The 144,179-nt window shown below is 44.0% G+C and overlaps 1 protein-coding gene and 2 long non-coding RNA genes across 9 annotated transcripts; 1 reads left to right on the top strand and 2 right to left on the bottom strand.

The window, feature by feature from the left end:
• Positions 1–8,422: 8,422 nt before the first annotated feature.
• Positions 8,423–11,005, bottom strand: LOC120554064. Its single transcript, XR_005638302.1, has 3 exons — positions 10,854–11,005; positions 8,630–8,721; positions 8,423–8,520 (listed from the first exon to the last, which is right to left on the bottom strand). It is a non-coding gene; the product is annotated as an uncharacterized LOC120554064 (long non-coding RNA).
• A 12,210-nt stretch (positions 11,006–23,215) lies between these two features.
• On the bottom strand, positions 23,216–126,722 carry zeb2b (zinc finger E-box binding homeobox 2b). Of its 6 annotated transcripts, none has more exons than XM_039793121.1 (10): positions 126,626–126,722; positions 113,293–113,441; positions 45,594–45,848; positions 39,649–39,717; positions 36,228–36,416; positions 34,569–34,783; positions 31,089–31,197; positions 28,529–30,534; positions 25,827–26,007; positions 23,216–23,983 (listed from the first exon to the last, which is right to left on the bottom strand). In XM_039793121.1, the coding sequence occupies exons 1-10, from the start codon at positions 126,682–126,684 to the stop codon at positions 23,409–23,411; spliced, it is 3,807 nt and encodes a 1,268-aa protein (XP_039649055.1). In that variant the 5' UTR covers positions 126,685–126,722; the 3' UTR covers positions 23,216–23,408. The 6 variants fall into 6 exon arrangements, with proteins under 6 accessions (XP_039649055.1, XP_039649057.1, XP_039649056.1 ...); XM_039793123.1 differs by having other exon boundaries at positions 25,905–26,007; XM_039793122.1 differs by having other exon boundaries at positions 45,594–45,845.
• On the top strand, positions 113,759–118,009 carry LOC120554305. 2 transcript variants are annotated; one of them, XR_005638364.1, is made up of 4 exons: positions 113,759–113,840; positions 115,221–115,577; positions 117,051–117,162; positions 117,269–118,009. It is a non-coding gene; the product is annotated as an uncharacterized LOC120554305 (long non-coding RNA). The 2 variants fall into 2 exon arrangements; XR_005638363.1 differs by lacking the exon at positions 113,759–113,840 and adding an exon at positions 114,571–114,997.
• Positions 126,723–144,179: the final 17,457 nt, after the last annotated feature.

Genomic DNA, 144,179 nt, shown 5'->3' with positions numbered 1-144,179 from the left:
CAATCTGAGCCACGCAGCTATTTAAAGCCTTCAGACCCGATCAGAGGCAGCGCCATACCCTCGCACCCACATCGTCACCGACAGCAGATTGACGCTCGGCAAGATCACGCAAATGAGGGCGGCGGGGGTGTTTATGAGAGACGGATCGTTGTAATGAAGAAAACTTCTGACAAACTTCTCAGTACACTCTAAGAAATAATAAATCTGTGTATTAACCATAGACTGTATATTAATGCACAGAGCATGTGTGACGTCACCCATTGGTTTGTGGAGATCTGCTGTGAGTCGTCAAAGTTTGCCGTTACGGGCGCAGCCATCCTGGTTGGGATGTGACGATTTTAGACGAGAGGGAGGAGAGAGGGAGGAGCTGCTTACACTCTACGCTACGTTACACACTTTCGCTGGCAATCACATCATAGCCACACCCTAAAACACCCCGTTTTATCACCGATTTTAAAATTCAAAAAATTAAGATCATTCTGTGTTGCAGAAGACTTAAAACTAGCGATTGAGACCATAAACTCATTATGAAAATGTTTACTGAGGTCATAAATCAAGTGAGAAGTCCTTTTGCAACCGCATGTGTCTCCCCCTGCTGGAATTCAAGTAGAATGCAGGTTTAAGGCACTTACGCATTTGCAGCACTTCGCCGAACCGGATGAGTCTGTATATTTTAACAGAAATTCTCCATAGAAGTGATTTACAGTTGTTCTTTTGTTCTTTACATTTCGAATGTCTGCCGCGGAGGTTGGTTTTGGGAAATTATAGAAGTCCACGTTGTCACTTTTTCCGACGTTTGTCACTTTTCGTGATGTTTTTGTCCCCTTTCTTGACCTTTTCAAAGCTTTGTTGACATTTTCTTTACACCTTTTTTAAGCTTTTTCCGATGTTGTATGTTCCTTTTAGGACCTCTTTCCAACATTTCTATCAGTTTTTTTCCCGCCTTTTTCAACATTTTTGAAGCATTTTCTGATGTTTCGGTTGCCTTTTTTTAACGTCGCATTTTCCGACATTTGGGAAGTTTTCTCCCAACATTTTCAGAAGTTTATAACTGAGCAGCTTGGTATTAGAGAATATTAAATAACGGAAACTGTTCTGTATTTTAACTGTAGCTAAAAATATAATTTGTCTTTTTAATTTTTTTTTAGTGCTCAATTACCTATTTTTGAGGGGGGAATAAACTTCAATATTTCGCCGTGAAAGCATGAACTGTCCTCTGGAGGACATCCACCAGACCAGCGGGCCCCTGTGGATTGTTGTCGGCAGCGGCAGGCAAGGGAGGCGGGGAGGAAGTAGAAGGATGCCGGTCGGGGCTGCTGGCCTGGCTAAGGAAACTATCACGCAATTCGCCACTGCAGAGACGCATATTCACCAACGACAGCACACTAAATGGATATATATGCTACAAATACACATGGAACTGCTGCGTGATGATTATTACCAAAGCCTGGCTGAACACACTCACTCATCCCAGATGGCAGCTAGTAGCTAAGAGGGTAGGTGAATTTAAACAATGGCTAAGTTGCTAAACGCATCTTGTTGTCATGTAAGGGCCCTGTTCATGTTGCACAGACATTTTAATTGCATTTTGTGTCTGTTAAGAGGCACAAAGACACTCTTTATCTTATGCCCCCATAACTGCCGTTTTAGCAGAGTGGGAGCTCTCCGCATTAGCTGCAGCAGCTCCGTGTTGCTAGCACCGATTTGGCTCGTTTTTTTTGCTATCGACAGTACTCATATACATATAGCGATCAAGATTAACGTAAAAATTGCCCGGAGTTCTCCTTTAATGGGGTTGGGACCATCAGTTGTGTTGTGCAGAAGTCAGGTTGATACACAGCCGACAGCCCTATTTGACAACTGTTAGAATTCATATTATGGCAAGAACCAATCAGCTAAGTAAAGAGAAACGAGTGGCCATCATTACTTTAACAAATGAAGGTCAGTCAGTCTGGAAAATTGTTTAGTCACCAGCCTCAGAAATCCCAAGTTAACAGCAGCTCAGATTAGAGACCAGATGAATGCCACACAGAGTTCTAGCAGCAGACACATCTCTAGAACAACTGTTAAGAGGAGACTGCGCGAATCAGGCCTTCATGGTCAAGTAGCTGCTAGGAAACCACTGCTAAGGAGAGGCAACAAGCAGAAGAGACTTGTTTGGGCCAAGAAACACAAGGAATGGACATTAGACCAGTGGAAATCTGTGCTTTGGTCTGATGAGTCCAAATTTGAGATCTTTGGTTCCAACCGCCGTGTCTTTGTGCGACGCAGAAAAGGTGAACGGATGGATTCTACATGCCTGGTTCCCACCGTGAAGCATGGAGGAGGAGGTGTGACGGTGTGGGGGTGCTTTGCTGGTGACACTGTTGGGGATTCAAAATTGAAGGCATACTGAACCAGCATGGCTACCACAGCATCCTGCAACGACATGCCATCCCATCCGGTTTGCATTTAGTTGGACCATCATTTATGTTTCAACAGGACAATGACCCCAAACACACCTCCAGGCTGTGTAAGGGCTATTTGACCAAGAAGGAGAGTGATTGAGTGCTGCGCCAGATGACTTGGCCTCCACAGTCACCGGACCTGGACCCAATCGAGATGGTTTGGGGTGAGCTGGACTGCAGAGTGAAGGCAAAAGGGCCAACAAGTGCTAAGCATCTCTGGGAACTCCTTCAAGACTGTTGGAAAACCATTTCAGGTGACTACCTCTTGAAGCTCATCAAGAGAATGCCAAGAGTGTGCAAAGCAGTAATCAGAGCAAAGGGTGGCTACTTTGAAGAAACTAGAATATAAGACATGTTTTCAGTTATTTCACACTTTTTTGTTAAGTACATAATTCCATATGTGTTCATTAATAGTTTTGATGCCTTCAGTGAGAATCTACAATGTAAATAGTCATGAAAATAAAGAAAACGCATTGAATGAGAAGGTGTGTCCAAACTTTTGGCCTGTACTGTACGTATAAGAAAAATGTATCTTACTTTCTTGAGATGTCTAAATTAATTAATAAACAAATTTTGTATGTGTTTGATGTGCTACAAGTGCATGGTCGACAGGAGGGTTAAGAATGAAAAAGAAATTGGAGGGAAGGAAACCATGTTGTGAAAGAAAGAAAACCGCTCCGGATGAAGTGATGTCTTCCTCCATGTCGTTGTCGCGTCTCGTGTGGCACGTTGGCGCGGCGTCCTGGCTGTGTGTTTGCGAGTGAGGTCCGAATGGCGTCGCAGACTTTCCTCAGCACACATGGCCGCCCGCGTCCTGCGCAGCTTCGGATGCCACCCTCACCCCTCGCCGCCGCCCTCCACAGATCCATTTAGAGCCTCTTTTTTCTGGAAGGTACCACCTCGCTTCGCCCAGGGGACAAATGTGAAGCGTTACAGTCAGACCGGCTTTGTTACAAACACTACGCTCTCACTGCTAGCACACCGGCTGGGCCCTGCTGATAGCTAGGGCCACTGCCAAGGTGGGCCCGGACACACACACACACACTCCTCCAAGCTGCCCGAACACACACTCCTCCAAGCTGCCCGAACACAAACACACACACACACACACACACACACACACACACACACACACACACACACACACACACACACACACACACACACACACACACACACAAGACTGAATGGAGATATGCAGGAGGAAGCCAAGTACATGTCGACCCTAACAAGAACACGGCTTTTAAAAAATCTGATGTGATGTCACGGTTAAATGTGATTTTTTTTTCTAAATAAAAATTAGGAATTATACAGCGAATATGGGAGCATGTACAAAAGCACGCAGGTATTCAAGCAGATCTGGCCCGAGAACTCAATTTGGTGCCACGTTTTCGAACGACGGGAGCTAATTTTAATTATCAGCTCAGGTCTAATAGGATTCACAAGCATGTATGTAAAAGAACAAATATTGCCAAAAGCAACTACAATGATTAACTTAATAATTAACAATAACTAATCGTTTAGAAAGAATATAACAATGGAATAGGTCCACAGAGATAAGACCAGGAGATGGAGATAAAACAGAGGAATATAAAAGTAGAACTGCAGAACTTGGGGTGCGTTTAAATTTAAAGTAAGATATTTTTTAAATACACAAATTGACACAATGATGCAAAGCAGATGCTTTCTTTTTTTTTTTTGCTTTATTCCAGTACAAATTCAACAATCTGCCTCATGAGTTACTTAAATTAAAAAAAGAATTTAGTGCAGAAAAGAGTCAGACTTGAGATTGTATTGAGATGATGCTGGATTCATTCAAATGTTCCAGGAGCATTTTGTGCGATTTCCACTTCCTGTAGTAGTTTACCAATTACCTTTAAGCCTTTCGAACAGCAAGGACTTCTCTCTGCATTCTTTACGTTTATATTTGATGCACTTGTTGCTTGGCAGATATACTGTTTCTCCCTCCCCGAGCCAAATTTCACATTTAGTTGTAAAAGAACGGAGAGGAAAAATGTTTTTTCGAGCCTTTCAGCCTTTTGAAAAAGCTTCAGAAGGTGAATTTGGAGCCCGGGCATCGGAGATCGGTGGTAATCAGAAGCGGGTTTTTGTAGGGAAAGAAAAAAGAAACAGAAAAACACCCACACAAGTTCACATGGCTCTCCCCTTCCCCCTGCCTTCCTGTGCAAATTTGGACATGATTACAAGTGAGAAAAGCCGAGGGGGGTCTGGCTTCATGGCGGAGATGGAACACACCGCGAGTGTGTGTTTATGTGCATGCATAGCCTAGTTTTGCATGCGAGTGTGGGAGAGGGAGGAAAAAAGTCCCCCCCTCCCCCCCTGCACACACATTCACGTGCACTTCAGCCACACAGAACCTACAGTCCCGGCAACGCGAAATTCCAAGTAGATTTAATATGCACAGTTGCACAAATGGCATGACTCGGAAAGCTTCCAAAACCTCTCTTTCTGAGGTGAAAAACCTCCCGTAAGTACTTTAACAATGGCATTTTGCTGGTTTAACATACCAGTTATGAGTGAATAATACTTTCTGGTGAGTCTTTGATCTAGAAAAAAGCAAAGCAAACCTACATTTTGTACAGATTAAGGGTTGTTCAAAGCTGCAGAATGACGGCAGTTTCTTTTTTTTTTATCCCCCTTTTTCCCCTCCAACTCTTAAGTCGCCTGAGAGGAGATTCATTACACTTCAAAAAGTGCTGGCCCTCGCTGTAAAAACCAATCATTAAATAAAAACTCAGGGAAGAAATACACCTAATTACGGGCAGATAAATGCACATCATTCTCCTGTCCTCCCCCCCCCCTCTCCTGTAGAGCTCAGAAATGCATGTTGTCAACCTTTTTTGGGGGATTAAAACGTACAACAGCTCAAGCACTTTTCACTTTACGTGTCGAGGTTTCACCGGCTTGAAGAGGAGAGAATTCTTCTTTTATTTTTTTACAATAAAGCTAATTCCACGAAGGACAGCAGTTGCAGTGGAGTGCGTGGAGGCGTCTGGAGTAGCGGCACAGCCCGAGTCTTTGCAACACAGACGGTGACACCCGGCCGACTCATCTCATGCATTTATGAATTTACTACTAGCGTGTCATTATGGGTGAATGCTGTCAGCGATACAACTGCGAGAGAGTGGGAGGTTCCACATTCTTCATTTACATGTTGACAAGCTAGCTGTTCAAGCATTCTTTCAACTCACTGGAAGGAATAATAGGTACTGAATTCAAGACTTTTTAGGCACCGACGAATTGCATCTAAAGTATCGAGTATCGAAAAATGCCTCGTCATTCAATACCAAACAATACCTAATGTCATCAGCTTCAGTGAGCCAATAAGCATGCAGCATGAGGCTACATTGATTTGAGCCAAAAGTGATCTCCGTGCACACAAACTAACAAGCCTAAATCTCATATCTTATCAACATTACTGGGCATAAACAAGAGGCAACATTGAGACTACGCCCGATGCTGGTAGTTGCCATGGTATCAGTAGCTTTAAGTCTCAGAGAACAAGACGTCGTGACCGATAAGACCCAATCAGGAGGAGAAACGTTGGAGTCAGTGTCGGCGTTGCCAAAGGTCTCCGTTTGCGGCCGTTGAGATGGCAACACAACCCCGCAGATTCCAAACCAAAACGGGTCAGAAGTGTTTCCAAATGTCTCTGCGTTAGGGGCTCGGAAACACCAGAGCAGGGGGAATGAGAGGGAGAAACGCCAGAGCAGGGGGAAACGCTAGAGCAGGGGGAATGAGAGGGAGAAACACCAGAGCAGGGGGAAACGCTAGAGCAGGGGGAATGAGAGGGAGAAACACCAGAGCAGGGGAGAATGGGGAAACACCAGAGCAGGGGAAAGAGGGAGAAACACCAGAGCAGGGGGGAATGAGAGGGGGAAACACCAGAGCAGGGGAATGAGAGGGGGAAACACCAGAGCAGGGGGAATGAGAGGGGGAAACACCAGAGCAGGGGGAATGAGAGGGGAAACACCAGAGCAGTGGGAATGAGAGGGAGAAACACCAGAGCAGGGGGAATGAGAGGGGGAAACACCAGAGCAGGGGGAATGAGAGGGAGAAACACCAGAGCAGTGGGAATGAGAGGGAGAAACACCAGAGCAGGGGGAATGAGAGGGGGAAACACCAGAGCAGTGGGAATGAGAGGGGGAAACACCAGAGCAGGGGGAATGAGAAGGGGAAACGCCAGAGAAGGGGGAATGAGAAAGGGAAACGCCAGAGCAGGGGGAATGAGAGGGGGAAACGTAGCAGAAGATTAAACTTTTTTTAAACCAAAAACCTAGCAATGTAAATGTAGCCTGAGCGTGTGTACATGGGGCGCACACTCTACCAGCTGAGCTGCCCAGGCTCACCTATAAGAGAGAAAATCGCAGGGAAAGTAAACCTGTTTTGATGCACCTTTCACCCGGGGACCAACTCTCTGCACATTGGCTCCCCAGACATGAGGTCTGTAGTCGGACCGGTCGCCAAAACCGGGACAGGGGTTGGAGCATTTCAAGCTCGATTGTTTTCCAATTGAAACTGTGTCTGAAACCGATCTCATTGTGCTCTTTTCTCACCAAACAACAACAACCAGCTGAATATCACATTACCGATTTCATCCATGGACCATTAACCCCCGGAACTCCTAAAAGTTCCCTCACCCATCACTCCTATCCCACATGCTCATTTTCTTAAGATATTAGGCAATTTAATTACAGTTAAGAGCATTAAGGAGCAGTTTTAAGTATAATTTGCAGTTCATGAACTGTTTTTGAAAATTACTCTTAATATAATTAACTTCTGTCATTAGGCCTAATCCCTGCAGGCTACAGAGGCAATGCTTCCTTTAAGAAATTACATACATGTAACGCTACATTCATTCCTTTTCAACGGGAAGGTTGGACTGCGAAGGTTCGCCTCCTCAATGGAGTAATTATCTATTTCCAGCGAGAGAGTACAAAACAGTGCTAAGTCCATTAACGGCCGGGAGTCTCTCTAGCATGAATAATCATAAACCAACCCCCAAAAAAAGTAATTGGCCTGTTCAGAAGACAAAAATACACAGAGACAAAAGACACATTTGAAGTTCATTTTCTTGAGAATTTAGGGGGGAAACGCCAGAAAAAGGGGAGGGCAAAGGGCAAGAAATCATGGATTTTTTATGACCACATTAACCCTGCGTTGAATTGCACTGTCTGTTCATTCTCTGGTGAAGTATACCACTTAATTAGAGCAGATATTTCCTTGTCGAAAATAGTGGGGGCCAACGTCTAATTAAATCAAAAGGGACAGTGGCGTATTAGTGATGGGAACGCCCAGGCAGCCATCCACCATCGGCCACGATGCCTTCATAAAAAATGCATGCTGCTCCCCGAGAAGAAAGCTCTAATTTACAAAAAAAAAAAAGAAAGAAAGGAAGGAAGAGGCTGAAAATTCATTCGGGGCGGAGGGGTTTCTCTGCGGGGCGAGCCTCGCACCTTGACGGTTAGTGATGGTTTGCTTAACGTCTCCTCTGATGAGGTTAAGGACGTGTCACTTTGTCTTTGGCCGAGCTTTAATCAGGCTCCAGCCGGCCCCTCTGGCACGAGCCGAGGCTTCGCCGGCGCGTAACTGACCGCTGATTTAGAATGATATGATTACACCTACACCGGCATGCTGCGCTGCACTGTGAATTAGCCTCCCCCTCTCTAGAAAATGTGTAATGAGCGATGTTCCCTGCACCCAGCTGGGGCCCCGCGGACTCAGCCATGAGCTGGCATCCTAATCAGCCGTCAGCCCCCCAAAAAAAAGCTGCTGTTGCCGGCGCATTAGAATCTGTGTTTGTGCATATCGAAAGATATCCACAAACTGCATTGGCTAAACATATAACTTCGGAAATTTATCCTCAAAGGAAAGGGGGGGGGAGAACAGATGGACAGACTAACAGACTGACAGAGAGCATTTCCTTTGAGTCTTGAAGGAAATCACTGTCATCACGTGAAAGCTTTTTGCAACTAGTAGGTTGAGTGTGTTTCATCTGACGGGTTCAGTGCTTCTCTGTGAGTGGAGCAGCAGGAACGTCAGACTCGATTCTCTACATTATCGGAAAAAAATATAGAAAACAGGACAGGTTTTGGCACCTCTAAGCAGAGAAAAAACACCAAGAAATGATCACTTGGCTTATCAAGTTTTTTTGCATTTACCTGGTGTGTGTGTCAGTGTTACTTTGTGGTGGCCAGGACTCAGTCGGTCGCCACGTTCTTCTTCTGCAGAGAGATACTCCATTCTCTTAGCACTGATGAACACAAATAACCAGAGGAGGAAAGCTGATCAGAGCAAAGCAAGAATCTAAGACATGACATTTTCACACTAGAAAGACAAGAAGGAAGACATTTTACTCTTACAAAAACATGCCCTGGTCTTCAACAGGTTACAACAGACATTTGGAAGCTTCCTGCCATTTTATATTCATCCTATCAGTACAGGAAAACAACTTTGCACATATACAACGTGAGACAGGTGCATCGGAGGGGGGGGGGGGGGGACAAGCAGGTCAAAAGTTGCAAAGAAAACTCACACATACTGTCTAACTTGCAAAAAATATATAAAGTTTAAAAGTAGGCAGCATTCAGGTACTAGAGCATCTTCAGGTAAATGGTGTTGCATCCTGAGAAGCCATCTTTTGTAGGAGGGGACTGGTTTTTTTGTGCACCAATCAACAACTTCCACATGGAATTCAGGCATAAATACATAAAATTCTTTCACATATCCATTACTATAGATGGAGTTTAAACTTAAATACAACACCCTCTATAGCACGTGACCAACTCAAGGCCCGTGGGCCAAATCCGGCCCCTTGCAGATTTTGATCCGGCCCACAATAATTTAGGTTCACAACACATTTTGGCCCACCTAGTTTTTGGGGCGCTTTTTTTTTTCTATGATGGCTGAGGAAGTTTTTTAACTGACTCTTTTAGGGATTTATGTCAACCAAAGTGTTAGTGAGAAGACTATATGAGACATGCAGTAATACAGTCAAAGGTGTTTGACTTTTTCCCGATTAAATAAAGCATGTCAAACTAAACGTGTCTGGCCCTTATTGTGATTCATGTTTTCCAGTGTGGGTTTTAGTGAAGTTACACTGATCTCATAAAGTGGCACATTATGACACGCCAATTTGTATGCCATTTTTGCGTGTTATAAAGACGCATAATCTCTTTTTAGCGTGTTTATCAACGCCGTTCAGCCGCCATTGACCTACATTACGTATGAATTTACGCCGTAGGGAGTAGTATGAAAGGACGTAAGTCTGCGGGGGCTGGTTGGGGTGGTGGATGGGTAAAACACAGGACTTTCACCCAGGAGAGCTGGGATTGCGTCCCGCGTGTGGTATTTTTCAAACAGTTTTTTTTTTCTTCCTTTTTAAAAAACCTTCCTCAATGTTTCTTTCCTAAACCCAAACCATTTTTTTTCCTAAGCGTGTGACATTGGTCACCGTCGTGTTTTTGTGTTACTAAAGCCTTTCCCAATGTTCCTCTCCTAAACCCAACCTATTATTTTATTTTTACACGCGTGTGACTTTGTTCTTGTGATAGCACGGCACGTTCTTGCGAGAAGACGCAGATAAGAGGCTTTAGGAAAGTGGCGTGTGTGTTTACGCAAAGTCATGATGCCACGTTAGAAGTTAAGTTTGACACCCCTGCTCCACAGTAACCATAATGTAAATCATTTACATACTTAACATAATTTTTTGTGTGAGTTAATTATACAGAAATGGAAATCAATCTACTATAGATTGCTCCGATATGATATATATTATGTTATTATGTTATATATATTATTATAGAGTGTTGTATTTTAGTTTAACTCCATCTATAGTAATGGATATGTGAATAAATGTTATGAGTTTATGCCTGATTTCATGTGGAAGTTGTTGATTGGTGCACAAAAAAAACCAAAAAAAAAACAGGCCCCTCCTACAAAAGATGGCTTCTCAGGATATAACACCATTGGACTGAAGATGGTCTAGTACCCAAATGTTTAAATGTCCATTTAAAGAACAAACGAAGGGATTGGAGGATGCAACATATAAAAAAGGATGCCAGTCAAAAGATTAACAATTAACCAACAAGCTTTATTAAATAATGCAAAAATATTCCCAAAAGTAGCAAACAAAGAGAAACAAAAAAGGGACTGGAGACCCCAGCCAAAAACAAGAGATGGGAACACGCTGGACCAACCTCGCAGTGGGCAGTCGCTCCCTGCAGCTCCCCCCGTCTCCCCCTTAATTACCTTAAGTGTAAACTAATCCTAGAACAAACAAAAGAGATGAGTAACTGAACTAACCTCCAGCCCAAACTAACAAGAAAGTAAAAGAACAAAAGTCCAGCACCTTGGATGGATGCACAGAAGTCAGGAAACACAAACCTGCTGGGGAGGAAACTCCTCACTAGTGTGCTGCTGGTGTGCTCTCCATGTGCCTCTGTCCCTTCACTCTCTGCATTCTTATCACCTCCCCCACTCTACCTGAGCACTGATTACACTCAGGTGTGCAACCGGCTGAGGGAGGAGGGCAGAACGAGGGACAGAGAGACAGAGGGAAAAACATCTCACACACACACACACACACACACACACACACACACACACACACACACACACACCAGAGTTTTCTTTGCAATCTTCAACATATCAAAAAGTAAATGTGGGGAGCAACTGGGATTATAGAATTGATTCTAACCATGTGTTATGATACTATGATGAAACCTGTTGGACCACTGAGGGTAACATTTCTAATACTCACACGTCCCCCTCAGTGAGTGTGTGTTCTTTATTCCCACAGTTTCTGATCACGTTGACAAACTGGACTAGAATCCATTGGGGGGGGGGGGAACAAAAAATAAAAATCAAACTTTATTTAAATGATCAATTATTGCAAAGCGTCAGCCAGCAGGGGGCTCATCAACAGGAACTATGTGAAAGGCTCATTGGCTTCTGGCCAAGCTTGAAAAATTGATGCAAATATGTCCTCAATGCTCATTTAAAGCCTTTCAGTTATTCTGGCTGATTAGACTCTTTTCCGGAGCTCATTAGGTCACAAATTCTTTCTACCAATAAGGATGACAAAGGTGTCATTTGTCCCGCCCTAATACATGCAACGACACTAACAGTGGACTCAGGAAGATGTCAATCACTCAGTCTAACCACACCCACACAGTCCTGGAAAAGGTCCAATCAGCCATATTAACTGAAAACACCTGTGAGGGTGTTCAAGGCCTTTAAACGGTTGAATAATGAGATTCCATTTACACTAAAAGGAGACTCACACTGGGGCTAAAATGTTAACTCACATTAAAATGCATTCTTGAATCTATCGTTATGTTGCTTTACTTTGGGTCTATTTTTAACTGCTAAACACTTACCTGAGTAGAATTTTACAGCAGCAGAGTGCACAGTTAAAGAGTTTTTTTTTTCATTTTTTGTCAGCAATATAATTTATATTGTTTAAACAGGGACAATGCACAAGTTAACCCGAACCCTTGTATAAGAACAAGGAGAGATGCATTGTACCAGGGTTTGAATACACCTATGCTTTTCCTACTATGACACGTCAACATGTCTGCTGTGGGAAAACTCTATTGTGCATGCTGACTCACTGAAATAGCTTACTGGGACACTTGATGGAATCGTTAAGGTTATCAATTTCAGCTGTGCTTTTCCTATTACGAAAAGTCAAAATGTCTGCTGTGAAAAAAGGTCCTTCATACCCACTTCCTAAAACCAGTTTTCCAAATTCTGACCCAGTATTTCCACAGAATTTAAAAAATAATTGTTAAATTATGTTGCAATAGGCCATTGTTTTGAATAGTACTATTTATTTTGAGCTGTATGCTATCATCTTCCATAGTCGTTTACTATTCCCTTTTGCTTCTCTGATGATGTCAAGGAAAAAGGATGCTTTAACCTTTCTAAGCTGCATTGTGACCTTATTTCTCAGACCTTTATAAATTAGATGATCACTAGTTAAACCCGATTTTAGAAACCTTTTTAGAGCTTTTTTCATTAGTTCCCAGAGATTACTATTAAACCAAGGCAAGCTATACATGTTATTTCATGTTATGTCAACAAAAACAAATATTTTTGTCCAAAGGGAATTGAAACATTGCCTTGTTCTGACTATTATAATTGCAAGTTGTTGATATTAGTTGTTATAGAAACTTTGGAATTAGTTAGAGGGACAAATTATTTCTGTACACTCAACTATGAATTGGCCGCACAATCCAGAAAGAGTTGTTAAAACTCAAAACAGTTCATGCAATGAATGAGTGAATGCAGTTCACTCGTTATTTTAAGTTGATACAACTTAGCACTTTTTACAGTGTGGCTTTTTTCTCTATTTATTTCCCCCTCCCAGATCTCTGCAGGAGCGTGGCTTTTTTTTTTCTTTTTCTTTTTTTTTACCATCGCCATGCCATACCATGACACGGCTGTGCCAAACCTGGTGTTTCGGTGGGAGCGAGAGCATAAAACCATAAATGCAAATTAATAAAATTCCACGCATGGGTCTTTGCAGAGCTGTCCAACATCACCACGGTGCACCAAACACCCCCCTCGGACGGCGAGAGCATTGTTGTCTTTGTGACGCTCCGCAGCTGCTACATTCACTGGAAGAGGCGGCGATGGCACTCTCAGACTCACACTGTCACCTCTGGTTCACATGCCACTCTCATATACAAATAATAAGTCACAATGTATATTTGGAACGGTTTCTGCGTACGGTTCACTTCTTTATAGATTTTTCTTTCCTTCTCCCCCTACACCTAGAGAGCCCCATTCTCTTCTGGGCACTCTGGGAAACGTAGGAAAATCACTACAGTAACATTTCATCAAATCAGAAAATAATAGTGCTTTCAAAGATATTTTCTGGGGGCTTTTCCACCTTTAATTGACAGCACAGCTAGGTGAGAAAGGGGAGAGAGGGGAAATTGTCACAGGTTGGATTCGTACCCTGAACCCCTGCATCGAGGCATAAACCTCTAATTATATGTGCTCCTGCACTACTCGCTGAGCCAACCCGGCCACATAATAGTGCTTTTAAAACTCATTTTAATGGCTTCGCTCTGCAAAACCTACACATGTAATAGGTCACAGTGTACAGTATATTTGAACGTTTTCTGTGTACGGTCACTTGGCGGAAAAACAAAAGAAACAATGTTGTAACCGAGGAGAGCGGTCAGGGTTCTAATCCACCAATGACTAATCAAATATTGCCATAGGTTCCCCACAAATGATAAAATACGGATTTTTTTTTTAAAATTTTGACTGGAAGGGCAATTTATTTAACAAACAGGTTTTGGGCAACTTTATTAAACACCATAAAAACTCAAGCGATGATAAATAAAAAACAAAATGCTAATGCCAACCGTGCCAGGGTTTAATAAACTAATAACCCTTCACCCAGAGAGCCCCAACTGTCTTCTTGGTACTCTGAGAAACATATCATTTCATCAGAAAATAATACTGCTTTAAAATTCAATCGTTTCAATTACATTTTAATAATTAGCTTTTACTTCATTGTTGACCTTCTTTGTATGATATGATATATGATTCCTTTCACCTGTCCTACCTTTGGCTCATTGCTTTTTTTGTTTGTGCTTTTGGGAAGCCTTCTGAATCCGCTCCAGTGAAATGGCACAAAAATAAAGACTGAGATTCTCCTTTCAAGAGAGACGGCTCATCTTAGAGCAAACAGAGACATCCTTGTGTCCCTGGAATATTTATACATAATGATGCTAGGCAAAGCAATAAGTGCCAGGCAGAGGAAGAAAAAAACAAACAAAAAAGAGGAGACAGAGTCCAAAAGTAATGCAGTAACGTCCCGACATTAGGGCGAGGATGAGTGTCTTTTATCGTCATCTTCTTCTTCCTCTCCTTTTTCTTTTTCTTTTCCCCCCCTCCTCTGTAGCACCGCTGGCACCGGGCTGCACCACCTGCTCCAGGGCTCTTTTCGCTCCGGCCAGAATGAACAGCTGGCTGCTCTTCTGACGCTCTGATTGGCTAATCCCTGCTGGTCACTTGCGCCTTTCCCTGCCTGCATGTCATTGAACTTTCTCTCGCCGAGTGCCAGGTCCGAGGAGTGCTCTCTCTCTCTCTCTCTCTCTCTCTCTCGTCTTTGCCCAGGCCCGTCCTTCATGTGCCCTGCGAAATGGCCCGGGTGGCATATGGGGATATGTAAATAATTTAATGAGGTCAAAAGTGTGAGTGTCTCCTCTACTTTTCCCCTCATCATCCAAACCCTCCTCCCATGGCATCATGGATAATAAAAGAACGTTCACACTAACAATATATGGGTCCAATATCGACTTGTAATGGCGGGCTTTAAATATGATTGCCCCCTTCCAAACTTGAACCACACATTGTATGGCAACTGTGTACTTTGTTGAAATTTTGAGGCCAGTTTAGAAGTAGAAACATTAAACTCGCTGTAGAGCACTTGTTGCTGTAAGAAATATGTGTATTATTTCTGTTCTGTTTCCTATTATCTGAAAACTGTGTACAGCAAGGTTTTCTCTGTTGAAGTTTGAGGCAAGTTTGTGAGTGTGTTGCACTTTATTTTTATATGGTTCTATGAAAAAAAATCTCCCCAGCCCTTGTCACATGACCAATGATTGTTTCCATGATCACTATCCAAATATTTGCCTTAAAAGCCTGATAGAAAATGTGTTTTGGATACACAATTTGTTGAAAATAAAACAAGTGAAATGAATAATGAATGTGATGTTTTATTTAACAGAATAGCATTGTATTGTTCTATCCTATCCAATAGGTCCCATTATTTCTAAGCACATTTTCTCTGCTGTATTCTGATAAAAATGCCCTGGGTCTCCTCCAGACTGATTATTGGTCCCAGAGGCACCGTGGCTCCGTCCGGCGCTTAGCACCGCCCAGGACGATTGTGATTGGTTTAAAGAAAGGCCAATAAACCAGAGAACGTTTTTTTCTTCTCCCACGCCAGAATGCTGTGTGGACTAACCAGACCTTCCTTTGCGGCGCTGAGGAGGAAGGTCTGGCAATGAATGATTGACTGCTGGAACTTCAATTCCCAGAAATCCTGTGAGGTGACGACCTGTCCAATCTGCGATTGGGAAGGGACGAGAACAGGAAATGCTCTTTGAGAGTTTGGGGGTTTAGCCTGTGAGAGACACCTGGTAGGCTCCCCCTTTAGCTTCTGTATGGAACGCACCGGGCAGAGCAGGAGCTCGACCAGGGTGCTGTAAGATCACGTAGTATGAAGAGAGACAACAGTACAGAGTAGTATGTAGAGAGACAACAGTAGAGAGTAGTATGTAGAGAGACAACAGTAGAGAGTAGTATGTAGAGAGACAGCAGTAGAGAGTAGTATGTAGAGAGACAACAGTAGAGAGTAGTATGTAGAGAGACAGCAGTAGAGAGTAGTATTTAGAGAGACAACAGTAGAGAGTAGTATGTAGAGAGACAACAGTAGAGAGTAGTATGTAGAGAGACAACAGTAGAGAGTAGTATGTAGAGAGACAGCAGTAGAGAGTAGTATTTAGAGAGACAACAGTAGAGAGTAGTATGTAGAGAGACAGCAGTAGAGAGTAGTATTTAGAGAGACAACAGTAGAGAGTAGTATGTAGAGAGACAACAGTAGAGAGTAGTATGTAGAGAGTAGTATGTAGAGAGACAACAGTAGAGAGTACTATGTAGAGAGACAACAGTAGAGAGTAGTATGTAGAGAGTAGTATGTAGAGAGACAACAGTAGAGAGTACTATGTAGAGAGACAACAGTAGAGAGTAGTATGTAGAGAGTAGTATGTAGAGAGACAACAGTAGAGAGTAGTATGTAGAGAGAGAGTAGTATGTAGAGAGACAACAGTAGAGAGTGAGTATGTAGAGAGACAACAGTAGAGAGTGGTATTGAGAGACAACAGTGAGAGTAGTATTTAGAGAGACAACAGTAGAGAGGTAGTATGTAGAGAGACAACAGTGAGAGTAGTATGTAGAGACAACAGTGAGAGGTGAGTATGTAGAGAGACAACAGTAGAGAGTGGTATGTAGAGAGACAACAGTAGAGAGTGGTATGTAGAGACAACAGTAGAGTAGTATGTAGAGAGACAACAGTAGAGAGTGGTATGTGAGAGACAGCAGGGAGAGAGTAGTATGTAGAGACAACAGTGAGAGTGGTATGGGTCAAACAAGAGTAGTATGTAGAAGAGACAGCAGTAGAGAGTGGTATGTAGAGAGACAACAGTAAGAGTGAGTATGTAGAGACAACAGTAGAGAGTAGTATGTAGAGAGACAGCAGTAGAGAGTGAGTATGTAGAGAGACAACAGTAGGAGAGTAGTATGTAGAGAGAACAGTAGAAAGTGGTATGTAGAGAGACAACAGTGAAGTGGTAGTATGTAGAGACAACAGTAGAGAGTGGTATGTAGAGACAAAGAGTAGAGAGTGAGTATGTAGAGAGACAACAGTAGAGAGTGGTATGTAGAGAGTGAGTATGTAGAGACAACAGTAGAGAGTGGTATGTAGAGAGACAACAGTAGAGGTAGTATGTGTAGAGAGTGGTATGTAGAGACAACAATGGGCCACCTCCTCCCTCCACCCTCCTCCTCCTCCCTCCTCCTCCTCTCCTTCCTCCTCCTCCTCCTCCTCCTCCTCCTCCTCCTCCTCCTCCTCCTCCTCCTCCACCTCCACCCCTCCTCCACCTCCTCCATCTCCTCCTCCTCCCTCCTCCTCCTCCTCCTCCCCTCCTCCCTCCTCTCTCCATCCTCTCTCTCCATCCTCCCCTCCACTCTCCTCCTCCTCCTCTCTCTCCTCTCCTCTCTCCCTCCCTCCCCCCTCCATCTCCTCCTCCTCCTCTCCTCTCCTCTCCTCCCTCTCTCCTCCTCCTCCTCCTCCCTCTCCTCCCTCCCTCCTCCTCCTCCTCCTCCTCCCCTCCTCTCCTCCTCCATCCTCTCCTCTCCGTCCTCCTCTCACCTCTCCATCTCCCTCCTCCTCCTCCTTTCCTCCCCCCCTCTCCCCTCCTCCACCTTCCTCCTCTCTCCTCCCTCTCCTCCTCCTCCTCCTCCTCTCCTCCACCTCCTCCACTCCTCCTCCTCCTCCCCCTCCTCCTCCACCACCTCCTTCCTCCTTCCCCCTCCTCCTCCTCCTCCATCCCTCCTCCTTCCTCTCCCCCTTCCTCTCTCACTCCATCCTATCCTCCACTCCACCCATCCTCTCCACTCCACCTCATCCATCATCATCCATCATCTCATCCATCATCTCCATCCTCTCTTTCATCCCATCATCTCGGCACGCATCATCAGCATGAGGAGACAAACAGAGACAGTACGGTGAGGACAACGGTGAGCACCATGTAGAGACAACAGCAGAGTAGTAATGTAGAGAGCAGTACATGTAGAGAGACAACAGCAGAGAGTAGCATGGTGAGGAGACAACAGCAGAGCAGTAATGTAGAGAGTAGCATGTAGAGACAATCAGTAGAGGAGCATGTAGAGGAGAACCAGGAGAGTAGTATGTAGAGAGACAAATCAGTAGAGTAGCATGTAGAGAATGCAGTAGAACAACAGTAGAGAGGCATGTAGAGACAACAGCAGAGAGTAGCATGAAGAGAACAGTAATGAGTAAGAGACAACAGTAGAGAGAAACGTAGAGAGACAACAGAGAGAAGTAATGTAGAGACAACATAGAGATAGTACAGAGACAAACAGTAGAGAGCAGATATAGAGACAAACAGCAGAGAGACACGTAGAGACAACAGAGAGAGCAGGAATGTAGAGAGAGAACAGTAGAGAGACAACAGTAGAGAGTAACATGTAGAGACAACAATAGAGAGACAAGAGAGAGACAAACAGTAGAGAAAACAGAAGAGAGAGACAAAGTAGAGAGACAGAAGAGAAAAAGAGAGAGACAACAGAGACAAACACAGAGACAACAAAGACAAACACAACAGAAGACAACAGACACAGTGAGACAAAGAGACACAAGACAACAGAGACACAAGAGACACAGAACAACAAACAACAAAACAGTGAGACAAAACACAAAAAAGACAAACAGAGACAACACAGAGACACAGGAGAACACAACAACAGGAGACACAGCATGAGACAACAGTGAGACACAGAGACAGAGACAGCAGAGAGACACAAGACACAGAGACACAGTGAGACATGAGACAGAGACACAGAGAACAGCATGAGAGAAGTGAGACACAGGAGAGACAGCAAGAGACAACAGTGGCAAGACAGGCACAGCAGAGAGACAGCAGCACAGAGACAGCAGTGCGGAGAACAGCAATACACAACAACTGAGAACAAGGAAGAAGAGGATCGGAAGGACACACACACAAGACTGAGAAGGAACCACTGAAAGAAATGAACAGAGCCACTACAGACAAGGAAGGAGAGAGGAATAACAAAGAAGATGGAAAAGGAAGGATGGAAAAGAGCACAGGACCATATAATGGAATAAAGTGGAAATGGAAAGGAAAGATGAGGAAATGGAGGAAGAAGACAAAGGAAGGAAATAAATGGAAAGGAAGGGCCGGAGGAAGAAGTGGGGTGGAAGGAAATGGAAAGACACACGAAGGTATGGAAGGGAGGAATAACACAGACAGGAAAAGAAAGAAAGAAATAAAAGGAAAGAAGGAGAATGGAAGAGCAGAGGAATAAGGAAGGAGGGAATGGAATGGAGCAAAAAAGAATAGGAAGGGAAAAGGATATCTACGGATGGGGAACATCTACATTGCACTGCTTTCGTAACAGGACTGAAAAATCCCTAACTGCAGACACAGATTATTCAGAGGACTAGAAGGACACTAGAATCAGTTTTCAGTATCGGCACTGTCTGATGCAACGCTTTTTTGCATTTGAAAATTAAGCATGAAGCGCATGATGCGTCAATTAAAACATATTTATGGGAAAAACAAAATGATTACGTACACAAAAAATCGATTGAGGGCAACATCATGCGGCCCCGATGCAATTAAAAGCCGTCCTCCTTTGAGCCCGGGCTAATAGCCTCAGACAGTATTGATCCGTGGATTGGATCAGCATCAGTATCAGCCAATATTCAAAGAGTGACAACTGGAATCCAAACAGACAACACCGAGGGATGGCAGTGGAGTTATTCTGTGTCCTATCCTGGAGCTGAGTCCTCTCTTTGCTTTCCTCTGCCTCTACCTACTCTACGGTTGCAGGAATGTTTCATCACATCCGTCTCGACCTTTGACCTTTTCTGTTAGTTGCTTGCAAAAGCCGGAGACCGGTGAATCCAAAGCTCTTGTGTGAGTCTAATAGATGCGAAATGGAAAGAAAAAAAATGCAGAGGAAGGTTGAAGTTTCTCTCTTAATGATAGCGATTCCCTCCAGAGGATTCGCTCTCGCTCGCCTCGAACACGCAGGCACATTTCTTTTTTTTTCTCCGCATGTGTAATTGTTCAGGCGGGGTTCACAGCACATTATCAAATTCATCAGCTAATCATTTAAGACCCCGCTCTTTTATCTGCGAGACGGTCGGCGAATGATCCAATGGCACGCCGATCGATAGGAGAATCGGAATATGCAAAGCGCGTTCTGATGTTTGGCATCCCTCAACCTTTTGGCGCTTTCATCTCGGCCCTTTTGATGTTGCTTTGAATCTGCATAACGCAGTGAGAGTGGCTAATGGAGTCGAGCGTCTCCTTCAGCGCTGCTGGAGTCCACCTGTCAGGCCCCGAAGAAAACTTTCCAAAACGAGATTTTGGAAAAAGCAGAAGCGGAGCGACGACTCGATCCAGTCTCACTCAGTGAACTGCTGATCATTTCAGGGCTGCAGCTAGCAGTTATTGTCATCAATCGGTTAGATTGGCATTATTCTGGTATTTGATTATTCATTTAGTCCAAGGGGTCTTCAGCGTTTGTTTGTTTTTTAGGCCGAGGACCCCTCAACCTTCTGAGGACGAAAGACGCTCCACCACACCATGTCTGACAACATTTCATTTCAGACATTTATTTACTATCTTTAATCATATATAACCTAAAGACTTTGGTAAACTCAATTCAAGCACCGCAAACAATTCGTACAACACGTCATAATTTTAGGTTTGTTTTCAAAAGAGATTTGAGGAATTTCAAAAAGCGGACGTCAACGTTTCAGCGCCAAATTATCTCTTTACACCTTCTGGAACACATCTGGGCGTCACTACACAGATAGTTGAGTTTGTTCTGAACATTGTGATATTAAACACACAGGGATCAGTTATATGCTAATACCTTAAAAAGGTAAATTTAAGAAGTCATGTGAAAATACCCTCAGACCTTGAGATTGTATAAAATTAAGTTGCATATTAAACTGGGCCTACAATAACGTGTAGGGCGGCCTAGAGCATTTACACATACCTATTTATCGTGCATACAATGCTTAGCTATTCAAATAATAAGTGTTAACATATTCATATATTTATACATCATGGCACAGTGAATCCTTAGGATTAACTGTATCTGGATGGCTTCCTTATGGCTACTATAATAATATATATATATATATATATATATATATATATATATATATATATATATATATATATATACACACACACACTACCTATAGGCCAGTAAGCCTTTCATCAATGTTGTGTAAAATTAAAAAAATATTTATCTTTACAAATATTTTGGATTCAGGCTGATGTATAGTGTTTGCATATGTACAATAATTTGGCAGCCCCCCCTCTGAGGACAGTAGTCAGTATTTATGGTTACTCCTCGACGCAGCGGCCGCGGGTTTGACTCCGACCTGCGGCCCTTTGCTGCATGTCATTCCCCCCCCTCTCTCCCCTTTAATGTCTTCATCTGTCCTGTCAAAAATAAATGCCCAAAAAATAATCTTAAAAAAAAAAACGAATGCAACGGAGTAGAAGTAGAAAGTGGCATGAAAAGAAAAGACTCAAGTAAAGTACAAGTACCTCAACATTTGGACTTTGGTACAGTACTGGAGTACATGTACTTTACATGTTACATCCCACCGCTGACAAATACAAATACAGGTGAGAAGAGGTGGAATATAAGCAGCAGGGCCGGGGTCAATTTATATGAAAGTGTATGTCATTAACATAATAATGAGAAAGCACCGACTTGTTCTAAAGTGGTTTCTGTGTAAAGTGGATATGAGAAGAGAAAGATTTCCAGTTTTTGGGAGAGAATTTAAAATGAGTGGAGGCCGGCGCTGCTCTCGGTGAAGAAACAGGAAGCGCTGACGGTTTGGTACTCTGTAATTTGGCTACTTTTTATTCGAGCAGGGTTCATTTTCAAGAGAAATTACAAATTAAGAATTCAATAATACTTTTACAAAGACATTTTCAGGAAAGATTCTTCTTCAGTCATGATATCATACATAGTATTTAACAGTCCCTCTTCATTTTTTTTTTTCAGCTTAAAAAAAGAAAACAAAGATGAAGAAAGTGGAATTTTTTTTTCAGTCGAAAATACAGTGTTTTCACAATTGTATAAAAGTTCCCAAATTTTGGAATTTCCCACAAGCTGGAAAATAAAAGGAAAAATAAAAATAAAATAAGATTAAACTTTCGCATTTCACAATGTTTCAAAACACAATAAATGCTCTCTTTACGTAAAATTTGCCCCTATGATCAACACCATGTTCCTTTTTACTAAAATATATCTATATATTGAAGAACTATAGTACTGTACACAACAGTAGGAAATAAATAAAATTAGGAAATATAAAATGGGCCACATAAATAATGTTTTTTTTTTTTTCAACCTACAAATAAAATGAAATGCAATTTGTTGTTTTCAAAAAAAAAAAAGGTTTGGTGTAATACTGACAAAAGTTCAAAGAAACTGAGAAAACATTGCACAACATAATGTAAACTAAGGAACTGCTGCCTACACGTCTTATTAATACTGACACGGATGCTTCAAAGAACAACGGTGAACCATTTCATAATACTGAAAGCTGGTGAAACTAAAATTAACCTTTCCTTTTACACAATACGAGGGTGGCACTTGCAGAAAAACACACAGGTTAAAAGGTTTGCATATAAGGCTTCTTTTTTCTTATCAAAAACACCTTACAAAGGCTTTGTCCTTCATCCCCCTCCCCCCACCCCCCGAAATACCATCTGTCCATAAATTGTATTTTCCCTTAAAACGAAGGTCTCTCTAAAAAAAAAAAAAAGCTCCTTCATTCAGTCTTTTTGTTTAAATTCCTTCATTTTGACGTTTGATTCGGAGGCCTGAAATCGTGTGGCTGGAGATGTTTGTGGCCCCGGCAACATGGCAAAAACTAAAGACAACACCGTAGGTAGGTAGGAAGGTAGGTAGGTAGGTAGGTAGGTAGGTAGGTAGGTAGGTAGGAAGGAAGGTAGGTAGGTAGGTGATAACAAAGGTAATATCGAAGGACTGTAGTGCAGACACTACTGCTCTTTTTCCAACACTGTATAAATATATACATAGGCAATACTTTTTATTATTTTTGTTCATGATTATAGAAGCGGAGTGCAATTTGTACAAGTCACTAGTTGTGCTATAAATACTATGGAACACGGGGATGGGGGAGGGGGGGGTTATTTGAAGAGGTTAGCACCACACATATTTTTAGGCCTTAGTACTGTACATTTTTTTTAAATGTATTCGTTTGTCCATTGTTCGGTTTGCATAATGCAGCTTATTTCACAAACCCATGCCTCCCTTCCCATCAACGCCCTCCTCCGGATTGACTTTTGAGTCCATGTATTGTTCGGCAGACATCTTCAGCCCCTGACCCCCACCCTCCCTGTCAAAGGAGTCTGTCAAAGAAAGCTTCCCTGAAGCTTCAGGCACGTGCACGTCTACGGCTTAAAACACGGCGTTTGGTTTTAAAGCCGAGCAGGTAAGAATACTGAAACCCAAAGAGAGAAACTTAAAAACTCTTAAGATGGGAAGCTTTTTCTAAAAAAAAAAAAAAAAACGCCCTTCGCCACTTCACATGCCGTCCTCCATCCCGTCCTCGTGATCCGATTTGGTTTCCGTTTTGCCGTCCAGCGAGCTATCGTCCATCGAGTGCTCTCCGTTCTCCTCCTCGTCCCGCAACGTGTCCGCGTCCGTGTCCATGCTCTTGCTCTCCTCCTCAAACTCCTCCTCGAACTCCTCGTCCCTCCGTCCCATCTTCGCGTACGCTCCGTCCACTTCCTTCCGTCCCTCTCGCATCCCTCCGTTCACGCCGTCGTGCCTCAGGATGGCCTCGCGCTCCGCCATCTCCGGGTAGCTCTGAGGCGTCATGCCCTGCAAGTACGCCCGGCTCATCAGCAGCTCCGTGGGCTCCAGGTGGCCCTTCTCGCGGGCCTCCCGCTCCGCCGCCTCCCGCTCCTCTGCCTCCCGCTTGCAGTAGGAGTAGCGGTGGTTCATGTGCTGCGAGTAGGAGCCCGAGTGCGAGAAGCGCTTCCCGCACTTGTCGCACTGGTAGGGCTTCTCCCCCGAGTGCAGCCGCGAGTGCTCGATGAGATGGTGTTTGTGTTTGAAGGCTTTCTTGCAGATCTGGCACTGGTGCGGCCGCTTGCCTGCAGAGAGACACAAAACACAGAGAGGGAGGGGGGAGTGAGCCTGCCCCGCTTGTCCTGCTGCTACACAACACATCACACGAGTCAGAAGAAAAGCATAAAACGTTGAGGAAAAACTCGGATGACTTGGATGGCATGGAGTAAGAAAATGACATCACGGAGCATTAAAATCAAACTTTGACTTACGACTTAGGGCTATTTGTTTATTCAAAATGAGAAAGTGCGCTCGCATTCACGGGCCGACATTATGGAAATTCCCTCCTGTGGTTAAAGCATGGAGAAAGTCAACCACAACTACTTATTTTTGGGCCTGCGTGCCACACTGATGAATGCAACAGAAATACTACCGCAAAGCAAACAAACAGGAGGCGCGACAAAGGAGTAAACAAATCCGAGATGTGCTGGGGGAGGGGGGAGAAAGGATGCACCGAGGGGGTTACCCTGCTTATCTCCTAACACAATTCAAGTTCATGGGGACGCCTGGCCCTCTGTTAGGTTTTTGGGCTGGGGCTCCACCGTCTACCAAAATGTGACAGGACGCTTTTGGATGCCAAAGCAGAAATGAGAAACCCGAGCTGGCCACAAAGGCAGGGTGAGATAGTTGTTATGACACGGGGCCATAAACTGTCTGCCGTAATAATTGTCCCTCTGGCTAGTAATGTGGCCGCACGGCTGCTGTTACACTTAAGAGTTGATTCCAGAAACGCTTTCTGATCACCGGGTTCAACTACTTCACTCAGGAGTTCCTCTTCGACCTAAAGTTACCGGCTTCTTTTGTGTTTTTAGGGTTAGGGTTATTACTAATAACTTTCCAACCATCTCATTTTGGCTTGAAACACTTCTTCTTCTTCTTCTTCTCATAAATGGCTGCGAGCCTCACACAAATCGAGGGTCCGCAAGCAGACAGGCTTTTTAAACTGCACTTCTGTCCAACATGTGGCCGGTTCAACTGCACTTCTATTAGTGTTCAAAACAAACACACACGGCGACGCAAACATGAAACGCGTTCTGAGCAAGACGCAGGGGCGTTGTGGAGATAACGCACCCCCTTTTTTTCTCCTCCTTTTTTTTTTTTTCTTTTTTTGTAAAGAGTTCAGCGCACTGTTCTGACGGTGCACCCTCCCTTTCCTTTTATGTCCGAGCAGATAACGCGGAGGCTGCATGAAGCACGCAGCGCTCGGCTACAGATAGCGGATAAAACAAATGATGCAACCTCATGAAAGAGGATCTCTGTATAATAACTACAATGAAAGACTTGTTATCAGCGCTCTGAAGCTTCTGAGCAATACTCGCCTGATGTGATCTATCGCCAATAATGGGGGCCGATGAAGGGGTTCGGGGGCCTTTTTGCTGGCTTTCTATATCTAGGTGAATTGATGTGTGTCTTTTAAGATAGCAAAATGGTTAATACGGCAGGATATGATTGGGAAAAATAAAGAGTACAATGGCTTGAAAAGATAGCTGAAGTCTCCCTTTGCTTGCCTACCTGCATTCATTACAGACTTTATATGTATATATATATGTATATATATATATATATATATATATATATATATATATATATATATATATATATATGGCTCTTGATATTTTAGAAAAAGAACACACAAAGCTTTCTAACGCATCGCAAAGTCAAAGAATCTCAAACCCTGTCGACGAAGAAACAAGTTTTTACATTATACAACTTAAGGGTTCAAACAAAGAAAGGAAAGAAGGAGAAAAAGGGGGGGTAACATAAAATATATATATTCATAGTGAAGAGGATTTGGAAAACACAAACATTTGAAACATAAAAAAAAATAAAGCAATGGGGTTTAAAATAAGGGTCTAGAACAGTATATACCTGTGTGTTCATATTTGTGTCTTAGAAGGGAACTGCTCTTCTGGAATGTTTTGTCGCACAAGTCACACGCGTACATACCACTTTCGGTCTTTTTAATCTTCTTCCGCGACAGACAGGAGTCGGGGTCTGTCATGTCGTCCAGCCCTGACATGTAATCTGGTGTACCGTCGAGCAGGTCCCCCTTTAAAAAACAGAGAGAGGAAAGAAAAAAAGAGAAAAACAAAGAAATCATAATGAATTGGGTGCGTGATAAAGGGTGGCACTTCATCTATTAAATGAGTCGCTTGAAGGAAAGCTGCAACATTTACTTACTTCATTTCTTTTATTTTCATTTTTTTTTAGCGTATTATTTTGTCTAGAAAGCTGTATAATCTTTTGATGTGACTTTTCTATACGCTGCTCAGTAAGGTAATTTGTAGCCAAGGGCGTAACTTTGGGTTTAACATTGGGGGGGGGGGTTGAGATCTCCAACTATCTATGGAGGTCCCGGGACATGTCTGCATGGATTTAAAAAAAACTGTCACAAAAAAACTCGAAATAAAGACACAAAAACGTTGAAACAAGCGTCAAAGAAATGTCAAGGCCAAGGCGACACATCGGAAAAAGCTACAAAAAATAATAATAAAAAAATTGTCCGAAACAGTGACAACAAATTAGGGGAAAAAAGCCCAGTTTTGATTATTGGGGGGGAGGGGTTTTAACCCTAACGATAAATTACACCTACGTTTGTAGCATGTAGCAAGTACAACAAGAACATGTGTTCATGTGCTAATTGTTAACATGAAAACACCAAAAAACACGTTTAAAAAAAAGTTTAATTCTTTGAAAATATCAAAAAAAGGAGAAAGAATTTTAGGAATAAATGTCATGGTACTGCAATTATATGATGTGTATGTAAAGTGTGCAAATATTGTTTTCATTACAATCAAAGCCACTTAATATGACCTTCCGTGGCACTTTATGTCACTAGATAGAACTCCCAAACAATCACACACTATGCTTCATGTTTCTCATGCAATTTTAATTACCAGCGTTGATTTCTTCATAAAACTTTCAGCTCCGGAGTAATATCGCCCATCTATAACTGACACGCTCGGCCATTATGAAACTCTGCCACTAATGGTGGTCTCATTTTGTACAGGAGTGTTAATTCCGCTAGATTCCTTTAAAATGATCTTTTATGACGAAGATTAGTCTCAAACTATGAATTGATGGGGAACAATATTACAACATTAGAGGAGGAAAATTGCAATCTCATATAATGATTCAAATCAAAAGGTGCACCTTAATGGCCAATATTGAGCCATGAAGCTCTCTGTGTGTATGTGTGTGTGTGTGTGTGTGTGTGTGTGTGTGTGATGTGAGGACACTGTGTTTTAAGAAGGGACCATATCACTCTGCAATCAATTTGAACTAAACGCCCGTAGCTGTATTTTTAAAATCTAATTTAATAACTTAGAATAGGAAACATTATTAATACTTTTTTTTTTTCCTTCATCAAAATGGTTCCCCTCTATGTTAAACAGCCTTCAGCATTCAGTAGTAATGAACATGGAGACATTGTGCATTATTAATCCACATGGAGAAGCTCATTTTGGGCTGTGGCTCGCTTTTAAAATGCAGCAAAGTTGCGACGGGGAAATTTTCAGAGAAAGTGCACAGCTCCGGGGCTCACCTTTGTCATTTTTTTTTTTTTTTTTTACAAAGGCCTTTCACCCATATTTAATAACAAAATGTCTGAGTTCAGGGCCAGCGATGGAGTCAGGAGCATTAATGTATTCCACACACAGCAGAGGGAGAAATTTAAAGTGCAAGAGTGGTAACAATTATGACTTTATACTGAGATGAGATTTTAAGGGCCAATATCGTTCCTGTTGTTTATTTGAACCTGATGCTCTCTGATGTTTTGTGCCAATATGCTTTTTTAAGTTTACATTAGACCTCTTTGATGGTAAAATTGTATTATTCTCGATTTTAACCCTTTAAATGGACAATTATAAAAAATATCTACAAATGTAAGTCTGGGTTTAGAGACTTATTAAGATAGGAGGCAGAGGCAAGTTTCATTACACTATCTGACAGCTGTAAAAATCAAAAAAATACTTTATTTAAAAGATTATTTTCATTCTTATTAATTCATAGGTAGATAATGTTATGGAATAATCGACGAAATGAAAAAATAAAATAGCTTCCAGGGCCCAATATTGCATCTTCAATTTTCCTATTTTTTTCTCTTCCAACCAACAGTTCAAAACCCCAAAATATTTTATTTACAACAGTATATCAGAAGATGCAGTAGAATTGAGAAGCTGTCAACAGCAAATATTTGGCATTTTTGCCAGATAATGATTCAAATGTTCATTAACTTGTGGCGCAAAAAACCAACTGAAGCTGTTGTTAATTTGGCTCATCCCCTTCATATATCTATCCGGCTCTGTAAACAACCTGAACCTCTTAAAGGCCTCTGTTCTTCCATGACACCACTGACTACATTTCACTCCCCCACACCCCTCCCCCCACCCATCCTGGGCGCTGTTTATCTCCTGCTCCTTTGCCAGTTTGATCTACTTCAGGTGAGCGTTTCTCTTAAGTTTTTTTTTTTTTTTTTTTTTTAATTAGTACAGAAATGAGTTCAGATCATTTTTGGGAATCTGAGTCAGCCTGGGGCTTTTTTTTTACAAAACCACAGGTGGCTTATTTACCTGGAAACCTGGTTTCCGCTGGTACTTTCTCCTCTGCTGCATCTCGGCAAAGGTAGCTGCCCCTGCTGCGTAAGTGTAGGCCATGTGTGGTAGGAAGCCCATTTGATCCATGCCCGGATAGGGCCTGAGACCCGGTATGCTGGCCTGCATCGGGGGCATGAATGTGGCAGGTGGGAAAGCGCTCTGAGGTGGAAGTGAGTACAGGGGTTTGGCAGCAAACGGGTTCATGCCGAAGAGGGGGCTAGTGCTTTTTTCAAGGTTTCCGTTGTTGGTAGAGCCTGAGAATTCCTTCTTCAGATAGGCCAAGTTCAAAGGCTCTTCGAAGTGCTCGCGAGGAGAGGGGATGCTGCTATGGTCGATGGCGATGCTGTTGACTTTAGGTCTGCTTTTGACAGTCAGTGCATGCTTGGGTTCCTTCATTAGTCTCGGCAGAGAGAGGTCCAGCGGCTCGGCCTGCAGGTCTTCGGAAGTCAAGCTGTTCGGAGTGTAGGAGCTGCTGTGAGAGTTTTTGGAAGATGTGGAGGACAGATTTAGCGGCGAGGGGGTGTTGCTGCGGGAGTGGTCCAACTTTTCACCTGCGGGTTTGCCAGCGCCGTACTGGTGGTTTTTCAAATGTCTGAGCGCGTTGTCACAGTTGTTGACGTTGTTGTGGAGCTCCGCTATGGAGGGCGATGTGATGCGGTCCGTAGTTTTCATGAGAGACACAGGTGACCTAGCTGCCATAGAGTCTTTCTGCGGAGTGTGGTGGTTGTTTGTTCCGGCAACCATATCCATGTTGTGCCTGTGCTCCAGTGGTGGGGTTCTGGTAGTGCCATACTGGTACATCTTTCGCTGTTCGAACCACTCCTTGACGAATTCCTGAGGAAGGCCGACCGCTATGGAAATCTTCAGCAGCTCCTCCGAGTTGGGCTCCATGTTCATGGCAAAATACGCCTTCAGCACGGACATGTGGTCCCTGTAAGGGTGAAGGGGCCCAGCGAGTCCCTTCTCGCACAACATGGAGGAGGACAAGTGGGTGTTCTTCTCCATGAATATCCCTGGTTTGTTGGGCATCAAGTTCTCGCTGGGCTGCAGCACGGCTTTTATCTCCTCGTTCATTTTACACAGGTAGCGCTCGTGCTGATGCAAAGGTATTGGCCCGTTGAAGCTTTCTTTGCAATATTGGCAAGCATAAGGTGTAAACATGGTATTTTCCTGCACCTTCTCGTCCACGCTTCCCTCGAGCATGTGGTTGGCTTTCTCTCGTTTGATATTGCTGATCTGCCTCTTTGAGTCCGTCGTCAGGCTCTGGAGGCAGGCTTTGGCTTCGTTCACTTTCTCCAGCGTGTAGTCGATGATGCTTTTGGTGGCGCCGTTGTGATCGACGAGCGGAAGACCGACCTGAGCGCCGGCGGATGTCAGCGCCTGTTTGTGCTCCTCCACCTGGGAGCCCAGCTCCTTCATGTAAGCCTTGAGCCGGGAGAGCTCCTCGGGCTTGCAGTCCATCTTCTGCCTGCACACGGTGTTGTCCACGATCTGGAGAACCTTCTGGACCTCGCTCAGGTTGTTCCCCAGTGGCCCCGGGTAGCACAGAAGCTGCGACTCCAGCCCGCCCATCCCCAGGTGCTGCAAGGGGCTCTGGGCCGTCGAGTTGTGGTGGACCCCCAGCGGGCTGTTCCCTCCCATGCCTCCGTTCATGAACGGCCCGGGGGCGCCGAAGCCGTGCGACGCCATCATCAGCTTGTAGTCGTTGAAGTCGAGCGGCTCCGTCTTGATGCTCAGGTGGCTGTTGTGTTCGGCGAGGCCGAGTGGCTTGCCGTTCTCCAGCTTCTGCCGCAGCTGGGTGATGGCGGTGTTGGTGGGCGAGGAGGAGGAGGAGGTGGGGGAGGAGCCCGTCTTCATGTTGCCGCGCATCCTACCGTTGACAGCGATCAGGCCGATGCACTTTTTGCTGCTTATGTGGGAACTGTAGGAGCCAGAGTGGGAGAAACGCTTCTTGCAGTTGGGGCACTCATACGGTTTTTCTCCTGGAACAAAAAAAATATATTGCATAATGAGAAAGACTCATATGAATGATATCTTTGATTTTTTAGGGGACACTGCACATTAATCAACAATGACATGTTCAAGTTAAGCTCAACTTGTCATTTTGTCATTATTTCTAAGGCACATTTTACATTCAACAAGTAAGACTAAATAAAAGTTACAGTGCAGAAATAAATTCCCCCATATTTTAAAAAAAAAAGAAAAAGGAAATAAAAGTTTGGTAATGTGGAAAATTAAGCAATCAAAAAACACTCTGCCTCACTTAGTGTCTCTGCTGATCAATTGTCCCTGACAAACTAATCACTGAAATGAAATTTGCTGATACTGTATGCCTCACACAAACACACACACACGCATTTCTAAGCAAATACTGTATTTGGCAACTGGACTGATTCTTAATACAGCAGAGTTGAGTGTCCATCAACAGCAGGGAGGGCCCAAAATAAACCCAGAGGAATTTCTGCAGATTCACGGTGTTCTTAAATCACGGTTATGAATATTCAAAGAGCAGGGCAGCATTCCTCCCGCCACTCACCGCTATGAATCCGGAGGTGTTCCTTCAGATGGTGCTTGTATTTGAAGGCCTTGCCACACTCGGTGCATTTGAACTTGCGGTTGCCGGCCGCTTGGTTGAGCAGTTGGTGCTGCGAGAGGAAAGAGAAAGAGAGAGAGAGAGAAAGAAAGAGAGATTCCCGTTTTAAAAGAAATGCACAAACATCGTGGGGGTGAGAGTTCAGTCAAATAATCACAATCGGTCGGCATGACAACAAGCGGCAAAGCCAAAGCGGCTCCTGTCGCCAAGCGAAGCTTCTTGGCTTTCTACTCCCACCTCTGTTGAGCGACTACAGGCAGCGGCGGTGATAACAGAGAGAATCACATACCTTTTTAATTTCCTGGCTCTTCAGCCAAAGGAGGCATGCCTTTAGAATTTGGCAGCCCAGAAAATAGAATAAATGAAAAGAGTCTTTTTTTAGAGCGTTTCCCCTTCATTAGAAGCGCCGATCTGATCTACTTTTCATTAATTTGGGCCTAATCAGTCTGAGAGGTATTCACAATCCCTCTGTGAGCTCTTTCACCCCGCATACCTGTATTCACACCATTTGAATTACACTTAGTACTTCTTCACAACAGTTTCAAATGTCTTACGGTAATTAGTTTTTTTTTTTTTTTTTTAAACCTTGAATGTCTCTTTAATAATCTTAGGATACAGAACAAAGCGTATAGGCCCGGCCTTGATTCTCTGTTCAAAGGTAAACATCAGTTGCAATCCGTTAAATTTGCAATTCAAACAGGTTCTGTTCTCTGAAAGAAAAGACACAAAAAAAAATCTAAATCTAATGCCCAGCGAGGACCACGACGACGACAACAACACAAGGTGTGTAAACCTGGCTCGTCACTCACCAAACAATTCATTCCAAGTGGGAGTTGAGGACGTCAAACGGTTTGTAAAAAAAATGAAAGAAAAGAAAGACATATTCTCGGAGCTCACAGAGGGACACACACACACACACACACACACACACAACTCCTCCCATTTCAGCCTTGACAAATGCTGGGGTGTGTGCTGACTCTACCCACATTCCTGGGGAGACAGATGGTGGCGCGCAGGACACTGGAAGGACTGGGAGGAATTGTTCAAACAGCCCCAACCTTCAAAGATCAAGCGGGGAGAGTCGGGGGGGCGCTAAAGCGCCGGAGAGGGACCCCACCGCTCGTATGTTGCTGAGTCGCATAAACAAACAGCAACAGCTGCTTCGGTGCACCCCCACCTCCCGCCACCTCCACCTCCACCATCCACCAACCCTTAAACCCCCTCCCTCCCGAGGACCCCTGCCCGGTTAAGTTTAGTCTCTCAGCCACCACTGCTAATAAGACAATCACTCTGCGCTCCTAATTGTGAATGGCACCCAGCAAAACGCTCCGTCTCTCCTCGGCGGCTTGCTGTGAAACGCCACCGCTGCTGCTTTGTGGGCGGGGACCCGACTGGATGTTTGCATATGTATAAACCCCTAATTAGCCATATTTCGGCTAATTGGTTAAGAGGAGGAGGAGTATTCCGGCTTGTAAACATACAAGACAGAACAGCCGAGCACATGTTTACCTATCAGTGCATTATTCTTTATGTTAATCGGATCGCTCCGGAGTCCTCCCATGATGTTAATCGCCATACGTAACGTTTTCACATGAATACAAGCGTCTCCTAAACATGGGTCGCAGGTACCATCTCTGACCTGCGGCCCTTTCCTCTCTCCCCATAATATGTCCTATAAAAATAAATTAATTAAAAATTGTTCTTTAAAAAATATTTCAAAAAACATGGCGAAGAGGAAGTGATATTACGTCTGTGGTTTGTCTCGCATAAAAAGCAAAAAAAAAAAAAAAAAAAGAGCTTGGCTGATACTGAAAAGACATGAAATCAGAGCGCCGACTGCAGAGAATCTATGTGCACCCACAAAAGAAATCAAACGAGGAAGACATCCCCTCCCATCTCATCTCGAGGATTACCACTTAAACAATCCGGCTAATTTACAAATCAAGATAACCCGGCTTTGCGGAAGGACCTGCAGTGCTTGAACAAAAAAAGGGAGTCTTTGGCCACAGACTCGACTCTGGAGGGGGAGCAGCAACAGCATTGTAATATGAGGATTGGGGAGCTGCGGCTCACTCGGCCGGCCCATCTGCTCACGTTTACACCCAGCTGGTAAGATCAGGTGAAAGTGCTGGCTGCTGACATCTGATCAAATCAGCCACAGTCTGAGCCTGTCATTCTCGCTTCAGAGAGCACTACACAACAACACCCACGACCTGGGACTGAACACCGCAAAGCATCAGGGTCCGCGGTGTCATCTGGGACTGGCTGCGAGTGTATATTACAAGGGGGTTTTCTAGCAGAGGAAGCTCATGAGAAATTTGTGTCACGCAAGTACACATTCTTTAAAGGAAGGACTGCTAGGTTATTAGTGCTGTAGGCATTTTGTAGGGCAACAAACAACCTGTAGTTATAATGTAATCTAATACATAACAGAGACACGCAAAAAGAGCCCATTTTGATCACCTTTTTTACCTTAATTTTTTTATGAATTCTTTTTAAATTTCTAAACCTAGTTTTATGGTTTTAGGGCTTTGAATATCCGATATAAGATGGCAACAATGCTTTCTCAATGCTACATCTAAATCACAAAATTAGACCCATTATTGTACATTTTAGAGAGATCTTGTATCCTTTGCATTTTTATTGAAAACTAATTCACAACTCATAAACATCTTACAAAGCACAAACACACACTCTATCCTCTTTAAAAATGTACTGCTCAATTTTAGTTGACTGAGAAGTGATAATTGTCCCCCTAATGTGCGAAAACTGTGTAAGCGTGCATTTTTACTTTCGCCACAATCTGTCTCACCACCGCATCTTCAACTTAAAGCTGACAAGCGAGTTAAACGCCCGTGACTGCGGGATGTGTTTTCACCTCACAGGACTTTACGGTGATTCATGCTAACTGCCAGCAGATTCACATTATATCTCAGACATATAGCATATAAATCGCTCGGGGGAAAAAAAATTCAAGTATACACAGATGTTTATGCAGTGCATGAAATTAGAAGTGGGGGCCGGGGGGGGGCTTGATGGAGTACTCCGACGTCAGGCTGCGGAAGGAACATTAAAGGCCAGGAGTGGAGTGAAGTTAAGGGAGCTGATACATTTTTTTTCCAAATTGGAAATTCATACAATCATTCGATCGTGAACACGATGACTGGAAAATTATATCAGGGAAGGGCCATCAAAAAACCATTTAGGGCCTCAATTAAAGTTATTACCATTAAAAGGATCTGCATCTTCAAAATGCCATGAAAAATTAATAATGATTGCCAATCAGAAAAAAATGATCTGTCTTCTCCGAAGGGATCAGAGCACATTAGAAATGAAACGGGGGACAGAGAGGGGAAGAGGAGGAGGAGAAATAGAGAGAGAAGTCAAGGATGAAGAAGAAGAAAAAATGTAAATCCCCCTAACCTGATCCCTTGCAGGCTTGTGCGTGGCCATATGCCGCTCAAGCTGAGTGCGGTAAGCAAACGTGTAGTTGCACAGGGGGCAGGCGAAGTTCTCCTCGTTCTTCTCATGGCGGTACTTGATGTGCTCCTTCAGCGATGTCAAACGCTTGTAGCCCCGGTCGCAGTAGGGGCAGGTCAACAGTTGGGCGAAGGCATCTGGCGTTCCAGGTGGCAGGTCTGCACGGGAGACAGCGGGAGAGGGGGGGGAGGAAGGGGAAGAGAAAGCGGGCCAAAAGGTCAGCAAATCAATGGCAGCTAACGGGCGGGCTGCCCAGAGTGGTATGGGAGTTATCTGTGCAATCTGCTCCACATGAGAGCCGCAGTGTCAGCCTGGCATCCGCTGACACACACACACACACGCGCACGCGCACAAACATATGCACACTTTTACATGCCCCCCAGTTTCCTTTTACTACTGCATGTACAGTACACAAACACACAGATACATACGCAAAGAAACACCCTGACACACGCACGCACGCACGCACGCACACTTTTACATGCACCCCTGGTTTCCTTGTCCTACTGCATGTACACAAACTCACAGATACATATGCAAAGAAAGTCCCTGACACACACAGATAATTCTCCCATACCTTCCTAATTGCTTTAAACAGCCCTCACTTTTTAATGGTTCTGTTCCATTACACTCAATTTACACATTAACGTTTTTTTTTATCTGCAGCATTAAACCACAGAGCCCTCTTCCAATTTTGTCCCTGCGGAGAGCCTCAGAGGTGCACTATCCGATTTCAAGCCCCTGCCCAGCTGTTGCTTAAGACTGTAGGTAAACACCAAGGCATCCGGTGAATCTGTGGGACCAACAGCTGCCCGGTTGTGTCAGCGGGGAGAGCTGCTGCTCTGTCCAGACTCCTTTTCTTTTTTAACCTTTGCTGGTACAAGGGAGGTTAGCTGAGCAAGCTGATCTGTTACTGCTACAGTACCACTACAGGAGGAGGCCACAGTTCAACGCAGATTTTCCTTTTTTTAAATTGGATATTAAAAGAATTGTATAAAAATGAATCTCTCTCTCACCTAACACTTCCAGCACCTTAGTTGAAATTATTTTGAAAATGCTTTAAAGCAAGATTGTGCAACTTTTTAAAGAGGAAATAACACGTTTCTCTTACTACAAACTTAATTAATACTTTTTTTACATTTTTGTTTTTTTAATTCCACACACTCAGATTTGCTGCATCTGCAAAGACTGGCTTATGGTGGCTCATGTTAGCAAACTAAGCTAACTTTAGATACATATTGCTGTGTGACATCTCACTTCAGCACTCTTATCTTTGGTCTCTCTAAGGGAGGGGGTCCTAAGGTAGCCATCCACAGATACAGTTCATCCTAAGGATTCACTGTGCCACATGTATGTGTAACAATAAAAGATAGCTTAGTATTTTATGCACTAAAAATATATGTGTAAAGGCTTAAGGCTGCCCTACACGTTATTTTAGGCCCAGTTTAATATGCAACTTCATTTGATACAATATTAGTAGAAGGGGGTCCCTGCTCCGTGTCTCTTTCACCCTGCTCTAAGGAGTTGAACCAGCAGTCTCCCAGTGAAAAAATGAATAAAAATACATTGACCCCTCCCACTGCCCTGTGACAGGATGCGTACCGTTCTCCTCTGGACCGGTGGCCTCCGGCGTGCCCAGGCGGGACAGCTCCTCCGGGGCTTCTGGGTAGATGATGGCGGTGTCACCCCGCTGCAGGTACTCGGCGATGCTCACCACGTGACTGTCGCCGTCGTCCAGCTTCCGCTTGGCGAAGAAGTCCTCGAACTCTGAAGTGCAATCGACGCTCTTGACTGAAGAGGAGGAAAAGAGAGAGAGAGAGAGAGAGAGAGAGAGAGAGAGAGAGAGTCAGTCAGTGAAAGGGAGGAGACCGATAGAGGGAGGAGGGGGGAGGAATAAATTGGATTCATTCCTTCCCCTGAGAAATGTTCTTACAGAAGGATATTGGGTACATCTTGGTGGAAATGCGATGAGGACAGCCACCCTAAAACATTACAGCCGTGCTTTGGGGAGAATACATCTAAATTACTGGGTATGCTTGTCACGCCATGCCGGCTAAAATAAGAAGCGTAACTTAATCCGGCTAGGAGTCGGAGATAAACGCGCTACCACGAAGCTGCTGAGGAGCAATGTGTGAAAAAAAATCTTCCCTGACCTAATTTACTCATGACATTAAATCTGATTTTGAGTTAGGAGTTTAGGGCTGTAGAATAAAAAAAAATAAAAAAGGGAAAACACTCACACACACTCTAATATACGTACATATACAAGCCCAGCTTAATCAGCAACAGAGCCACGTTTCTTTGTATCGACTTTCACATATAAGGTCAATCAAGAGACTGTGGCTTTTGTTGATTCTGTGTTGAACAGATTACCGGGGCCAAACCACAAACCAGCGCCAAAGGAGAGAGAGAGAGAGAGAGAGAGAGAGAGAGAGAGAGAGAGATGCTTTGCCATAGCTGAGCAGAATGTATCTTAAGCCAGCCAAAGTGCTGAGGCCACACAATGCGTTTCTCTCAAATTATTTCCCAGTCCCTTCTCTTCAGGGAAACTCTTAAGCTGCAGCGTGGAGATAGCTGCCTCCAAAAAAACAAACCGGAGCTAAAAGAAATCAGCAGCCTTCATTAGTCAAGGGGATGGCCGACTTTCAAAACGCACATACTCACGCGCACACGCTGTTTACAACCTGAAGAAATTCTGCAGGCTGTTTGGCTTTGTCGAAACCAAAAAACGAGTGACGTCTCAACAGACTTCATGCCCTGTTAATTAGGCTTTTTAGACTATGAGCCAAGGTGAGCTTTAAAGAGCGATTTGTTAGGCCGTGATGACTTTGCGGTCCAATTTGCGAAAGGTCAAGGTAGTAGAGATTTGGTTGTCAAAAAAAAAAAAAAATGGCAACGAAATGTCATCGGTGCCAATGGATCATTTTTGAGAAGCGTGATAGCATCATTTACAGCACTCTCATTAGACGACTCTGTGTGTGGCTTCTGAAGACCGCTAATTATGAGTGTCGGGCTGAATGTTGAGCTGAATGTTGAGCTGAATGTCTGTTGTTTTTTAGGATTGACTGATGATTGACCAGGGTGAAGCATAGGGCGCTGCCAGGCTTCTTTATCACGCAGCTGAATTCAAAAATGAGCACTTGATCTTCAACGTTTTCGGAGTCCTTCTGCATGGAAAACTAGAAATGTGGATGGTTTCTTTAAAAGGAGAAACAAGCGACGTTTTTCTTCCAGTGAAGGAGGAAATCACCTGGATCAAAGTGTGCTTTGGCACCGGGGGACGTGATCAAACTGCTTCATGTCTTTAAATGAAATCACATGTGATCTAGTGGCGGGGAGCTTCCACAGCGGTGCCATGGTATTGTTTCCAAAACTCCTCTAAGCAGTGAAAATGGAAAACATTTGCTGCGCTCCAAATTGTCAGAACACAGGGAGAAAACAGTGGAGAAAACACCACGACGGGCAGAACGTAATAGTAATTAAAGCTGAAGGGAGGGTTTTTGAAGTGGGGGCTGTGTGTGCGTTCTGTGGGGTGAGTCTGGTTTACCAAAACAGCATCCAGGGCCAATTGTTAGGGTGGCCAGGATGATATCATGGAAGGGAGGGAGGGGTGTGTGTGGCTGCAAATCCGCTTTTGGTGGCTTAATGAAGAATGGCAGGTAGGGTTCGGGCTCCGCCGGGAGTAGTTAAAGATCCCATTAAATGGTGCTCTTTGGATGCTTTTATATAGGCCTTAGTGGTCCCCTAATACTGTATCTGAAGTCTCTTTTATATAGACCTTAGTGGTCCCCTAATACTGTATCTGAAGTCTCTTTTATATAGACCTTAGTGGTCCCCTAATACTGTATCTGAAGTCTCTTTTATATAGACCTTAGTGGTCCCCTAATACTGTATCTGAAGTCTCTTTATATAGTCCTTAGTGGTCCCCTAATACTGTATCTGAAGTCTCTTTTATATAGACCTTAGTGGTCCCCTAATACTGTATCTGAAGTCTCTTTTATATAGACCTTAGTGGTCCCCTAATACTGTATCTGAAGTCTCTTTTATATAGACCTTAGTGGTCCCCTAATACTGTATCTGAAGTCTCTTTCCCGAAATTCAGCCTTGGTGCAGAATTACAGCCACTAGAGCCAGTCCCACAATGAGCTTTCCTTAGAATGTGCCATTTCTGTGTCTGTAGCTATTGAGGAGGAGAGAGGGGGCAAGGTGGATGGTGGGGGTGTGGCCTTGACCAACTGCCACTTTGCTCGTTTTGAAAGCCATGATGTCTCTCTCTCATGGGTGGGCCAAATTCTCTGGGCGGGCAGAGGGGAGGTAACCTTGCTCCTTATGACCTCATAAGGAGAAGATTCCTGATTGGCCCATCTGAGCTTTCATTTTCTCAAAGGCAGAGCAGGATACCCAGGGCTCAGTTTACACCTATCACCATTTCTAGCCACTGGGGGACCATAGGCAGACTGGGGGAACGCATATTAATGTTAAAAAACCTCATTAAGTGACATTTTGGTGCCATGGGATCTTTAACGGTGTGTGTTTAGCTCGTTTTTAGCTTCTCTCTGAGTTAACTTGGATGTATTAACAGTGTGTGTTTAGCTTCTGCTTTGAGTATGTTGTTGCTCAGTGACAGCAGACTGCATGGTGTCCAACTGTCAGCAGCGCTCTGTGTGCTCGTGAACTTGAGAGTTCATTCTTCCAAGAAAGTTCTCCCCAACAAACCAAGACGGTTATGTTAAAAAAACTCAAAGTGACATTTTTCACTTTAACGGGACACAAACACACACTTGAGGCTCACTTAGCTCAACAGGACAGCTGAAAACGGATTGATCCTTTAATTACCATGAATTTGGCGAGTTGTTGCAAGTAGATATTGCTTCATTTTAAAAGGGTCAGAGGCTAAAAAAGATGGGGACAGAGTGCTTGAAAAGCATGGCGCAGGTGCAGAAACTACACTGCCAGGGAAACCAGCCACACACATCCACAAATAAAAAAACACACACACATTCAACATGTTCTGTCAACTCACCTGTACCGTTTCCTACTGCCTGCAAAGTGGTGTCAGGGCCCAGGGTGTCAAAGTCATCTTTTATTTCATCTGCACAGAAACGAGAAGAGAAAAGGAGGTGGGGGGAAGAAGGGGTGAGTACCTCTGTGCACCATGCAAACCAACAAAAGCTGACAATGAGGCCTTAAAGAAGGAAGGTATGGGGAAAGCAATAAAGGCACCGCTGTGCATCGCAGCACGCCGCCGCTTTGTTCGGCATGCTTAATGAATGCTATCATCTGGGCCAGACAGTGACTTATTTACCTTAAACATGACAACAGGCGGCGGGGGGAGGCGAAGAAAGCTTCAATCGCCAAACAGAGCGATTAAATACACCACGGCACATCCACCTGAGCAATCACAGAGCTCCAGCCAACACGCAGGCTGAGCTTATTACTCCCTGGCTGTGACGCCGCTGCAATCCTCTGCATGCAGGATCACGCTTCTTTTATCACATGTCATTTGGTGGATGCTTTTTTTTCTCTTCTTTTTTCTCCGAAGCTGTATTGTGAGCGCACACATTTGTTTTTTTGATTTGCCACAACCCCGGGCAGAGAGTTAGTGCCTTGCTACCAACTAAAAAAGGAATACAAGCCTTAACCACAAATTAAGAGTTTTAGTTGCACAAACATTTCTCAGGGGGCAGAGCTGCTCTGGTGGCAGAAGTAACCTCATTGGTTGGGGTAAACCACAGGTGGGTGGAGACAAAGAATTCCCGTTCTCTGGTAAAGTATGTCAGACTGAAGCCCCAATGAAATGGACAGTGTGTTAAAACTTATAGGCTACGGGGCGCCCTGGTAGCTCCCTACCTGTGGCCCTTTGCTGCATGTCTTCCCCCTCTGTCTCCCCACTTTCCTGTCTGCCACTATCCTATCCAAGGCCAAAAAATTATCTTAAAGACAACAAAAAAACTATAGGCTACCTAGGCTGAGAACCAGCAATCGTAGACGTCTTTTTTTAAAGATAATTTTTTGGGGGCATTTTTTCCCTTTATTAGACAGTGACAGTGGATAGACAGGAAAGGTGGGCTAGACATGCAGCAAAGGGCCGCAGGTCAGACTCGAACTCGGACTGCTGCAAAGGACTCAGCCTACATGGGGGGCTCACGCTCTCACTGGGTGAGCTAGAGGTCGCCCCAAGACGTCTTTTAAATCACCCGATCAATACTTGCCGGGCAAATCTTTCAAATTGTTGGTGCCGCCGACTTGAGATTGACACCAACCAATCAGGTTATTTCTGCCTCCAAAGAGAAACGCTGGCGAAATGTTTTTAATAACTAAACCCGTCCAGGAGCATTGGTGGAAACAGAACAGGTTTCTTACTGCCAATCAGGATAATGGCACCCAGCGGATATTGTCCTGGCACAGGTAAAGGTGGCTGTAAATAAACGGCGGATTGACAGGCTCGTAAACAAACCCCCTCGTCTGACAAATTCATCCGTCCACGGTCGACAGGAGGACACCGACTGGACAATCAGCTTAAGGAGTCCCTGGTCCCTCCTTCTCTGCCTCGTCGGTAAAAAAATTAAATCAAGGTGCTTCCGAGAACATGGGGGCTTTTTGTTTTAAAAAGAAGAAAAAAAAAAAAGGAAGAAAAAACCCTGCATTGTGAGCCTCGTACGCATCTGTTCTTGCTCTGCTGCTCCTGCAAGGATGTCACAAGTGTTGCATTGTGAAGATTTTTCCCCCCTTTCTCCACAGTGCACAGCAGGATCTGATGTATCTGACTCTCCCTGAGCTATTAAACAAAAGATGAGCGCCTACATTACAGAAACCTGGCTGAGATATTACAGGAAAAGGTGGTGGGTGTATTGTTTATAATAATGTTGTCCTGCTACACAAAAGCCAGAAGCAAAACATCTTTTTTATTTAGAGTTGAAGACAATGGGTTTAATAGTTGCGGAATGCTTTTTCTGAGGCTCGCAATTCTGGGGTTTTCTCGAAATTAAAGATTTGGCTTCGGCGGTGAAATGATAACTACCCCTGTCAATGGCTTCACGGAATAATGACAGACTCTTCTGGATGGGGCATGTCCTAGTTTAACTTTCCCCTCGCTAGGATTTTTTTTCCCCCCATGTACATTTGATTGCACGGCTGCCAAACAGCATCCAAACCACAGTTGGAGTACGAGAAAATGAATGGCTTTTAAACATACATAAATTAAGAAGTGACAAAACAAAACAGATTAAAAAGAAGAAGAAACCCTCTAGTATCAGATAACTTCCACGCTGAACACAGTCAAAACTCCCTCACATTTGCGTGTCCTCGTAGGCACCGTGTTTGCTTTGGGTAATCACATTTGGCTGCATACTTTTGGTCTGACGCAAGGGGATGACCGGTGGGATTTACTGGCCCTCCACTCTCCCCTATTTACCTTGGACAACTCTCGTTATCTGTGGTCTGAAGGGAGGGACGGCTGCCTCCAGTAGGAGGTAGGCTAATACCATGTACACCTCACTGCTGCAGCCTCTGGCACACACACACACACACACACACACACACACACACACACACACACACACACACACACACACACACACACACATTTATATATATATATATATATATATAGTCCTGAGTCCTAAGTCCTGAGCTCCATTCAATTGGGACAAAGTGTCACTGTGGTTGCCTGGGTCCTTCTATAGTAAGAAAAAGGCACTAATGTTGTTGCTTTAAAGCCTCTTTTTTTTCACACACACACACACACACACACACACACACACACACACACACACACACACACACACACACACACGCACAAGCACACACACAGTTTATAAGACCAATTTCATAACTTTGCCTCGTTGAGTATCTCAAAGTTTTCACAACATGTAAAAAGTACGAAGGAAAGAAGAGGGATTTTATTTCTTCTGGAGTCATTTATGCCACAAATATGTGCCTATTTTTGGTAGTGGAAAGCATTTGGGATGAATTCTGTCCACTAAATGCTGGAAAAGTGTGTTTTGTCAGTGGTAAATCACAGAGGACGTGAGGCAGTAAGGTACACACCTCCTCGCAGAGCCATGTTGAGGTTTGACTCAGGAGGAGTCCCGAATACCTTGGCCAGACCGTAATTCCACCTATTTTCATAGCAGCTCTGATGCTGTTTATTTTGAAAACATTCCTATTTTTATGGCCGGTCACCGCAGTCGCTTCAAAGTTTCTGGCTTTTGTGCGTTTGGCCTCATTTCTCCCGAATGTGTCTGGTACGCACACAATGGCTTCACAATCTCAAGACACAAAACAAGCTTTGATTAGAACTGATGCCATCTCTGGTATTTTTACACTAAAGTGGTCAATAGCAGACATTTTGTGTCAATGTTCCATGCCTTCAAATTTGAGCCAAAGAATACAGTGGTTTTTATTTTAATTTTTTTTATTCTTGGCAAATGCATCAGAAACACTCCTGGATGCACTAGGTGTTTAAATGGCAAATTAATAACTCCAAAACTTGATAAACGTGCGAAGAAAACAAGAACCACTGTTTTACCAAATAACAGACGGACACGTTTTGTGTAAAAGTGCAGCAAACATGAGGGGGTGGGGGGGGAGTGGATTTCTACAGCCTGAGATTGCTGCAACGTTAAGTCAGAAATCCTTCCGACGCCCTGGAGAGGAGTTTAAAAAGGGCAAAGGGAGAAACACAGGTGATTTATTTGAAAATGTCTGTCAGTGATAATGATGTCATGCTTTCCAGCACATCGCGTCCAGCCTCGCTGTGGGATGAAGGAATGTCAAGGACAACGCCAGACACAAGACTCTGATTGTGCCCTGGAATCAGAAAGAGGCTCGGCGATACACTTTCTGTTCTGCTTTTCTCTCTTACATGCAATAGTTCTGGCTCGGAAAATCATCCAGGCTGTGTTGCTCCATTGCCAAAGACACTTTTTAAAGCATCACGACACATGCAATGAGTCTTTAGAGAGTCTCTTTGTGGTTTTTGGGGAGCGACATTTCTCCATACTTTTACTGCACTTTCCCCAAAACATCTAAAAGACATTGCATTCACTCGCACTTCCAAGACCTGTGTACAAACTCTCGATAGGGGAGTGACGACCAAATCAGTCTGAGTAGGAAGGAGGGGGGAGGGCTAACTTATCTCAGGCCTAAGTTATGTGCTGAGGTATCACTGTAGACACTTAGGCACCGAGGAAGAAGAAGAAGAAAAAAAAAAAAAAAAAAAAAACAGGCTGGGAAACACAGCACCCGCAAGATTGGGAAAGAGACTCCCAAACGCTCTAATGAACTTGACTTGCTCTCCGAAATATGTCAGCCACTTTATCACACAAGAAGCATATTATCTGGGAATTGCAACATAGTTGAATTACAGACATTATGGCACCGCGGGTCTTTATCAAATAAACAATTACCGTATGCAACGACAGCTTGTTTATCCTTTATCTTGATTTATTTACCAAACCGTCTTCTCTTTCTCCCCGCCTTAAGGAGCCAATATGAACTGTTATTTAGGAGAAGCAAATGTTGATACCCACTAAGTTTTTTTTTCTCCATCCCTAATAAATGTGCAATCCCACCCCTCCCCACCCCCATATTAAAATTTAAAACTGCTGAATGTTCCCCCGTTTTTCGGCAGCGTGCACAGCTAGTTCATTAGCAGAAATGAATAGCGGAGCCCAGCTCATTTAAATTGGCTGTCTTACATGACTTCTCGCCATACTCTGTTCCTGTCGCATGCTTCCAAGAATCATTGACTCTTATTATACATGTAAATGGCTATCATAAAAATAAAAATTTCATTTAAGATTGTTAATGACTTTTTGCAGCAGTCTGGCTTCCTTTAATGATCATACCCTGCCCCCTAATTAAAAGTATTTATCTTTCAAGCATCCGTGACTGCCCCGCTGCAATCTGAGTTGCTCAACAAAAAGACGATAAGTCACTCAAGTTTTGGGGAAGGTATCACCTGCCTGGGATTAAGCAGCTGGGTAGGGAGGAGAGGTGAACACTGATACAGTTTGAGTCCTGCATCTGAAACAATGACTCACATCAACCACATTCTCAACTCCCGGAGTGTTCCATTTGCTGCAGCTCGCGCGCTTTTTTATTTTTTGTGATTTTTTTGGGGGTGAGGTTATACCTTATGGTAAATAGTTTTCGTTGTTTGCCTCAGAGCGGGACTTTTCTCTAAGCGTGAACCAAATGGTCTCTGTCGCTCCCACAGAGAAACTGTTTATCATGTCTGTCAGCCGAGGGAGCATCATCGGGGCTTCGCCGTCAGACCTGGCTCAAGTCGTGTTTGCCGAACGCTTCGTGGAGTTTGTTTAAGTCTACTCGGGCACCAGATGGGGTGGGGTTTAAGGCATAAGACCGTACCACGAGTGGCAGGATGTGCACACATTCGCAGTAACGTATCTGAGAGTCAGCTTAGCGGTAGCTTCTGGGATTGACAGCTCACCTGAAAACCCCACACATCTGGTAGAGCACATAGAACAAAGGAGAGAAGAGGGGTTTTTAGAGTGCAAGATCTGTGAGAAATATGAAAGAAATAAGGTTATTCTGGACACTGTACCATTTAAAATATATTTTACTTTACGAGCGAAAACACTCCCTTTCAGAACTCAGAAATGAACCATTTCTGCATTTGCGCACCAGATACTTTCTGGGAGGAGGCATTCATCTTCCTGAAAACGCAACGAAACGTTCCTGATAGTGTCACAATAAGGTTCCTGTTGACCGATTTCATGTTGTGAATGTGAAACTTTAACTCTAGCCACATAACGTACTGACAGCACTTCATAAGCAACATTTTGCTAGCTTTAGATTGGTTTCGTGTGAGCACGACAAAAAATAAAATAATTCCCCATGTCCCTTTAGGGCAAGGCCACTCAATTTTGGGGCCAGCTGCCACATTTGGCCCAAAAGTACATTTTGTGCAGCAGGGTTAGGGTTAGGGTTAGCCCTACTCACCAGTACCGTCGACCGAGGCGCTCAGCATGTCGTTGTCGGGCCAGATGTGCTCCACGCCGCTGTCCCGCATCTCATCGTCCTCCTCCTCCTTGGTCAGCAGGCCGTGGCTCTCGGCCCGCGGCGAGGCCTCCGGGTTGGTGAGGCTGGCCGGGCTGCCAGTGCCGTTGAGCAGGGGGTCTTCCTCGGACACCGGCAGCTTGTCCTCCTCCTCCGTCTCCGAGCCCGTCTCAACCACATTCTCGTAGTTCAGAGCTGTAACACAGAGAGACAAAAAGAAAGGGTCAGTACAGGAGAAAGGAGGGAAAGGACTGTAGGTGTGAGAGGGCGAAATGTGGAGGTATGTCCCTCTTCGGCTAATGTATTATAAAGATGGAGGCGCTACAGACTGCCGTCATTCGAGCGACTCGCTCGTATGTATTCTGAATGATTCTAAATGTCAGATTCTATGCTTACAAGAATACTTTGATTAGTTGGTGGAAGTAATTACACATGAATGAGCACATACTTGTGAAAGAACAAAGGGGGTTTTGCCGAAATTACACAATGTAGGTTGAAGTAAAGGACCTGAATACTTCTTCCAGCGATTTGTAAATGTTATATATGAGCAGCAATAGTCTTATGATCAACCATTGTTTAAAAAAAAAAAGTGTTATACCCTTGGATCCTCTTAAGTATGTCTTATTTTAGTTTCTAAATTTTCACATTTGTTGTTCAAGCCAGTCATTTTCTGGCAGCTTGCAATGTTATTGATCAAGGAATGTAGGTGTAAACTACTTTGGAACTTGCATATGAGTGTCAGCCGAGTGATTCAACTCTAAACATAAATGACAGAGGAATCTGAAAAAGGGATTTCGACTTGTTTTTGGAAATTGAGGGTTTATTTCCAGATTAAAAAAAGGTCGCCCCACATCACTGCTCGGTCCAAGGCGTAGGCTCATCTTTTCTTTTTTTTTTTTTGTGGGTTACACCCCAATTACAGCATCCGTGGCTGGAATCTGTGACTGAAACGCAGCGGTGGGCAGACAGCTGTCGAGGAGATGCGGGGGCCAAAATAGCCACTAATTTTCAGTCCTGCTCACATGCCTCGGATGCCAACGAGCTGCACCTTTCAGGACCGGCTCTGCCCCGCAGCATACCCGTCACGATTGAGATGCTTCACATAGCACGTGCAATATTACAAATGTCGCTGGCGTGCATACAAAAAGGCTTAACCTATAGTAATTTAGATTATGCATCACATGTACCCCTTTGGATGTCTTCTTCACATTTGCATTGCCAGTGAACCATGAACATGAACACAGAGGTTTCCTAACATGTGAAACTATAGATACGACAGGGTCTTGAGGGCCTATCGAGTGCACACATACAAAGAGGTAGGCTGACATACATACCACACGCACACACACCCTCACACACACTCCAAACTCCAGAGCAGCATCAGCGGGGCCCGCCCCGCTTCCACAACACTCAGGTCCCAGACATATGCCTGCTTTTCTTAAAATAGATGGCCTGTAAATAAGCGCTGTGAACTTAATCAAAAGGTGGCTCGCGTGCAAATTAGTCACCAGCATCGGCAGGTTTCTCAGCGCATGCTCGCCGCAGCGTAAATTGTGGCAGAAAAGGGAAGTCAGAAGACTTTTTGGAGGAGTGCAGATGGAGCGCTAGGCTGAGCCAGGAACATGGCATCGCATGGGGACACACCTCATTGGCAGCTCGTGCAAGAATGTTCTGCGGTGAGAGCCAATCATGGGAGGACCCAGACTTTGAGCCACCATCGTGAAGAGGCTTTTTTTTTTAAATGTATTATTATTGTGCTTTAGTTGAAAATTTATGTTCCTGAGCAATTAAAAAAGCTGCAGCAGGCTCATAAGTCTTTAGTGGAAAATCAACACATTTAAATCTAATGGCTTGGAGAATGTTATATAAATAGTTTACAGCGTGCAGAACGCCTCGCATTGTGTCATCGACAAAGCTTAATTACAACATCTTATGTGCCATATTTTGGCCTACTCAGGCCTGAAAAGTGTCCCTGCCTCTTGAACCTTTCCCAGAATCAAATCAAGAGCGACCAGATGAAGTCCATGCATGCCATTTTCTGAGGACATTATACATATCAAAAGATAAGCCTCCCCACATCTCCTCCTAACACGTCTCCGTACGACTGACCGGTCTGCACTCGCCTTCAGCGAACAACTGCACAACAGGTGCAAATTAAAATGAAAACAGGGCTTTCAAACGTGGGAGGGAAGGCATGGGGGGAGGGGGGGGCGAGGAGGGTGGCAGGCAGGCAGGCTGGCCGGCAGGACGGGGGAGGAGGGAGGAGGAGGAGGAGGAGGAGGAGGAGGAGGAGGAGGAGGGTGGGAGTGCGGTGACCTGCCTCGAATACCAATCGACAGAAGAAACAAAACCTTTTTCAAGAGGTGTGATCACAAGGGTTTAGGCAAGTTCAGACTCAGTAATGCTCCTCGGAGATGACAAAAAAGGCAACCGAGGCTGGAAAACCCAGGAGCGGAGAGAAATCCTGGGTGGTCCACATCTACCTTGGTACAATTGATATTGTGCCTTTGCCTAAAAGTTATATATATATTTTTTTTTATAAGAGAGGAAAGCCTTTACCTGTTTAACTCAACATATCCGTTATTTCAACACTGAAATGGTCAAACTTCTCTCAACTCAACGCCCCTTCAAAACAACAAAATTATTATTATTATTTTTTTTTATTTGTGGCTCATTGACCCCTGAGGTTTTGAACTTTTTCTCAGCAATGTCCCATCAGCTCTGTGTCCCCCCAACGTGCAGAGAAGTAGGGGAGGGGCAGCCGCCAGCGCGGGGCTGGTAGAACAAAAGGCCAAGAGGCTTGGGAAGCTATCAACCCGTCTCTGTGAACCTGATCTCGGGATGCAGATTCAATGACGGCGGAGCAGGGGCTGGCTGAATGAAATTATCTAAGGCTGGACAGGTTTTAAAGGGCCCATTCTTCCCCAATAAAAGGAGCGAGGGAGCTTCTCTTTTTGTTTAGCAACACGTCCACCGCGGCAACGCACACCGGTCTGACTTGCAATACTCCCACACAGGGATTGAGGGAATGCTGCATTTGAGTGGACCTTCTGGGGCAAAGCAACTTTTCGGGGCATGATTGAGAATTTAGGGGTCTTCAAAAGTAAATCCTGGAGAAGCAAAAGTGGAGCTTTTCTCTATTCTATGTTCTTTTGTCTCAAGCTTTTTTCTCTTTCTCGATTGTCTTGGCATCTCTTTCAATTTCTAACAATATTTTAGCACGGGGGGGTTGAACTGTCTCTGAAAAGCTACAGTAGACGCAATCTTCTCCGAACGTCAGCTGTCTCCTCGGCATTCAACGTATAGTACCTCCGAGGAGGCAAAATGACAGTGGGGGCGCTCGTCAAAGTCAAACCCTCAGCATTAACGTCAAAGAAAGCCGCCATTGTTTAGGTGCCACCGCTGACAAGAGCCTCTCCCTCTCCGAGCGCCAAGCATCTATTGGTATTGTGTCACGCAACAAAGTAATTCTAACCTACTAATATTTCGCAGGCAGTTATTCCCCCCCCCCCCCCGCCGGCCGAACCTCGCTCCTAATCAGCCTTTTGTGTTGCTGAGAAGAGAGAAAGACAAAGAAAAGATGTTTACTCCTCAGAAGCCTTTCCTCTCCTTTTCTTACCTTAAGTGTCATCCTCGACAAAGGCAATCACGGCTGACGTTTTTACAAACTCGTGCTACCTGTTTGATATTGCTTTCTTCTCTCTTCTGCTTTTTAAAAAATAAAAATACCCTTTAAGGTAAAAAAATTAAAAAAAAATAAAAAGGGCACTTCTTTGACTTGAGTTTTGCAGATAATTAAAATGACACATGTAACAAGCGCAATTCGTGTTAAATATCGGGTTTTAAACTATCTGACATAACCCTTTTCACAGGCCCAGCATTATTCTGTCAGTCACAAAAAAAAAGTATAGAGAGGAGAGGAATATTGTATATTGATTAGAATGGCTAGAAGCATCAGGAGTGACAGCAGAGAGACCCAGAGTGCAAAGGGAGAAAGTCTCGTCATTTTCTCTGATGAAGATAAATAAAGAAGAAAAGAAAAACAATGGCACATGGCATTTCTTCAGCCGCGCCAGTCGTGTTCTGCAGATACTGAGAAGCCGGCGGAATTAATTTAGGGCCGGGAAAACAAACTCCAAAATCGAAAATTATTGTATTTACAAAGCGTCAACGAACGAATGGCTCCGGTGATTAAAAAAAAAGAAGAGAAAAGGCCTTGAGTGTTGGGAGTCATAATGGACTCCAGCTAAACCCAGAGATAACTCGCTCCGTGTGTGTTTTTTGACAACAGTTGTCTGAGCACATGCTGCATTCAAAGACACCCCAAGTCACTCGCAGGAATGATGTTGACCCGGTGCATCTGTTTGTCGGAAATAAAAAAAAAACTTTGCACGTATGTATGCAAGGAATTTCTTTCAAGGTTTAGAGTGTGTGACACGGGAAAGAGGAAATCTGAAAATGAGCTTGTGACACACATACTTTTTAGGTCCTCTAGAGGCAATTCGGTCAAACTTCTGGAACGTACAGTACATACCTGGTTTTCACAAGTTTCAAATGAAATTGTCCAAAAGTTTTGAGGGGTTTTATAACCCAGATATTGTGGTTAAATATAGTGTCCAAGTTTTAGCCGCTAGAGAGGGAGGTAAAGGAGAGTTTCAGGTATTAACGGTAGGCATAGGCGTAATTTACAGGGGGGGATGGGGGGGTTACAACCCTCCTAATAATCAAGACTGGCCAGTGCAACCCACCCCAAAAAGCTATTATCATTTTCTTTACATAAATAAAGGCATTTGCACCATAAATTGTGTTTCAAAAGTGGACATCTCAACCCCCCCAATGTTGAACCCAAAGTCACGCCCTTGACTGTAGGTATGCACAGAAGGGTGAGAAAGTGAAAAATACTGCTCCAATTTGAAGCCCGGTGCAACTCCACAAACCCTCTCTTCCACAGCTGTGAAAGCCAAGTTCGGAGGTCTTCCACATGCACTCTGCCCAGGAAAACCATTTGACAATGCTAACATGTATAATCACATCTATTTAACAATCCCCAAGTAGTTGTCCAGTGCCCGGAGGAGGCTGCACTCAAAGCCCTTTCCTTCTCGAGAACCGGAGAGAGAGAGAGAACTCTTTCTGTTTCGGCGGGCCAACGGTGGAGGTGATCGCTGCAGGGGGAATGACTAACACCCACGTTTTGCGCTCTCTCGCGCTAACCCCGGCTGACTTTTTTTAGCCGAGTGTCGGGGCTTAGCTCCAGGTGACACGCACGGCCTCCTACGCCGATAATGAGCCAGGACATTCTCCCTATTGGACGATAACTGCTCACGCTCGCTCCCTGTCTCATGAATGTGAGCCAAGCGGATCACCTGGATGGCTGCGAGGGAGACGGGGAAGCAGAAGTGCTCTGTTAAGTCAGTGTGTGTGTGTGTGTGTGTGTGTGTGTGTGTGTGTGTGTGTGTGTGTGTGTCGGCGGGAGGGCATTAAGGTGCAAGCGAGGTCGCTGCCTCGTGGCTACGGCCGGCGGTAGCGGATTCTTATGATGACCTTTCGTCTGCCTTTGTTCCTGTCTGCAACAGTTTAAACCCTTCCCCGGGTAAGTCTTACTGCTGTGTGATGGAAACCTCTTTCACTACATCGGCCTCCTTTTTACATCACCAACTCATTCTTTTACATGGTTTTCTTTCTCTTTTTGCAACCATCTTTTCCCCCACACTTTCTATATTCCTAGATCCATTCTTGTATGAGCCCAAATTTGAAAAACTTACATTACAGATGCTCATCATGCCAAAACACTACCATGAAGAGGTAAAACATTTTATAAAAAATGCTCGGTAGTAAACGGCCACTGATTGAGACACCCAAACTGATCTATTTAGTTTTTTAAGAGACGTTGAGAAGAGAATTATGACGAAAACACAAGATTAACTTAATTTTAAAGGCTTGCAGTTCACCTCAAAATACTGTTTTGATCAAACTAGAGAACCTTCGAAGAGTATACATCTTCTACGTAAAAACCCAAAACCAATCTTTAGGTAGGACAGGGAACACCAGTGGCGTCTAGGAGTGAACCCAAGTCACGCCAGACAAAAGAATAGCAGACATGTTTGGATATTCTGTGCTATCTTGTCTCAGTATAATGGTGCGATCGAGCACAAGGGGCAAATCGGGGCCAAGTCGGTGAAAGGACGGTGGCAGAGGGCAAACAAAAGCCCTGAAAAGAGACAGAGAGAGAGTGAGGGGTGAGGGCCAGGGGAGGGGAGGGGGCGACTTGGGAGAGACGATGAATGGTGAAAACTCAGTGAAGTGTAAACGCAACCTGGGAGTATGTGTGTGTGTGTGTGTCTGTCTGGGCAGTGTGTGTGTGTGTGTGCATATGTCTATAGAGAGGGGGGGGGGCTTCTGGAAAGTGAAGTAAGTGTGTTTGACTGATATGAGTTGTTGAGGACAAAACTGTTTTACACTTTTAGGTGTTTTAAGAGATGCTTTTAATGGAAATAACTGAATGTTTAAAAGTAAAATAAGTCTCTCTGCAAGCATCGACGTGGTGAGAAGGCACATTATTCACATTAATATCCAAAACCAAGCTATAAGGTAAATCAAAGCCTGACTATTTTAAGTGTTTTCCAGGATTTGAGTGTGAAATCCTCTCAAATAGAAAACCAAAGTGGTCTGAAGCTACAGAGCTAGTCCTTCTAGATGCATCCGCGGGGGTAAACAGCCAGTTAACCCAACGTTTACAACCAAACCACAAAGCAAAACTTGAGAAATGTAGACCTTTTCCATAAGTCGCCTACATCGCACCTTGGTGATTTCCTCTTTCATTTGATGCGTCTTTGATTGTGTGTGTCGACGGCGAAACTTTCCAGCGCGTCGCCACACATCCGTCAAAACCGCCGCCGGTGGGGGGAGGGGGGGTTTGTCCGCGGAGGAGACACCTCGCAGCAGCGCTGACTCTAATTCAATTAAAGTCCCATTTATTTGCCGAGGAGGCCCGAGCAACAGGCTGGGGAGGGAGAGAGGGAGAGAGAAGAAAAAAAGCTGCAAGGTTTGCTCAACAGCTCAGAGGGTCCCACCTTTGCCGGGTCCTGCATGGATTCACCATCTGTGCCCCCTCTTCCCCTCCTCCTCCTCCTCCTCCTCCTCATCCTCCCCCAGTTCACACATGTTCCTGCCTCCAACAAATGTTCGGAGTAAACCTCCCCCCCACCCCCTCCATCCTCCGCCTCCTCCTCGTCACACAAGCCAAAGAAGAAGAATAAAAAAGACACACAAAAGCTTCCCCTGGCTGCCCTCAGGACTCCCAGGCCAGGAGAGTGGGAGGGAGATTTTCAGAGAAGAAGAACAGAGGAGGGGAGATATTGGTAGGGAAGGGGGAGGTAGGGGGAGGAGCTGTAAGTGTGTGTGTGTGTGTGTGTGTGTGTGTGTGTGTGTGTGTGTGTGTGTGTGTGTGTGTGTGTGTGTGTGTGTGTGTGTGTGTGGAGAATATATATATATATATATATATTTTTTTTTCCTTCTAAATCCAGCTCAGGTGAGCTTCGCCGATGCTACCCTGACACACGTCAAGCAACGGAAAAAAGGTGGTGGTGGGGAACGGTTAAAATTAGAAAATTTAATTTATTTGATAATTTCCCAGAATAATTAGAGTTAATATGGGTTAATTAATATGCAAATCTCTCAGCAGATGTTCGGCAGCGAGGCTGCGCGCGGCTGAGGAAAAACAGCCCCCTTCTACTTTCTCCTTGCCTGGTTTTGGCTGTCAGTTATTGGGCCGTAATTACTGTAACTAACCAAACACACACACACACACACACACACACACACACACACACACACACACACACACACACACACACACACACACACACACACACACACACAGGGGGGAAAAAAGAAAACGTTTGCTGGGTGAACTGCTTCCAGTTTTGGAGTCGTCGCAGGCAAAGCGGTGCTTCTCACACACATAAGAGAGACCATCACTAATTTCCCCTTCCACTATAAAGACCCTTTTTATGCTCCAAGCTGAATGAATGCAGCGAGTGCTTTAAACTATTTGAAATTTGCGAGGCTTTGTGTGTGTGTGTGTGCGCTGATGTATACACGTAAATTGAAAAGAAGGAGATGCAGCAGGAGAAGCAGCAACTATACTGTGACAAGAGCACCTGCACGTTAAAATAGAGTGGAGAACACAGATAATAAAGCAGATGTGCGGAATCTGCCTTGCCATAAGAAAAGGGGACGTACACGTGTTTACACGTGTGTTCGCGGCTGAATACTGAATGCCGTAAACATGCACATGAGTGGCAATACTTGAAGCGAAGAAAAAAGATGCTGGGGATTTTGTAAAAATAGCAAAAATAAATTAAAAAATAAATTAAAAAACCCCACATTTGAGTTGCTGTTGAAGTTTTTTAGACTTTTATTTTGAAGTTCACTAGCAAATTCCACATTGTAAATGTTTCCCCAAACACAAACATAACGCAAGCTCTGCATCCGCAAGCAGGCATCATTTGCACAATTCTATTTCATAATTCAACAATTAATCTGTCGGTTGAGCGACAGAAAAGAATCGACTAATTAATGTGTATGGACGTTTAAGTCTTCTTTTTTTTGAGCAAACGGGTATTCACAGGTTTCAAACATTCGCCAGCTTCTCAAGTGTTTTATTTTCGGTTTTACATTGTTGAAAATGTTATGTATTCGAATTTTAGACAATTTAAAGGCATCACCCTGAGCTCTGGCGGCTTACTTTGGCCATTTTTCTCTATTTTCTGAAATTTTATACACTAAATAATGGATCAATTCATCTAAAAAAAAAGAATCAAGAGATTCATCGATAATGAAAACAATCACTAGTCACAGCCCTAAACTGAAGACATTTTTCTCTTCTGGTTTCGTATTCTTGTGGGAGGAGGGAAGGGTTACCTTTAATAGAAAGATTTAATTCATGAATTCTTCCCTGGGGAGGGAGAAAAATATAAGAGCCTATCTCAGGGTGCTTGCCAGGGTTCTCCTGTGGTCAGCTCTCTTCAACAATAATGTGTTTCCGATAGCAGCCAGTGTATTGTGTGTGTGTGTGTGTGTGTGTGTGTGTGTGTGTGTGTGTGTGCCAAAAGCAGAGACTGTTATCTAAATCGTTCCTCTTTCTCTACAGCCCAGAGTCTCTCTCTCTCTCTCTCTCTCTCTCTCTCCCTGCCTCTCTCTCTCTCTCTCTCTCTCTCTCTCTCTCTCTCTTCGTTTCCACTCCTCCTCCACCTCCTCCTGCCCAGTCTCAAAGGGACACCGTGGCTCAATGCCATGAGTCCACACCCCGGCATACACGCACACACGCACGCACACACGCACGCACACACGCACGCACGCACGCACGCACGCACGCACGCACGCACGCACGCACGCACGCACGCACGCACGCACACAGGCACATAGGACGCAGTGGCAACATGCATTCATAAAAATAGACGCGCACACACAAATGACGAAGTGGCTTGAGGAACATTTTTTAAAATAGGAGCACACCCGCACACACACACATATATATATATATATATATATATATATACACCCACACACACACACAACATGTTCACACACACTCAGGTGGCGGAATCTGCTGACATGGCCTCGAATCAGGTTAGATTTCGAGGTGGAGAGAGGCGGGTCAAATTGATAGTCGCAGCCTTCTGTTATTAGGTCTGACTGTTTAATATTGGAACCTGGCCTCGTGTGTGTGTGTGTGTGTGTGTGTGTGTGTATATGAAGGCCCCATGAGAGCCTGCGTGGCCTTGCAGTACTTTGTGCGCAGCGCCACCATGATAACACATCTGCTTTGGGTTCATCTGTTTATGAATCACTCTTATCTGCGTCACGGAAGAAGTGCTAACTCGCTGTATGTGTGTGGGGTGTGTTAATGTAAAGTGTGTATGTGTGTGTGGGAGTGTACGTCTGTGTTCCTGTGTGCGTGTTTCTCTGTAGGCTTGTGTCATTGTGAGTATTTACGCGAGAGGGAAACAGGCAGACGAGGAGGGGAAGATCTACTTTGGCTGAGGAAAATAATAAAAACCTTCCTGTGGCATGAGAGCACTTGTATGATTGCGAGAAATGCCAGGAAAAGGACAGGAAAAAGACAGGAAAAGGACAGGATAAAGACAGGAAAAGGACAGGAAATAGACCGGAAAAGTCAAACGGCAGCGACAGGTTCCATGCTATCGGGACAGGTGGCGTGTCACCTGTGAGGAAACTCTTTCCCTTGCAGCACAGAGTGGCAAAATCCAGCAATTCTTCATGCCTGACGGCCCCCACGTGCCTCCTTTTAATAAAAAAAGAATCTATAAAAATAAATTACTTGCGCTAAGTATATGCAAATTCAAATGTAAGCAATCATTGCAAAATTAATTTTGCCAGAACTGATTAAAAGCTTTAATAAATCTATATACAGTATTGCGCCAATCTGATATTGTAAATTTATTACGCTCCCTGTAAGATTAATTAGAAAGCTACGGTAACATATTGCACTGCCAGGACAGATTACTGTACTTTTTTTGTTAATAACAGTTAAGCAGAACCTGAGCTGTAATTACCGGCTAACAGAAGCTTTTGATGCTGATTTCCTTCACCAGGAGGAGAGAGAAATGAGATCCAGACGGTAAAAAAGAAACAAATGAAGGCTTCTCTCTCCCTCTCCCTCTCCCTCTCTCTCTGTCTCTCTCTCTCTCTCTCAAATGCTACGCATCTATTTTGGAAGAAAAGAATTAATCACTGCTTGAAGTTCATCTTTTAATATTGCACAAAAATCAAGGGAATCCAGGCTGGAGGACTTCATTTTGGGAACTGAGGACATGAATTAGAAACTATCCTCATTTGCCCTGGGAGTTGAGCAAGGCAAAGCACCGACAGTTGCCAGGGTTAGGGGTTGAATTCCCACCTGAGCAACCCCCCGTTCCAAATAAATCGTCCCACAAAACAACACAAGATCAAAGCCTGGCTCATTTTCCTTTTTTGAAAGTAACTGAAATCGTTTCTCCCAGACTCTTTCACCTTTTTCCTTAGACATAGCAGTGAAAACAACCGGTTTGATCTGGCCAAGGTTGTTTTTGCATTCCTGTCCACAGCGACGGGGCCATGGCCGCGGTTATCTCAGCAAAACAGCACCTGAGAGCTAAAACAACTCTTTCTCACTGCCGCCACTCCGGCCTCAATACTCCCTCAAAAGCAACAACTACGGAGAGTTCTGCGTGACTTTGGGAATATTCGGGTTATTGTGTTCCAATGTGATAAGCGGATGACCACTAGTGTTTTTCTTTCTGTCTGTCTTTGACATAAGCAGTAAAACATCTTCAGCTGAGACTGACAAGAAAAAAAACAGGGGAGAGTGAGACCTCTCGCTGTCATAAAAACTCTGCCAGTCACCAGCTGTTTAAAGGTCGATCAATGAGTGTGTGTGTTTGTGTGTGTGTGTGTGTGTGTGTGTGTGTGTGTGTGTGTGTGTGTGTGTGTGTGTGTGGAGTGTTCAGGGGGCAATGGAGGGGGGAAGTCAAGCAGGGAGCTCAGATGGACTAAAGAGATCAGACAGGATGAACCGGGGGAGGTGGGGGGGTCCAGGTGAGGGGCCACAGGAGGCTGGGACGAGATGAGGGTTGAGCCCTCTCCTTCTTCCTCTCTGGTCCGAGCCAAGGTGGGGGCCCAGGGCCTCATTCACATGGTAATGAGAGTGTAAAATCACATCTGTTACCCCCACCACACACACACACACACACACACACACACACACACACACACACACACACACACACACACACACACAGCTTTGTCACCTGAATAGCTTCCCCACCAGGTATCAAACAAGCACCAGGAAATGGGGTGTGTGTGTGTCTCATCCCCAGCAGGCAACTGGCAAACTGGGCTCTCCAATCAGTAAATGACACTGACACACACACACACACACACACACACATACACACGAGAGGTGGCCTGGGCCCTCACAGAGAGGGAAAGCCCTCTGGAGAAAGGCGACTCTCTCTGACACTGTTACCAACTTCCCAATTAGCTACCAGCCAGCCAGAGGGGGAGGCTGGTGGTCTAGAGAGGGGAAGAGGGGGGGTGGAGTTTGGACAGATAGGGGGGCATAGCTTATTGTCACGTGAACAACCTGAGCGTCCAAAAGCTATCTCGTGGAAGCTTTTTTTTCTCCACGTGAATTTTCAGTCAAATGTGGAGAGTTCTTCCCGAGCCTGCAGGTATGTTTCTTTAACAGCGCGTGGTCAACACGGCGGACGTCGCTGCGCGCAACGCTCGAAGCCATACGTGAACTGTCTATTAATGCTTTTCTGAATCGATTTCAGTTTACATTCGTGGCCCTTATTGTGATTGCCGACTGGACGGGAGATTTTTTGCACACCTTCCTTTTTACCACCACATCTGTGTGTGTGTGTGTGTGTGTGTGTGTGTGTGTGTGTGTGTGTGTGTGTGTGTGTGTGTCAGACAGTGCTAGCGGCAAGGTAGGCCAGGTGTGAGAGACAGCAGCGAGATGACACAACTTAACCTCTCTCTCGATCTCGGTAAACGGCACAAACAAGGCAGCGCTGCAGTCCGACGCCCCAGAGCCCATGACTTATACATGACGTGGGTGGAAGTACACAAGAGCAGACCGAGGCATTTTGTTTCTCCCCCCAGCCCCCCCTTGCCAGTTGCATCTTTTTTCATGTTGTACCTGTCTTTCTCATCTAGCCGCAGGAGGGCGAAAACTACACTTTTAATTACATGGTGGGAGCTGAGGGTGGAAGCAGGAGGAAGGAGCGGTGGGGTGTGCGGGGGGAGGAGGGGGGGAGTTGTGGATACCTAACGGCTCTTTCACATACTGTGCTGCACCTTAATAAGAACGCTGAGACCTTAACTGGAAAGTTCAAAACGGCAACCACCTCCACGTTGACAAGTGCAACCTTTAATATATCCATTTATTTGATTCCTTTTGTCTTTACCGGCAAAGTTATTTCCATTTCTGCCACTTAAACCACCTCCCAACTGGATATTTTTTTTCCCCATTTCAGACACACAACTGAGGTTCCTATCAGCGAACAACGAGTGCAATTATAAGATAATTGGCTCACATTCCCAGAATGACAACATATAAAGGTAATAATAAGGGTCAGAGTTAAAGCAGCCGCATGATAGGTGTAAAAAAAAAATGAAGTTATTAAATCAATGAATAAAATAATAATAATCTATAATAGGTTTTAATCATTTTTAAATTACGTTTCTAGGTATTAAAGTGTTCTCACCCTGAGCAACATTAACCATTAATTCCTGGTTCACAAAAATGACATGCAACCACAACAATGGAATAAATACGGCTCACGCATAACCTTCTGATGCCTTGTTGTGCACATTAATGTGTCACACCAGTATTACATTGCTCAAAGTAGGTTGGTGAGTAGACCTTTAGTTGAAGAAGATAATTAAACTGACTCCATGCAGAGAAAAGTAAAAAGAACGTCTTACGATCAGCTAAGATGGCACATCTGTGTGTGTATATATACTATGGCTTATATAAATGAGTAGCTCCATTGGCATGACTGGCTGCAACGCATCCACACACTCTGTAGTCTCCATATACTGTAAGTAAAAAGGAAATTTTGATCTAAGGCTTTTTTCCCCCCACCTACCCTTGGGTTCTGCCTCCCCGTGTTTCTGTCAATCCTCTCCTTTTTTTTTTTTTTGATCAGTGGCTTGAAAGAGTCGAGCATGTGTGAGTGCTCAGGTACCTGGGGTATGCCGAGGTGCTAATTAGCTCGGCGGGATAATTGATGTGTAGATTACACCGTTGAACAAATGCTCTGACTTGTTTGTTCTTCGCACTTCTCAGCCTTCTTGCAAAGGAGAAGAAAAAAAATCTTTCTCCGCAGCACCTCCCACCCCCCCTTTTACCTCAGCCCTAATGAACAATTTACCTGCCTTGTAAAGGAGGTGGTTAAGCCTGCCAAGGCAGAGGGAAAACAAAGAGGGGGTTGCGCCGGAGTTCATTTCCCACAGGTGGAACTGCTGTCTCCTGTGCTTCAAGACCATGCCTCTATTCCCCGGTGTTAGCGAGGCTGGCTGTGGAAGAAGAGTATGTGTATATACGCTTTGCCAAAACCCTGAAGGAGAGGATGGCGAGCATACATAATTCCAAAAAGGAAACAATTTAAAAAATGAAAGAGCATGCCATTAAGAGCGCCGGTAGGCTTCCATTGTTCTGCCCCCCCCCCCATAATGCTATTTCCTCCATCTTTTGTCTTTGGGATGCTATTATTAGCCGAGCGTGCACGCGAACAACCTCCCCCCCCCCCTTCTCACCCCGCGTCCGTTCAATAGGGTTTGAATTTGCTCATTAACGGCTAAGAATCCGCAAACACATTCGCCGGAGCTTTTGCTACTGCTAATAAACTAATCATGCCCTCTTGTCTAATTGGGAAATAGAATGAGGGGAGGAATGAGAGCTTCGCCTGAGGATTTTTCAGAAGCTTGGTTTCTATCGCGCTGGCAGAAAAGTGGAAGTGGAGCCCATTAGCAGGACAGATGTGGAGGCAAAAGGTGAGCGGCTGAGACGCCGGCGCCTCGCCACACTGCCGGACCGCCCGTAATCTGTCACCCGCACTACTTTACAAGTTAAACACATTATTGTGCTTATTGAGTCTCATTTCTAGGATTGCATAGCGCTGGTTGCCTTTTTTTCTCTCCCTGGTGGAGCGCTTACAAACCTGCCAGGGCACTGTCACTGCATGCAAGCTATTACCATTTCTTTAGCACTGCTGATTAGTCAGGCAGGCAGGGCAGAGAGGGAGCAGAAAAAGAGAGAGATAGGGGAACTAAGCCAAGACATAAAGTCTTTTGCTCATTGTTTTCTTGATACTTCCTTCACATCCCTTAGAAACCTCGTCTCAGCGGCTCAAGAAGCCCCCGAATGGCTTCACATGTCTCCAATTTTCACAGCTCCCGGAAGTCATATCGTTGCTATTTTTCCCGTGTAAGGGGCAAATGATTTGCACAGTGTGAATGAAAGGAAATGTGTTCTGCAAGATGTCCAAAAATGTGCTGTTTAACTCCGTGTTTACCGAATGAATTAAAGCCCACCAGGACATAGTTCAGCCATGAAAAATGCACTCAATACAACCCTCCCTCAAGAAGATCATTTTATTCTCTTGTTATTGCGTTAGTGGCCTTAGGCACCTCGAGTTTGCTATGTCGGTGTGATAAGGGAGAAAAAAGATGAGCTCTCTACTTTAGATCAACCCTGAACTCCCTGGGACAGATTACCGTGTCATCGAAAACCCGGGGCGGCATGTTTGGACTACACCAGATTGGGAGTCTTGCTGACTAACTGGCAGTTTCCGTCGCCAACCTGATAACTCTCCTCCAACATCCCTCACCCCGGCCCAGCCAGCCAGCGAAGCAGGCAAGCACTTTTTTTTTTTGTTGTTTTTCCTCCCTGCCTTTTTCCTGTCGCCATCTCGGTATTTAATCTAACACCGGCAGGCGGCAAGAAGGGTTTACTTTTCCCCCCTCAAAGACAGCACTGCAAGGCGGAGAAGGCAAAAGTGGGAGGAAGAGAGCCGAGCACTCAGGCGGGGAGGGACAGGGGAGTCGAGGCAAGGCACAGGAAACCTGGGCCAAGCGTCACTTTTAACAAAAGCCTTTCATCTTCCTCTCTGCTTTCCCCCAAGACAGTGCGCTTCCAGCAGTGGGATCCTTTTAAGTACATACCTGATAAGGAAACTTTTTTTTTTCTTCCCTTTCGAGAGTGCATAAAGGAAAACTATCCCCCTCCCAACACACACACACACACACACACACACACACACACACACACACACACACACACACCCCTGTGCAGTTAAAGCCCTCTCATCGCTTTGAACGCCAGATACTGTCCCTTTTATCCCGGGCAAGCAGGTTTCCTATGGCTATTAACTTATTCAAAACAGGTAATTACGGCGAGCAAACAGAGACGCCACGGATCAGAGAGAGCCGCTCAGGCCCACTCCACCTTTGCAATCAAACCGGGCGTCGTCTGAGCCGGCGAGTTAACGGGACAGAGGTAGTCGAGGATCCATTTGCGGATAACTGCTCCTAATCCATTTTAGTCAGGAGTCGCTGTGGCAGGGCTGTGTGTGCACTGGGGGGGTGGGGGGTTGGGGAGACCCATGGGATGTATCTGATGGAGAGGTCATAAATCACCGGGAAGAAGTTGAAAAAGTCGAGCTCCCACGGAGGGAGAGAGAGGTAGCAGACAAGCGGGGGTAATGCCCCGGAGGGAAAACAACTGAGGCTATCATCACCTTGGTTAAAATATCAGCAACCCTAAGGCCGGCGAGGGCGGGGACCGCCAAACAATGCCCTCTTCCCTGCGGTAGGAGAAGAGAAGGATTCATGCAGAACCTCTGGTGGGTGGTTTGTTATTGTGGGACAATTCCCCCAAGTGTAGTTAACATAGCGTGAGCCAGTTGGTGGACATTTTTATCCAAAGTGCCTTTGCTGCATACATTTTTAGCATGGGTGATCCCAGTGGGAGCCTGAGTCCCGGGCAGTGTTGGCGACTTGCTCATGGAGAGATGAAACCTTTAACCCTGGCAGAGTCGGCACTAGAGCTGCAACGCAGAACACGTTACCCCAGCAAGTATCCGTTAACATGGGGTGAAGGGACCCCAAAAATGCTGTCTCACATTCCCGAAATGCGACGAGGGAGAAGAGGGAAAGAGAAGAGAGAGAAAATCTTAACTCCACCTCAGGAGCCAAGTAGGCCTTTTTCACCTATCTTCTCATCTGCACAGGAAGTCAATGGCACCCCAGGAGAGCACTCGCTCTTTCCTTCCTCGTCTCCTTTAATTTTTCTCCCTCTGCGCTGTTTGTTTTTTCAGGTAATAAAAACAGAGCGGCTGGCAGAGACGTTTTCATGTTGTTTTGGTGACCTGGACAACATGCCCGAGCCTCCCCACGACGCCCGTTTTTCGAGCTAGAGGTGAAGTTTGACAAGATCCTTAAACGTTCTTCCCCCTCTCGTCTTCTCCCTCTCTCCGCTCAAATTTTGCTTGCGTAAGAAACTCTCTGTATCTATGGTAATGGGCAGCTAATTGATCCCGTGGGGTTTTCCCTGGCATGGGGAGAACTTATTTACTCTTGCGACAGAGGGATATTTCAGCTCAGACGTTCTTTTTTTCTCCCTCCCCTCAAGCCTTTCCTCTAATGTGACTATAACTCTCCAATTCTCTTATCTGTACAGGGCACGGAAAGGTGCAAAAGGGGGCCAATGTCTACACGTTTTCCCATTCGAGAAGCATGTGTTCGCGAGGTGACAACCAGCCGCCCGCTTGCACCGCAGAGTGGAACCAATCAGGCTTTAACACCTTGACTTTTCTCTCCAAATGTGGCCGCCGCCGCTGAGCTGCCTCGCCCGCCTCAATGTCAGTACTACAAATTGGCTTCCAACAGGAATCCAAGGTGCCAAAGAGCCATTAGACGGACAAAGGCTTGAAGTCTACCCAGGGATTAATGTGTCACAATCCGTGTGTGATACACAGGAATCAAGCCTCTTCATTAGGGCTCGCTATAAAGGAACGAGACAGATTTCCTCTCTGCCAACATCAGCTCATCTCAGCGTGCACTCTGCTCTTCTTCTTTTTTTACAGTGGCTTTCAACGCTTGAGGTTGTCATTAGGACCTATGGTTCGGGACATCTCGGGCATTTACCTGATCCTTTTATTAAGTGGGAGGGTGCAACAATAGGCTCCCCATGAATATGCGGATCATTTCCATGTCTATAGCTTCAAATGGAGACTTGTAGTTTCATAGGAGGATGAAATGATACATTCTACATTCTGTGCCAGCAAGGCCCAAAATGTTACACAAGTATAACTGCTGACTCTGGCTTTCATATCCCAGGTTTGACAATATCTGTTCAAAATGTAGTTTCACATTTGTAGTTTTTTAAGGAAGTCAGGATGGTCTGTTGGTGGAGACATGCACACACAACTGTTTGGTGTGTAGTATTTTTTTGACTTTTAATATTTTAATTACATTGTCCTGATGATACTCACATACTTATACTTAAGTAACATTTCCACTGCAGGACTTTTACTTGTAACAGAGTATTTTTACTGTGGGGTATTCATATTTTGATTTCAGTAAAGGATCTGAATACTTCCTCCATTGCTGAAAAGCACCAACAAAACACCTGCACCACGGGGCGACAACAGGCCCGATTGTCAGCGAAGCCCATCTTCAATTAAACAAAGTCGTAATCTGCCCCTGACAGAGCGGATTAGGCTTTGTCCTGGTGGGGGCCTCATAGGGGGACGAAGGAGGAGGAATAAGGAGGCGGCTAACCGCGGCTGGCGACTTCATTTACTGTGAATACGCCCTTGCATCCTCCCATGGAGTCACCTGAGTCAGCGCAGTGCTCGGTCGGTCGGTAGGTCGGCTGACTTGCTGTCTTACTTGCGGGACTCAAATCCCGTCCGAGATAACAGCTAATCATTTGTCACCCCGAGAAGCAATTCCCTCCAATCACCCGGGAAGAGAGCGCCACTTTATTCCGCGGCGCTGTCAGGAACGCAAGAAATTACATTCGGCCATGCTTCCCCCCCTCCCCTCTATCACCTCCCCCCCTCATATCTGTCCTGAGCCCTGTGTGGAACAACAGAACAACAGCTGACAAGATTGAAAACGACCGTGCTTCCAAACCCCAAACACAGACATAAACGTTTCTATGTCCCAGCTAGCAGGGAACGAGGAAATGTAATCTAATGTTCAGAGAATGTTTTAAGGATGGGCATTCATTATGTTCTAACAATGTTATTATTAAACATTTTAAGAAGGTTATCAGCAAACATTTTAAGATTGTTCTTATAGAATGTTATCCTACCTTCCAAAAAGAAAGCATTCCGGGAACCAAAAGAAAACTTCCCGCCAAAAACATTTTAACAATGTTAGGGCATTAACATTTTAAGAACGTTCTTGGAACAAAACAAAAAAATTCTAGCAGGGTTTCTATTGCTATACCTGTCAATGTCAGTTTTACCTCCCCCCAAGCCCGCTCAATGCTAAATGTATGGAAGAATCTTTGTTTTCAAACCCTTGTGAGAACATGTGGTCTAGAAATACAAGAATACATAATCACACAGGAGCTTTAGGGAACTCTGGGACAAACACATGCTGGCAGATACATGCATGCGAGCCTGCATAAAAAACACACACACACACACACACACACACACACACACACACACACACACACACACACACACACACACACACACACACACACACACTGTAGCCTGTCAATGCAGCTGTTTCGTTTGGGATTCCTTGAGTTGTTTCACTGTTACACTCTCTACTTTCCCAGTTAGACAATTATTTATATGGACCGGTGTCCAACAGCCGGGTTCCAAAGCTTAGAAGTTACTAAAGCTTGCTAAAAGTGGACTGATGATGGGGATTATTTGCAAATATGACATCCAAGACATTTCAGAAAACGCTCTCGTCCGACACAGCTCACACAACGGAAAATACACGACACAACTTCATGGGGTAGCACTGAACAGGAAACTATCAGACAGGGCTATGATCATGTATACTATAGCTACACCCTTCTCTTTTGTCACAGCATTCTGTGAAACATGTCTCCACTTCCCTTGACAGTCTCTTACAGTTTCCCAGTGAACTTTAGCTCTGTCCTCTGTTTTGACATGTGTGCCCATTCTCCTGTTGTTGAGCAAGACGAGCTATTTCCCCAGAACAAAGGTTGATGTCTGGATATTTGCCGTTAGCAAACTCAGGCTACCTAGGCAGCTCGCCAGTTTCTGTTGAACTTTGTGTTGGCTTTCAATAAAAAATATGACAACTGTGTTTGGGTGTGCACAAAAACGATGGGACGCGAGCAATTGCAACACAACTGCAGCAACTCCTGGAGCAACACGGCAGCTTTCCAGCAAAAATGTTGCTTGGCGCATTACCGGCACAAGAGCCTAGCCGAGTGACGGGGAAAGCGAAGCGGTGGCAGTTTGGTAAGGTTTCATATTCGGAGTTAGTCAACTGACTGGCTCTGGGACGGCTGCCCACACTGCATTGGCCATACTTAATTACATTATGCATGGCGTGGGGATATTCATAGCATACATGAAGAGTGAATGAAAAGAAGAAAAAAAAAAGAGAGACGATATTGTGGAAAAGGACCTCTGACATTGAACCAATTTTCTGACGTATTAAAAAAAAAAAAAAAATGGCACCGTCCTATTAGATTAGCAATGCTAAATTAACGGCAATTTAGAAAGAGGAGAAGAAGTCCAACCTGAGAGGAGATCGGAGCGACGGTGGCGTCTGGGAGACACTAGCTTGTTGATGGCATAATGCTAAGTCTGTGTGTTGAAGATAAGAGTGCCATAGAGTAGGCCCTAGGCCCAATGCTGTGTGTGTGTGTGTGTGTGTGTACGGATGTGTTTTATGTGTCAGAGAGTGGGGGGAGGATGTGTTTGTACACACACACACACACACATATACATATATATATATATATATATATAAATATGTGTGTGTGTGTGTGTGTGTTAGCGTGCATGACAAATGAGGATGGTACTTGACGTTGTGAAGCGACTTATCTCTCATTACGGGGAACAGTGGCTGAATAAGGCAGTCGATAGAAGAGAGAAACAATTAGAGAAAAGCATCCAGGACTATACAGTAGGAGTATAGATTGTTAAGGTGCAGTTTTAGGTGTGTGTGTGTGTGTGTGTGTGTTTTTTTGTGTGTGTGTGTGTGTGTGTGTGTGTGTGTGTGTGTGTGTGTGTGTGTGTGTGTGTGTGTGTGTGTGTGTGTGGAGAGAGATAAAAAAAATATTAATGATAGATGGGCTGAATGAAAAATTGAAGAAACTAGAAAGGAAAAGGTTTGATCTTTTGAAGAAGAAATGTGGAAAAATTAAAAAAAAAAATTTAAAAAAATTTTTTATTTTAAGGTAGTATTTGTAAAATGCTCTATCAATAAATGGATGTAGCAATCATGGAAGAAGAAGAAGAAGAGGGGTAAAGAAAAAAATGTCCACTACTTAGAAATTCAAGCACAGACTTTCCCCTTTTTTCACAAATACCAAGGGAGACGTCGGATTTTTTTCAGGTTTTAACTGAATAATGTATGCATACTCTCACTTGGGCATGATGAAGCAATTTTGGCCTTTAAAAAATCTGCGAGAGCTAGGGGTGGGCTTCACTTCCTGCACGTTTGAATAATTCAGACAGCCAGGTGGAGAGTCTCAGAATACTTGCTGCTATCTTTTTTTCTTTCTTTCCGGAAAGTAAAAAGAGCTGGGTTCTCATTCAAAATGGCTTCATAAAAGATTAAAATAGGTGTTAAGATCGGGGGGGGGCAAATGGCAGGAGAGATGTTTTGTTGCGTGAACAAAGCGTGGGTTGTCCAAAAATGATGCCTCCTTTCCGACACTCGACTAGGAAATTTAAAGAAAGTTTTTTAACAAGATTTCAGGGATCAAAGGGTCAAAAAAACTGCAATCCCAAAATCGTATTAAATACACATAAAACCTGACCTTTTCTCCTCAGCTTGCATGTTTTCACCTCCATCTGAACATTCAGGTTCAGTCTGCCCGTTGCACTCTTTGCAAGTCACTCTGGATAAGAGCGTCAGCTAAATGGCTAAAATGTAAATGTAAAATGACAGGCCCTGGAGATCTCCCTGCCCTGGATGGGTGTGTGTGTGTGTCTGTGTGTGTGTGTGTGTGTGTGTTTTCCATCAAGTTCAGGTTTGCCCTTGATAAAAGAGGGGGAGAAAAAAGGAAAATGTATTTGTGCCGAAGGAGAGAAAAATGAATAGAGGGATTTGGCGTCACAAAAAGTGTGTCTGACAGGTTGAAGGGCTGGAACCGCGAGCGAATGGACACCTTGGTGGGTTTCCTGAAGTGGCGGCTCCCTGAGCAGATATGAAAGGGGAATGTATGATATTGGGAACATTGCAGGGCTTCAACCCAGGATGTGCAGGAAATATGATCACAATGTCTCCTAGGTAAAGATGCTTGCTCTGAAATGGCATGTCCACGGTTTAAAAAGTGAACACCTAAGAAAATAAGCAATTACTAAAAAAAGAAAAGAAAACGAGGGTATTGGTTAACACTCGAACTGCCTGGATCCTCTGTATTCCACAGATATAACATGTATTTACTGTGTCCCACCTACTTGCTGACACTTAAATTTCCCTCCGGGATAAATAGCAGAGGCCCCGCTGCTTTAACACACAAGCACACACTGAGCTGATCTGACTAAATCCCAGGTACTAGTCCCTGCAGAACCTTCAAATGACTTTAAATCGATGCAGTAAAATGAAGCTAAAATGCATAATAATGTGTTAGCTCTCCGGTGGGAGCGCAGAAAGCGTAGAGAGGAGGATAAAGAGGCAAAGGTTCTCCCAGGGCCAGGCAAACTGCTGTCGGTTTCTTCTCCTCTTTCTCTCAAACCTCCAAACACCCCACGCTCGTTCGCCGCCTCTCGTTGCCCTCCGTGGCCAAACAAAGAGGAGGAGGTTTTGTCAGAGAAGCAACGAAAAAAAAATCAATAAAAGCGAGACCTCCACCACCAACCACCTGGCCAAAGGCCGGCGTTTTTTTTTCATACGCGCTGTTGCGGCTTCCTTTCCCTCCCAGGTTTTCTTTCCTTCCTACGCCAGCTCCTCCTGCAGTGGAACCCGTGGGCTGGCTACGTTTCCTCAGGTGTTGGGGCAAGAGGGCAAAAGGGCTACCACCTAAAGTTAGACTCAAGGTATTTCAAGGTAGTCCAAAAACTTTAAACTACTTCCATCTTTGGGGGTAAAGCCGTCATTGCTGAGGTATTTTCAGCAATTCTACATTTCCCTGAGATCATTCGGCGATCTACTAGTGTGGGCGGTACTGAGAGGCGGGTGAAGTGAAAGAGAGTTTGGGAAGGGTTTAAACTCAAGCTAATATCCAGCTAACTTTCTGAGGACCGTGTAGCCCTCTGGTGCTCGTAGACATTTCTTAGAGTGTGGCAAAACAACGCTGTAAAAAAGGTTTGTCATTTTCTTTTTCTTTTTTGTCAGCAATGCATTTTATTTCACGTTGTGCCAACCAAAAACATTGCGTTGATATTAGTTCTTATAAAAACGTGGTAATCAGTTGAAAAAACTTGAGATTAGTTGTTGTAAAAACTTGGCAATCAGTTGTACTAACTTATCGTTATTGTTGGCAGCACAATCCAGAAAAAGAAAATAATTCATGCAACTAGTTCACTTATTTTAAGTTGATACAGCTGAGCACTTTTTTACAGCGTGTTTGCAGGACTGAGAGAAATAAACCTGGATTTACATAGACACTTATTACGGGCTGTGGGTCTTTAAGGGTGCCTTCCACTTTTTACAGTGAACATAGACCCACCAACTGTGGCTCGCACTCGTTCCCTCCCACACAACACCAGGGCGACTTCATCTCAATTACACCCAGAGGTGAACGTGTGACACTTCCCCACCTGAGTGATTGGCCGACAGCAGCGAGCTGAACTCTTAAAGAGCGCTGCGATTCTGCACTCCTCGACTCCACTTACTCGGGGAAGAGGAAAGAGTATTTCAGCGGTTGAGGTCAGCAGAAACTGCGGCTGAAGCCCATCGCCGTTCATTCCCTGCCTCGCAATCTGTATTAGAGCGTCTTAAAAGGAAAGGGATTTAGTATATTCCTTCCTTCCTTTTTTTTTTTTTACCCCCACAGGTTTCGGCTCTGGATAAACCTACGCCAGTCAGTGGTGGAATGTAACTAAGTACTAGTATTTACTCCAGTACTGTATTTCAGTCCAAATGTTGAGGTACTTGTACTTTACTTGAGTCGTTTCTTTTCATGCCACTTTCTACTTCTAACTCTGCTAATTTAAAATAATACATCTGTTCCAGCTTTAGTTACTAGTTACTTTACACATTAAGATTCCTGCACACAAAACACATGTAGTTTATAAAATCTGATGTTTGATTCTAAAGTAAACTAGCCGACAATATAACGGCCTACAAGTCCAGCTGAGATGATTAGACCATTAAACACACTACTGGTTGGATCCTTTACTCTTTCTACAATGGGAGGAGAGTTCTTTACTTTTAATACTCTAACTACATTTCTCTGATTAAACTTAGAGACTTTTACTTAACATTTTCAATGTAGGACTTTTACTTGGAGCAGAGTATTTTTTTTTTTTTACAGCGTGGTATTAGTACTTTTACTGTAAGTAAAGGATCTGAATACTTCTTCCACTGCTGACGCCAGCAACTCCAGTAGAGAATCCCTTTGGATGCTGGCGTGTTGCAGGCAGAGGCCCGCCCAAGCTGTGACCTCATCACGAATGTCTGGGATAGGGGTCACAGCTATGCTGCCCTGGAGAGAGGGGGGGTGGCTAACGATGTACAGTAGGTGGAGGTTATGCTGGAGATGTCTTCGTGATACTGTTCCCAGCTCTTTTGTGAAAGGAAGAAGCGAAGGAGATCGGTTGCATTTGGTGTGGGTTAAGCCGTTTCCCCTACGATGTGAGAAAAGATCGATGAGCCCCTTTTAAACCACTCACTTTATAAAAAGTGTTTTTCACTTTTATCAAAAACACTTGGCGGGGTTTTTTTTCCCTTTCCCCAAAACAAATTCACATCAAGTCCGTTTCGTCTGTCAAGCGGAGACATCGGCCTCCAATGTACAAATATTGTTTAGTGTCTTTTAAGATACAAGCACACGTTTTAAACATCAATCGCTCGGCTCGGATTGCGGCGATAAAAAAAGCTTTTCGGCTTTCAAACTACTCCCTCTTTTGTTTGTCTCGTACCAAGTCACTTTTAATGTAACCGCCATTTGTGAAATCTGTACTCATTAAGCCCTCTGCAACCCCACAACAGCAGCAACCACTCGAGAGAGAGAAAAGGAAAGTCAAGCATGATGCCTAATTGCAGCCCCCCTCCCTCCATCCCCCCCCACCCCCACTTCACTCTTACCTGCTTTCCCTTTGACACAAATGAGAAACCGAGAGAGACGAGGGGTGGGTGGGGGCGGGGGTAATTTTTGAGGACAAGGACAGACTCGTGTTTTTTTTGGTTGTATTTTTAAATAAACATGACCCTTGTGGTTTCTCCCAAGGCGAGGCGTCAAAAAAAGGAAGAAAAAAAAGACTCGCCTGAGTGAGAGAGAAAGGGAAGGGCTCTTCACAGAGGAGGGTGGAGGGGGGCAGAAGTGCCATTCACTTAGAACTGCACTCTGTGTGGACCCAAAATAGCGCGACGTTGACCTGATGACGCTCGGTAGGTGTAAGAGTTTAAGAAAATAAAAGCTGTATGCAGTCCTCTACTGCATCGAAAGCTCTATGCGTTCTGGCAGCTCATAACGTCGCCTGTGTATGAGCTGAACACGGAGCTAAGAGCACCATGTGCCTGGAGATAGAGGGCATCTCACAAAATAACAATCAGAGTTCAACAGGTACAAAGTCAGACTCCAGGAAAACCAAAACATTCGGCCTTCTTTGCTGATTACTTTGACACGCTAATCTCGTTTTCAGGGACATTTGTTGCATCTATTGTATGTTTTTTTTTTATCTGTTTCAATTTTCAAGTTGTTTTTTTTCAAAGTAGGTCAAAGTTTCTTTTAACGCAGAACAATGCCAACAGTAGTTAATAAAAAAAATAAAAGTGTCCTAATGACCGGTGGTTTGCTCCAAGTTGCTACGGATGAAAGCATCGGCGCGTTACATTCGATGTGTAACAGTAACACAGAGGCAGAGGAGGGATAGGAGACTGGAGGAGGAAGAGAGAGGAGGGGGTTGGAGGTCGGTGTCAGGAAAAGGGGCGAGCGGGGGTCTGCTTTGTAAAAAAACCTCCGCTGAAAATCTTCCAATAAGGGATTATGACACAGATCATAAATATACTCAACCTTATAAATATTTGAGCTTGGCTACTCCCCTTGCTTAATGTGCTGTACAGGCCCTAATTAAGCCAGTATCTGATAGATACCACTGCATAATGATGTGCGGGTGTCTGGGGTTGGGGGTGGGGATGGGAGACAGGGGGGAGCGGTGGAGGTGGCGGCGGCGGCTGGGGACAGTAGTATCATCCGAACCCGCTCGCTTTGTAATAATGATAGCAATGTTAATGATGGCACTGCTACTTCAATTAAAACTACTTAGCTACTACAGCTGCCGCTGCCGCCACTGCACTGACCCCGCCTGAGCCGCTGAGAGCGCTCCGTCTCCCTCTTTCGCTGTGAAAATCCTCCAGTAATCAGGACATTTCTTACCATTACGGAGTCTCATTTTATTAAAACAAGGGAGACAATCTTCCAATGTGAATCAAATTGGTTCGAGAGTTAAATTAGATGGACATTGTTTGCAATTCTCTAGCTCTCTCTCTGTTTCTGCCTCTCTGTTTCACACACACCACTACACACACACCCACACACACACACACACAGGTCCTATCTAGATGAGATACACCAGGCATTGATTTACACGTCTCAGTTTCCCTCCCTCCTCTCTCCCCCCTCTATTACAGCGGGCTACCTTCTGTAAAGAGACAGAACTCTTCCACTGCACCTATTTGTAAATTTCTGCTAAGTTTTCGCAGCAGTGAACGCAGCTCCGGTTTTTCTGCTGATGAGGTCCGTTGGCTGCGGCGGGACCTGCTTTGCCAAGCACTATTGGAGCTGTGATTCACTCAGTAACATGCCATCCAGGTCCCTGTTTTCAACCCCCGGGGGTGACCCAAAGAGGAAATGTTTCACTTTTTGACTGAATGTTCCACCAAGCGAGTTATTCTAATAAAAGGTAATGAGACAATAGTGTGTAACCATTTTAAAACTCTAGACGTATGACTTGTATTGTGCATGATGACAGCTCCTAACAAATCCAAAATAAAGAGAGGAAATCTGGCCTACTTTTTTTTTTTTGCACAGGGGTCTCGAAAAAATGCGTAAAAAGAAAATCTTTACAACGCTCCGGGGAGCAATCCAATCGCGACCGAACTGATTCTTCTGAGCTTCCCTTAATTTAAACCCGTTGACTTGTAACCTCGTTAAGGCCCCGAGACTGACTTCTCACCCTGAGTTCAACATGGTGAACCATTGTCCGGTGAACTTGTGCCGCCGCATTTAACCACGGGGAGGGAGGGAGAGAGAGAGAGAGAGAGAGAGAGAGAGAGAGAGAGAGAGAGAGAGAGAGAGAGAGAGAGAGGGCCACGGAGCGAGCCGGGGTCCCTCAAAACTTCATGACTCAATTATTCCGCTATTTGATTCATGTGCTAACCAGATGATCAATGCAGATTAATTATGTAATAGTCGTTTTGGCGGCGCGCCACGTGCAGCATGGGTGGGGGGGGGGTAGACTCTTAGACTCTTGGCTTGAAGACAAAGGGCGAAAGCCACGAGGGCCCGCGGACTTTCTCAGGTACTTGGGACTTATTCAATAACTACACCGCAGAGCTGCACTGGAAGCATAATTTCTGGGTTTTAGCCTCCTCCATTTACACGCGCGCGCACACACACACACACACACACACACACACACGCCCCCACTCCACTGACCTGCCCTGCGTCTGACAAGCTCTTATTACTGAGCAAACATGCCTGCCAAGTAGCCATGAAGCAGAGCCTAATGAGCACATTATTGTATTTACCTTAGATAAGGTGAGTGGCGCGAGGCGATAAGAGCCAGATAACGCCGTGTTTCTATCAGTGGATGTATATACATACGGCGGGTCTTTGGGTATTTGTCAGTTGTATGAAAACATGGCAGCTGGTTGAAGGAGGAATGCGATAGCAGAGGATCAGATAATGGGGGGAAAGCATAAGGTTTCAGCCACAAATCTGGGAGAATGTGAAATAAGTCTAGCAAATAAGATGAAGCTGTAGTAATCAGAGGAAGGGTCAGCAGGCAGAGTTTTGAAAATGCCTCGCCGTTCTAATTGCCAAATGATATTTCCAGCGAGGGCGATGTAGCAAGCAGGATTGGGGGGGGAGAGATCAGGCACTTTTGGCAGGAAGTGACCTGACGATCTGATGCCGGGGAGGGTGAAAGGTCATCAATGAGTCCTTTTACTTCAGCCGGGGGCCTGCTGCATCCTTCCCCGGAGATCTCACGTTTGAAGCGCCTCTCTATTGCAAAAGAGGGCCTCTCAAATTTATCACATATTGACTATAATGCGTGGCAAGGTCATAAATCCATCCTCTAGCCTCCCCCCCCAACCCGCAGATGGCCAGCTCAAAGCCCTGTCAGCTCGATAATACGAACAGGATACGGGGCAGAGAAGAAGAAGAACAAAGCCCCGCGAACTCGCTCTCGTGTGAAAAGGTATCCGCCGCTGTCAATCCTGTGTATTCGCAGCATCCTGATTCAGAGTTTTGTGTCCCCCGGTGGCACCTATAGTGTGCCAGATGTGTGTGTGTGTGTGTGTGTGTGTCCCCTCCCATCCTCCTGCATGTGACCTGAGACAGGCCCGGGGCAGAATTTCTGGGTAATTTCTTGCTCGCATCCTACACCGTCGATCGCGGCGCCTTTTTGAGGTGAGGAAAAGTGACAGCGCCGACTCTCTAGGGCAGAGCTTCCCAGTCGAGTGGATCGGCGGACTGAAAATCACTTATGAATAGTCATTAGGCCTTCATTACAAAAGCCCCACACTACCCACTTCTTCCTGCGCAACCAAATGCCTCTTGTCATCTTCACAAGGTGTATCATTTAATTGCCAATTGATTTTTCTCTCCCCCCACCCCCCTGTATATGACAACATGTCACATTGCAAAATGCAGCCTTCGACCAGCCCTAGGCGGCCACATATTCTTGGCATCCTGAACCGCCTCTGAATATTCTTCAAAAAAGACAGGATGCTTCAACCCAAAGAGAGCTTAAGCGCCTCGCACAATAATTAAACTCAATACATGTGAAGACGGAAAGAAGAGAAGGGAGGGGGGGGAGAAAATAACATTCTTTGTGCGACGACTGCCAATTGTTTCTTTGTGACCCATTTTTCTGATTCAGAGGCCACAAAGCTCTGTGAGCGTGTGCTCCGTTTGAATGTACAGGGTGACGATTCATGGTGGCAGCTTTTTCAAAATCGGTATATTTTCTACCAAACATGCCGCTCACGGTCTCTGTCAGTGCCATTAGCAAAAGTGACATACCTATTTTGTCTCAAAGTAAATAGTAGAACAATCGCCCCCCCTTGATCGCAAAAAAAAGTGAATCTCCCTTTGACAGCTCGACAGACGTCCGCTCATATTCGTTCCATTCTGTCAGCCTGCCTCTCAAACCCCTTTCCGTTTCGAGCCTGGAAACTACGGAGCATTTGGTGTCAGAAAAGCTACGCAAATGGCAAAGCCGTGCCCCCCCACTCATCATACACTGTTGCTTTTTTTTCTGTTGCATTCCCTAACAGCTGCCTGTTGTGTTGGTGTAGGGGCTTTTTCTCGTACTGACGGATGGCGCCATGCATTCCCCGGCTCTCGCTGTAATGACATCTAAATCAGCGGGGTTATCTGTCAGGTGCACTTCGCCTTGGGTTTGACTCCCGGCGGAGGAGCGTGCATTGTGTCAGCCGGTGCGACAACAACAAAAAAAAGCATTACATGTCGCCCTGTATTTACAGAGCAATTTCATCCCGCCTGCGTGCGTGGAGGATTGAGCTCCGAGCCTTGTCTAGCCTTCAAATGTGGCAAATCAGCACAGTCGCCCCCTTTGACACGAAAAAGCGGCGCGATTATCGAGTTGGTGCAGCCTTAATAAGCTGAATAATGAGGGAATTTCAGAAATGCCCAAGCGCCATTATACCCCAACAATAAGAGCTAGGAGTGAGTAAACCAGTGCGGGGCAGAAGGTAGGCGTTGGGGATATAATGAGGCTACTGTGTAAGTAATGTAGTCTCTATTGTATACCCATGTAAATGCCCATTTCTTCACATGCACGGCAACGACGGCATTAAGCCAGAGTCAGAGATTTCTGGAAGAATGGCACACACAGTGGCGCTCTTTTTTCTACTTCACCCCTCTCTCCCTCGCTCTCTCTCTCTGCCTCGTTTCTTTCTCTTCTCTCTCTTTTTTTTTCCTGGTCTCGGTGACAGCCAGTGACAGTGGCTGGCAGCCGCGCGGCTTCTTGAAGGCAAACATTACAGCGAAAAGATGAGCTGCAGGTGTGCCAGACTTGTAAACACGCGCTAATTACACTTCTTTTTTTTCAGCGGATGACAATGAGGTCACTGAAATAATTGCTGTCTTTTTTTTCTTTTTTTTGGGACCCCACACTTTACTCCGAGTGAGAACGACAGACTGCTGCTGTGGCCCCTCTGAACATGCAGTTTATCCAAAAATCATTTCGCATCAAGAAATGAAAAAAGATGAACATCCTGGCTGGTTGTTTCTGTCAGCTGTTCTCAAGGAGTAACAGAACTGGTTAAATGCCGTTTGTTGCCTTTTTGCACTGCAAACAACTGCCCTCTCCAGCAACGTCATTTCACTCTCAAATTATAGATAGATAGCACTTTATTGTCCGTGTACACGGAAATTTGTCTTGCAATACAAGCTCCAACAATCACCACACAATGACCTAAAAAATTGAGTCCTAGGAGACTTATTTCAAGTAAGTTTTACTCTTAGTGCACAGACACATTACTCCACTTCTCTAAGATAATACCTCAAAGACTGGCATTTAAAGACTAGAATGGCGTGATGAGGATATGTTCTGCAGGGTGGGATTCTTTACCCTGTTTTGAAACCCCGAACACAGAGCCAGATCTCTATTTTATACATCTGTTCAACGTATGAATGGGGTAAAGGGGGCAAACAATTTCCACATGATCATGATTGCCATTAATTATATTGGCGGTTCATTCAATACCGTTTGTCCTCATTTTTTGAAATATGAGTCGCACCCGGACAGTAAATTATGTCAGGTACCTCGCAAATCACGCCTCGGGCTGGCTGAATTGCTTCAGCTGGAAGATGGGGGGGGAGGTCCGTTTCAGGAAAACAATCTCTCTCCTGCATTGTCAGATGGGGGGGGGGGGTTTACCCAGCGAATAGGCACATACATCAAAAGAACTGCCAAACAATTGTCTGTTTTTTTATTAATAAGCTCTGAATATTGCTGCTGGACAAGGCCAGGAGAAGTGCCTGGCTTGCACTTTTTTTTTTTCTGCAACACAATACAGGTGCAAAATTTAACAGCCGTGTACTCGGTGTGGTGGGGGGTGGGGGTAGCATAAAGAGGTTGTAAAAATGTCCTTAATCTGTCAGGCTGCGTTCAGGCTCAGACAGGAGGAAAGGCCTTCGCCAGGGTCTCCATCCTTAGCAAGTCACTTCTGTCTGACATTGACTCTGAAGATATTGTAACTTATTTTTTTTTTTAAGATCATTTTTTGGGCATTGTCTGCCTTTAACCACCAGGACAGCACGAAAGGGGAGAGAGAGAGAGGGGGAAGACAGGCAGGAAACCCGCCGCAGGTTGGATTCCAACCCTGGGCCTCTGCATTTATATGGGCGTGCGCTCTACCGACTGAGCTATCCGGGCGCCCAGATATTGTAATGTTTTAGGGAGATCTTGCGAGAAATTAGTGTAATTTTATTACACTGTTTCCAACACAAATGACTGATTATAGGAAGAAATAACTTCTTAGAATGGAGATATGTGTAGTGTATACAGCAATATATACAGTAAATATACTTAAATTGGGGATTTAAAGGACAACAGATGATGTTTCATAGTGTTTCCCAATGAGATAAAAAAAAAAAATTCTGCCTGTGACTCATACTTGAATATGTAATATGCTGATATCTGACCCTATGCATGCAGAAATATCCATCTGCAGCGTCAATGCAAAAGTATCTGTTTCAGCCCTTTTGCTTCCTGAAACCCACAAATCAAGCACGGGAACTTTTACAGGACCAAACATTGCGGACCGGAATTGTCAGTTTCTAATCTGAGGGCCCCCGATCCGCTGCACTTTGTTTAAGTATCTCTTTCCATTTGTCGGGGAGGCTAAATCCTTTGCCGTACTTTTTACAAGCTGTTAATATTGATTGCCGGCGCGGGTGAGAGAGAGCGAGAGAGAGGGGCGGCTCAATCTCAATAACAGCGTTGCCATTATATGGCGGACGACAGCCGTGCCGAGTGTGCATCTTCCATGCAGCCACGCGTTTAGAGTATTATCAAATTGATAGGGACTCAAATTGATTTGGATAATGAAGGTCGCTGCACCTTGGAAATATAATGGCCACTTATTGTAATTACCATCACAATTATCAAGGTCACCGCATCAAAAAACAAAAAGGGGGCTGACATTGTGACCACGGCAACGGAGCCTGATGAGCCTTTGTTATTTAGCCGGATTGTAGGGTCGTGACACGGTTCAACATTATAGACGCGTGCAGATAAAAGCTCAAACTTTGATATCATTTTAGGAGGGTTTGTTTAGGACACAATATGTGTCTGAATAGTATACATATTACACTCTTTAGTGACAAATACACAGAAAAGATGCCAGTCAAAGAGATTTCGAGGGGACTTTTGTCTGTCGGAATGTCGAAAATTTCTCATCAGTCAGTCAGCGGATCCTGATCTGATCTGATGAAGGTCACTGATTGCATTGTCCAACGAACACTAAATACTACGAGAAATTAATCTCTGGTTTCATAAGGGGGGGGAGTACAAAACACTTCTCCTGTATGTTTTTTCACTTCAGCTGCCCTTCACCCGCCCCCTGATTTTTTTCTCCCCTCCCTGCCTCCGATGCCCGTCAACATGTCAGGGAAAACAGGGATGACATCCCAACGCGGGTGAACTGTCACGCTCAACACCTCGGCCGCGGGCATGAAGCGGTTTTGAACAAAATTTGAGCAAAATATAAGAAAAAGAAAAAAAAACTCCATCCTTCAGTTCGGATGCAAACCAACCGGCTCGACTACAAGAACTTGGTTTATACAGCGTGTAAAGGAAACAGCAGGGATGGCTGTCTACTATCTCTGAGAATCAAACAATGTTGGAGTGCGCTTCCTTTCACACAGTTGAGCCTGCAATAAACCCGTGGCCTTTGTTTCGACTGTGGCGAGCAGAAGGATGACCTCAGCTTCGAAACAATAAAGGGCCTGTAATGGTCTCTCCAGAGGCCTGCTGCCTCAACTTTGTTTCTACTACGAATGTGAGAAAAGAAAAAAGAGAAAAAAAGGCTCGGGCTGTAAACTTTTCCTGCTCTCTAACCGACTGTGCAAACTGATGTCAATAAGGGTGTCACCGAGGAAGGGAAAAGTCAGATTTACAAGGTGAATCATATCGAAAAAGAAGAAGAATAAAACAACGCATATCTTGTTGCAAAAGTGGTTGAGACATTTTTTGATTTGAAGTGTACACAATCAGAAGACAGAAGACATTCGAATGTCATTATGGCCCTGACACGGGAAACCCCGCCCGTCTGGCAGCTAACGGAGCTTTAAACAAACACACAGTTATTTGCGAACAGACAAACAGGTGACAGGAGAAAGAGAAAGTGAAAAAAATGCTGAACAAAAGAGATTACAGTGGAGGGACAGGGGTCGACAAACAGCAAATGAAAGTGAGCGTGTGTGTGTGTGTGTGTGTCTGTTAATAGCAGTAGTAATAGTGGCGGTGGGTAGGGTAGTAAAGGGGGGCGGAGGCATGGCAAACTGCTAAGAGGATCAAATATCGGAGCACAACAAAAGCTGTGTCACAGGGGCGTTTGAGTCACAAGTCTCCCTTCGACAAACCCCTCCTCCGCCACCCACCTCTTCCCCCCCCACCCCCTGCCACCCCGTACCTCTAACCTCCTGTTACCACGACAGCGCTCTGCCACAAAGACAGGCCCTGATATGACAAAGAACAAAACGGCAGACAGATGTAGGTATTGTCATGCAGAGTGCCCCCCTCCCCTCCGCCTCCGTCCTCCTCTCCTCCTTCACTCAGAGAGGAGGAAAAACAACCTGCCCCCCTTGCGCCTCTGCCTCCGACACCTCGGAGGAAAAAAAGTAAAAAAAATAAGCAACAGAGTCTCTGCCCTCGAGCCGCCGCAAGCCGGCAAAACTGGCAGACGGCCGTGCCGATCAGGGACCAGGTCCACGTCTTTACAGTTGGACATCAGATTCTTAACTTAAGTTACAGTACTGTAAACATACTCTTTAACAAGTAAAAGTCCAGCCAGACTTAAAGAGAAGTTAGCAGCTCCGTGAGGCCGGCAGAGGCCAGCTGATGCATTGATCTAGTTTCAGCATCAAACGGTTTTATTTTTAGCTCGCTGGTTAACTGGATGCTCTCATTTCATTCTCAAATCACTGTCATGGTTTGCTATTCTGACTGACTGGGATCGTCATGAGTACAGTATTCACCCAAAGGTGCAGTCAAAGTGAACAGCGGGCTATATTTGGTCTAACGTGGATTATTTTCTTATCATTATTATCATCAGATAGAAAAGGGTTAGGGAGAACATTTTTGTACTTTTAACTCCAGCTTTAATTACTTTACAGATTTATATTTTGAATTTTAAAGTAGACTACATTTGGTCTAACTTGGGTTATTTTCTTTAGTTATCATCAGCGAGAAAGGTCAGAGAGAGAAGAGTTGGACCATGAGTAAAAATGGACTGGCCGCCATCCTTTCTCTTCAGGTGCCGGGTCATCGGTGCAGGACTGACCCGTGTCCGAGGCGGGCTCTTGATGAAGCCGGGACGTTATTATTACAGCTGGGAGACCCTGCCGAGACGCTGGCGGTGCTGGCGTTGGGACCAGTCTGATTGATTCAGACCAGATGGGCGTCCCAAAACACGTTTGCTGTACTGCGACCGAAAACAGCTCCACGCCGTCTCGCTGCATTCCTTCAGGAACACTCTGGTGCACTTAGCAGGAGAGACGGAAGATCTATGAACCTTAACTCCGGCGTTTCATATTCACGCTTTCGGCTTATCAGAGTTGGACCAAAAGTCAGACGCTTAGATCAACAGATATTAGAGGGAGGGGTATCATTCCAGATAAATAAATCCACAATATTTCATCCCACACCCATCAGAGGTAATTTATCACCTGCCCAGAGCCATGCCAGCTGCATGAGTGGACAAATAACGCTCCAATGAACACTTCGGAGCGCCATAATCACTAGAAACAACACATAACAATGGGGAAACTTTTCTAATTTCTTTCTTGTGAGTGTTGACGTGCTGTGGTTTTCATTAGCAAAGATAGCAATTCTGGCTCAAACCTCCAAGAAGTGCTATACTGTTAACGGATACTTTTCAGAAGGAAAATCAACTACGCACACGAAAGCTAGGATTTCTGATCATCTAGAGAATAAGCGCACTGTATGTCTTCAAATCTCCCCGTCCAACTGGTGTTTACAAGCAAGTTTAACTGAGCCCCGTGCGCCAAAAATATCCAATGACTTAACACCGTGGGAGTTGAGATGGCCGGAGAGGTACCTTAAATTAGCTGGGGATTTAATCTAATTGGTGAAAGTCATCTGCTCCAACCTTCACCGTGCTAAATCCCCCCTCGCTCTCCAGTCTAGACTGAATTCTTGACGGGCCCTGTGCTAATGTCCCGGGGCCGGCGGCGGCAAGCAGCAGCAGCAGTGGCGGCGGGACAAATGCAGAGCGGCAGGCCAATCTGACATGAGGCCCGTCTCTCGGGCTTTAATGCGGGGTGGCAGCGCAGGCCTCTTTTTAAAAGGGAATCAATTAAGGTTTAAAAAGGTGATTCCTGGATGCAGTGTCTGGCTCTATTCCTGGGAGGGAAGAGGGGAAGAGGGAGGCTGGGGGGGTGGAGGGAGGGGAGGTCCCATGGGGGGATAAATAGAAACCACACACACACACACACATAATCACACACCTCAATGGCACCATTGTCGTAAGCAAACCACATAACTGGGAATTTGGCGGTGCCGTCTTGCCTGATTTGAAAGTTTACATGGTTGTTTTAGTGTCGATTGACTCTTGGCCCCCTTTAAACCTGTTGAAAGTATAATTTCTCTCCCTCCTCCTCCTCCCATTTCTCCGTCATCTCATCCCCCCCCCCTCCCCCCCTCCTCCCACCTCCTTCAACATAGTTCCCCTGATGTGTTGAGGCCTTCTCTCTGGAGTGGTTATGGGGGATTTTGGTGTCGAGGGCAAAAACATGTGAATAAAACATGGCGCCTAAAAAAAACACGAGGACTGCTTTCCGGAGTGACTCTGAACTGCCGACACCGCTGCTTTGAACAGAAAGTGGCTCGGGAAGAAGACATGGACCCATTTTAAAAGGGGAGACAATTCAAATCTAAAATTCCAAACAGGCTGAGTGGATTCAGCTCAGCCTTTTCTGGTGCTAAGACGACTTCTTTTTTGAGGTCTTCCGCTGATGAACTCTGTCTCACCCGGTCACCCTCCGTTTGAAAACCACTAGCTGCTTTTCCAAACGTCCCTCTGGTCCTTTCTCTAAAAACTCGCATTTGATATCACTCTATTACTTGCCACCAAAACTTCCAAACCTGTGGGAAAAGGGTGGGAAGGTTTTTTTTTTTTTTTTGCCTCGTTCTGTACCGTTTAGCGCCAAGCTTGTTGGATTTCACTCGGTTACACCATGTATCAAAGGGAAAGAGTCTTTATCAACACAAAGGTGCTTCTACACCTTAGCATAGACTTTAATCTGCGCCCCGAGGCGCCGGAGAAACTATTCTTTCCCTTTCGGCGAGGCACCTTGCATAAGATGTCGAAATCCGCTTACGACATGATCTTTTAGAGAAAAGCTGGCTCTTGTGCGCAGGTTTCCAGGCAAGGTGTGTGCACCGTGAGATGTGCAGGAATGGAACAAATGCCATTGTGATGTATGACAGATGAACATCCTCCCTCACCTCCCGATTCTCGAGCAGTTGAGACATACATAAACAAATCCAGGGGAGTGAGCCCCCGACGCATAACTCTTATTTATGTCATTCAATTTAGCCCCGACCGCTCGGCAATTCATTTTCATGATCAATTACAAAAACCTTAAGGCATCTGTAATGCATTTGGCTTGACAGGGCGCTCGCTCCAACACACTGCTATAAAATATTCAACCCGCAGCGCCTTTGAGAATACACTGAATTGGCCAATTCTCCTCCCTTTTGCTGTGTATTTGTTTGTATCTATCCTTCCCCCCCCCCCCGGGAGTCAACAGTTACCTACACCTTTGATGCTAATAGCAGGCTTTGTGTTGAGCTCTCAAAGTTGTGTGAGGTGTGTCTGCAGCTGACTGCGCTCATGTTTGAACACGATGAGAAACAAGAGGTAATTGCGCGGTGGAGAGCCGGAGATGCAACCGGCAAAAAGATGCTGAGGAAAGGGCTCGATATTACCTCATAATAATCCCGTTTTCTTTCTGTATTTGGGGAATGAACTGAGAACTGATTTTGAACGTTAATACCAGTTGGATAAACCCAACAATCAATGACAAAATGACATCTCGGATTAAATAAACAAAACGTTTTTTCTCCGTTGGTGTCTGATTTTATGGCTCGTCCAAAGTCCTGACCTTTCACCTTTTTGACATATTTAGTTTGATCTGGCACTCAAGATGATATATTAGGACCCACGCGGACATCTTATGGAATTTATATTAAATATCAGGTAGTCAGTGTCATCCACCTGACTGATTGGACTAAGTTCCTTGGATTCAGCTGCAGAAAAACTGACCTTTTTAATGTCGATTTCATTATTCAAATCTGCTTTTCTAAATGAGTTAATTCAGCTAGCGCTGCTCTTAAAGAGCTGCAGACACAAACACAGCTTTGTGTGTGCTGCAGGATTGCATTTTACGGCGGATAAATACCGCGAGTTGCATTAACTGAAGCTTACAATTACAGTAACAAAAAAAGCTTAAGTTGCTAGTATTGAAAAGGGCAAAAGCCACAGAAGCTCAACAGCAAAAAACAAAAAACTCAAAAATAAACAACACATTTGAAAGCCACACGTTTGTTCTCCGTTATGCCGCTGTTTGTCTATTCTCTCCTCACACCGAGTTCCTCCTTCAAACAGGTTCGATTTTATGAATCACTGCTCGCTCCTCAAGGGAACGCATTGTGCATTCCTAGAGCCACGGCCTCGCCTGTCTCGGCTCATATACAGGGGAAATTCATTTCAATATTTATCTCCATGAATATTTTTCCTTGCTTTTTCGTCTTTCTTTTTTGTTGTTGTTGGGCTGAAAAATAACGTGGAAATCACAAAAATGCATTGGGGGGGGAGGTGGGGGGGGGGTGTATGTGCGCCCGGCTGCAGCGCAGGAGAGGTGGGAAGCTTGGAGGAGATCATCAGAAAGGGAAATTGCGCACAGCGGGGAAGAAAAATCATTGTGTTACCCCAGGTGAAAAATATTGTTGCTTTGCTTAAAAGTGCATGCAAGGCGAGCCACATTATTAGAATGTTTAAATATTAATTCTTCTGCCGGGTAGTAAAGATGATGGAGTCGCCGAGTCAACTACTTTGTTTTTTCCCTCCCTCTCGCTCGTAGGCCACAGCTGCATCTAACCTCGCTTTGTTCCCTATTCCTGCAGAAAAATATTCACTTGCACGTCTACAGATTCCGGTTCCAGGTTAACATGTTAATTTATGATGTTTAAACTAAATGTTGTACTGCATGTGATGTGTTACAGGAAGGATCCGAAGGGTATAATGTGTGTCATCTGACCGGCTTTGATCTGAGAATCAATACTCTTCGTCTTTGTCTTGACTCAAGGTGAGGTCGCATTTCAAGCGCTCTGAGCACTTGACAGTTAAAGGTATAACAACATGCACTTGATGTGAAAGCCTCCTATTGAGATGCAGTCACAAACAGCAGCTTAGGGTGGCTAAAAGCTGCTTTTTTTGGTCAAGGTGACTGTCATTTCTAAGGGCGGACATGAAGAGGTTTCACTCCTAAAAAAAACCACTATGAATACATTTCAGAAAGCAATTATCACCTGATGCTCATTTCTACATTCTTATTCGTTGAGATAACATTCTGTAAAATGTTAATATGCCTTATGTAAATGGATCAAGATTGCTGAAAACTTCCACTTCCATGCAGCAATTTGCAATAAAGGGAGGGGGGGGGGGATCTCATTTTCTAAAATGAAACATTGAGAAGTGCTTACGGGGGTGTTAGTGAGGGGAAAGGAGGTGGAGTGTTTGCCCAACAAAGCCAGGTGTGATTTAGGAGGATCTTCACTCAGGCACTCAGGTAAAGTGGGGGAAAGCTAAGTTCCCTTGTTATGTCAAAAAGAGATTTCAAAGCCGCCGGCTTAAAGATGGGTATTAGGCTGCTCAGATCTGAAACACTTTGGGATCCTTCAGACTGAAATGGATAAAGATACAAAGAGCCGAGGGCAGGGAGTGGAGGGGGGCGGGAAAGGGTGGAGAGGAAGAGAAAGGGATAGGGACAGGGAAAGGGACAGGGAAAGGAATTCACCCAATCACCAGGGCAAATTCCATGTAGTTCCACTACTGTGGCAATAAACTGCTTTCTGAGGAAGGTGAAGACAGAAAGAGAGGCTGATGTGTTGCAAATTGGACTGTTTCTGGTGTTTCTTAATCTGTGTGCGCGCCACAAAGGTGTAATAAGTTGTTGTGTTATGATATGTGTAGTGAAAAGATGCCAGCCTCTAGGTGAGATGTAGTGCATGCTGTAATCAAGCACATTTTCTATTGGAAACTGCAACTGCTGTGAATGCAACCTGAGACCGTGAGGGCAGTGACACGAGCAGAAGCAAAGGGAGGGATCGAGGAGACAAAAGGAGGACGACAGATAGAGACTCGAAGGCCCCCAGTGCATGAAAGTGAGAGTGCTGTCACTCTCGGCTGCCCAGCGCCCCCCACCCTCACAGACACCCCCACCCCACCCCACCCCACCTGAGAGCGATTGCGATGCATGTTCTAGCCACTCATGCAGGAGAAGCAATACACAAGTTGGGTGTACAGCCACTTTAAAAGCTCATCAGGCGCATACTCTGCTTGTAAGAAATACCTTATTCATGACGGAGCCTGGCGAGGCATAGGTAATTACTTGAATCAAGGTGGCCTCGGAAATGTTTAAATCTACAAGGACCGGGAGAATGCATGAATAATGCAAAATAATTTGCATCTAAATTTTTTAAGTGTGCTTTATTCGAGAAAAAAAACTAAAACGCAGGCTTCGATTAAACTTTGATGAGTGAAAGCTGAGCGCCGCGTACATGCATGCGGGCGGCAGTGCATGCTCGCAGGAGGGAAAAACCTCCTCATTTGTAGAAATTATTTAGAAAGGCGATAAAGGGGACAGAGGAGGCGAGAGGAGAGGCGAGGAGAGCCAGAGGTAGTGCCAATAAATAATAATTAAGAGCGAGAGGTATTACAGCGGCCGGGCGTCTGGAGGACGGTGCGAACAGCATCCGCGGCGGCGCTGTCAAACAGGTTGCTTACATTTACGCCGCGGCTGAGCATCTTGTTTGGGGAGTTTTTCCCCTCCACATTCACACGTTTTTACAGCTCCACTCGTACTCAACTCTTTGCATATTTATGAGAACGTGTTGTTCACAAAGCAATATTTCCCCCTTCGTTATAGCTTAGAAATTCATCGGGGCTCAGGCTACACGGCCATCCGTGCACGTATTATGTGAAACGATGGGTTTTGCGATGATTGGTGTGTGCAAGGAGGTAATACAGGTGGCGTTTACATAATGCAGCATGCATGAAGAGCTGGAGTTTAGGTGCTTACCTGCTTTGGAGCGAAGAGGAACAGGCGGAGATGGATCGGTACCCAAAAGAGAAGGAGAAAAGGGGAAAAGAATTAATAAATGAACAGTTTGATTTAGATCAATTTAGACCCAACTTTTTGAATTGTGACCTTTTATAGCCACCTACTTACTACCCCCTTCCTCACAGCCTTTATGTGTCTATGAGCCATTCAAACCAACAAGGACTGTATTATTAGAGAACATACTTTACAAGAAAAAGGCACATATTTGAGGAAAATCTGAAAAAAAAAACGATGATGACACAATGATGTTTTTTTGTGGTAAAAAAATCTTTCGACCCGTATAATTTGTCATGCGACCCCTTGGAGGGTCCCTAACCCCAGGTTGGAAACCCCTGACCTAGACTAGCTGATACTCGGTTACATCATTAAGATGTACTGTTGTGAGTAAAGTCCGCTTTAAAAAGGAGCTGCTAAATGAACCAAAATGACCTTTCTGTACTTGTTCCCATGCTGACGAGACAAAACAATCCCAATAATACACTGAATAATACGGATTTTCTTTGACTACGGTGGATAAATATCATAATAGTACATGTGCAAAATATCAGCCATCTGCAGGTTGAGGTTTAAAAATGTGTTTCCATAATTCCACATCTGACTCATAAAAAAAATCTATCACTTCCGATGCAAATAAACTGAATGAATGTTGAGTGTCTCTCACTCACACACACACACACACACACACACACACACACACACACACACACACACACACACACACACACACACACACACACACACACACACACACACACACACACACACACACACACCTCTCCCTTTGTTAAACAAACCATATATCACTGCTTTTCTCTCTCTGCTTGGCCCGGGCTGGGAGGGCCGGGGAGGTGATAGAGGAGTTGGGGGGAGGGGGTGTGGGGGTGAGGAGGAGGAGGAGGAGGAGGAGGTGAACGCTGGGTATTTTTAAACGGAGGCTGGAAACAAAGGCCCCTCCTGAGGCCGGCCCCCTGCCCGGAGGATCACCTAGTCCCAGGCTACGCTGCTCCACTTTTCCCACGCTAACCTCCGGCCTCATTTGCATCCCCTGCTGCCCCTCGCAGCGATTATTTTCAGGTGAGCTGCTCTGTATAGAGGGGCCTGGCTTAAGTATGTGTGTGAACGTCCCCGTACATGTCTATGTGCATGTGTGTATTTATGTGATTGCATGTCCCTGGGTCTATCAGCGTGCATGTGTCTCGGTGTGTAGTGCATGTTGTGCGTCCACCCCCTGATCCTGCTCTTAATTACGACTGACTGGCACCAGACACAATTGCCCCGTTGATTCGTCAGTTTGCCCCCACCCCAAGCAGCCCGCGGTGACCCGAATCATCTCCCAGCAGCTGGAGGAGGAAAACATCGGCTGCTCACGGTGACAAGCACAGAGAGAGATAGTCTTTCTCCTCCAATAACACTGCTCCGACTGTCACTACTATCACACGGGCTTTCTATAGGTGACAACAGTTCTCTGTGTTACTGTATGGTCTCAGAAAGGCTGTCCTGTTCCCCCATTAGCACTGCTCACACATGTTAACTGTTACATATAAACAAGGCTACGACACAGTGAATACACTGCACTAATGTTTACTGCAGCAGCGAACTGGATACTTGGTTGGTTCAGGTTAGTTTCGACGTTAGCAATGTATTTGCTGCAATAATTCACTGTACCATACTATGCTGCTATACTGTTGTGAGTCAAGTGTACTGCACAAAACTATTCAGTACTCTATTATGCCGTACAGTACTTAAGCAGTATTACACGAGAGGTTTTGATTTTGTGCTTGCAGACCTAGCCGCATCACTGTCGCACCAATAATAGCACGTTAAATCAAACCCTTGAGTGTAATATTGCAATCATACAACAATGGTTACCGACAAAATAAAAGTTATAATCAAACTGTATTCATATTGTGGGGCAATTCACTCTGAAAATAAAAAAAAGCAACAGAAAGGATTTCTAGTCCGTCCCTGTTTAGTCAGCCAGCTAACTTGAGCTAACGTTAGCTTTGTAGAGATCGCGGGATTTCCCAAATGCACATTTAAACACCAAACTGCTTTGCTAGCTCAATCGTGTTGTAGCCAATATATTTGCTGACATTTTTTTATTATTGGATAGATTTCGCTACTATATGTCTGGGATTTCTTGTCCCTGTTTAACGTGAGTCAACCAGCCAACTTGAGCTAAAGTTAGCTTTGTAGAGATCGCGGGATTTCCCAAACGCACATATAAACACCAAACTGCTTTGCTCACTCAATCGTGCTGTAACTAAGATATCTGCTGGAAAAGAAATTACTTTTTGTACGAAAATTCACACGTAGCAGCAATTTCTTCCAAATATTTACTCAAGTCAACAGAGCAGAACTACATCGGTTGACGAAGATGGGAGATGCGACTGAAAGCTCCGGGAAAATTTAGAAAGTGGACCTTATTATTTGATCAAGTTAGACTTGAATCACAGAATACATTTGCGTGATGATACACGTCGAGTGGATCTTGTCCTGTATATGGCGGCGGTGCTACCACACAATTAAGAGTATATAGAGCTTCACTTCTACAGGACAGATAGTCACTGTTGTCCAAAACAGACCTGAACTCCGTCACCCCGGCTGTTTCAGTGCCTTGTTCTTCCCACTGAGCAACACATACAGTAAACCCACTGATCTCTGCCACAGCAGTTCTTTATAGAGATAGCAAACTGACAAAAACAATGTTTGTCCTGCTGCAGTCGGAAGCTGCACACATAACTACACCTTATTATTTCATATCATGAGCTCCGGACTAACTCTTTCAGCTGGAGCTGAAAGGGGAAAGATAGCTACAAGGCAGTGTACAGGGATGTACACACATACACACACAGAGACAGAGAGAGAAACAAACACACACATCCCTAATATAATTGTCAGCATCTGTCCCTCCCCATCTCAGAGTGAAGCCCCAGCGTTCACAGAGAAGGGTAATTATCGTGTATCCGAAAAGGGAGGATACAACCATCTCTGGCTCTGATTAGAGGGGACAGGAGAGGAGTGTCGCCTCCGTTCTGCAAGCCAGCGTTTACAGGGCGGCGCACCTTTCACTGTCCAAACAATGTCTGTCAGCCGCTATCAATAGCTGCCGTGGGAGGAAAACAGTAGCCAAGGTGCCTGGACCGCGACACAAGACTGAGAAATGGATATAAATTGGGTGAAAAGTGCATTACAAGGCTCTGGTAACTCCACAAATCCCCCGTGTGGATGTTTGAGCGTTAGCAGCCATTGTCCCAGAAACATGTCTTACAAACGTCCCTTTGCACTTACACCGGGGTTTCTATCATGTATCAATGTGTCAAGACTGTATAAAGCAAAGGTTATTATGTACCTGGCAGCTGGTGATTATAATCTGCGAATGGATGGAAGAGAAAAATAATCATCTTTCATCTGGCGTGAGGGGAAAAGGGGACTCTGTCAAAATTGGTCTTGCCAGAGGTTTTTTTAGTTGGCCTGTGTGTCACGCTACCTTCCTCTTTCCTTCTCTTGCTTCACTCCCTTCACCTCATTTCTCCTCCCCAGAGGTTAGCATCTGCACGCCCCCCCACCCTCCTCCTCCTCCTCAGCACATTTCAGCCTCATCTCCTATGCTGTACTCTCCTGTTTTCCTCCACTGCATTCAGACTGATTATCCAATCGTTGGTTTTCTTCACGAAATGGCCAGTCTTTCAACTTTATCCTTCAGGTTCACATTTATAAATATGAGTGAAGGTAAAAGAAACATGACTGTGCCCGTTTCTCCCAACGCGCTAAAAAAGGAAAAAAGAAAAAGAAGCTACAAAGTCAAATGCCTTTGAAGTTCAAGGGAAGGAAGTTAGCCGACCACTTGAGATATCACAGCTAATTGTCCACCGCCAAGGCATGTATGATCATACTAGCAAAGTGAAAGCGGATGATGACAAAACAGGGGAGAGTGAAAGAGTGAGGGAATGTATGCAAAAGGCCTCATTTAAGACAAAAAAAGAGCCAGGAGAGAGAGAAAAGAAAGACATCGTTCTTCCCCGCTCCGCTCTACACACAGCCTGAGTCGAGTTAACGCATCGCGGAAGATGATCGTCTCGACTCAATTTCTGAAAATTGCCACAGCCTCTGCATACATACCAACCAACCCCCCCCCAGGAGAGAGAGAGAGAGGGAAAAGAAAGAGGAAAAAAAATACTTATCAGCGGTTACTCCTCCTTCATTTTATTTCATTTATGAATTACAAGGAAAGATGCCATTATTTATTATTAATTCTCTGCTGTTGCTTTGGCTCTGGCTGCTGCAGCGGTGAGCTGCGGATGTCGGCGGCGGTGTAATTACGTTCTAGCCGGGCAGCCATCCGTTTCCCTTCAAAAATTTACAGGATTCTTAATCACGTTGCTCATTTGGGTGCACGGTGGCGGGGAATGGCGAAACACAAACAGGGGCACGTCTGTTTGCACGGGAACACCTGCTTAGCATTGATAGCAGATGTCAGTCAGTGAACTGAACACAGAAAAGAAGAAAAAAAGAAGTGCAGCGAGGGGTTGAAATTAAAAATGCAAGCATCACCAACTTCTTATTATTTACTTACTCCCAAAAATGAACTGCTGGAATGGGAGAAGCAAAAATCCTGGCAAACGCCAAGGAAGCTGGGCCTCGTAATTGTGCTGCTGCTGCTGCTGCTGCCTCCCTCCCCGAATCCTTTACTTCGTCCTCCTCCTCCTCTTCTTCTCTCCTCCTCCCTGTCCATCTCTTTCCCTCCCTCAGAAAACCCAACTAAGTAGTGGGCATCAAGAAATATTCTTTAACCTTTCCCCCCCCACCCCCCTTTCCTTTTCCCACACTTTCTCCCTCTCATTCCCCTGGATGTATCGTGCGCTGGAGTCTTATATTTCTATCCGTTTGCATCAGTCTTGGCTGCATTATTCATTTGCATTATAGCGCTGGATGGTAATTAAATCTTGCCTGGGATGCCGTTGTATTTAAATGAAACGTGAATATTTTAGCGAGGGAAATGCAGAATGCTTAATCTGCCCCACCATCCACCCCCTCTCTCTCTCCCTCTTTCTCTCTTTCCCTGGTTTTTGCCTTTTCAAAGCTCGACTATTGGCCGAGCTTTGAAACACTTTATTGTGCCCGCCACTCGCTCTAAACGGCTTCTTCCTAAGGATAATAGTGTCGAGTCAACAGCTGCATTGGCAAACATATTCAGCTGATGCATTTGCCTGGACAGGGATATTTGATACTTCTCAGGGACCACCCCTCCCACACACACACACACACACACACACACACACACACACACACACACACACACACACAGAGCTTCCTCTTTAACACACACAAATATAGACAAAAATGTGCATGGACATGCACATGTGTGGATGCAAACACACAACGAGCTCAATCTTCACTGACAAAATGGCCACTGAGGACCTTTGCCTCACAAACAGAGAGAGCGAGCTTGATAATGTTCACGTCACAGTAAAAGACAGTTAGAGAGAGAGAGAGGAAGGAGGAGAGACAAGGAATTAGGGAGGAAGAGACAGGAAGATAACAAGAGGAGAAAAAAAATGAGGAGAAGACGGAGAAGAGAGGGGGTGGGAGATCTTTGTCAAAATACATTTGGAGATAGTGAGAGAAGGTAAGGGGTTTAGAAGGGAGAGATAGAAGCGTGGAAATGAAAGGCAAAGACAGAGGGAGAACGTCAACACATTTGAAATCAATCTTCTCTTTGATTGGCCTGACATCCCTCCAGAGCTGAGCCATGTGTCTGTAAAGTTGTAAACACCGACAAAAAGAAAGTTTCGGCTGTAAAATGTGTTCGCCGTTTTCCCGATGCTTCTGCGTGGAAAGCCATCTTCGCGCAAATGCGTGGATGCACTAAATCTGTCGGCTTTTTTCCTCTAAACGCAGCTTGCTTAGTGAGGACGTAGCTCAAGAAAGTGATGGAGACATGTGGAGAAAGAAAGGATAACAGAAAGAAAGAGGGAGGGCAACTGACCTTTGCCATACAAATATTTGCAGACAGTAGGGCTGGGCAATATATCAATATAAATCAATATTGTGATATGAGACTAGATATCTTAGTCTTAGATTTTGGATATCGTAATATTGTGATATGACATAAGTGTTCTTGTCTTTCTTCTGCTGATGATAATTTATGACAAAGCTCGTGTGAACACGTTGTGAAAGCACCGATCGTCGACCCTACAATATTGCCGCAATATTGAGGCATTTGGTCAAAAATATCGTGATATTTGATTTTCTATCAATCTATATATCGCCCAGCCCTAGCAGACAGTGAGAGAAAACGAAGAACAGTGAGAATCAGAGAGAGAGAGAGAGAGCTAAAAGAGAAAGGAAGACCGTGACAGAGAGAGCCTGAGAACGAGATGACAGAAGAGACAGAGAGAGAGAGAGAGAGAGAGAGAGAGAGAGAGAGAGAGAGAGAGAGAGAGAGAGAGAGAGAGAGAGAGAGAGAGAGAGAGAGAGAGAGAGAGAGAGAGAGAGAGAGAGAGAGAGAGAGAGAGGTGGAGAGGCAGAGGGATGAGCTGTGCCTTTAATGCCCATCTGGCCCGGAGATGTAATAAAATTGACATATTGATTCCTTTGAATTTACGAATGCCTGTTTCATAAACTCCATTTCCAAAGCCGGGGCCTCTTTAGAGCCCTGTCATTTTCCCCCCAAATGGATCAATTATGCGCCCACGTAATCCTGTTACCTGAGAAACCCACGCATACTTCTCCCATTTGCGGCGCTTCACCGGGCGCACAGACTCGCATTATGCGCACATAAACAAACTCGGGTTTTTTTTGTTTTTGTTTGTGTGTTGGAGTGTGTGTGTGTGTGTGTGTGTGTGTCTCCCCCTTCCCCTGCTCTCATCCTAATATTAGCGATTGTTTTGCTGCGGTGGTTTAGGAGACCTTTATACTCCCGTTTCTCTCTGGCTTTGTCTGTGAAGTTGTAGAAATCTCTTTTTAACTCCGACAAATTGCAGTTGTACAACCGCTACATCAACACATAAACACTGCATCACATCCTCGATATAAGCCACATGAAACAAACATTTTTACAATCCTAGCCGAAAAAATAAAAAAAGGACAATATGTCGAATCCTCTTCACCTCTTAAATCACAAAGAGAGACAGTCACAAGCTCGCGGTGCAGGATCATTTTCTTTGATAAATACACCCTCGTCTCCCAACTACGCCTTAAGTAATAAACAACGCAGACTTTGCAGTACTACACACAAGAGGTTTTGCTCCATCTGCTACAAGATAAATATGGTGTTGTGGCTCTGAGTAGAGCGGCAAGACACTAACTCTCCTACAGGTTCCCCAATGATCCCCCGACGGGAAAAGTATTGGAATACTGGCAGGCAGGTTTGGGTTGATAAGACGTTTGCAGTGTGGGAGGCAGTTTTTCAAGTCCAAAAATGTTACTTCCTTAAAACAAGGGAATAATTCTGCTGCTAGGGTGAAAGTTTTCCAGTAGAACTCCACTTGTTTAACCCTGGTATTGTCTTCCTCTTCCGTTTTGCCTGTTTACAAAGCCCAACGTTGAAATGATTTAAGCCAACTTTATTCCAACCCATTACCACTTGACATAATCACACCTGTTGTAGCCTAACCCTAACCCAACCCTAACCCTAAGTCTGCCTGTCTGTAAAGCATACATAAACTTAGACTTCTAGCCAACTTCATTCAGCTGTTTTTTTGTCAATTTGGTTAAAGACATTTTTAAAACGGGTCAAATTTGAGTATCAAGTGGCCAGGTTAACTCAGTTGGTAGAGCGGGCGCACATATGTAGAAGTTTATTCCAAGACACATATTTCAGCTGTCCTATCCATTAAAGGTGGCAATGCCCCAAAAAATTATCTTTAAAAGAAAAAAAATTGTGTATCAAATTGCACTAGAATCAATGAGATTTAAATTTGAGAAAATACTTGAAAACAAGTTAATTTTTATTGGATTTAATTCTTTTTTGTGTGCTACATTTTCTTCCTTACATGGCGAATCAACTCAAGATTCCCCCAGCATGCCCTTGTGTTTTTATTGAAGTTTATAAAATGGCCAGAATCAGCAGTAGGTTTCGAAGGGAATAACCAGAAACAGATCCCTAGAATGTGCCGCGGCGTCACCGGTGCAGAAACGTGTCGATGACCTTAAAGTAGTGCCTCCGTGCTGACATTACAGGAATGGCTCGCATTCATAACCCGGGTGAAGCAGAGGAGTCAAGTCTGGCGAGCGCCTGGGCGGTAATAGCACACAAGTGGTCACGGGTCATCCCGGTGCGAGTGGAAACATTGGGAGCGATACAGCGGGGCTATCAGCTGGAACGGAAATGTATGAGGAGCGACAGCAGCGGCGGCGCACGGGAGCCCTCACCCAGCCACTAGATATCTATTTTACTATCTAACATTGTTGTAAAAAAAATAAATAAAAGAGAGAGACAGAAAGGGAGAAAAAATCAGTCCTCGATCTTATTTTCCACACTCCGGCGAGCTACAAGGGGCTCAGTTACACTACACTTGCACTGAACAATCAGTCTGGCAAAGGTTCACAAAACGACGAAATACCTTGTCACTTACTGGCTGACCTGTTCAGCGGAGTGACTCAGAGTGTGGGGGGGTGGAAGAAGAGGCAAGGAAGGAAAAAGGATGCGTAGAGGATGAGGGAAAAATAAAACCATAAAATAAAAATGATCATGAAGGAGCTGTGGGTGACACGAACAAGTTGAGACGTCTATCGTTACTCTTGTTTGTTGCTGTGACTGAGTGACACGTGTTTAAGACGTTAACTCTATGATGATCATATATATTCTCTATCATCTTGTTTGAACTCATCGCAAAAAGCTTCATGATGTTTACACTTGATGAAATATTCAAATCCGAGATGTCACTTCTTCGCGGCTTTGTGGAAGTCTATCAAATGGAAATATTCTACATCAGCGGTGTCAAACCCAGCTTGACTAAGGGCCACACTGGAAAATGAGAATCACATCAACGGCCAGACATGTAGAGTGTATTAACATGCTATTATTTATGAGAAAAAGTCAAATATCTGTGACTGTATTGTTGCATTTCTCATATAGCTTTCTCACTTACGGTTTGGTCGACATTAAGTCAGCTAAAAAAGTTGCTAAGCCGTCATAGAACTGAACAAATCAAGCAAAACAATGCATTCTGAGTAGATGTTTAAAATGTAATCACAGGCCATACGCAAACTCACTGCTTCTGTCAAAGTCGACCAATCTCTCACATTCTGCTTTGAGTGTCACGTAATTGCAGTTTGAAAATCTGGCGCACAACTTAGTGCCAAAACTTACTGTAAACCTAAATTGATATGCGATACAAATCAAAGTTATCGACGGGCCGCATTTGGCCCGCGGGCCTCGAGTTTGACGCATGTGTTCTAGATGTCTTCTGCATCATTTTATACCTATTCATTCAAAATTCATCCCGACACATTTGGCATCTTTATCGAAATTTTTGGGATCCCCGTTAGAATTCAACATAAAGTTCTGTGGGTTTGAACAAGGTTTGGCTGCGCGGCATACATTCGTAACGGTTGACCCGTTGGCAGGTCATTTGAGTTGATGAGGTCATAGAATGTTTTGTGAAAGTTGTCCAGCAGACCGATTCCTTTGGACCCACGGAGGACGTACGGTGGAGGTTTCAATATCTCCTCCAAGCCTCCAACCGCCGAGATGCTTTCAAAGCTGAACTGGCTGCTTGTAAAAACCTCACTTGGCGTTTGAAAAACACAGCGCAACACCTTTGGGTTGTGTGACGAACTCCCGACGAATGCAGGATCGCAACAAGCAGCTTGGATGTCAAACGCAGGGGGGGGGGAGGGGTAGGATAGGGGTGTAAAGTACATGATTTGTCACATAGCAGCTGAAGTAAGTTGGAGGGGGAGCTTTGAAGCTGAGTGAGAGAGGCGATTGTTAAAAAGTGAAGAGGAGGAGGGGGGTGTGGGGCTTAAGGGGCTGACAGGCGGCTGAGTTCTGCTCACTGGACTTAATCTAAAAGAAAAAAGCCTGAGTTATGACGAAAAGGTCGACAGAGTATGTCTCGGCAAATTGGCTTTCATTTTTTTTTTTTTTTTTTCTACCTCGTGCTGGCTGATGCTTCAGCTCCTTCGCCGGGGGAAGCCTAATGACCTACGGCCTGCTAGCTCCAAACCCTTTTCTCCCACCTGTCCAGCCAATGGCTCAAGACGCCAATTTTCTGTGAAAACTTTGGCTGTCATCTCCACTAAAAGTTTTTTCCCCTAAAAAAATCAATGACGGTGACAAATCAGGAAAAGGTCAAACATCAAACTAACTTGCAGTCCCTGCAGAGCACTTTACTTTTTACATTAATTCATTTACTTTCAAGAAGAGCCACTGACAAAAACTTATGCAAAACTTACATATTTCAAGATAGACGGATAAACAAGATGGATTAGATGGATACGTTATTTGTGGGGGGGGGAATTTAGAGCGAGTAGCAACCCATTTTGCAGGCCAAGTTCAGAAAATGATGGAACAGTTTGGCTCCGTCTTGTTCCAGGCCTGACATTTCTCCACGGCCGACTATAATGATGGACAATGACAGGTAATTACTAGGGGCTAGCGTACATGAGAGCCCCGAGATCAGCAGTATCTGAGAAGTTTCTGGAAACTCTGAGCAGGGGGAACAGAGGACGGCGGCCAACAACCCGAGCGTCGGGGTTCCGCTCCGCTCCGAGTCCAAGAGGAAAAAAAAAAAACACGCCGCCGCAATTTTGATGTTGTGTTTTCCCTAACTTGAAGTGAAACGTTTACAACTGCCGTTTGTGTGCAGAGCGAGCTGCTTGACCCTGAAAAGCTGCAACAAACCAAATCGGCAAAAGGCTCTCGACGAGAAAGTTGAGTCAGTTTCTTTTTTATTATTCTTGTCTTTTCACAGATGTGTGGCTTTTCTCCAACAACAGCAGAAGATGCATCAGGCGGCGGAGCAGACGCGTGTTTGTTTTTACACCTGGATAAACCTCCGCTTCCGCCTTAGATGCATTTCCTTAGTCCTCGTCTTGGCGCTTGAAAAGTGTTATTCCTGACTGTTTTTATCTCTGCGAAAGGAAAGGTGTGTGTGTGTCTGTGTGTGTGTGTGTGTGTGAGGCCCTTATATATCATTATTTAGCCTTGGGTGTTTATCCTAGCTGTTGTGGGGGCCACAGATGAACTCTGAAAGCGAGGGTAACGAAGACAGAATACCAAATAGCCTCAATATTTTCTAAACAGCTTCACCTGCACGCCGGAAAAGCAGGGATGTGGAGGGGGTCTGTGTTGCAATCTCTCGTGTTGCACAGACTCCTCGGCGCTCCCCCTTTTTATAAATTACCTCATCAGTGACTGAAATTAACACTGATTCTTGCAGGCAATTTCTCAATTTCCAATGCTAATTAGCTTTTTTCTCTTTACTTTTAAATTCTGTAGCACCTGTTTGGGGGGGTGGGGGGGGGGCATCTTAGGCAGTGCAGGCGCATTTAATCACAATTTTAATTAACCATCCCCGTAGATGTGAAAGGGAAGCAATTATAATGCAGATGAATGATGATTTTTCCACATTAAATTGTTTTGTTTCTTCGTTATGTTGATTGCATAAATACTGCTGCCGTTCAGGTTTTTTTTTTTATATCTACTGTAATTTTTTGTAATTGTTTTGCACACACACACACACAAAAAAGCCGCAGCAGATAAAGGGGGTTTGGATAGACCGAGTTTGTCTGTTTTACAAATTGTTTCATTTAAGTTAACCCGTTAATCACCAGAGCGCCATGGTAGAGGATTTTGGCAGGAAGTGCCTTTTGTTTTCTTCCCCCCCTCCCAAGAAAAAACAACTGTCGCCAAGCTCCTGGCACGTCAATCATGCTGAGGTTTTAGGGCTTGTCGTTAGGGGGGGTTACACTCTTCTTATCTCTTTTGACCTTAACAAACTATTTAACCAAATGAAAGTCAGCCCCTTTCCTTCCCTCAGCCTCCCCCCTTTAACTACTGAGCATACAGTCGCAAATGAGAGCACAGATGGGTGCTACTGGAATGGACTCATAATCTTTATGTGCTCGTGAAAATATCATTGGGTTCGATGACGGCGCTTTTGACTGTTTATTGCCCCTTGTTCTCTGAAACTTTGCTTTTATGTTAATGTCAGAGTGACTGTCGCAGTAAAAACAACACGTGCCTGCATTCCCCTAAAACGTAAAAATGGGTTTTTTTGTTTTCCGTAAAATGCTTACGCTAGCTTTGAGTTGCAACTTTCACTTTCAAAGGGCGAGCCTATCCATTTTGGAGATTGAGTTAAGTTTGGCGACATTAACCGTCTTAAGTTATTTCTTTCAAGGGTTCATTGGGAAATGTTCGGCTCCGAAACATGTTTTTGCTGACAAAAACCAGGTCGAGTTTAAAATGTTTCAATTTCAATAAAAGAAATTCTATCAGGATGGGGTTTTTTGAGGATGTTTGCATTTTGCACCATTTTTGAGTGGGCTTCTGCTATAGATGGCCTATGGAGATCACTGCAAAAGGGCCTGCTATGGGGCAGAAAAAAACTCCCAGAATCCTCCTGTGTTCTGTCCTCCGCCCTCAGCCAAACCCCCAGCAACACTCATTCTCTAATCCCACAGAGCACTGCTTTCAGTTTGTCCAAAGACCATGCAGGGGAACTCCAACACACACACACACACACACACACACACACACACACACACACACACACACACACACACACACACACACACACACACACACACACACACACACACACCCTCTCTCTCTCTCTCTCTCTCTCTCTGTGTTATTCATGCACATTTGCTTCATATCTCTCTCCCAGTCACAGTGACAGACACTGACTGTACTGAGGGAGATTTGCAGTCCGCTCATCTTTAACATAGGTGTGGGAGAAGGAGGTTTTATTAAAGTCTTCGCAGTTCGGAACCCAACGATTTGGATCGGTGCAAGCTTTTAAAAAGAAAACACTAAAAGTAGCATCGACTGAAGTTTTAACGCACAACACAAAAACAGTTTGACATCAAATGGGATATGTGTTTGTTGTAGATTTACAAATTCAAAGATCCACCTTATGTATATTGTAACAAAACTGTTGCTAACAAAGCCTTGGCTACCATTTCATTCCTACAAATTTAGGATTACAATTTTTTTCTTTTCTCTAAACAGCACAGGAAGAAAGAGTGTGGTTTTAAAAAGGTAGAGCTTTGTCCCTTTGCCTCGCTCTGAATCACTCCTCTATGAGCAAAGCTGCAGTTGGTTTTTTTTATGGATCTATCTCAAATCATCCTGAGGTGCGTCTGAAAAAGGAAGAAGCTCCTTCTTTGAATATTAGTGGAGATTGGCTGAAGGTAAACAGAGCATTAAATCCTGCAAAACTGTGGCAAAGCCAATATAGGGCGCGGGACAATGGCTTGGCCTGGCATCCCTGAGCCTTTGTTCTCGGCTTAACAAAAACTCTGCCGTCACACCGTTTTACCTCAATGCTGCCCTGTCGAAACGGCCATCAGGCCCATCAGAGCACATGCAAAGCTCAGGACGAGCGGGGAGGGAGGAGAGGAGGAATAAGACAGATAGAAGGGTAAGAGGGAAGAGAAAGATAAAGACAGAAGCCGGGGGAAATAAGAGCGCCAAAAGGTAAAAAGTAACAAGAGAAGGAAGGCAGACAACGGAAGCATAGAAAGAAAAGATAAAACATAGAAAAAAGGTGTGACAGGGAGAAAAAGAAAGAGAGGTATGGGATTGACTATTTTGGGATGTTAAAGGTGCAAAAAAAAATACGGACTTGCGGACAGTCAAAAGGGGGAAACAGAAATGAACAAAAAACACGATCCACACCTCTCCCCACTCAACCTTAATAAGAATATATAGCAGCTGTGAGGACGGGTGGGGGGACGGGGGACGGGGGACGGAGCGTTTGGAGCTTAGTGACGTGGCGGCGACAGAACTGGAGCAGCGAGATTCACTAAAAGTTTCATCACAAAGTCCGTATCTGCTTCCCCTCCGAGGGCCACGGCGAGGTTCGGGAGGAAAGAAAAAAAGGGAAAGAAACGGCACATCTGCGTCTGCTGTGACCTGCCTGTCTGCCAATTAGCATGTGTGTGAAGTGTGTGTGGAGTGTGTGTGTGGGGCCTGTGTACATCTGTGTGTGATATATATATAGGGCTAAGTGTGTTTCTGCTTGTGTGCAAATGTGAGTATGTCTGGGTGTATATTTGTGTTCAAATATGCAAATCTGGACGTGTATTGTGTGTGTGTGTGTGTGTGTGTGTGTGTGTGTGTGTGTGTGACATTGTGCGTGTCCATATGTGTGTGCAGAAGTGCATTCGCCTGGCCAACATGTGTGACTGTTTGCAAGTGTCAGCCATTTTCACATCGCTGGGGCATAAGCGCTTGCTCGTAACCCCACCGCTTCCACCGACCGGTGTCCTCCTAAAAAATTAAAGGCTCGCAAAAAACACAACTTCAACTTACTTTTCCCCCAGCTGGTAATTCATATTCATGGTAAGTTCCTAATAAAAGGACACTTCCAGCTGAATATGCTTTACACTGAAAAAAACTGAAACTGAAACTCACTTCTTGTGAGCAGAAACTGTGATGATGCAGTTTGGGATTTGGCCCATACGTTGCAATAACATGGTCATGGATTCCACAGATGTTGGCAGAAGATAAAAATCTAACGTGGCAGTCATATTCCCGCTGAAAAAACAAGCAAACCGCGTCTTCTCTGGTTCAATTAGGGTCGATTTGAAATGGCCTTATTAGCACTTAACCCCAAAACTTGACTTTTACGATCACCAGCTTGGATGTAGTTCAGACGTCTAGTGATGAGACTCGCCTGCCTCCAGTTGTGACCACCCCCCCCAACCCATCTTTGTCTCCCCCACTGTCAGGTTCTGGCCTGCCAATTTCCACTTGAAGCTTGACTGGGCCTGATTTGATGCAAACTACCTCGGGGGTGAGGTGGGGAGTCGCAGGGAGAGAGGGTGTGGGGGGGGGGGGGGGGACTGAAACTGATGAACAGTTATGTCAAGTTGATTTTGCACCGTTGGGAAAAGGTAACCTCTCCGTCAGGGGAGGACGAGATAAAGGTAACGCACAGAAAAAGAAAAATGCAAAAGAAGACAAGGTTAGCCGAGTGGAGGGTGCTGGAGGAGGACGGGTGGGGTCTAGGGGGGAGGGGGGGTGTGCACCCACCCTCCGCTGCTTCACATCGCCTCCCTCTGCTTACCGCCCCACGCAAAAACGCTAACTGTCAGTGCAAGTGCTAATTGCAGATGTGCCAGTCTGCCATCATAATAAAATCAGAGGCAGGGCGGACATTAAGCATGGCTGGCTCATTTGTGAGACTGCTGAAAAAGGTAGCATAAATGAATATTTCATTACCTTAATTACTAAGGAATACTCCTTTCCGCCAGTCGTGGAACGAGTGTTGCTGTAACTAATTATGAAAAGTAATAACATTAGGGATACCGTGATTGCCAGTTTATAAGGCGGCGTCTGCTTGCTGTTGAGGTATAAACCATGTAGGGAAACATACGGCGAGGAGCGGAAGGAAGGAAGGAAGGAAGGAAGCAAGCAAAGGCTCGGTCTCGATCAAACCCACACATCTCCAAAGACGAGGGGTTTGCAGGGATGAATGGAGCTCTGATTATTTACCCAGGGATGGTTTTAACAGGAATGAAGGGGCTAAAAGGTTGGGAAACTCACTTGTTGTGTGTAAATGACAGCTCTTTAGGAGCACGTTAAAACGTTTTCATTGCACACAAACCGAATATGAAAGGACACGTGCTACAGCTACCTGTACCATGTGCTATTTGACGAATCCTTCGCTTTCAAAAGGCCAGACTACAGCGAAGCGCCACAAGCTGCACATTTGCATGGCTTCATCATCCCTCAGAGTCTTTCGTGTCAGACACATGGCTCGATACCTCTGTCCGTTGTGCACCTCTGGCGGCCCGCGGGCACGTCCCATTGCCTGGCTGTAACGTATGACCACTGATAAGGTCGTAAAAGGGAGGAGTGTGAGAAAGAAGGCAGAGTACAAGGTTTTGCTTTGATGGACATGCTAATTCCAATACCCCTAAGAAGTAAGAATAACAAAGTGGTGGGGAATTTATCTCAGGAATGCCAGAGCAAGACGGCCAGGCGATAAGGAAGTAGCTTCCCTTGGGTGGGGGAGAAGTAATTAGAGTGGGCTGACTGGTTAGATGACTGACTGGCTGGCTGGCTGGTGGGATGGATCGAGGGTGAGGGTGGACTGGAGGGAAACAAAAAAAGGCAAAGTTTCAAGGCAGAAAAGGTCCGAGAACGAACTTGACTGTTATGATAAGCTAAATCTGTCAGTATAGACTTTCTAGACTAGAATAGAACTCCCTCTAGTTATTCACGTCTACATTTTAGGCATCTAACTGAAAGCTTTGATGTTGCAAAAGAACAAATTCTAATCTTTGTCTTTAAACCAAATCCCCCAGAGAAGTGCACAAGGCCACAATCAAAAAATCACTAAGAATATACTAGACATTTAGAGCTCAGGGATATAAAAAAAACAACCTCAAACCCACGGGGTCATAAAGCCTTGACCTAAACTAACGGCCAGGCTGTGTCTCAGGCTGAGTCACAGCCAAAATCTGAGCTCCAGTCTCCATAAATGGCCCAATCTTTGTCGTTTCCCACAAGGTTTCTAGGTCAGGAAATACCCATCCAACCGTCCGGCAGCCAAGGCTTTCTTCTCTCCAGCAATGCCGCTTGAATAGGAGCCATGAACCAAATTCAGCCACAACTTGTGTCCCATCACTCATCTTTAAACCCCCCCCCAACCAAAAAAAACCTAGGCGTCGATAGCCAAACTACAGTCACCGCCGCACAAACCTCACTTTTATCACCTCATCATGCCTTGGATCTATCCCTCCGAAAATCTTCAGTGCCTGGTCCAAAACCAAAAGCCAAATCCTGGATTCTTGCTTTCTCACAAAACCAAGAAACTCAAACCACACAGAGCTCTACCCCTGTTAACCCCCCTCCCCCAACCACCAGTCCTCCCAATGATTCATTTCCTGTCACGTATTAAACACGCTTCCCTTAAATCTTTGACCTGCGGACTTGACCGTGTCGCCTTTAAAATCCACACCCAAAAACCGCAGCCTGACACCACGGAAAAGCACGTCTCCGCTGCAGCCTCAGCCCCCCCCCCGCCGATTGTTCGCGTGTCAGAAAGGCTGAGGACAGGCCTGTCGGTGTGATTACTACCCCACCCCACCCCGCTACCTGAGGAGGTGTTTGTTTGACATTCTTGTTTGACAGCGACGGGACAAGAGGCGTTCGGGAGCGGGGGTGCTCCCTCTCCAGTCAGAACCCATTAACGCGTGAATTCACCTCTCAGACTTCTTTTTAACAGGGCCGACTCTGCTACACATGTCCACTGACTGCACCGCAGATGACATTTAAAGGGGAAGATGTGCCGCCCCCCCCCCCACCCTCCCTCCGCCCTCCTTGTTTCAGTTCTCCTTGACTCACTCTTGCCAAAGGTTAAATGTATGTTTGAATAACAACGAATAGGGTGCCAGAGTTCAGTTTCTGACCATTTCCTCTTTTTTGCTGCAACCTCCGGTTAAGAAGGCGCTTGATCAACGGGCCGAGACCGAAGAAAAACGTTAGAAGTGAGCGAAATTTGTACAACCGCAAAATGACCTTAATTTTTGTCCCTGATCTCGCTCGGCAATCGGCTGCAATTAAATTGAGGTAACGCATCTGAACCTACTTCCACGTTGAGATGCAAGGGGGGGAGATGGGAGACGGGGGGTGGGGGGGAACGAGCGGAGCACAAACGAAAGCAGACAAGTCCTCGTTAGATAAAAAAAAAAAGGAAAAAGGTAACGAGAAAGGGGTGCACTTAGGTGGCGGAGAAGCGGGACACCTTCTGAATAATGAAGTGCGTTAGGAAAAGCGAGCCCTGATCAAATAGCATGTTCTATTATCCCGAATTAAAAGGTAAGAACGGTGTGCTGCAGAATGGGTGGAGGCGTGTGTGTGAAAGAGGGCCTAGATTTCCAGATGTCACCATGCCTTAATCTGGTGATCTGTTATTGATTGTTCCACGTTGGCCGTGACCTTGCCAGAAGAGCTCTTCCAACCCGACAATCAAAAATACATCAAAGAGTGTGTGTGTGTGTTTCCCTAAATGTGCGTGTGTGTGCACATGTGGCAGCAAGCGGCGCTTGCAGCTCAGCAACGCCGACATCAGAGCAGAAAAAGTGGAGGCTGCTTTCAACACTTGTTTGCACAAAGGTGTCATCTCTGAAGCAGCTGCCGCAAAAAAATGAGCATTTTAATGGGCAATAGAGGTGATTACCTCCTTTTCCTATGAAACATCATGAAGCTGTGCCCTGCTTTACAGTTGATGGCCACACACACACACACACACACACAGAGCAGAAATGCATTCACACGCAAGCTGGAAACCAGCTGTGATGTGTTTGTTCTTTTGATTTAATCTATATCTGTTCCTTAGTTGCTCTATTGAGACAAAACCCTGTTTGTTAAAAGCACTTCATCAGACTTGACGGGTCTTTCCCTGCTGCGATCAATATGACTGAATTCTCTGAAGTGCAGAGAACATGAAAAATAACATGTGATTTATACACTCAAAAAGATTGGGACACGTTAACACAAATTCCTTCAAAAGGCATAAATGTCTACGAACCCAAACACACGGTGAACTCATGAAAACATGCTTCCTTGAAGTGAAGCTGCACACTGCAAAAGGAAAAAATCCGACAAGGTAAACTTGGATTAAAACTACATTTAATTTGTTGCCATCCAAACTGCTCTTCCAGCAGACGAGGATGCACATGCACACATATACCATTGTTAGGAAAAAGGTGTTTTATTAAAAGTTGTTTTTTGCCCCCCCGCCCCCCCCCACCATTTGATTATGAAATCTGAATGTTAGTTTACACCTGCTCAGCAACCTGTCGTCTGTCGCGCCCAGACTCCCTCGCAAATGGGAAAAGTCGACGCGTGGAAAATGTCGGGGAAAAAAAATCACAGGCGAGACGCGGCGCAGCGACTGAATAAGTGCAAACAGCAGGACGAGACGGAACGGATGGGCCAAATAAAGACTTTGCATTTTCACTTGAGAAAGACTCAAATGAGGCATGATATTTCAAAAAATGCATTTTCCCTCCTACGCAATGCATAAAACATGCCAGCTTAGGGTAAAGAGTGTACACACGTAAATGAAAAAAAGTCCAAATGCATGCAATTATTTGCCGGACCACTGAAGTTTCAATTTCGGTGTTTGCTTTTTGTCAAATCGCAAGGAGTGACGGAAGAAAAACAGAGAAAACAAGGGGATGAGACACGGGAAGAGGAAGAAAAAAAAAAGAAAAGAGAAAACAAGCAAGAAGGCATGAAATAAAGTCAGGGAAGCAGGAGAAAGACATCTGACTTAACTGAAACTTTACTTAGAGTAGCGTGTCGCAGAACAGGCGTACATCACAGGGAAAAGGGGTGGGGGGGTGGGGGGTGATACGACCTGTCAAATCCTGAGAGAAAGAAAGGATGGAGGAAGGTGGGTCAGAGCTTGACAGGCAGAACGCCGCCCCCAGAAACACCTTTAAGTCTGTCACCTCTGCTCCATCACTCTCCATCTCTGCCTCTTTCACGCGCTGTGTGTCCGAGCCGACTTCTGACAACCGCTGCGTCACCGAGACACATCTCGGCCTATTTTCCAACACGCTCATACATATGACTCAGCAACAGGCCCCAAAACTACACTCATCCTTGACCGCTACACAGCAGAGCCACATTAGCTTCATTTAACTCACAACTTAAATATCTCAAGTAGATACAGCAAAGCACTCGCTTTAGTTTCCGGCGGCTAAAAAAGGCAAGCAAAACCAGATTTTTTTTTCTGAGGCAATTCCTTCTGGGGATGAAGCAGTTCAGATACAGTTCAGCCGCCGAGCTGTAAAAACTGTGACTTAAGCACGGCTTTTTTTTTTATGATGCATGTAAAAAAATGCAAAGGATTAAGGTTAAACGCAGCCTGTGTCACCACAGTTGTTTTGGACGATACCTCATTATTGCCGTTTAAACATAAAGGGGAGTCACAGGGGCAGAGTTGGCTCACTATTGGCTGATTCATGCCTCGGTGTTAGTCAGGCAACGGATCCCAGCCACCGCCGCTCTCGCTTTCATCGTTCTTGGCAGTTGGAGTTGCTCTGTGAGTGTGTGTGTATGTGTTTGTGTATGTGTGTATATATCACCCCAAATGCACTGCCGCTTTTGCTTTTCCAAACCAACATGTCCCATCGCAAAAAATCCCAAGAATTTGGAGTTACCAGAAGAACACTGAAAACCAAAACACAAGCAATGCAGCTCAAAGCAGGTTTTAATAAAAGGGAAGAGAGTAAGGGATGGCCACAGAGGGGACGTCCAAGCAGCAAAGAGTTGTCATACAAAGAGTTAACACCCCCACACACACACACACACACACACACACACACCACCACCCAATTTCTCCAAAGCACGGGTTAATATCATGGCTGCCTGGTAAGGCATTATCCAGAACCTCTCGGAACAAAAGGCCCCTTTTGCAAACAGACTCCTTCTTTCCCCCCAGTGTCCAAAGGTGTTTGCTGAAGTAAATCTGCCTAAATCCTGCGCAGCTTGGCCAGGAGGGAGGGAGGGAGGGAAGGTGTACCGATAATCCTTCTTCTTAACCAAAAAGAAAAAGAAAAAGAAAAAAGTTCAGGGAGGGGAAAAAGAAAGAGAAAGGGGAATAAAGAAAACTGAAATCCATCTCACATGATGCCATTTAAAGAGCTGAGGTACCCCCTTCCATCTCCCCCATCTTTGCTTAAGATTTGCATACATCCAGCCTGGGAATGGGATGATAAAGATATCTTTGCTAATCACTATGATAAAGCGACACATAAACTGCATTGTGTATGTTTACATAAGGGGATGTGTGATAATTCTTTTTCTCATAATAGCAGTGTATTAAAGAATTCAGGAAAGGCTCATTTCCAACGCAAAAAAAACGGACGAAAAACGGCTCTTCCAAAAAACTGAAAAAAAAAACTAAAAGAGCAGCACAAAAGTGTGCTGGCAAATTAGCGTTTTTGACATTCAAATCTACTAAAGAAGTTTGGGAAGCATGGTGAAGACACCTGCTCCGGACTCTTATCGCCTTCTTTAAGCACAATCCAATCGGTCACAGCCAGGATTTTCTTCCTCTTCTTCTTCTTCTTAAGTGTGAGTGGCCACAAATAGTGTGGGCATGCCATCTCGTAACACTATCTGTCTATCGGGGGGGGGTGGGGGTGCTGGGTCCCTGCTAGAGAAGGGAGGCTATAAAAGGCTTGTAACCAGGGGACGACCAACAAACAACCACAAACACCCTAGTTATTTCTCTCCACCACCCACCCACCCACCCACCCTTTTCTGCCTCTCTCTCTCTCTCTCTCTCTCTCGATTTTTTTTCTCCCTTCCTCTTCTTCTTTTTTTCCTCCTCTCCTCTCTTGCTCTTCTTTTTTTTTTCGCCCCCCTTTTCATCTCAGGCCCTTTTTTCTGATGCTGAATGCAAATGTGTAGCCCTGCTGCTGGCGGCGAAAGGGGCTGAATTGTGATTAAGAGGGGAGAAGAAGAAGAAGAAGAAGAAGAAGAAGAAGAAGAAGAGGAGCTCCTTTCTTTGTTCTCCCCCCGGGGGATGTTTACCAGGAGAGACACGGCGGATCAGATATGAAAGGCATTCAGGTCAGCATTGATGTGAGCGAAAGTGAAATGGTACCTAAGGCATTCCAAAGACCTGTGGTGTCAGGGGTCCGGGGCTCGCGGTGCCTCAGAGAGTGTGTGTTCTCTGGCCGCCAGGCGAAAAAATATCTTCACACAAGCAGGGCGGTCGAGGAAGGAAGAATGAAGAAAAAAAAAAAAAAAAAGACGGAATAATAAAAACAAAAACAAAAAAAAGAAAAAGAAAAAAAAACAGGAGAAAATGTGTCAAAAATGTTTTTGGGGCTATATTGTTGGGAAGAGGAGGAGGAATGGATGAAAGTTTTCTGTCCAGTGTCCAGGATGATCATTAGTTTTCTTTTTCTTTTTTTGGTGTGTGTTTAAGGGTGTACAGCCACAAGCCATGCTATTTGCTTTTATCTGCCTTATCAAAGCGTGGAAAAAAAAAACTATGCATGTGTGTGCGTGTGTGTGTGTGTGTGTGTGTGTGTGTAGCTGCTGTTGCTGAGCTACATTCCTGATTTAATTCCTTGTGGAAAGCACATATTAGAGGATTTGTTGAATAACGTATCAGCTTGAAAGCCGAAAGATATCACACTGCGACGACTGTATCTCTGTGACACACACACACACACATACACACACACAATCAAATAAAATAAAATCGTGTGAATTACAATAACTGTAAATACTGCGGGTCCTGTGAAAAAAAAAAAAAAAAGCTTCCCCTTTCCTTTCAGGAACGACACCGCTACCCAAAGGGAACATCCTTTTGCTCCTACTGTATATACCGACGCTATGCTTGAAATCACAACGATCTCGTAAGGGAAGTCCATTCATTTTTATGTGCTTGGCTATATACACTTGACTCACACACTTTGAGCAGATGGATATATTTAGCTCGTGACGACTGCAGCCGAGGGAGAGGGAGGAAAGAAGAAAAAAAATAAAAAATAGAGTGATGCAAAAAAGCTCCCGTACGCTCCGGAACAAAAATAATAAGGCCTCACGCAGCACGCCAAAGTGCAATGTGTAGTTGTGACAGGACAAATATGCCTCCTTATTAGCCTGCATGGAGGGAAAACCTGCTAGACATTTTACATGGGGGGTAATTGGAAATATGTCTATTTGGATTCAAGCAGAGGACGACGTTATATATATAAAAAAATATATATACTCCAGGAAGATACATCCACCAGCTATCAGCGGGGTCTGTACGCCACGACACTCGGAGCAAAACAGCATTCCCCCCCGCTGCAGACTCAGACTATATAATATCTCACAGTAATTATTTCACTTGCTTAAACAAAATAATCCTTCATTTCCCTTCAACATGAATGACCTGCAAAAACACTTTTTCCTCAGCTTCTTCCTTACAGAAGAAAAGGAAGAAAAAAAGCCATCAGGAGTGCAAGGTGTCTGCTTTTGGCTGCTCCACACAATTGCCAACCCGTATGGGAATGGCAGCTAGTGAATGGCGCGGCGTACAACCCCCCCCGCCACTATTGACGGTATAAACATGTAAATGAAACACATTACCGCCGACAATCAATTGTCCGCGAGCACCCTGCGAAACCTGCCCTCCTCTTCTCTTCTTCCTTTTTTTTATCTTCTTTACCAGCCCCCCCCGCCCACCCACCCCCTCCAACAACCCATTCCCCCCCTTAGCTCAGTGATGATGGCAAAATAGCTGCCCCTACCTTGATAGAGGAAAAATCTAGGAGAAGAAGCAGAAGGGAGGGAGGGAGGCTGGTAGATGGGAGATGGCAGGAAAGATGGGGGGGGGGGGGGTTAGAGAAGAAGGTAAAAAAGAAGAGGAAGAAAGGCAGCACCTTTTCTTATTTTTCCGTGAATCTGTGATAACCACATTCAGACTTATTATATCAAACACCAGCAGCAGCAGAGAGAGATAGAGAAATAGAGAGAAGGGGGACTGGCCTTGTCTTTTTGCTTCTAGTTTTGCTGCTGCTGCTGCTTCCGATTATGTAATCGGTGCATTTACCGAGGGTATGTCCCGACAATGAGATGTCATCCGGGGTACAAAGAAAAAAATCCACAACAAAAAAATGCTGTGAATCCAACATTTTAACCAAACATCTGTATTTCCTTCTTTCATCTATTTCTTTTGTCAGACAAAAGCCGCCACAGTTTGATGCAAAGAGTCTGCGTAACATCCCAATCAGAAAACAACATGATTACAAAACATTTTCTCCCCCCCCCCTTCTAAAAAGGGCATGTTTTCGATGCATGTGCTGGTTGAGCAATACGAAAATAAAGGACAGGTGTGCGAGTGCTTTTTTTCTGTTAGGCGCTCACAGCTGGATGTGACAGGCCAACACCTGGCAAGGGCCAAACTCTCAAACACTTCACGCTGCCGAGATCAAGTTTCACACCAGGAGAGGAGAAGGGGTTTTTATAGCGGGCTTTGACAGCGGGGGAATGGGGACGATAACACGTCATTTCTCAGGTTTTTGCTGCTTTTGAATTTTTTTGTTACTGCCATATCAGAGTCTATCAGCTGGAAGACAGAGGCTTCACAGCGGCGGCGTGCAGGAGGTTGGGATCAGGAGGGGAGGGGGGTAAGTCATGAACTGTGGTTTAAATACCACGCGACAGGCTGGGCACTGAGTGAGCCAAAGCTACTGTAGCACCTCCAACCCTGAAGGCCAACAGTCATCTGGATGAGAATGTCATTGGTTCGACAACTTAGTGAGCAAACGCCTCATTAATACTAATTGGCACAAATGCTGAAAGTGCTCCTTCCATTTTGGAAAAAAAAAGAGAGAGAAATTATCCGAACAATTCCAGTTATTCTATCTGTGAGGATGCATCAAATGAACAATTATATCAGATATCAAAATATAGCAACACTGAGCCAGAATTGCTTAATTAAAATATAAAAACTACATGTTAAACATTTTTTTTTTTTTTAAAGAGAAATAATTACAGGTGGCACGCAAATTATAATTTACATCAAAACATGCTGGCTTACACACACACACACACACACACACACACACACACACACACACACACACACACACACACACACACACAGAAGAGCAAATCGAGAAAATTAAGCTGTAATTGTACAGATTTTCATATTTGTGTATATTCATCTGATTTGTTGGTTAAGGGAAGGATGAGGGAGTCTGGGTGCATCCGCCCTCCATCTGGCTCAATATTTTTGATAAACTGGGTCTGCGTGCGCTGCATTTTTTGGTGCATTGGAGGCGTTGTTTTTTTTGTTAGTTCCTGCTGGAGGAATGATGGTCCGTCCTGCCGGCCGGCCGACGCTCACTTTCGCCCCTGCCCTGCCATCCCTCCACAGAGCCAGGCAGGAAGAGGACACAGAGACAGGCAGAGAGAGAGAGAGAGTGGGCAAGCCTCAATAAGCCTCTGCATTCCCAGGGGGGGGAGGATGGGGGGTAGGGGGGGGAAGTAGGGGGGTCATCAGACAGAGCTAGTTGTTATGAAAGAAAAAGAAAAAGGGGGGACTCACATTACACATTTTAAAAAAAAACTAGAATAATCATATCTCTTTTAAATGATGCACATTATAACCGGGTGAGACATTTGTATAGGGAGATAAAAATATTCCTCGCACACTGCCAAAGCAGTGTGCTTTGGCTTGTCAGGTTTTAAAAGGTGTGAAAATTATATTTGCTTTGCTAATATTATTTTACCAAATGCTGCCGTTTGGTACATAAAAGCCAAGACAGGTTTTCTCCCACTCACCCCCCCCCCCAAAACCACATTACAAAACAGGTGGCCACAGCTAAACAGGCTGTCATATCTCTAAATGTGTCTTATTATTGTATTTTCACCTTTAAGTATGAATACTGCAAATGTACATATATATGTATATATGTATTGGAGCAAAAATATTTATGCTCCGGCTCAACTGCTTTGCTCCTGTTCTATTTAGTGTGGAACAAAATGCTTGTCTGCTATTGATTGTATGCAATCAATAAATGAAATCTGATCTAGATAAATAACCTGTGGGGGCAGAGAGTAAAAAAAAAATAAAAAAAATGTTGTGAAGTAAGCAAATGAAAGCCTATAGTCTGAGCAGCTGAATCACTGCGCGCGCGCACACACACACACTAGCACACACACACACACACACACACACACACACACACACACACACACAGAGCTTCAGTTCGCCTGTGTTATATGCAATAATCAGGAATAACGGGGCCAGAAAATGTCACTGCAGATTTGCCTCTTTCTTGTGGGAAACAGTGCAGTCAAATGGAGAGAGAGAACCCTACAAATCTCCACCTCCAGCACTCAGTCCAGACCCAATTAATGTCCAGCATTTATTGGACATGTCATCCTCTTTATATATGAAGCCTATATGATGCCTCCACTGCCTATAAACTTTGCCAAGCAAAAAACGCACAGGTTTTTTCAAAACTAAAGCAACAACAGAATGCCTTCCCTGTGAATTATTTCACCCACTCTGCTTGTCCCGGAAAACAGCGACAATGTGGGGGGGGGGTGGGGGGGTAAATCACTTGAAAATGTGTCTTATGGAGCTGATGTACAGGCCTGTATAATGAGAGAAAAACAGCACGGCCAACGCACGGATAAAAATCAAAACTCATAGTCACAAGATTGGACTTTTGTACACCGAGCAGCATGAGCCAGCTCCGGCCAGCAAGGGTCTGAGTGACCGTTCCACATGCACTCAGCCCCCCAACCCCATGGCGGATTTTGTCCCGGCAAGAAACCAGCCGGCACCGCTACGCTTCCAACTTTCAAAAACATCCACAAGTTCACAACTAACCTCTTCGCAAACCCTTCACTAAAATACCCCCCCACCCCCCCCGACAACACACATTTTAAAACCGCTATTATAACTCTTTTTTTAAGATTCCAAAATGCTCTACGCATTTACGCACAGTTTGTCCCCCAGATAGCGGTCCCCTTTATCCCGGCGTAAAAAGGGTCCAAAAGGCAGAAATGCGCACCAGCCGCGGCGGACCTTCACACACACCCAGAACCGCAGTGGAAGCCTTCAAACCCAGGCGTACATCCAAAGATATCGCCCCCCCACATCCTCCATCCTCCACCCCCAGACCGACTGCTTGGTTTGTCTCCCTCTCCCGTGATTTTCTTACCGTTTTTCCGTCTCGGGTTGGCTTGTTTTCGCCTCTTACACCTGGGGCCATCCGCCATGATCTCTTGCTTCATTGATAAGTCTATGTGTGTGTGGGGGGGATCAGATGGCAGCTCGCATGGACTCGATTCCTTGATTTCAGCTTGATATCTGACGGGAAACACACACACGCACACACACACACGCACACACACACAGCAACACCAACAATGTGGGTATTAGCGAGGAGATCCACTTGCGGCGTACGCGTGACAAGAAACAGCAAATGGAACTTGGATGGAGGGACAGATTGTAAAACAGAAAAAGAAAAAAGAAAAAAAAGAGCCGTGCATGGGTGAAAGTATGAGAAGCAGCGACGAGGGCATCCACGTCCATCTAATTTGGATTTTCAGACATTAAAGAGCAAAGCGAACGGCAGCAGGGGGAACGGAATTGTAATTTCTCTCATTAGGCGAAAAACCACAATTCCTTCTTTTTTTTTGCCCGTGAAGACTGACGCGAAATCATCCATTGTGAGGCTATTTCATTCAGAAAAGTTTCACAAGACGGGTTTGTATTTTGCGTCACTTTTTAAGAAAATCCATCTTTTCAAGTCTACTTGGTCTATTTCCATTCAAATGTCCACTTGCAGGATTTGTTCGCGTTTTTGTGTGCGGCGTATTCAGTCCGGGCTTTGAAAAACCGAAGGTCGAAACAGGTTAATAGCCTAAATCACATTTCTGTCATATTTTTTTTAAGGGTCAAATCCGGAGCTTACACGTTATGGACGGCAGACAAGCGAGATTGTCGAGCCTCGAACAGCGTTTGGAATAAAGCCTCCGCTGCTGTGCTCTCATTCAAAGTCCTAGAACTTCAATAAAGACTTGGGTTTCGCCTGACACAATTGCACTTCCAGCTTCTTTTTTTAATTAAAGTAAATCCGAAGCCCTCCCTGTCGACAGTTAATAAATAACAGATGGGGAATAATTGTTCAAATGTGCCAAATGACTCCGGACTGTAAGGGGGAAACAAATAAAATCTTAAAAGGCACAAATGGCGCATAAAAAAAGCGATAAGGTTCAAAACGCCTGTGTGTGTGTGTGTGTGTGTGTGTGTTTGTGTGGGATGTTCGGATCGCCAGCCCATTTATCAGCGCAAATACCGTTATTAGCATTAAGTGAAAATTGACAAGAAGGTTTTGGTTTGTTTAGGTAACTTGGGCGTTTAGCTCCATGATAAAGCTATGTATATATATATATATATATATATATATATATATATATAATACAAGCTGAAGAGACTAAAGAAGGAAAAACCGGGATGCATATCGTCCTTTTTTTTCCTCCCAAGGATAGCGGTGTTGTGCAGCGCCAAACTCCCCGCAAAAAGGCACGTTTTCCCCGGCTGTCAGGTACCCACAGGACGCCGCTGCATCACGGAGGTTAAAAATTATAAATTAAAGAGGGAAAAAAAAAGAAGAAAAAAAGCTCAAAACAAACGCACCTAATTCCACCTGCGCAGGTAAAAGCAAAGTTAAGCTCCAACTCTGACGCGGGGCGCGCGGAAGTTTATTGTCCAACATTTTCGCCGAAAAAACGCCAGAAATAATAACAGAAAAAAAAACCAAAGTGAGGAGGCAACATACCTTGCGTTTTTTGGTTTTTAAAGAAGGTGTCTTGCTTGGATATAGGAGTCGCGAGGAGGGATGATACTGCAGCGCGTTGTCGGTGAGCGGATCCTTTTCCACCGGTGATAATAAAGCCTTAGAAATAAAGCCTTAGAAATAGTTTGGGAGGGAGGGAGGGACCGCTATTCCTGCTAGGGCAGGTTTACAACTGATGTCTTACACCCACTCCAGGAAACAAACCTGGGTAGGGACTGACGTGTTACGCCTCTTCTAATGACATTTTTTTTTTCTTTCCACCTCCTTTTCTTCGCCGTGCAACACAGAGGAAGAAGCCCCCTGAAACGCACGCCACCTATCTTCACGGGAGGGGATAATTGAGGAGAGCCAAACGTGAGCATCTTCTGGGTTGAACGTGAAGTTTTTTTTCTCTCTCTCTCCCTCCCTCTCTCTCTCTTTCTCTCTCCTTTCTCCCCACCCCCCTTCTCGCTCCTCTTTGCTTTCCCTCTCTCTCTCCATCTCTTTTTGAGTGAAACCAACTATGTCGGGCTTCGACGCGGAGCAAAGAACAGGCGACAGTGTGTTTTTCCCTCTCTCTTTCTCCATGTGAGTGTGTGTGTGTGTGTGTTAGTGTAGAAAAAGGGGGAGAAACTTGGAGCGCGTCCACGCCGGCCCGCAATCATGTAAGGATTTTTTTTATTTTATATATATATATATATATATATATATATATATATATATATATATATATATATATATATATATATATTTCTATTTCCACTCAGTTTAATTTGCAGAAATGGCAGGGTTGCTATACGGCAGGACGGGGAGGCTATTCCACATTTTCTTCATTATTGTAATTGGCTGCGACTGCAAAAGGTTTGGGGATGCTCGGCTTTTTATCTACGCTGCAAAAAATATCTGTTATGGACATAATCATTTAGTTCAAACCTTGTTGTTGTTGTTGTTGTTTTTGCTTAGAAATCAGTGGTGTGTTGGTTCCATTACACACAGAGCTTTTATTATATCGGGCATGATTTAGTTCATGTCAAGAGTTAGATGTGCTGTAATCGGGTTTAATTTTTTTTAAAGGAAATTATTGGGAGAAAAATGAAGAAAAAAAAGCTTTTGGAAAACAGAATTGGCAGAATTTGTGTCCTCTGCTTTTGTGGGGGGGATTAACATCGCAAAGGTAAGAAAAAAAAAGAAAAAAAAGAAAATCACTTTAGATGGACTTTTAGTTTTTTTGCAGCGTGAGAGTAAATCACTGTTGTTTTATGTACCTGCCTCAGGTACATCACTGCCTTTGTCTGCATGTTAACTCCACATACAGTCACACTTTGTAAGGGAGAGATACAATTGTATTAATTATTCTTTGCATCTGCTTCTTAGTCCACTCTCCAATTGCAGCCCCCCCCTAACGAAAATGAACCAAAGTGAATTTGGGGGATCAGACAGCTTGCACAAAGTGTGTAACCCAGCAGTGACAGGGATGACTGCAGCCTCTGCCTCTGTAGGAATATTCCAATGATAGGCCACTAAAGGAGCTGGGGGGGGAAAATACCACAAAGTACAATAAAGTGATGGTAAAGTTACTACAGAGAGCAGCAGCCGCACTGCGAGTCCCTGCAGGAATATTAGAGGACTATCACCGGGGGTAGTCCAGGATTATTACAGGGATTCTTTTTTTCATCCTGGACTCCACTTTAACAGGATGAATCTCGCATTTATTAAAGAAGTCAACCAGCTCAGCCATGTCTGACTTGCCAGAGAGGGAGAGAGAGAGAGAGAGAGAGAGAGAGAGAGAGAGAGAGAGAGATGGAAGCTCCACCTTTGCAGCTCTGTGATTGGTTATGTAAATAAAGCATTATTTTGTGTCCTGTCTGTCCTCCTGCAGTTTGCCACTGTATGGCTAATTAAATCATCAATCAAGGGGCTGAACTGGTTGTTGCCCCCAAAAAAAAAAAAACAAAAACAAAATAAACAATCAGATGCAGCTAAAAGACATTTCAGACCAACAGAATCGTAGGTAGCTTTCTGGTAGGAATTTGTATAGAAACAGTTTGATTTTTTTACTGTTTTTGTGTAACACCACTTCGTGTTTTTTATGTATTATTATCATACCATTAACAGTACTAATCATTTGTATTTTTTAGTATAATCCTAATTATCATCATCATAGAAGTATTCCATAACTTCAGTGCCTCTCCAACTTGTCTGCATGGATCCAGAGGACTTGAATGCCAAATGGAGTTTTTTAGTTTTTTGGTAAGTTTACTTTTTTTTTCTCTCTTTAGTATATGAATCATTTCCATCATGTAATGTGGTCTTTTTTTTCTCTTCTTCTTCTTCTTCTTATCAAAAAAAATCAAAGAGGAGGGAGGTCAGACGCTCCTGTTTTACCTCGGGTCAAAAGTGGATCCAGTCCTGGGTGAATTATTGTCACGCGTAATTTACTGCCACGGTGCTTGCATGCAAACGAAGCAGTCTGCCACTTTCTCTCTCTCCCTGTGTCTCACTCTCTCTCCCCCCCCTGCCCCACACACACACACACTCTCTCTCTCTCCCACACACACACACACACACTCACCCATTTGAACCGTAGCTCCAGCTCTGTGTCCCATTCATCCAAGCGAGTTTGGAGTGGCACCTCTCGCCTTATTTTTTATTTTTTTGTTTTTTTTTACGCACACAGGCTCTCCTTCGTGGGGCTCCACATATTCACTGTGAAAACGGATTACAGTCAGTGTGTGACCTATAGGGGGACCTTGTGCTTATATGAATATATTGATATAAATGAGGGGGGGAGGGGGGGATTCATAATTTTTGACAGTTTTTTTTTTTAAACTTGATTCTGTCAATTTCACATTAAAAGTGCAACATGTTGATGCACTGTGTGAGTGAATTAATTATTAGGACAATTTGTTTGTAATGTTTGGGATAAATTGGTTCATTGTCAACTTAAAACAGGCTGACAGATTTGTAATGATTGAAATCATTTGGAATGAATTGTGAGTTGCTGGTTTTTTTATTGCATTGCTCGCTGCATGTTCTCTCCTCTGTGTTTGTATGTGTTTTTTATTTTTTATTTCTCTGAATAAAGATTTGAAGCTTTTTTTGCAGCACACTATCTGCCCCGGCATATTTTTGTGAAGTTGAAATGTTGCCCCAGAAAGAAAAAAAAAAAAATCAATAAGTGGAAATTCACTTGGGTTTAATGGTTTTTAATGTCCAACACCTAAATTGGAGCTGTGCAGTTCTGCAGCTGTCTGCCTCAGGCATGACTACTGATTACCAAGATTATAATCCTAATTTTCTCTCTCCCTCTCTGCCTCAGTGTGTGTGTGTGTGTGTGTGCGTGTGTGTGGGCCATGTTTAGTTTTTTTGACACAGTAAAAAACAGATTGACTGCAAACACAGCGGTGCAGTGGGTTGTACTGCAGGAATGTTTCGTAGTATTTAGAGAATCTGTTGGTGTAATTACGGCTTGTGTTTGCACATACTATAGAGAAGTTACAGAAATACACTCACTGATCTATTGTGTGGACTTTGCCAGCTGCTATTACACGCCTGAATGTCTCACCAGCCTTCAAAAGTGTATGCAACGGGAGCAACGCAGCAAACAAAGATCACCATTTTAGTTTTGCTGGATCTCAGAATAATAGAAATATTTTCCCCAGCTGAGTCACTCAGCGCCAGCGGATCATATTCTTCTTCATGCTCGGGCTTTACATTCAAGATCTGCATCAAGTAACCACATGTAAGGTCAGAGGTCAATGCAGCGTGACTATATCCTTGTACTTAACCCTCTGAGGTCTAAGGGCATTTTTACATTTCTTCTTAAAATCTCATTTTAAGGGTATTTGCAGGTAACAGATACCAATGCGTTCATATCAAAATGTTCAGAACAAACTCAGCTTTCTGTATAGTGGGGCCCAAATTTGTTCCAGAGCAATGTATAAAGAGATCATTTGCAACATGCTTTTTGAAATTTCTCAAATCTCTTGTGAAAACTTACCAACACTCAACAGTTGTTTTGGTGCTTGAAATGAGTTCACAAAAGTCTTGGGTTCACAAAAGTAGCGTTATGTATGACTTAAAATAGTATATACATTTTGTAATATCGCTTTCTGTGTAGGACTGCTGTCAAACATCTCTTGGACTCACAGATGCGTCTTTTGTCCTCAGAGGGTTAAAGGCTTTTTTGCAGGTTGATGTCAAATTCCCGTGGGTGGATTTGTCAAATTTGACCATCTACAGGTAAAATAATGCCCACATTTTTGATTGTTACCTTCACATTTCCTTTCATATGTATACACATGTACAGTATAAGTGTGACGTTCACTAAAACAGACCTGTGATCACGTTAAGACATGAGAAACGCTCAGCTGGACAGTGAAACCTGGACTTGCAGCGGGTTTCATTACAGAGTGAAATAAGATCCTCCGCTGAAATCAGGTCGGCAGTCAACATCGCTGACCATCTCGCGCCTGATATTTAATAAAAAAAAAGAAAAAGAGAGAGAGCATCGACCCAGTAATACAGTCATCCAAGCGGCAAGATGGTGTACAACACATCCTGGTCTCGTTTGGTAGAATAAACGCTGTTTTTTAAATCGTGTCTTGTGTTTGCAGCCCTCGCTGGTGTACAGTACAGTAAGACGAGGGAGAGAGAGACAGAGAGAGACAGAGAGAGACAGGCAGAGAGAGACAGGGAGAGACAGAGAGAGAGACAGAGACAGGGAGAGAGAGAGAGAGACAGAGAGAGAGACAGGGAGAGACAGAGAGAGAGACAGAGAGAGACAGGGAGAGAGAGAGAGACAAAGGAGAGAGAGAGAACAGAGAGAGCGGGAAGAGAGAGAGACAGGGAAGACAGAGAGACAGAAGAGAGACAGGAAAAAGGCAAGAGCGACAGGAGACGAAGAGACAGGGAGAGACAAAAGAGACAAGGAAAGACAGGGCAGAGACAGAGAACAGGAAGCGAGACAGAGAGAGAGACAGAGAGACAAAGACAGTGAGAGAGAGACAGAGACAGAGAGAGACAGTGAGAGAGAGAGACAGGGAGAGACAGAGAGAGAAAGAGATGCCACGGCAGAACACGCCTTGAGACCTAAACACACGTATGTGCATTCAACAACTTCAGCCACCAGGCCTAATTTAGATCGGGGAGAGTCGCATGACATTGTGGTGCATCCAGAGATGAATCTATGCCCAGTACTGCTCGCTCTCTCTCTCTCTCTCTCTCTCTCTGTCTGTCTGTCTGTGTCTCTCTTTCTCTCTCTCTCTCTCCTGTGTCTCTCTCTCTCTCTCTCTCTCTCTCGAAAAACAAAAAAAGGCCACTTCAAAATAAAAAAATAGAAATAAGTAAAAAATAAATAAATAGAAACATAAAAGTGAAAATTCACTTGGTAAGATTTCTTGAAATCAGATATAATCTTCAAAACAACACGATGCATCTTTGACAAATAACACAGCAGCTCAAAACCCTTATGTAATGTCAAAAAAAAGCTTCAGAGATACGACTCAAAACGTTTCCAAACACTTTCACTTCAGATTTTCCAGATGATTGTCTTAAAACAAGTCCCTATATCTAGATCTCTTACAAATAACACAGCAACTTAAAAGAATTATCAGATGTCAACAAACAAACAAGATGTTTCCAACAGGGGCGATTCTAGGGTCAGAGCTTTAACGGTGCCTGGCACCCTTTTAATATTATTTGATATTATTCTACTGTGCTAAATGGCATTTTAACATCTTTTTTTTGGAGCATCATGGAATGGAGAAACACTGAATTATGTAACTGAGCCACAGGGCCTTTAGGCTACTACAAGGTAAAGGTGGTATTACAAATGAAATCGTATATGTATCTATGGATAAGCAGACAGTTTTCAAAATGCTGTATCAATAACTTTAGAAAAATAGGCATTTATGCAATTTTGACAAATGGCTGACAACCCCTATTTTCTGAAAACGGCGCCGAATTTTTTTCCTGAATGATCTAAGCGTCTAGATCTGTGATAGTCCCAGAGTAGAACTCCTTAGCTCACAATAGATTAACACAGACTTATTTTATTTTTACATTTACTTTTTAGGATCAAGTTTAGGGGGGCTTCAGCACCCCCTAAGAAAAGAAATCAGAAATATGGGTTTCTTAACAACCAAATTGCCCCAAAATAACTTGGATGCATGCATGTACGTTGTATGGAACCTATACAACATATACATCCATGCTCTTCACAGGTAAGATTAATGATAACTTCCACTGAATTTTGGTTGTTTTATTTCATTTCATGGCTTTTAAAAAAAACAAAAAAAAACATGTTTAAATGGTTTCCAAACAGCATCCTGACTAAACTTTGACATAAACCAGTCTGTGATTCACTCAACATCCTCTGATCTTAACTATTCTATTAGTCACAATATTTCATAGTATCTGCTTTTTTTCAAACTCAAAAATGAGGTATAATGTCATTTTATTAGGTTTATTGACCGTGGGACAAAATCGTTGAAAAAAGCGTAAAAAAAAAAGACAAAAAAACAACGCATTTTTCAATTTTGACCCGGAATGACAAGTTGGTGGACGACGGTGAAGACAGTACGAGGGTTAAATGTGTGCATTGACGGTATTTTTTTGGTCCTCCTTAACTTGGGATCCTGAGACGTGCTACCTTTTTTTCACTGTTTGGAACACGCCTGTTGGATTTTTGGGTTTAGCACTCCATCGTTGAAGAGCAACCCTCTTTGGGTATTCATTGGACTCCATGCATGTTTTAAATTATGGATACCAACTTCTGTCTAACAGAGTCCCTTCGTTTAGATACAACAGGCTTAAGAACTCTTTTATACATCAGTCTATCAAAACCCAAATCAGTTTGCTGCCGATTTAAGATCGGGATCCGAGGATGTCACGAAATATGTTTCGTTGGCCATGGCTGTTGATATGTCTTCATCTATGGACTGTATATGTGTCATTGCTGTCTAGTTGTGTGTGTATTTTTCTTTTTTATTCCTTCTTTTGAGCGGCGATGCTCGGGAACGCCAAATACATTTCGGTTTGAACTGACAATAAAGTGCTATCGTATCGATCATTTGTGCTCAGACGACTTTTGAATTCAAGACTTTATTTTTTGATTTTTGATTTACTATTTGAATCATATTTAAACTAAGACTTTGGTAAACTCATTTCAAGCACCGAAACAATTTGCATAACACACCCTAAGTTAGGGTTTCTTTTCAAAAGAAATTTGAGGATTTTCAAAAAGCCACATCAACGTTTCAACGCCAGATTATCTCTTTACACATTACTCATTGATCTCGGAATGTAACTAAGTACATGTACTCCAGTACTGTACTTCAGTCCAAATGTTGAGGTACTTGTACTTTACTTGAGTCTTTTCTTTTCATGCCACTTTATACTTCTACTCCGCTACATTTCAGAGAGAAATATTGGACTTTTTACTCCACTAAATTCATCTGTTACAGCTTTAGTTACTAGTTACTTTAGTTACTCCACTACATTCATCTGTTACAGCTTTAGTTACTAGTTACTTTACACATTAAGATTCCTGCACACAAAACACATGTAGTTTATAAAATCTGATGTTTGATTCTAAAGTAAACTAGCCGACAATATAACGGCTACAAGTCCAGCTGAGATGATTAGACCATTAAACACACTACTGGTTGGATCCTTTACTCTTTCTACAATGGGAGGAGAGTTTGGCCCTCTACAATAAAAGTTGATTATACTAATGCTAAAAGAGCACTTAGTTGGATGATACTTACATACTTTTACTTAAGTCACATTTTCAATGCAGGACTTTAACTTAACTTATCTAGAGTGTGGTATTGGTACTTTTACTTAAGCAAATGATCGGAATACTTCTTCCACCGCTGAGAGAAAAAAGGGTCATGAATTTGAGAAAAAAAAAGGAGAGATTCAGATGTTTATATGCAGCCAAAATAAGATAAAACTATATTGTCTGTTCACATTGAACATGTTCTTGCCTCGTCTGCTCCAACAATCAACAGATAACGTTAAAAACACACAAAATCACACACACGCAAACCCGTACCCACCCACACACAAACCCACCCACACACACACCAAATCCAAACATGAAATATTTATGGATCTGAACTATAACAGGAGATTAGGTTTAAGCTCCTGTCCCGCATTACGCACAACAAAAGCAACGAGGTCAAAGGTCAAAGCAACACCAAACTGATGTGGCGACAAGTGAAACATATGACCCTAACACTGGATGTCTTTGGTCCGGAGGAGCCAAAAGCTGATCATTTGTGCCAACACTCTTAATTGTTAGCACAAACGTCTCAGACTCTATTTTTTCAAGCAGAACAATGATTCAGCTTCTCCCTCTAGATCTTTACAGGCTCAACAAATCAACTTTAAAACAAGAGTTCCATCCAGCATGGGAAACCCTAAACTCCCCCAGTGAAAAACTGAGAATAAAATCCATTATCATTTAAAGTGTGGGTTAGCCCCAGAAAATCTCAGCAACACGTAGACTGCAGTACCTCATCCTCATGTGTTGGGCGGCGATGCTTTTTCTCAGTGGTTGCATCACGCGTGCCTCTGACATAATGACATCTCTCAGACATGAAGTAAGAGGGGAGGTTTTATATTTTTTTGGGGGATAAAACGCCTCATCACGATGACTCAGACTTGCCCGCAGCACAAATAATCTGTGACGTAAAATAATGTATTTTCTAAATTATTGGATTTTTTTTCCAGTAGGTAGGGCTGGGCATTGTTTTGAGATGCCCAGAGAGAAAAACAAGACGCTGAAGGCAAGTTCACTGACAGTCGGCGCTCAGCTGTAGGAGTCGGTAGGATTGGGCAGCGAGAACCGGTTCCAGCTTGGAATCGTTTCAAAACCGACTCCGATTGAACCCGTTTCTTTACTGGAACCTTTTGGGATCCGATCATCGGTTCCTCAGAGCACAGGACGCGGCACTCTAAAGCGTGACTTTATTTTACGTTGACAAAGGCCACCATTGAACATGCCACATGTATGTTTAACACTAAACATGATTTATAAAATCATACCCACAATTATTATTTTAATAGTATTAACAGTAGTAGTAATAGCTTAGTATTCGATGCACTAAAAAGGTCAAGTATAAAGGCTGGAGGCCGCCGTACACATTATTGTATTGTAACTTCATTTTACAATAGTCTCTCTCAAGGGTCCTTGCCTTAAAAAACCTTGAAGACCCCTGATGCAGAGAATCAAACCAAGCTGGAGCGACCAGAAAGTGGGTCTCGGGGGGGAAAAATTGCTTTCCACAATTCCAAACAGCTGCCAAGTGGCTGCGGCCCGGCCTCTGGAGTGTTCAACCCTCAGCATACAGTTTGTGCTTCAGCCCTGAAAATAAAGCAACGTTTGCCTCTTTAATTATAATAACGCTGCTGCTGTTGTTGGCGTTTTCAGAGGGTTTTTTCCCGAATGCACGACAGCGAAAGCCCGAGTATCTGAGAAACGCGTCTCGTCTCGACGCTTTGTTTGTGGCTGTGACATCAAAAAACTTGATATCTCTCGGTGGGGTTTTGGCTCTGTGATAGCCACCGCGAGAGAGCCTCGACGACGCAGCGGCTCCGGAGATTGACGGACAATTAAAGACCGAGAGAAGGCTCAAAACTCCTCAAACACGCAAAATGAATTAAGTTTACATTTGCCGAGAGCAAGAGAGAGAGAGAGAGAGAGATAAAACTCTCTTTTCTGAGCATTTCTGATCTCTCTCAGTTGAACAAGAAAGCGGAGGAGAACAAGATTGCTGCATACCAGATTGCTGCAGACAGAAACAAATGCTTACACCCCAACAAAAAAAAAGTATTGATTTTTTGATGTTGTTCTTGTTAGCCGCAAACTGTGCAGAGGCTTCTACAAATGACCACTTATTCGACGGAGACTCTTACAAGAAAGAGACAAACATAACATGTGTTAGGCATCGGTTTTTTCTTCTTCCTTCTTTCCCTGCAGAGAGGGGTCAGATGCTGCGTGGCTTCCAAAGGAACACGTTGGGAGAGACGACTGAATACACTTCTCTTGAAACTCTTCTTTTCTTTTTTTTTTAGTACCACCAGACACACAAGTAGTAACTTTCATTCTACCTCATATGTCTTATTGTGCTTTTGATTTCTGCCCTCTCGCAATGTGCGTATGTGTGTATATAGATTTAATGTTTTTTACCAACAATGTTTATATTTGTCTCTTTTATTAGTCGTTTCGTTTTGGTGTCTACTCTTAACTTTCGTCGCGTCAAACGCTCATATGTTGTCGCCTAAACTCAACCTCAATGTCTGCCGAAACGACCGGCAGCTCGCGGTGCTCCGAACCCGGCTCAAAGTCACCAATTCTCGGCTACCGCTGACCTGACGGAGCACCATGCGGAGCGCCGTAGCCGGCGTCCCAGAGCTGTGCAGCAGCCGGAACACATCCACTAACTGCTGCTGATACGACCGAGCTGTGGCGGAGCTCTGTAGCGGCTTAAACAAACATATTTGTTGTCCATATTTAATGCTGGGCTCTAGACTTCATCCTTGCACTATTGGATTTATTTGCACTACCACCATGACACCCCCTCTCGTAGAGCACCTTACCATGCAGACTGACTCACAGGGTCAGTCCCCGCCCTGTCACTGCAGGCCTCTCATGCTTATACATCCCTTAGTACATTAATGGGGATTTTTTATTTAGTATCTTTTCTTTTATTGTCCATATTATTGATGTGGTTTATGTTATGTTTATTATGTATTTGTATGTTGTGTGTGATGTCTTTAAGCTACTGGGACCTTGACTTTCCCCATGGGGATGAATAAAGTATCTATCTGTCTATCTATCTATCTATCTATCTATCTATCTAACAGCTAGCAACCGCCCCGCTCGGCGTCATGGAGCTCGTAGCCAGCCGGTGTCACGTGACCAGCCGGCGTCACGTGACCAGCCGGCGGTCTCCTAGTTTGGTAAAATATCATACATTTGGGTGTGCATACATTTTCGTACGATATCACACGGACCCACTCATGAGAATGCGTTGACCCCTTTGATACGAATGCAGACAAACTTAATTGTACAATTATTTTCACAAGATGAAAAGATACCTTTTAATAATTTGCTGTGTGGTTTCTGTTAATACAGACTTTTTTTTTTACTTGTTTGCCTTCATTTGACAGTCAACAGTAAAGAGAGATTATGTGCTACATGGTATGCATTTTAAAACGCTCGGCGATGACTTACTGAGATTCTTTATTGGCTGATTAATGAGAGTGAGGGAAGCCTTGTAAATGGTCAGTAGTTCTACTAATCGCTATGGAAACGCTCCGAGCACCGAGGGAGCGTCCTAACGGTCTCATGCCTGATCCAGTTGCAGTCTCTGTACTGGCGCCACCAAAAACAAGTCCCGCACATTTACTGTACTTGACAAATAAAAATGCTTTTTTGATGGGGACTCTCGATAGATCCCACGAGGAAAACTTTTCCCTATGACAAGAAGGAAGAGAAGAAAAAAAAAAGACGACTTATCGCTCGCTGAAATTAATAATTGACGGCATTCTCCGATGAATAATGAATCAAACATTTGAATAATTGTTGTAGCTCTAATCTCGACAGACATTTGCATATCGGCGCGCTCTTAATATCTGCCTCTGTATATGAGTTTACACCCTCTCAGGACACAGAGATAGAATTAAAAAAGATCTGACTTACACATGCAGGAACCTTGTCCGGCTCGCCGAGATTTTCCACTCAGTCAGATCTCTCGACATGAAGCGCGCATCAGCTGGTAGGACGTGCTGCCCGGAGACTGTGTTTGGGTAGAAAAACAAGATCTGCAATCACATGTAATAGTGCAACATATGCAGATACATGGACAGACAGCAAGAGATGTTATGGTGATTCTAGAGGAACATTATCACAATTTTCAGATAGGGACCCTGGCCGTTTTTCTTGGCTGTCTGCAGATTATGTGTATCTGCGTTTTGTTTGCGTGATAACAGATAGTTAATGAATTAAAAAGTGGTCTACTTTGGCTCGGCTCCAGCTCGGTGTCTGTCCCTCGACTTCGGTTTCACTCACCACTGAGACTTCATGTCCCCCCCACAACACTATCTGATTATCTGTTACTGGGTATTGTTTTGAAAGTTTCTCATTTATCAAATAATTGCTTAAAGCATTTAAACAAAGTTTGGTGTTGGGAGTTTGTAACATTCCAAAATCTTATAAAATTTTCATTTTCATTTTCACTGTAAATGCATATCAGTTCCAAATATCGGTTTCATTCACTACTAATAATCAGTATTGGCCTTGAAAAACCGGCCTTGAGTTGTTGCAGAGCCAAATGGCAGCAAAAGGTAGCTGGATTTGGAGGACTTCGTTACCCAGAAATCATGTAATCCGACATGCGACTCACAAGGGATGCATTTCCTTTTTACAAGAAAAACAAAAGCAAGAATGACAAAAGTCATACCTGTCTTACAAGCACAATTTATTTATTTATTAAGTTTTCATTTGTTGGCATGTTATTAAAAAACAACAACTTAGTAGACATAACTCTAGGCCCAAAGATCCGTTTATACAATTTTGGTGATCCTTCTTTTATTTATTATATCAAATAGTATATATCAGCGTAAAAGAAAAAATGTAGTAAAAAAACGTCCAAATAATCATGATGCGGGGAAAATAAAGGTACCGTTGGGTACCGGTACCGAATTCCATGTGACGGTAACCATATCTGTAGAAAAGTTGAGCAGGAAACACAGAAAACTTAAATATATATTGCTTAAAAGTTCAAAGAGAGTTGATTAAATGTTATGTTTTTCATTGCCAATCGTTCCGGTCCTCCGACCTGGATTCAGATGCAGACCTTTGAGTGATACGTTTGTGAAGCCCTGGTGTATATTAAATATATAGTTCTGAACCATGACTCATGTAAGATGAAAATATCAGTGATAGGAAAGCTTCTTTCTACAAAATAAGTTTCTTTGCTACCAATTTGCTGTGCCAAATACATTTTAAAAGTGAATGTGATTGCTGTTGATCACCGGCGACTTTATTCCATCCAGAAAGTGTGTAGTACGTGTCCATATATACGCGCGGTTGTCACGGATGGGATCGCCGTTGCTTCCCAGCATTGCACGCTAGATGTTCTCGCCACCAGTTTCTCTTCACTGACCAATGACAAGCAAAGAAAACAGGCTCCACTCTCCTATAACCACAATGGCTGCACCTGATTGGATGAAGGCGTCACGTGGGGCTGGCTGCAAATGAGGAGCGGGCGACTGGACGCCCCGCTTCTCCAAAGTCCCCGTGACGCTCCCAGAATGCATTGCATGGCTCCTCCCATAGAAATGAACCAACCTGATCTTACAGAATTCTGTGAAATTAACACAGACCCTTAAGTTAAGGAAAAGGTCGTGGGTGGGCGGGACAATAACGACTTGCGTTTAGGAAAAGAAGAACGGGACGGCCGTATACAGCGGACGGATTGGGTTTAGGAAAAGAAGAACGGGACGGTTAGGGTTAGGAATCATGACACAATCCCCGGTCTCCTGGGTGGAAGTCTTGTGTGGTTTGACCCATCCACCCCCCCAACCAACCTCCCTAAGCGGATTTTCGGGCTTTCATACTACTCGCTAGCGTTGTTGCTCTTAATGCATCGTCATCTTGTCATTGACTTTAGTTTGGCATTGTTATCCATGGTGGCCACACGGAATCTTCACACATTCCGTCCCACCGCCACGTAATGCGCTGTTAACAGTTCGTGATGATTTCACGGAATTCTGTGAGACCAGGCTGAAATGAACGGGAAGCGTTGAAATGACTGTGTTAGATCAATGAAACACTTGGTTAACGTTTAGGGAAAAGATTGTGGTGGTTTTGGCTAAATATTGAAAAAGAAAAGCACAGACAAGATGTATTGACTTTTAATCTTTCCCTAAATTTAACAAAGTGCCTTGAGTTGCCTTTGCAAACCCATCAAAAAAAACATCATCATGCTTTAGTTACCAGGGGAAGATATTGTAGGATGATTGCTTATACGGCATTTTAAAAGTATTACACTGATAAAAACTAACAAAATAGTATTACATTTCTTTCAAAAAATATTTGCTCATAAAAGAAACGTAAAAAGTTGTATAAAACAAAAAGAAATGGGAAAGCTGGTGCCTATGCACTCTAACGATCCAGCTTTACATTCAGTCACTGAGCTTTGCAACATCTCTTAACAATGGGCGAGAAAGCACAGCGCACCACACAAATAATCAGCACAAAGACAACAAACTGACTTCCAAGACTCGATGTAACTGCCTCCAAACTTGGCTACAAGAAGAGTGTTTGTGTGTCTGTCCAAAAACCATCCCTAACTACAAACTAAATGGCAGCAAAGTAATGTTTTTTTTTTTTCACCTACTGTTGCAGAAGTTTTGCAGAGAGGTCAGCTTTGAACTATTCGCCTCTTTGATAAGACTCCAGAGTTGTTGTTTTTTTGGCAGTTTGCGGTTTCAAATGTTTGCATTATTTTTCAGCGCCGCCTCAGACAAACATATCTTTTTCATCCGCCGCTAAAGTTTATGGCCCTGTAGGACTCGGAGAAAGTCAGTTAACGGTCCGCTGCGTGCACTGTATACCCCCACTGCTCATTTTTAGACATACCATCCTTTCCTGCATTGTCATCCGTGGCGTTTGTTATCTTGACACTGAAAAGGATTTTGGGGGAATGTTGATATAAGCCGGTGCAGGAAGCAAATTGCTGTTGTGTTTACCACTTCCTGCCATCTTTCTTTCCTTACCGAGTAAAGCTATCACTCTCACCTCTCGCTCTTGACGCATTTTTTTCTTTGCAGCCACCTAAAAACACAGAGTGCATGTGTGTGTGTGTGTGTGTGTGTGTGCATGTGTGTGTGTTGAGAGGCGAGTAGATGATTCGTCTTTTGAACCTGGCGAGCTTGTTGTCAAAAGCTGCCCGGATTGAAGAGACTGTTGGCCACAATTGACTGCGACAATTAGGGCACGATCACAGTCCCCGAGTGGAGCACTTAAAGGCTAATTTACATGTCACTTTGTCGAATTAAAAAAAAAAATAGCGAGAGAAAAGATATTCCGCTTTTGCTCACCATCCCTCCCACTTTCTCTTTTTCTGTCTATCTGCTCTCTCTCTGTATTTTTTTTTTATTCCTCCATGCCTTGTAAACTGTAATTTGTACACTGCTTAGGGGAACCTGGCAGAAGAGAGGCGACCGGCATTTCCATTTGAAAAGAGGCAATCACCAGGCCACTGCTGAGCCTATTGTCCGGTGGCGGTGGTGATGATAGGGGGGCACGGCGGCAATTTACAGGCAAAGGAGTTAACCTTCTGGCAAGGTATATTACATCCAAGGTTTACACCTGTGTAGGTGTACGTCTTTTGTTTGCTGATACGCTGCCCCGATATCAAAAGCTTCAAGTCAAATATTTGATTCATCGATTGAAAGACAATTGAATGACAGTTTCACCGTCGAATCTTCTCAGCGCCATATAAAGCCCAGTTCGGACCAAAGATTTGCGATGAGGCGAGTGTAAACATGCAGCTACACGATCTGCAGCGTTCTGAAAGCTGCCAGTTCACACCAACGAGACGAGACGCTGGATCATCTCCATAGCAATGACTCTTTGTACTTCCGTCTTAACTTCTGACTTTCAGGCTTTTTTTGTAGCTGGATATATCATTTGTAAATACGATTGTGGATAACGTTAGTGATAGTGAAACACGAGACTATTCATCACCTAAATGAAATAGCTGTCAGTTCATCATTGAAAACGCTCAGAGATTGGAAAAAAGCTGCACACTGGACCAAACTAAAAACTTTAAACGGAATACTGCGCTCACAAGATTTGGTCTGTGTTTTGGAATGCAACTCGATCATTTAGTGAAGTCCTCAAAATTCAGTGTCTAAACCTGGCAACTGCAGCTTTTTTTTTTATTTTTTTTTTAGAAACAACACATGGTCTATGTTTAATCAGTTCAGTTGAATCAGTTATGGCCTCACTCATCTCAAACACAGCCCTTCGCTCAGCGCTTCCTCACGGGCTCAAGTTTTTTTTCTCCTGCTCCGACAGGCTGTCTGTGACAGGTGCAGAGTGTGTGTTTGTGCATGAAAGTGTGTGTGGTTGGGTGTGTGAAAGGACCCCCCAACAACACACACACACTCCTGCTGTCCTTTCAAAGAGAACATAGAGGGGACAGAGTGTGTAGCGAAACAGCAGGTTGATGGGATAATGCCCATCATCTGTTGCACTGTGTCATTTCTGTGCTGCCATAACCTGCTTTTGTAACGGCCCTGTACACACGCGCACAAAACACACACATGCATGTAAACACACACACACACACACACACACACACACACACACACACACACACACACACACACACACACACAGTTCTGTGTGTACAAATGTGATTCTACATGTGACAGACGTTAGAATACAATAGGATAGGAAGAGATGCAAGGTGGGAAATGTATTGATTGTACAAAAGATGGAGAAAAAAAGCCCACCCACATGTGTGTATCACATAGGTATGTGTGTTGTGTGAGAATAGGTGTGCGTGTAGGTGGTGTTCAGACAAACGTCAGCCCAGAAAGGGATTGCGGTGCGGCACAACCTGCTCACAATAATCATTGGAATAAATTTCCCCCCTCTGCTGTGAATGACCTAATCCAGATTTGATGGTCTTTATATCAGGCCTGTTTCATTATGCTGTAAACATACAACGGAGATAATCTTAATCTCCGTAATGCCACTGTAAACGAGAATAGCACTGCTGTTGCACTAAAACCCCCCCTTGTTGTTTTGTTTTATTGCATCATTTCACTGGCAACGATTCAAAGTTCACACTCGTTTTTCAGAGTTTTATATTCGAGCCAGCGTACTTTTTCCTACAATCCTGGAAAACAACACTTTTGTACATACTTGAGTTACTGATACGAGTATCAAATTGAATGTAGGTTACTAATCCCAACGATTGAGCCTTTAATTAATTGCACAGTTTTGTAATAAGGCTGGGAGGATTAGTGTGTGGACAGGTGGGCAGATTTAAACCTCACTGGGCCGGACACATGTTGAGACTGAGGGGAAGCCATCATCCCAAACAAAGAGGGATTTTTTTTTAGTCCATGGAACTACTCCAAATGTCTGTGTATGTGCTACAAAAACGCTTCTACTGCATGTGAGCTTGAACAATCCATGTGCTGCAGCAAAGTGCCATTTTACAAAAGGCATTAACATAATAAAAGGTTCTCCATAGAACCAAGGTCAGATTGTTTTTTGATGGACAATGTTAGGGATGTAATATTTGTTCTTGAAAAGGTTTTACATACTACCATTGCTACAAATGTTTACCATTGTTACAAAGTGTATCTTTACCATTGTTACAGAGATACACAGCTACTAGAGGCTAGCCTAGCTGATAACATTAATCCCTAGTCTCATAGTCTCTTTTCCCTACATGAAGCATTTAAATATATATTTTCGGGGGCTTTTATGGCCTTTAATTGATAGAATAGCGTGAAGACAGGAAGGGGGAGAGAGATGGGGGACGACACGCAGCAAAGGGACCGTAGGTCGGATTCGGTCCGAGGATGCGGCCCACATGGGGAGCACACTACAATGGGCAAGCCAGAGGTCCCCCTTATATGATGCATTTAAAGTGGGAATGAGACTAAACTTGCCTGGATGAGTGTACGTCTTTTTTACTTCTAGAGGGGTTTGTGCTGTGTTAATCTGACTCACCTAGACACTGCATGCGTTAGCGTCTGAAGCCGGGCCTGCAGGAGTCGGTCTCTCCTGCCGTTGGGTGGCCGCCGTTCCCCCATTTACGGCTCTGGGGTGTTGTAGTTCAGGTTTTCAAAAGGTGTATTTGCGAAAGTCTGTGTTGTGGGATAACAACAAAAGTCTTTCAGTGTCTTTGTCCTCACAAGTGTTCCAGTTATTTTAAGGCAGAAACAGTACCTTTACACCACCAGTCCAATGCACATTTAAGACTTGTCTGTGTATTTGACTTCTTCATTTTGGATTTATCAGCCTGACAGATATATCAGTCAAGCTCTTGTTTTTATAGACAGATGTCTTTTTTTATTTTTGAAAAGTCGTAGTATAGTATGTTGAAAAAAGTTTAAAAGTAATATTATAATACGTCGTAAACACAAGTACAGACTTGCAAGTACACACTTACAAGTACATACTTGTAAGTATGTACAAGGTCAGCAAGTACACACTTAGTGTTCTCTGTGTAGAAACATCTGGCGTGCAGCCGTCTGCTTGAGGCTCTGCGTGACTGCTTCCAGTCGGAAACAATCTCCTACACACCTGCAAATCTATATCACCATCACAAAAACACGCCCCCTCCCCCCATGTCATGTGTCAGCATTTACCCTATCAGCTCACTACTCAAGACACTAAACTGATATTATAACAACCATGTTTAAATGTATATACTCCATTTTCACAGTGCAAAAAGTTCTCAATTGCACAGTAATTAAATAGTTCCACATAGCATCTTAGCTCATAGCTCATTGACTTTCACTTATAACCGAGAAATCATGCTTTATTATACATACTATACAATATACACGAGCCTCAGTGACCATTGCATACCTGAGCCATAGCAAATTCAGAATACCTTGTTGTTGCAGATTGGAACAAAACACTGTCCAACAATCAAGGATCTACACGGTGTAATATTTCCCCCTCCCACCCCCACCTGCTCCGTTAGCAGTGCCAACAGCCCAATTTAAAGCTCTTTGACTGGATGTTTCTAACCAAAATGATCCGTGGGAGTCATAGTATTTTGCAGTGATGGTTCAACTGGGAGAGGTTCATGCCCATCCAAGCCTCGGAAGTGCTCTGACTGTTGAAATAACTCTATCCCCCACAACCTCTACAGAGAACAGCCTATGCACCTCCAGTTAGAAAATGGGAATAGGATAGGAAGAAATGGCAAAATTTGATACAATATGGCAATATTGCAAAAACAATTTGAAGCTCAGCACAATAAATAGTGGACAAACTGGCGAATGAATTGGGGAATACTGGCAAATGAATAATGATGTAGGCTGGACACGATTCAGCTGATGAATGGTGCAAAATGACTTCATAACAGCCGAGTGGACATTTTAGATGTCCTGAAATTTGGCAAATATTTGTCCAATTCAACCGTCGGTGAGAGTACCTGCTGACCTCCCTTCTGCATAGCAAATACCAGCTTCAATTCGCATAAAAAGTTCATGCATGAAAGTGATGTAAGCCGCTGGTTCCCACCTTTAGTGGTTCTACCCAAAGAGCAAAAACATGCATACATATCCATCTGCAGCTCAATGATTCATTAATAATCAAAATTTTCAAAGTAACTAGGATCTAAAGCTTTAAAATACATGTAAAGAGTAAGATAATTGCCTCTGAAATGAGTAGAAGTATAAAGTAGCATTGAATACATATGCTCAAAATTGTAACAACTTCCACTGATTTCATATCAAAGTTATTTGTATTTAAGTTGAACTCCAAAAAAATGACTGACTTCACTTCAGTCATAAAACATATTCACACATTTTATCCTTAAAGCTTATTTCAGCTGATAAACAATATCACTTTCAACAAGAAGCTTTAATGCGATTTGACTTTCATGCCAGTCATCACTTTCTAAGTGGTGTTAATTTTGTTAAATAGTGGATGTCTCATTTTTGGAATGAAACTCTTCATTTATCTCCAAATGTCAATTAAATTCAAATATAATCAAATCTATCTCAATGAATAAAACATTGTGGGTAGCACGTTGGGTGAGCTTTCACTGCTGAGAGTGTGCCGTGTTTGGGGTCTGTCTCTCTCTCTCATTATAAGCAGCCTTGAGCATTATAGCAACCCTCTCTCTCCTTCCCCACACACACACTCATGTTTGCCAAGCTCTGTGCTAGTTGTAAGCGGCCCCAAAACAGTTTCACAGTACAGTTAGGGTCTGAACTTGTGCTAGTGATACGATGGCGCAGCAAGGCCGAGCTGCCTGCTCCACACGGTAACAGCAAACCATAGAAACTCAGAAACCCCACCACTGCGCTGGCTGCAGAGGTTAATAAAGAACTGCCGTTTGATATCAGAAAAACACCAAGACCTTAGCTGTGTTCCAAACCGTTCCCTTCATCCACTCACTCACTATTCCCTATATAGTGTTTATTAAATAGTGAACTATATAGGGAAAGACCAAACCAGATTTCGGACACTACACTGAAAACATCGCTGCGTCAGTAGATGCGCCGGTTATTTGTGACGGATCATGTAAACAAACCAAAACAAAAATTACTTCCAATACGTCCCTGAAGCAAAACGAGCATTCAGGAGAATATTAAAGGTTGTATATTATATATGTTGCATGTTACACTTCCACTGTTTAGAAACTAAAGCCCGCTCCATTTTTCCTTTTCAGTTTCCGCGGCTGCTTCTGCTTCTTCTTCTCCTCCGTGAAAACACGGCCGCGTTGCATTGTGGTATACAGGAGTAGAATGTAAGGTACATCTTATGTACACTCAAATTAGCTGTGAATTGTGGGTATTTTTACAGTGGACTACATAGTGAAGGGAAATTAACCGCGGAGAATTCGAACACCACTACAGAATGGAGAACACACTATAGAATGTGCTGTTTACGGGATAGGGAACGGTTTCCAACACTCCTTTTATTTCTGCTTTTATTTCTATTTCTCCTTTGAAGGAAAGTCAGGTCAGATCAGCATCGATGTTATAAACAGGTTTTAAACCAGTCGCAAAAACATTTGTATCCAGCATTAGCGGAAATTCGGTGGTGGAATAAAGGTGAAAGATTATGTTTTTCTACCATTAAAGGATTATTTGATAAAAGCATGAATTGCGTCTTATGCAATGTCCATGTGCTCATCATGTGAAACTGTTACTGCCACCTAAGTACTTGCAGGTACAAATTTGATCTACAGTACACATATTATCTCAATTTAGAGATTTAGAGAGAGTTTTATTTCAAAAATGGACTTCTTCCTCAACTTCATTTATCCAAGTTGTTGTTTCCTTGAAGATTTGTCAAGCAAGTGTTCGGAAGACAACCGAATCATTTAAAGCTCCCATATTCTGCTTACCGTATTTTTAGGTTTAAACTTGGGGTCTCTACTAGAACATGTTTACATGTTTTAATGTTAAAAAAACCAAACATTATTTTTCTCATACTGTTTGTCTGAATATACCGGTCGTCCCCCTCTGCCTGAAATGTTTTTTAGCGACTGTCTCTTTAAGCCCCCCTCCCAAAAAAGCCCAGTCTGCTCCGATTGGTCAGTGTTTCTGGGTCTACTGCATCTGCCCTCTTGTAGTCTCTGCACTTTGCACACTGCAGCCGGGGAATAACTGTAACGGCACTGCAGCGCCACTTTCTACCTAAATACAACAATACGGAAGTCCTGGCAGCTCGTTTAAAGGCACAGTATCTGAGTACATACTGTGTGCATTTCTCTGTGGATTAAGTTTGGAAACTTATTTGTATTATATTATTTATAGAGCACCTCAACCTGCTTCATAAACAAAAAAAAACAAAAAAAAGACATCTCACTTTTCACAACATGGAACATTTAAAGGTCCCATGGCATGAAAATGTCACTTTATGAGGTTTTTTTAACATTAATATGCGTTCCCCCAGCCTGCCTATGGTCCCCCAGTGGCTAGAAATGGTGATAGGTGTAAACCGAGCCCTGGGTATCCTGCTCTGTCTTTGAGAAAATGAAAGCTCAGATGGACCAATCAGGAATCTTCTCCTTATGAGGTCATAAGGAGCAAGGTTATCTCCCCTTTCTCTGCTTTGCCCGCCCAGAGAATTTGGCCCACCCATGAGGAGAGAGATAAACAGGCTTTCAAATGAGCAAAGTGGCAGTTGGTCAAGGCCACACCCCCACCCTCCACCTTGCTCCCCTCCTTCTCACTCATAGCTACAGACACAGAAATGACACATCCTAAGGAAAGCTCATTGTGGGACTGGCTCTAGTGGCTGTAATTCTGCACCAAGGCTGAATTTTTGGAAAGAGACTTCAGATACAGTATTATGGGACCACTAAGGTCTATATAAAAGAGACTTCAGATACAGTATATTATGGGACCACTAAGGTCTATATAAAAAAGACTTCAGATACAGTATTAGGGGACCAGGCAACTAAGGCCTATATATAAGAGACTTCAGATACAGTATTAGGGGACCACTAAGGTCTATATAAAAGAGACTTCAGATACAGTATTAGGGGAAACACTAAGGTCTATATAAAAGAGACTTCAGATACAGTATTAGGGGACCACTAAGGTCTATATAAAAGAGACTTCAGATACAGTATTAGGGGACCACTAAGGCCTATATAAAAGATACTTCAGATACAGTATTAGGGGACCACTAAGGTCTATATAAAAGAGACTTCAGATACATTATTAGGGGACCACTAAGGCCGATATAAAAGAGACTTCAGATACATTATTAGGGGACCACTAAGGTCTATATAAAAGAGACTTCAGATACATTATTAGGGGGCGACCAAAGGTCTATAAAAAAGAAACTTCAGATACAGTATTACGGGACCACTAAGGTCTATATAAAAGAGACTTCAGATACAGTAGTATAGGGGACCACTAAGGTCTATATAAAAAAGACTTCAGATACAGTATTAGGGGACCACTAAGGGTTATATAAAAGAGACTTCAGATACAGTATTAGGGGACCACTAAGCGCGTCTATAAGAGACTTCAGATACATTATTTAGACAGCGACTAACGCCTATATAAAAGAGACTTCAGATACAGTATTAGGGGACAACCAAGGTCTATATAAAAGAGACTTCAGATACATTATTAGGGGACCACTAAGGTCTATATAAAAGAGACTTCAGATACATTATTAGGGGACCACTAAGGCCTATATAAAAGAGACTTCAGATACATTATTAGGGGACCACTAAGGTCTATATAAAAGAGACTTCAGATACATTATTAGAGGACCACTAAGGTCTATATAAAAGAGACTTCAGATACATTATTAGAGGACCACTAAGGCCTATATAAAAGAGACTTCAGATACAGTATTAGGGGACCACTAAGGTCTATATAAAGGAGACTTCAGATACAGTATTAGGGGACCACTAAGGTCTATATAAAAGAGACTTCAGATACAGTATTAGGGGACCACTAAGGTCTATATAAAGGAGACTTCAGATACAGTATTAGGGGACCACTAAGGTCTATATAAAGGAGCACCATGTCATGGGACCTTTAAAAGAATGGGGGGAAGCTGCATACAAAAGTGCATCTCATGCATCTTCCTGTCTTCTTGGTCTCTACGTGTTCAGTATCTAAAAGACAAGTTTTTTTTTTACCAGTGTGTTGAAAGGACTACTTCATAAAAGTACAGTCACTTTGGCAAATATTTGAGACATTGCAATAAAGAACCCCTACAGCCAGAAAACTAAACACAAAGCCTCCTGCAGACCAGACAGCAGGGGTTTTAATGCAGCGCCCCAATCAAATTCTGTCGCTTATTTTTTGGGGGCAAACAAGGGGGGAGAAGAGGGAGGCGCATTTGGGGTTTTGGTAGGGTAGTTGGGGTCCGTCTTTACAGAATTGTCTATCAATAGGTGCAGCCAGTGTCAGTAGTCCTTCTCATCAAACCGGGGCCTGACAAAGAGGCGGCGGCGCATGGGAAAGGGGCAGCAAGGTGAAACTAATGCCATGGATGTTTGATTCATCAGGGCCTCATTGTTGGCGGCCACGGCTGATTGTGAAGGTTCAGTCAAGCAAAAGGGGTGCGGAGTAATCAGTCGGATTTATGGTGCCGAGGGCCTCGGAGAGAGAGAGGCAAAAAAAAAGAAAGAAAAAAAAGCCAGATAGAAGCTGTTTGCAGTGCAGCCGGAACAGGTCTGACATACACATACCTCATAGACAGAAAAACAGTTCACTGACTGACACCTTGCTTTGCTGAAATAATACAACACAATAAATACATGAAAATGTATAGTCTTTATGCAAGTTTTTGTAATACTTCCTGGGAAATCAAGTCCCACCTGGAAATTACATAGTGTCAAAATGTGAAGCTAACTTTTGCATGCAGACATGCAACTGTATGTGCACAGGCATCCATCTACAGAAAATAGATTCACTCATATATAACCTTCTCCACATTAACATGATTAAAAAAAAGATTTAAAGGGACACTACACCAAAAAAGAAATTCAGGTAGCATATAATCATGCTTTGAGAAAACCACTTAAAAGGCCTAGATGGTGTAGTGCTATTGAAGGGAAGCATGAAAAATAAATGTATCTGCCGACTTGATGTGTGTATGAATTGATCCTATTGATCTTGGTTTTATGCAACATCGGTACATTCAGTACTGTTCGTTGTCATTCTCAGATATGGAGACACAGGCACAAATCAGAGTACAGATGAGGTATTTAAATATATATAAATATGTTTTTTAGATATTTTATATTCTGAAATTGTATTATGCCTCTGGGATTATTTAGTGTTTAGTGTATTGTGCTTTCATTTTATTGGACCATAATAAAACTGTAATAAAAGTCTTAATATTCAATATAATGAAACAAGTGCAGGTAGTTGCGATAATACGCGCTTTTTTCCCCTCACCTTTTGTCTCTCCACTGTCTCAACGTTTTCTTTCACCTGTCCTGTCACATTACTCCTTTACTTCCTTCACCATCTCCTTCCTTTGGACTGTCTTTCAGTCATAATGTGGCACAATGCAATACTGCATTACTGTAAATACATTTTACTATTCTCTTTAATTATATTTATTTACTGTTTATTTATCTTTAGATTGTCTTGTACTATCCCCCCTCCCCCATCCCTTGCTGCTGCAACAGTGTGAATTTCTCCGTAGCGGGCTATATAAAGGATTTTGAATCTCAGATCTCTAAATTTTTATCTTTGAATCCTTCTTCCTCCTTCCGTCTCACTCCTCTCCTGTCTCTCCCCCATCCTCTCCCTTTCCTCCATCTCTCCCGCCCACCCCCCCATCTCCCCATCCTCCTTTTACCCCCTCCCTCCCTCCATCCACTGTTCTGATTGGTCGTCCCAGAGAGAAGACAGATGTAGGGCGAACAGCAGCTAAGCCGTTGTACTCTTAAGCCTAATGTGGAAGTTTTATATGCAAAGAGGTGAAGCAGGGAGGGAGGAGGATGGAGTTTGAACTGATTAGGATAATTCCTCCTTTTAATACAGCTGTCCCTCCAGCTTAAGGTAAACCAAATGTTGCCATCGGAGATTAGTGTACCTTGCCTGGTTATTAGCAACCCCCCCTCTTCTTTCTGCTGACTCCCTCACACACACACGTCAGAAATGTCTCTAAAGCTGCTCTCGCTGGCATTAATTTGAGAAAGAGAGAGGCGGGAAGGAGAAGAGGGGGAGAGAAAAAATGTTGCAACTTGATCTTCTTCTGCACCTGTTGTGAAATCGTGTAAGTTGCATGGACGATTGTTTTTTGGTTTTTTTGTGCCTTCAGAAATTTGCTCACAGGAATTTTTTTTGGATGTGATGAAATTTCGGGCTCATTCTCACCTCGGAATAGGACTCCATCCAGGGTTGAGTTACTGAACCAATGCTATCATATGCACTGTTTTCCCTAGGTTTTTTTTTTTTGTGGAAGACTTAGGTGCTTGTATTTGGCGAGGGCGTTAGAAGATCTTCCTTCAAGAAAATGTTAAGTTTTTCACATAATTTTGGACCGTTATTAGTCAGCATATCTGTGTCTAAAATGTCAAACGCTAGAGCAGATAATACATAAAACAACACTCTTAAAAGTTTGAAAACAAAACTTGCTAAAGAGTCAGACAGACGGAACCAACTCCAATCATTAGATCTGAGAAAAAGTAAGTTAGTTAGTTTTACATTAATTCGGCTTAGGTACCGCCAAAAACGGCTCGGCATGCTATCCCTAAACCTTATAAAAGTAGGGGAAACCCTAATATGTATATGTGCATGTACATGTGTAGATATATGTGTTTGTGTGTGTGTGTGTGTGTGTGTGTGTGTGTGTGTGTGTGTGTGTGTGTGTGTGTGTGTGTGTGTGTGTGTGTGTGTGTGTGTGTGTGTGTGTGTATGCGTATGTGTGTGTGTACCTGTGCAGCTGTTCTGGCCCATCAGTCGCCGGGCTCTAAAGCGATTCCTGCCAGTTGGTTTAATACCTTCACACCCTGAAGAGAACAAAACACACACACACACACACACACACACACACACACACACACACACACACACAAGAGTTTCTCACACTTGGCATCTCATGTCAAATATTATGTCACCCTGCTCGGAGCCACAACCCAAACATTAGTAACTGAATACAGCAGACTTGGCTCAGGAGTTCTACTTGAAATCCTTTTCTATACTTAAGCTGCTCGGCTGACTTCAGCTGGAAAGAATTAAAACAGTTGCAGTCCAGAAATACAATAGAGAACGAGCGCAAACATCCAAGTCCTGGACGTACTACTTTCCCACATACAGTAGGGGTGTGAATATTCACTGGTCTCACTATTCCATTACCATTCGATATCACGATGCATCACGATTAGAGTTGGGTATCGTTCGGGTTTTTTTCCCCGACGCCGGTGCTAAAACGATACTTTTAAAACGGTGCCGGTGCCTAAACCGATCCTTTAGGAAGAGCCTAAACGACAGTTGGCGACATTAAAGAACAGCTTGTTTATTGCTAAGGCTATGTGGTCAAAATTAAATGATTTAATAATAATGTAATAACAATAACTTATTTCACCAGTAATATGCTGTTAAAAAGTCAAAAACAACCACTAGATGAGAAAAGGGTATTTCACAAGAACTTGCACCAGGAGGTTTACCAGTTTCAAGTGAACGCACCATTGACCATTCATCTGTGTTGTTTTTCTGACAACAGCAGCTGCAGACTGTTGGAATCCTCTCCAGTGAAATACAGTCCCACTACACCGTTTAGCTGTCAGCATTTTAACCCTGTTTAATCCAGCTACTAGCTAACAGTAGGCTAACGTTCCCTTCTGCCAAGTGAAGTGCTAACTAGCGTCCTGTACAGCGATGCTTCTGTTGCCCTTTAAAACTGGAAAAAAAAGATATAAAAACATTAGAAAGCGGGAAAAATGTCGGAAAAAGCGAAAACAAATTGCAAAAAAAAAAAAAGGCGACCAAAACTCAGAAAGAAGCGGCAAAAACATTGAAAAGAAACAAACTTTGGAAAAAGCCCGGTTTAGATTATTATCCCAACCGTAAATTACGCCTATGATCATCAGGAAAATGTACTTAAAGTATTAAAAGTAAAGAAAAATTGTTATATTGTTGGCTAGTTTCATTTATAAAAAAACATCAGATTTTATAAACCATGTGTTTTGTTTGCAGGAATCTTAATGTGTAAAGTAACTAGTAACTAAAGCTGTAACAGATGAATGTAGTGGAGTAAAAAGTCCAATATTTCTCTCTGAAATGTAGCGGAGTAGAAGTAGAAAGTGGCATGAAAAGAAAAGACCCAAGTAGAAGTACAAGTACCTCAACGTTTGGACTTAAGTACAGTACTTAGTTACATTCCACCACTGCTCAGATGGTTTATCAGTGTTTTAAGCCCCCAACTTCTCCTTCCAGGCAGCGCTGCCTGGAAGGCACTAGGATTAGGCAATGGTTATGGTTAGGGTTAGGTGCCTTGAAGTCAACGGTCGCAGCGCTGCCTGGAAGGAGACGTTGGGGGCTTAAAACACCATTGAGCGCTCAGATGCCACTAAAACCCTCTCCTGACACACTAGGTGGGCATGAGTAACCTCTTTAAGCACTGGTAAGTATTCTAAATACGATGTGACCTAGTTCTCACACGTGTTCTGTAGCTGTCACAGAATAAAACTCCAATGTCTAGCTCCTTTTGACAAAAAGGGAGGAGAAATCCTTTGCCTGGAGCGTTTGAAGTGAACATGTGAAGATTTCCTCCCAAACTGAGATATCCACTGACAACTGACGCCACATCAAAAAGTCCTAAATTAAAACAAACGGTGGCACTTTGCCACGGAAAGTAGGTGTGTGTTAACTCCTTGGCTGACTACATGTTTGATATGCTTCGGGCTTTAGAGATATTACCTTATTGTGATATCTTTAAATCCTGCTCAGAGGTTTAATATTTTCAATGCAGGACTTCTACTCTAACAGAGTATCATTACAGTGTGGTATTAGTATATTTACTGCAGTAAAGGATCTGTATACTTCTTCCAGCGCTGTTTAAACACCTGACTTTGTTTTTATGTGAATAGTGAAGGCCTCTTTTCGTAGCCAACAGAAAGTCAGTTTTCACTGGATAATAAAGGTTAAAAAAAATAGAATTAAAAAATAAAGTGCGCTCACACATGCAGAGGCAGCAACGCTTCGCTGACACTTTGAATCAGGAAAAAGAAGAAGTGAACACTCAGTCAGAGGAAGCCATCAGAGGTGATAACACCGCTCATTTCTGCCTCCGGTTCAGTGGCTAATGCGCAACAATAATACACCCCTACACACAAACACACATACACACACACACACACACACACACCGAAGGTCAGAGGGCAGATGAAGAGAGAAATCATTACAGACACTGACCCACACAAACGGATGATTACCATCACGGCGGCGCTGCTGCATGGATCGATGCGGAACAATTCGCTCCATTATCAGGGTTGGCTAGTTAGACAACATACTCTGTGTTAAGTAAGAAGAAGAAGAAGAAAAAAAAAGACTGTGGCTGTTGGTATCATAGCTGTCATGTGGGGGAAATCTCACAGACAGCGAGATAAGAAACACAAACACGAATAATAAAAGGGAACGAATGTTGAGGAGTCAGGAGTCTGTTTAGCTAAGGAAATGAAAAATGGTCTTACAAGCTTTTTGAGCGAGGTGGTTAAAGGATCCTTCTGGTTTCTTTCAACGAGGGTCCTACTTTTCCTAGTTCTGGCCATCGTGTCAATAATGATTCATTGAAAGAAAGAGCAAATGAAAGTAAAAAGGTCCACATTTGCTCAGGAAAACACACAAACACACACACACACTTTTCAACTACTAAGTAATTAAACAAACAAGTAATAAAAAACTAAAGCTTAGGAATAAAGGTTCATCTGCACCAAACCTGGCTGAAAAATTCTCACACACACACACACACACACACACACACACAAACACGCTCTGTTTCCTGATATCTGGACTGTACTTTTCCTATCTGTTGTTCTCATTACTCT

Source organism: Perca fluviatilis, chromosome 24 (assembly GCF_010015445.1).
Source record: "Perca fluviatilis chromosome 24, GENO_Pfluv_1.0, whole genome shotgun sequence".
NCBI lineage: Eukaryota > Metazoa > Chordata > Actinopteri > Perciformes > Percidae > Perca > Perca fluviatilis.
Note: the sequence above shows the minus strand (reverse complement) of the source record. Positions and strands in the feature narration are given on the sequence as shown.

Coding starts and splice junctions, on each gene's coding strand:
- zeb2b (XM_039793121.1), bottom strand. CDS start 126,684: ATGTCGAGAGATCTGACTGAGTGGAAAATCTCGGCGAGCCGGACAAGG. Junction 36,417..39,648: donor GGCAGTAGGAAACGGTACAG/GTGAGTTGACAG, acceptor CCTCCTCTTCAG/TCAAGAGCGTCGATTGCACT. Junction 34,784..36,227: donor CACCGGTCCAGAGGAGAACG/GTACGCATCCTG, acceptor TCTCCCGTGCAG/ACCTGCCACCTGGAACGCCA.